The following is a 131273-nucleotide window of genomic DNA, read 5'->3' as shown; positions in this document are numbered from 1 at the left end:
GTGTCCTTAAGACAAATTTATCCCCTCAACCGGTATCCAAGGTTCTTGGACAATTACCTCACAGGATAGAATGAATTGTCTTTCCTATGAAGCGGTACTTCTCTAAAAGAAATCTTCGAACGCAATTTTGCAGATTAATCGCACAAATGATAATGATGAAATGGGAACGCACATTCAGAAAAAAAATTGAGAGAGAGAATTTTTCGAGCAAGCATTTGACCCAACCCTTTGAAGACTATATATATTAGTATAAAAATGAACGTCGACGAAGAGTCATGAATCTGTACGGTTTCGTTGATGAAGGATTACGAACCTTCACGAATCCGTATGGTTTCGTTGATGAAGGATCATGAACCTTAATGAAGGAACACGAACGGAACAGCTCTCTTTTTTCGAACAAACATGTTCGTTCAATCAAAGAAAAAATTTCCGAACAAACATACCTGTTCGAACATGTTCATTCGAATTGTGTCTGTTCGGTTTAAAAAGAATAGAATAAATAAAACTGATGGATATATATAAAAAAAAAAAAAAAGGATCGCGCGGGTGGCGGCAAGGCGCGCGTGTATAGGCCAACCTAGCTTTATGTAGATCCTCTCCCTTCCACAAAAGTGGGATGCCCCTTGGAGTCCAAACCCTTATATGATGTTCCAATATTTAAACCCATCTCCTATCTACTCTTTTTCCAATGTAGAACTCTCCATCCTTCACTTCTCATTCAACGTCTTATAGAACTTTGAAACCAAAGTCCCAACAATTGTGTCAATTCGGTCATTTTCTTTTTACGGATTTAGTCCAAAACCTTTTGCAATTGTGCCAATTCAGTCCATCCGATCAATTGACTGGCGGGTGTTAATGTGGACGCCCGCCGGCGGAGGCCGTCTACCCACTAGAGTGCATGAATTCTTGTCATTTCACAACGGTAGCACGTGGTTCTTGATTTTTTTTTTCTCTTTTTACTTTTTATTTTGCATGTATTTTGCACATTCTTGTTCGACTCGTTTATCACACAAAAGATCAACGTTTTTGTATCTTTTTTCCTGGACAGACCTCAAAGGACATGTCGTCTGCACCACGCGGGAAAGTTTAAGGACCATCATTGAAGAAGAGTAACTCGGGGTTCCAGAAATAAGAAAAGCCCGACATCATTCCTACGTATCCTTTTCAAGGAAACAGAAACCCTAGAAGAAAAGCTTTCTCTCTGTCATTCGCGATTTCGTTGATCTTAGATCCCAGCATCTGGTTTCTTCATCTTCAAAAAAGAATCTGTGATCTCTCTCTCTCTGTCTCGAAGCATTTCTAGGTCGTCGGTTTTTCTTTGAACTTGTTTGCTGCAGATGCAGTTGGGTTGTAGGCTCATGTGTTCAGAGTATTGCAGCTCTTTGAGAACTGGATATTTATCCAGTTTCTAGATATTTTATAGCTTGATAGAATTGAAAAACTTTCATTTTGCTGTAATGTCCGACTTTTATTTTCTAGTCTTTGGGAGATGAGAAATGAAAATGCACGTGATTAAGAAAACATGGACGTAGTTAGATGCTAGTGTCTAATTCGTAAATGTTATTAAGCAACTCAAATTAGAATTAGTAAATCAAAATCAGTTGGTAACTCGTTGAAAGAAAAGACGGTGAGTCACACAAATCAACGCTGGTAAATTCATGAAACAAAAAAAAGGTTTGATATATTTGAGGCGTTTCGAAGAAAGACAAAGAAAGTTGATGAACGATGCCAACTGTTGATAACTTAAAAGAAATCAAATAAACATTGATAAGTCACTAAAATGAGAGTTGGTAACAAAAGAAGAGTTGGTAGCTTAATCAGAACAAACAAAGTGGTAATCATTCAAAATCTTTTTTAAATGGGGGAAATTTATCGAGAAAGTCATAAACCTATTATAACTATGTCAATTCGGTTCTAAATCTTTTTTTTTCTTTTTTTGCTAATTGAGTTCTAAACATTTTGCATTTGTGCCAATTCAATCCACAAGTCAATTTAGCCTTAAATTGTTAATGTAGCGAGACCAATGCTGATGTGGACAAATTTTAATAATTTTCATATTTTTTCAAATTATTTATTTATTTTTAATTAATTATTTTTTTCATGTCTTTTTTTTTTTTTTAGAGCCGACAGGAGCTGGCCACTAGGCGAGGGCTACGAGTCCTTGCCCAGCTGTGAGCGAGGATCGTGGCCCTCACCCAGTAGCCGGCGGCCTCCTATCGGCCCTAATGAAGAAAAAAAGAAGAAACGAAAAAGACATAAAAAATTATTAATTTGAAAGAAGTATTAAAATATCATTAAAAAAATGTCCATTTGAGTGCCGATCGTGCAACGTCAACAATTTTCGGCCAAAATTATCCAAATGTACTAAATTGGCACAAATGCAAGATGCTTAGCGCTCAATTGGCTGAAAATGTTGTCTCTTAAATAAATATTTTCCAAGTGGATAACACAAATATAACAATATTATGTTGTAGGGCACTACTAAAAGCATGATAATTAATAGGCGACGGTTAAACCCAATCTACCCGATAAACTCTTGTCCAAGGGGGGCTAAACGCTCGTGGAATTTGAGAATTTTGTTAGTGTTGACATATAATTGTGGGTTTTCAGGAAAGGCCTAATTCAAAAATAACTCTGGGGGTGGGTACAGAAATGGGCTTTGGATATAGAAACCCACTAGCGACGGGACCGACCAGAGTAATTAGCACTGCAACCAGCAGCCCTGGAAAAGTCGCCGCAAGTTACGTTGACGTGCAAAAAAAGAAAGGAAAGGGAAAAAAAGAAAGAAAAAAGGATGATGGCCCATGCAGGTCTCGAACCTGCGACCTTCGCGTTATTAGCACGACGCATCTAACCAACTGAGCTAATAGGCCCCACGACATGTTGTACGAGAAATACTAATCAATTCTAAAAATTCATGTTAGTTATGCCAATTCAATTATAAATTTTACAATTTTGCTAATTTAGTCTTAAATATATTTAGGGTTTGTCAATCCGACCAATTTTATTAAAAAAAAAAAAAAGCTAACATAGATGTTGGCCCACGTGCACAACTGTTCACGTAGATTTTTTTTTTAGTGATATTTTAAATTTTAATAAAATATTATCTCCTTTTGTTTATTTATTTATACTTAAAGGTTGGTCAGTGTCATCCGCCAACTCTTGTCTGCTGTTGCAGGCGAGGGCATCGCGGCCCTTGCTTAGATATCCTCGCAAGATCTAGGCAAGGGACCGTGCACCCACGTTTTGGGCAGCAAGGGTGCGGTGGCCCTCACCCCATGTCCTCGCTCGCCACAATGAGGGCCCGCGAGCCCTCGGCCCCTCGCCTAATGGCTGACCCTTAGTTCAACAAAATCATAAAAATGCCCTTATGAGTACCGTGTCGCATAGAACGATATGCATTTAGAGTTTTTTTTGTCAAAATTGGCGGGATGGATCAAATTGGCAAAATGTGAAAAAATTTATGATTAAATTGAGACAAATGAAAGTTTAGACTTTAATTGCCTCAACTGCAATAGATTTAGGATTTTATTTTTAATTGTCCACCAATTTTCATAACAGGAAACTAAAAATTCTTGATATCTTAACCGAAAACAGCTTCAAATTCACCAACCAAAGTCGTCGAATCAAATTTTAACACACTGATGAACCAAGGGGAAAGGAAATTCACTCAAATCTAATCACATTTGCTGAGCAACGTACGAAGCGACGCTCGCAAACATCTCCAGCGCAATAAGCATGTCCCTCGTGATCTCGCCGAGGGCCGTCGTGAACTTCACTCCGTTGAGGCAGTCGTAGGCCGGCGAATAGCCCGGCCCTTCCTTGATCACCTCCTCGTACTCCCTCGACTCCGACAGCTCGTGCACGCGCCTCAGGTCGCCCACCATCTTCCCGTACAGCGACACGCATTTTGCATACCCCTTTCGGAGCAGGGGATCGCGGGTCGTGTTGTCACGGAGTCGAGAGAAGGACTTGTAGTTTTGCCCGGCTTGCTTCTGGGTAAGTTCGACGGAGACGAGCGAGAAGAGAGGGAGGTCGGCCGAGGCGATCCGGGGGTCGCTGTTCAGGAGGGACGCGCAGAGTTCGTCGCTCTGGGTTTGCGAGCAGACGGTAGAGATCGTCTGCTGAGAGACTCCATTGCAGTGAGAAACGAAGAAGAAGAAGAGGAAGAAAGAGAGAGATGCGAAGGAAAGAGCAGTCAAAGTTGGCGTCCGTGAAGAGGACATTGTCTCTGGTTGGTTTGATTTGAATCGTATTTTGTGTGTTTATGTATATGGACATACGCACATGTAAATGATGTGGATCTTGGTTTTGTATGATTTTTTATTGATTGTGTTGTGTGGCATCGGATCTCGTGCTGGTGCTATGTCTTTTTCTGGAAGTAAATTATATGGAATCATTGTATAATAAATATGATTATGGTGCTTATTGTCGAGAACCTTAAACTATTATATGACGGCCAATTTTATGTTGGGGATAGCAGCAGCGGAGTCACCGAGGGCCATGCCGATCACCCTTGTAGGAAAAAAAAATAGGGTTGAAAAGAGGCCTAAGTCTTAGATGGCTCTAAGAATCGGCAACCGATTGGAGTAAGAAAGAGAAGAAGAAACAAAAAGAAAAAAAAGGGAAAAAATAATTAAAAATACTGAAAAAGTATTGAGATATTATTAAAAATTGCCACGTCGGCACTGGTTGGCGTTCACATCAGCCCTGGCTAATCAAAGTTAGCTGGTTGAATTGAATTGACACGAATATAAAAGGTTTATGACTCAATAGGAAAATCGATTTAGGACTGAGTTGACATGATTGCAATAGGATTATGACTTTTTTAGTAATTTTCCTATTGCCCGATCGGACATTTTTTATCAGGTTTTTGTAGTAGATTATTATAATGATAACTATAACATTGCGAATGATATGAAAGTTAAGAAATAAATACTCTTTTATTGCAAGGCTTGATTTATTTCGCAATAAATGAATGATTTAAAAAATAGTCCTAAAAGTAATAGTTTATACAACTTACAAAAATGATCGAACGAAAAGTATTTTCATTGTCTACGAAATGTATAAAGATTAATTGTAGTTGATAATGAAAATTTATTTCATTGATTAATTATTTTAAGCGATATAAATGGTCATGCATTTTTAAGAAAGTGTTTTTCAAATCATTCATTTTTTTTATAAATTAACGGAGTTTAAAAGTAACATAATAATTTTTTGTTAACTTTGCATTACTTCAGAAAGATAACAAAGGAAGATCAATGCTACGATGGCCAACATGATGACGGTGGGCGATGGTCGACGACCTTCTCTACCCTCTCCTAGCACAATTAAAAAAATAAGAGAAAAAAAGAAAAAAGACAAAAAATAAAAGTTTAAAAAAATTATTTATGTCAAGATCGGATCTTCGGCCGGCCATATCACGTAGAATGACCGATGTCCACGTTAGTGATTTCTGGTCAAAATTGATCGAGTGGACTCAATTGACAAAATATGAAAAAGTTTATGATTCAATTAGCACAATTAGTGACAAAAATAAAAATTAGCACAATTAAAAGGTTTATGACTGAATTAACAAAAGTATAATATGTTTAGAACTTTTTGGACAATTTACCCATCCGCTTGCTCATGAGAAATTGAAGATCAATGCTAGAGTCAAATTGAATACTGTAAACATATTAACATTATTGACACATCAAAGAAAAATTTCGATTTTCGTAAATTGGACTAAACGGGATCAGAATTTTCCTTAAACAACTTATATCAGGTTGAACCATTACTTAGGGGTTTAATTAAGGACGTTAAAGAGTAATCATTACTATGTAGATCGGCTAATTATAAGCCCTATGAGTCTAAAACGCTACGCAATTACAAAATTTGAGAAAATGATTTTTTCGCCATCTAACGAAATGAAATCGAAGGTTTGTTTATTTTATTCACTCACGACTTATTATGAACAAAATGGGTGAAAAGATTGACATCGATAGGTTCATGAGACTTGGATATCGTTTGGATTTACCCTAAAATGCGTCACTTTTAGGCTTGGCTTTATTTCGCAGAAAATAAATAATTTGAGAAAGGTTTTTCTAAAAATGATCATTTATATCACTTGAAATAATTAGTTAATCAAAAATAATTTCACTATCAGTCATAGTTTATATCTAAATATTTTCATGAATGATAAGAATATTTTACGTTTCTTAAATTTTTGTAAGTGATTATTTTTAGGAAAAATATTTTTCAAATTATTCATTTTCTGCAAAATAAACAGAGTCTTAGGCTATGTTTGGTCGTCTGGATAAAACTTAAGATATGATATGTTCTATCATATTCTGTGTTTAATAGTTGTTTAGGATAGGATAGAGGGGATATAGAGGGATATAGAGAGGATAAAATAATCTTAGGGGGAGGGGTGGGATAGATTCGGATAGGATTTCCCTTATTTATCGCTTAAGCCACTCTCTCTCCGCCACGCCCACTTTGCCTTTCCGCCACTCCAGCTACATCTCCGGCGGCGGGCCACCTCTTTGGTTGTGACAGGTCGTGTCACACTCCGATTCTCCAAGAAAAAGGGCATGACACGGCCGTCCTCCTTTACTCAAAGGACGCAGCCTCAAAGTAAGAACAAAAACCTGATATCCAAATTATATACCTCCACATATATAATGATAAACAGGTCACAAGTTCACAAAAATTCAGAGCTCATCTCCCAAAACGGAAAGACAAACACATATAGCTTTCCATCTAGCTCGAACTCACCAACTATATACAACTTATCCCAAAAATATATCCCCACTATCCACAAAGTAGTCTTGTAGCTAACGTACGCTCGACCTATTTGCGACTCGCCGATAAACCCGAAAGACAAAAGAGATAACGGAGTGAGCAACCACAGCTCAGTGAGAAATACAATATCTTCTAAGCGGATCGAGAAATCACTATGCAATCGTTAAAATAAAACAAAAGCAACTCGTAGTAATAACCACTATCAATGGCTTAAACCATTGATTAATCTCATTAAACTAACTTTCGATGGTCCATCCATCGAATAATCTCATACTCATCATCAACTATGGCCACGTTTAACGCCGTGGCAAGACGACCAAGTTTACCCCTCTTGGTTAGGTCTACCACTCATTTTAGCCAGTGGTTTGGCTCAATGACGTCCCGACAGAATGCATACTACCCCCACCTCGGTGGGTTCTAATCATAGGGACATGAGCATTAATCACAATACCAACATCCAGAAAATCACAACAATCCAGCTTAACAAACCAAATACATAGCCTTGTTCAGAAATATGTTTCTCAAACAGCATTTTAGTAAAGTAATCGTCAACAACCATATCAAATAATATAAGGGGTAGTAATAGCTCGATCCGGTTTATGCAAAAATAATGCTCGAAACATCACATTACTTCACCTTGTCAAGAAAATCAAACCACAGTACACGTGCTCATCTTTAAAGCATGAGTTTTATAAATTCTTAGAAGATAAAGTACATCTCACCTTAAAAAGTCGCAATCCAACCTATCGAAGTCACTTGAACCGACTCATCCGAATCCTATTCAATATATAGAAAAACGGATCAAATCGAGTAACAAGTCATCCTAACGTATGACTTAGCTAAACTACACTTATTTAGTGACAAAACAACTACTACGGGCCAACAGAAACTTATCCCTAACAGAAAATTCAATGCTGTCAGCTAAGGCAGCTTGCGCGCCAAAACCGTTAAGGCCATAACTTCCTCCACCGAACTCCGTTTCAAGCCATCTAACTATCCACACGAAGCTTGTTCAACGTACTACAAAAGTCTCAACATGGCCAACTTCAGCCGATAACTGGAAACTAACAAAATCAGGCCTCGAAGTTTACTGTTCGCGCTGTACTGTAGCGCACCAGAATTGAATTGCTCGGTCCGGGCAAACCATAACACGAAATCGTGATCCGTCAAATCCTACGGCTTCATAACATCCTAAAGTTTCATTCCTAAGCAAAAACATGGCCAATCGCCCATGAGATAGGACACAGCAACTCAGTTTCCCTCAAGATCCGAATTTTGCCCTAAATCCAGAAAATCACTTCAATAGAAAGGGAAGAGAGGGCGAGCGCTTACCACGTGCTGCGACACGTAGGGAAATGACTTCAGCGAAGCGCTCGTGGAGGGTGGTGCGCGCACGTGACTGTTTTCTATTTCTCTTTTTCCCTTTTCTCCTTTCTCCTTCTTTCTTCTCTTCTTTCTCTCCTTTTCTTCCTTTCCCCTTTCTGTTTTCTTTTTCTTCTCTTTATGCGATGGAAGACTCCCGATTCTTTTAAGAGAAACCAACTGCTTCCCTTTTTTTTTTTTTTTTTAATACTAGTGGGTCCCACCACTTTTTGACCTAGTAAAAAATAACTCACATATTACAGGTCGTCTCTCCGACGGTGGTGGGCAACTTCTCGGACAAGCATTTCAAGCCATAGACATCCAATCTTGAAACCGGCGAAGAGGCGGAACAAAAATCGCAAGTATTTCAAGCATGTAAAATATCGTCGGTTGATAACTCGAGACCACGTAAAAACAGTTGCCTTCTATGTGTTAAAGGCGTTTTCTAAATTAGCAACATCAGCATTGCTAGCCTCCAATGGGGAACGATGGTGTTGAATTCACCCACAACAAGCCAAGGGCCTGCAATCGAGTGAGACGAGCTTCCTTTCTCCAGGCTCATTTGAAGCATACAAATTGGCAAAAAGAAAAGAGGTGTCATGGTATAGGATCTTACACTGTATAAACTGCCTATGTATATTGTTGAAGTTTCTTTTAAAAACATACAAAATGGTGCTTTTTTGGCATCTCACATAGGATGAAAGATAGAGAGCAAGCTACTTTATTAGTTAGAAATCTAATATAATCTATCAAAGAAAGAAATGGATAAGTGTGTTACACCCCACTATACTTGCATGTGACTACGCAATAATTAGGCGTACTTAGCACTTTGCACGTTTGCGCGATCGCGGTCCGAAATTGGCTTTATTCAACAATTATTTTTTTTATTTTTTATTACTAAATTATTATTATATAAATAAATTTCGTGACTCATTAGAACAAGGCGACTGTTCACGAATATAAGACACTCTTATATCTTTTAGAAGGTTTATGTCCGTTCGGACATAACAATCAAACTGACACTCTTGTAACCCATTAAAGTATTTGTGTATGTTCAAAAATAACTATCGATTCAGACATGAAACGATGTGATTGGATGTACAGCTTCAAACATGAAGATGTTTGTCTAAACTATCCGTTATTGGACATGAAGAGTTGCAAATTTTTAAATAAAAAACTATTTTCGAATAATGAAAGGGTGTATGAGAATTAACTAATTTTTGAATGCAAAAATGTGAGTTCCTTTCTCGTTATATATTCAAGTGTTCTGTTCATTTCAGAATTACTTCACTTTCAATTTTCGTTCTTTCCAAATAAGAGAGATATAGCCTTCCTTTACATTGTTTCCTAGAGAGTTTTTGGAAAATTATTAGAATTGCTATCTAATAATCTCCTTGAAACTCTGTTGTATTCAGGAGGATTTTTGCCGGTAGCCATTAGCAATGTTATGGGGCAAATAATTCCTTAAACAGAGTGTCATCATCCCATTAAACCATATTTTACCAACATATACTTTTGAGTCCAAGTCACAGTTGGGAAAGATTTATTTACTCTTTCCTCGCATTCTTTTCCTTTACTCTAGGTTCAAGCGAGCAAAACATATGGATAGACATCCTCACTAAATTTTAAATATTTTTCTGTGCTTGGGGGATTCGTTAAAGCTCTAATATTCCAAGAGAGCATATTATTAGCCGGACTAACCAGCCACCTTCTGCAGATCAGTTGACATATTCCTCTTCCTTCCACTCCTGGACTGAGCAATCTGTTCATTATCTCACCAGCTACAGCTACTTTGGCGACTAACTTCATTATAAATCTCTTTTCTTTCTTTTCATTTTTCAGAAAAATGGTTAGTTTTTCTTTGTTTAATAATATTTGATCGAAAATATTTTCTGGTCTTTAGATTTCATATGAAAAATGATTTCAGTCTCGTCACTTTACCTCATAAAAAAATCAAAATTTTAAATCTTTTTCCTTTCCTTTTTTTTTTTCCCCATTTTCCTCCACAATGACCGACAACAACCACTAGCGAGCTCAAGGCTCGTCGGCTGACCGGCTGTCGCCAAGGCCCGGTGACTGGTAAAGGGAGAAGAAAAAAGAAAATAAAAATAAAGTAAAATATGAAGTACAACATATAAAATAAATAAAATAATAATAATAATCATAAGCAATTTTAAAAATTAAAAAAATTGAGTGAAGTAATTCCGAAAAGTGTTTTCACCTCTTTAGATTTAGGAATTCACTTTTCTAATTTTTTACATAAATTTTCAGTTGATCGGAAAGTTTTTTTCGTTAACTAAGGGTGGGTGTGCATGACAACACTTTTAGAGTACAATTTTTGCTCTATAAGTGCTTTTAGAGTAAAAATGCATTTGGTTACGCAACTTTATTTTTCTACTTTTAGAGCATGTTTTTTTTTTTGCTCCAAAATTAGAAAAATCAACTTATGCTTAGAAGCAGAAATAGAAAAACTAATTTTTTGCCGTAAGTTAATTTCTAGAGCAGAAGTGTTGCCTTGCACGCCCTAAGTCATTTTCGATGAATCAAATGGATGAAAGTCCGGAAAATTGATTCTCGAAAAATATTTTCACTCAGACAAACGCACTTTTACTTTGTTATAATTTTCTCATGTCTGTAAACTCGTGGCTTTGTGGCTATTTTCTATCAAGATACATTTTTTTCACTTGTGGCTATCTATCAACATTACCTGGCTCTTTTTCTATTGGAAAAATAATTGCTATCAATGAGAGATAGTTTCGATACGTTCAACATCCAAAGATATATATTGCTTATTGTTGGCGTGAATTGCTTCAGAAACTTGCAAACTAAAAAGCAGAAAATGGAAAGAAAGTGCAAGAAAAAGGAATCACAGAAAAGAGATGCAAAATACATATACTACTATATAAAGTAAGGAATAAATTTACTTGGAGTGCCATAACTTTCATACAGCAATCATTTAAGTGTAACTTTTTTCTTTTCGCTTACTTGAGTACCACGTCGAAGTAAAATTGTTCCGTTCATTGTCATTTCCGGCAAATCATCTTACGTAAAATTTTTAATTATTTTTCTTTTTTTTCATGGATTTTTATTATTCTTTATTCTTTTTTCCTTTTCCTTTTTTTCTTTGTTTACAAGGGCGAGTGCCTTAGTGCCCCCGCCAGCCATTAGCAAGGCAATCGTCGCGCAGATTTGGCGAGGGATGTCGAGCCCTCGCCTACGATCGACAAGGCCATGAAGCCTTCATCGCTACCTCGCCAAGAATCGGCCGTCGATGACCCTCGCCGGCCAAGGGAATACAATGGGGAAAAAAATTAAAAACTACAAAATTAAAAAGAAATATTAGAAAAATTCCAAAAATTATTGCAAAATTCCAAAAATTTGCTCCGGCGGTGCCACCTTAGATTTTCCCATGTCCACATCGTATTTCCGGTGAGGTAAATCGCCGATGGCACTTAAGTTGTCGATTTTTGAAATTTGAGGCACTCGAGTGAGTGAAAAAAAAATAATGGCACTTAGGTGAACGTTGTACGAAAGTTATGACACTCTAGATGAATTTATCCCATAAAGTGAAGATGATCTCATACTGGATCATCAATTAGTTATCTCATAAAAATTCTATGAATGGGTGATTGCGTAGATTAACAATTACAATTTATCTGTTTTATATTGCATTAAATTTGGATCTTATTCATTTTTCAAACAAACTTACCAAAAGAAATTCAAATCTTTAAATCCCATATTGCGTCAATAATTTCTTTTCATTAAACGATAATTTACATATTTGTAGCATGACCATTTTGGAAAATCCTTTCAATGTCAATTTCTGTATACACGCAAAGTTTGTACATCTAATCTTGGAAAAAGAAAAGTATCTAATCTCCTAATCTACTCACTAGAAAAAAACCAAAATTTTCCTTGTTATCTATCTCTGACCGAATTGTTTCATCGTAACCTCTCCCCGCGAATATTGGAATGTATCTGCGGGGATGTAAATCAAGTACTCATATTGAGACCCGTCAGAGAAAAATAAATGAACACATAAACGGATGGAAAAAAAATAATTAAGACTAATTTGTTCCTCCCTAAGATGGAGCCGGGCCGGGGGGGAGGGGCGAGAGGATTGGCACCTACCTCATCCGCCGCTAGAATTGAAACTTTATTTTTTTGGTCAAAAATTGAGACTTGAGTATGTCGCATTCGAAAAAATTGTTTAATTATTTCTGAGCCTATCGTATGGATGCCCATTCAATTTTAAAATTTTCAATTTTGTTAATTTGATTCTAAGCTTTTGTGCGAAATTTCAATATAGTCATTTCGGTTAGTTTAGTCAGAAATCGTTCATTTCTATGGGCTAATTTTCCCTATCGCAATTAATACATGCTGCTTGTGCAATTTCTTTTTTTTTTTTATCCATAGAAAAGATTCCATTCATCATTTGAGAGGTATATAGAAGGCCTTCGAGTATAGCAAATACAAAATAACTGCAGAACAAAGCAAATGCTAGAAAGAAAATAACAAAGCATATTCTGCAGTTAGAAGCACACTCTCATCCCTCAAGAATAGATCTACCACCGTAAATCATCGATGGCCGATCACCGGATTCAGTGATGAATACACGCCGAGATCTCCCAATCCATTTGTAACGGTGCCTAGGGTCAACGTCATCACCTTCGCTGTCCAAAAAAAAAAACAATAAATCAAATACAAAAAAAAAACACAAATCAAATACAAGTAAGGAAGGCTCAAATCTATATTAGATTTAGTTTTTTTTTTTTTTTGTGTGGTCAGAATATCTAGATTTAGTTTGGGAGAGCAAAATCCTCAAATCTTGACATAAATTTAGATAGGGAGAGAAGAGCGGCCTTATCTTGGAGAGGTTGTGGAGTCACGTCACAAACATTTTCCTTAGTGGCTGTCGATTAGACGGATGATCGAATTGGTCCTCCACATTAACCAAGATCAACTACAGAAATTTATTCACACACAAACTCTCAAAACATATCGAGAGGAAAAAGAAAAGACAATCAAGAAAATAAAAAAAAAAGGATTAACTAGGCTCTCTACTTCTGAAACTGAAGCTGAGAGCATGGAGAAGAGCTTCAAAAGAGGTAACTTTGGGAGATGAGGGGTTTGCCAACAGAGAGAGAGAAGAAAAAACCCCTAGCCTGGACCTTTTCCAATCATTCAAACATTTAATTGAACTAAGGAGAAACATGAATAATCAATTGTTTTGTAAATCTGTTGTTCACCCAAGAGAAGACTGAATCACCTGGTTAAGATCAAGTAAAAGTGTGCTCTTTTCATTTTCACCACATATATGGATGAATGATTCTAGGTCTGAGCTAATTTAATTCTCACTATATCATGCAACACCACACACACACACACACATAATCAACACCTAGTGAAGCATTCACAATCCAAACATAGCTCACCACAAAGCACAGAACTAGAATATTGTCTATCCCAGACTCCTTCCCTTACAAAACAAGGGCCTTGCTAGTCAAATTAGAAAATTAATTAAGCATCATAAGCATAATTAAATTAATCATCTTTTAACTCGCGTCACGAACTTAATAAACACCCGCGACGAGCTTATAATCAAGCAGCGGACGGAGCGGAGAAACAATCGCGGACCCCAGCCTTTGGCAGCGCCGCCAGGAAGGGCTGCAAGTCTGCGGGCAGGGCGTGGTCTTGGCCCGCAAAGTTGTTGTAGTCCAGCGACTCGTTGTCGAAGATGTCCCACCATTTCTTGACCAGCGCTTTGATGTCGTCCCTGTCCATGTTGGCCTCCTCGCCCGTGAACCGCCATGGCTTGGACCCAGCTGCGCAGTAGTGAGCCACCTTGACCTCGTCGAGCACGAAGTTCTCGGGGTGGCGCCACAGCATGGCCATGACGAGGTTGTAGACCACCGGGATCGGCTTGTACACATTCCTAAAGTACATGTTCAAGAAGTCCTGCGACGAATTTCGTGACACCAGAATCAAACATCTAGCAATCCAAATCACAACGGTAGTCCGACTTCGGAACGTCATGGGATCACTCAGAATCGAATCAAGATCCATCCTACCTGCTCAGCAAAAGGGGTAGGCCGTGTGATCTTGACGGTGTGGAGCAGGTCACGGTAAGTGTTGAGGTCCGGCTCGAACACGAACATGCCGGCATTGAAGTAGAGAGGAGGCTTCGGGCCGAGTTCTTCGGGCCATCGGACCTTGTCCGGGTTCTGTTGGCAGTATCCGATCCGGTTCTGAGGCGTGTGGCTCCACGTCTTCTCGCAGAAACAGTCCATCACGGCGTAGAAGTTGCCGCTCGGGAGGTCGAAGAGATGGTCTATGTTGTCGAACACTTGGATGTCCCCGTCCAGGTATATCATCTTGCCATACTCCACAAACTGCCAATTTCGACCAACATTTGGAATAGAAAAAAAACACTTGCCTAAATTAGTAACTCAAATAATGACTCATTTTGTAGGGAAAACTGTCAGAAAAGCCCTTAGTGCCAATTTAATTTTAAAACTTTTGATTGTGCCAATTTAGTCATACAAAGTCAATTCCATCCTTCTAACTAGTTTTAGCAGACAATTTCTAATTATATTTTATTTTTAAATTTTTTTGGTACTCTTGTCCTTTTCTTCTTCTTTTTTTCTCTTTACCTTTCTTTTGTGCAAGGGCTGGCCTCACCTAAGCAAGGTTGGCACTCGCCAGGGTGAGGATGATCGCCAGCGGGGGCGAGGCCAACCCTTGCCAAGCAAGGCCGTCCTCGCTGGCTTCGCCAACATGGCCGTGGCATTCAAGGTAAGAGGAGTAAAAAAAGAGAGAAAGGAAAAAAATAAAACGGGGACAAAAGTTATTATTTTAATATAATTAAAAAATGTCAACATTTCGCACCGATCGTGCCATGTGTCGAATATTCGGCCAAAACTAGCCTGAAAGATTGAATTAGCTCCGAATAAAAAAATCTAGAACTAAATTAAGATAATTAAAATGTTTATGACGAAATTGACATCGCTTAAGGACTTTTCCGATTCCTTTAATTTGTAAGGTAAAAGACTAAGTGAATCGTAGTAGTTACACATTATATTGAAAGATTACATAAAAAGCGTTGTATATATGGAGCTGGACAACTAGCAAAATCTAATTAATTACCTTAAGTCCACGCCAATTTTAGTAACTAATGCCTAATAACAATAGGAACATGGTGGAGAATAGCTTGGAAATTGGTCTTATGCGGTAAGTGCGAAAAAATATATCAAAACGCTAATTAAAGGAGATTTATATTTATTTGTTTTTATCCTTTCCTTTTTGGTATTTAATACTACAAATCTACACGTAGTGGATGTATAGCGACGCCTAACATGCTTAAATTTACCAAATAACCCCCTTCGATAGCCAAGGAACCACTTCAAATAGCTTATAATCCCAGGCCCAAATATGTCAAAGTGACAATAGGAAAACGTGTTGCGCATGCAAAGCGCTTACCTCCCAAAGACGAAGCTTAGAATAGTTGATGACGTAGTAGGCCATGGCGAACTCAGTCCGGTGGCTCTCCGGCGGGTGCACCGGCTCGATCTCCCTCACCACGCACCCTTGCTCCACTAGCATGCGGCGGTGCTCGGCCGGCACGTCGGGCAGCGTTGCCACCACGAGTGGGTTCTTGCTCTTGGCCTTCCTCAGCCCCTTGGCCAGCCCTATCACCCCCTTCACGTAGTCGCCGTCCCCCGCAAGGAACGTCACGTACGCTCGGCTCTGCGAGGCGGCGGGCCTTGTCGCGTCCCCATCAGGCTTGGCAGCAGCGACAGCGGCTCGAGTGATGTCTGGCGCCATTAGACGTGGATTATAATATGACGGTGCAGAGTGAAAGATTGATTTTCGAGAACAAGGTTGAGAATATGGTTTGGCTTGTGGGAAGGTGGAGTGATGGGGTTTATATAGAAACTTAGGGTTATTTTATTTAAGGAAAGTACACTTAAAATTAAAATAATTTTAATTAAATGAAAAATTTATAATTTTATTTTCGGAAAATCTTATGAGGCGGAATTGAATTAGGATGTTCGGACCGCCCCAAAGATTCGGCGATTTTTAATACACACCCCCACGTGGACATAGTCAATTTGGTCCCATGCAGTGAAACGAACGCTGTCGTTTCCTTACCGTTTTCGGTTGACGCGACGGATAAAAGTCGTTTCGCTTTGGCTTTCTCTAGTCTATTTTATTCATATCAACCTTGTGTATTTGAACAAAAAAAAAAAAAAACTTATACCAAGCTTTATCCACAAAATTCATTAAATTCCTTGAGAAACGATAACGTACATGTGTCCTTGATGCCTCCAACTTCGCTCGGCTCACTCAATCCCTCTCGCCTGCATCAGGTACTTCTTGCTCGACGCCTCCCGATTGGGATCCTTGGAACCAATCGGGAACAGGACTGGACCGACAGTCCTATCCGGTTCCCTGTTCTTAGGGTGGCTAATCTGGTCCCCGATTCCGAAAAATGAGAACCGGACCATTGGTCTTAGTGTCCGGTTCTTGAGGGAAATCAAACCGGATCGAAAATCAATCACTCCTAATTATCGTCACCACCGCCTTGTCGGGCACCACCTTTCCATCCCTAAAAATTATCAAAAAAGATACATAAATCTTCTATACTATTTTTTTTGCCAATTGGGTCCTAAATTTTTTACATTTGTGCTAATTCAGTGTATTAGGTTAATTTTCCTGGAAATCACTAACATGGAAGCTAGTTGTCCTCCATAGTGACCGACGCCGACATGGACATTTTTTTAAATAATATTAAATACTTGTAATTCGTTTTTTTCTTTTTACCGGCCATGTCATGTAGGACAGTCCACATCTATGTTGACGATTCCCAGCTAAAATTGATCGAATGAACTGAATTGATATAAATACAAAATGTTTAATGCTCAATTGAAAAAAATTATAATTAAATTTGTACAAGTACTATATATTAGTATTTTTTTTAGAATTTTCCTTATGAAAGTCTGTTCCGATCCTTCCGGAGGCAGTCACCTCATTCATTGAGTTGGAGGAATCTATAAGAGGTCAGCCCGTTATCCATTGCATGAAAGAACATTTCTTATTCGCGATCCGATATCGTTGTGCCATGCCTACTCTTCGCATGATACGGGGATCATCTCCTTCCCAGTTCCGAATATAAAGAGGACGAGAGATTAGAGGATCGTTAAGGCAACACAGCAACCGAAATCATCCCAAAAATGAGTTTGTAATGTTTCTTTTGAAATATAGCAGGATCGCGCGAAAGTATAGAACAAGAAAAATATAAAAGCTGGTCTAAGCTGGACCTAGAACACCCGTCGAAATTGATTTTCTAATTTTTGGATACTGAAACTTATCTTGCATACCATAAAATCTGAAATCGAATAAGTCCGCTATCGTTGTGTGTACTTCGCATGATACGGGATCATCTCCTTCCCAGTTCCAAATATAAAGAGGACGAGAGGTTAGAAAATCGTTAAAGGTAAAACGGGTTCACAACTTTCCCTGCTCTCTTCTTTTTTTCTTCCCCTTTCTTCTGGCAATTTGACTGAACAAGAACCTTCTGCAACGCACGCAACAGAGTGGTCGACACTTGGCCGAATGACTTAGCGGTGCCGGCTCGTCCGATCCTCGCTCTGGTAAGGCTCCCGTCCACGTTCCAACCTTTTCCAGCTGCCCCATGAAAGTTGGATGGTTCAGTTAAAGTCTTTGGATAAGGATGTGTGGTGGGACCGAAGTCGCAGAACGAAGAAGATGACGAACTGTTAAAGAGGATAATATAAAACCTTGGACTTTAAGCGAGATCGTGTGACGTGATTTAGGTTTTGGCAGTTGGTCCTAAGAGAATGACTTCCCATCAACTGAAACAACCGTCAATCTTTTTCTGAGGATGAATCATATGTGCTTGCCGCCCTGATGAAAGGGATAATGTATGAAAAGTTTTTCCAAGATTTGGACAGGAAAAAGCTGAGCGATTAACGCGGTTTAGAATTTGACTAAGACTAATCAACTAATAACCCCCTTTTTATTTGGCCCACACTAATCACTCGGCCTTTGGGAAAACGTGTAATGGTTTTTCCTCATGAAAGTCGGCCTAATCATTTGTATTGCTTATAAGAATGAACTAATATAGAATATTTTCATCACCCACGAGAATAATTAGGCATAAATTATTATCAATAGTAAAAAACACTTTTGTTGACTAATTTTTGAAAGAGATATCAATGATTATTTTTTTCGAAAAATGTTTTTCAAATAATTACAGCATCGGCACCAATGGTGCAAAGAAATCGTTGTACAAGTGGCTCCGTACACAACTAATTCGAGAGAGTGGATATATCCTCAAATCAAGGACAAAAAATGAAAGAGAAGTTGCAGAAAAATGAAGAAGTCTGGAGGACTAAAATTTGTATTGTGTTATCGAGACATGTAAATGTAAGATTCAAGAAATCACAAAATAGGAAAATGATATTTCTTTTCCTGTTTGCAGACTGAGGATCCAATCTTGTGGATTGACAGAATCAATCAATCATCAATCCAAGATTTGTACAATCAATCTAAAAGATCAGATCCTATCTTCCACACTCACTCTCAAACTGGCAGCTTGTATATGTCGAAGACGCCTAGCTTGCCCATCAGATATTGTGTTGTAAAATTTTAATTATATTGACAATCGGCATGTGTTTATTTTTCCTTTTTCGATCGAGATCTTGTTTTTTTTTTTTTTCCTTACAAAGATTTTGACGGGTCAAAGAAATTTAGTTCCTTTATATCATCAGCTGACACCATGATTACTTTTCCAGCTTAATCTCAACCAGGATTTGAAAATCCTGCTGCATTCTCCAGTAATTTTGGGAGCACATCAAGGGGGGGCCTTCTCTCCCCCAATTTCTTTAAAGTGGACCAAAGAAGCAGTTGAAAAGCCTTGAAGCAAAGTGGCGAGAGCTGATAGGCCAATTCTGCACCTCGCGATGTTCTGCTAGCGCTAGGCACTCAACTTTTCTTTTCGGGCCTGATGGGATAAAATGAGTTCAGGCCTAAACTTTGTGCATCTTGTTGCTTCCCTTCTGATGCCATATTTGATATCCCTACATTTAGAGGGCCCGCAGATTTTCTTCATTTTTTGTCCGTCTTATCTTTAACTCTCATCTTTCTAAATTTTGTTATGCTTTTTTTGCAGAGAGCAAGGGAGTCGAACCCCATACCTATGATATTGGCGTCCCCACACCCTCAATTCATTTACCAATAAGGCCGCATGTCTATTAGAAAGGTCTGACGAATTTGGCAAACAAAATAAAAGAGGGCTCCCAGTATTGAACAGTGATTTGAGGTTTCGATGGAAATTAAAAGAAGCACGAAAAACCGGAGAGAAAAGTTAGGTCTTGGATGTTGCTGCTTTTCATCTTCAGCAGATGGTATGCCAAATTGTTAAACCGGGTCCAAGGTATGAACCTTCCGGCTGCAAAACTCAGCAACAGAGTCTCTCTCTAGCAAAGCATTTCTGAACATATTTTTTTTCTAGTTCGATTTAGAGCTACATAATGCAACAATTACATCTCTCCAATATGACTTTGCCTAAAGGAAAGCTTTTCAATTTGCAGTTAAGATCATGAAGTCATGGAGGGCCTAGCGAAAGGAAAAAAGAATAGCATAGGGCAGAAAGAAAGAGAAATCTGTATGACAGCATCGGAAAGGGTTTGAATCTGTCTAGGTCTGAAGGACGAGACTCTTTCCGAGGATCATGTCGTCGGTGGTGAAGTCAGCCTCTTTTCTGAACGTCCCTCGGCCAAAGTCTAGGTTGTAGGAGTCTGCAAGGCCTTCCACCAGGTCAAATTCTGGTTTCCATCCGAGCACACTCTTCGCTTTGTCGACTGACGCAAAGTAATGCTTCACCCATTGTTGAAATGTGAGTCACATATTAATGCACATAGCATTGTATCTTGAAGGGTTTCTAGAGAAAATGTACTATCTATTGCAACCTAAAGAGATTGAATTAGCAGGAATTTTTTGTGTTCTATTAATTCTATAACATCTGGAGGGAGGGAAAAACCGCCCTCCTTGGAAGTGAATTTCGAGTTTTTACCCTTCCTGCTGATGTGAAGCATGAATGACCAATGCATCTAGAACTGTCCAGGTGATTCTTTAAGAGTTTTAGCTTCAGAACATGCATGAAAAGGGTTTGTTCATAGGAGATTATGCGGGATGACAGATCTGTGGTAATGAATGTACTTCTGGTGAAGTGCTATTTCCTGTAAACGCGTTATTTTGTTCCGTTTTGAAGTTGGTCATAAGTCACTATCTATAGTTACTCGAGGAATGTATCAACTCCATTTCCTGCATCAAGAAAAATGAAAAGAAGCACATGATTTTCTGTCATGTATACCTGGTCCCGGAATGGGAATGCCTTCTTTTTCCCAAAGTCGAACTCCTTGGGATTGTAGTGGATGATTTCAGGCTCCGGAAAACCAGCAGCCTGAAGAAAACATTACAGAAGGTTAATATGTATGGGTAATTCGAGCCTGACACTAGCTAATTCCTAATCCTTTCGGCTTTGAGCGGAAGCCAGAAGTACCTTGGCGCATGCTTTTGCTAGACCATTGAACGTCACGTACTTCTCTCCCGAGATGTTAAACACTTGCTTGCTGGCTTTCTCCTTACCAAGGACCTGAAAAAATGCTGTTGCCAGATCCTGTTTTCACAACCCAATCACATTATATCTCTCCATTTGTAAACACACAAGTGAAGTCTATACAGTAGTTAAAATGGGAGAATCGACTTGTGCACATTCTCCTTTTCATTTCATAGAAGCAAGATGTTCTCATTATCTTTTCTAAATCTAATTCAGCTCTAACTAGCTCAAAGGATTAGAAGATAATGAGGATCATACAGAGGGAACTCGGAGATAGTTGGTCAGTCACAAGTTTATTGGAGACTGACAAAAGAGAAAAGTAGCAACTACCGACCTTAACGTGGCCAAGCTGAGTAATTTGCATTCCAGAGTTGGGAATTGGAATGGGGCGGCCTGCTTTCAGACGGTGGAAGAACCACTCTTCGACAGGGTTGTAGTTCAAGGGCCCGTATATATACACCGGCCTCAGTGAAGTCCAGTTGACACCACTTGAGGCCAACAAATTTTCGGTTTCAAGTTTACCCTTGTGCCTACTCTTCGGATCAACTGCATCTGTCTACCATTGTGCAAAAAGAAATTTGAAGAGGAGTGTAAAAATAATATCAAGAGATATGCCGAGAATGAAAGGAGAAGAAAAATGAAGTCATCAAATTTCTGTCAGACCTCAATTATTTACGCATGCCCTGAGAATATTTGAAGCTATGGTATCTTAAGGAACATACCTCACAGTGAGGCATATAATCAGACTTGAGATAGACACCAGCTGAAGAGCAGTAGATGTACCTGAAGATAAGTAAAAGCTTCTTCATATGTCATTACATCCCGCAATTGTCAGAAAGCATTATATGGAAATTTCCATAGCATGCAATCATTCATAAGCAGTCTGATTGCATGAGACAAAGTGCAGGTGGAAAGGAAGGTGAATAGCATTTCTGTCCTATGATTTGAGCCCAGCAAACCTATAGCTATACGCCGAATTTCATAAGCATCAAGATCGCAAAATTTACGAAGTTTTGTATGATGATGCCGTGGCTAAAATTAGATTTCCGGGAAACAATAACCTGAGTCTAAGAGCAAGACAATCGCTCAAAGGAATCTGATAAGTTCTAGGAAGTTTAGAGTAACATGATAGAAAGAAACGAATTCCGATCACACCAAAGAGAGGAAGAGAGATAGTACTGTTCTAGTTTTGGCAGGGCATCCAATATTGGCCCGACTTCATCCGCCTCTCGTCCTGTAAATGTGAGAAAAATCTTATTCATTATTTGGAGGAGATGGTTATTCATTTATGATACCTAAAAGCATAGGATCACAAGCATCCCGGCTGGATCAAATCATGTGAATATCAAAGGCATTGAGAGACAAGAGATCACTGCATACCGTTAATATCATAAACAACGTCAAAGTCTTCTGCAGCAAGACTAGATTTAACAAAATCAAAATCCTTTCTGTCTCCTTTCAAATGCAGGATCTGACAGAGAAAATTAGCATCAGATAAAAGAAGCTCAGTACAAATCATTCTAAAGCAGAACTTTGTCGAATAAATTATCCGCAACACTTGACTACGCCCAGTACAGTTACCTTAGATGAAAAATCAGCGTAGTCCTTTTCCGACTCACCGGGCAATTGTTGAGTGATGGGTGCTTTTCCTCTGGTAAACAAAGTAACCTATCAAAATAGCAAGAAAAGCAGTGAAGGCACTGAAAGGTGTTTGAAAAGAGCAAGGTTCATGGAAGATTGACACGAGAAACAACGAGGAAAGGATGGCACACAACTTTCCGATACCTGATGACCTTCCTTGACAAGTAGTCTCGACAAAAACACACCAATGAAACGGGTGCCTCCCATTATAAGGATCTTCTTATTGCTCGATGCAGTAACCTGGAGTGCTCCTTTAGGCTGCCGTACCTTCCTCTTATACTATAACAACATACAATCAGCTTTAGTTTGAGCTGAATGAATTTCCAATTTTTTTCCATGTCAGAATTCTTCACCAGATGATCAAATGCAAGAAGACCATCATTGAATTGTATAACAGGAGTTCCAAGCCCAAATTGGAGCCCTCAGAGTTAACTTCCATTAGGCATATAAAGCTATAAGACTGTTCTTGCGGTCATTTTGCATAGGGAATGATCATGAATACTGGGAAATGGCATGCTCGTCTTATTTAATTCATTACAGAACACCAAACACAGAACCAAGATGATCAATGTCAATTTGAGCAAACACCCAGTAAAGAAAAATGCCAAAGTTTCAAGATTTCTTGATTGAAGTACTGAGAGAGAGAGAGAGAGAGGGACCTGAATGCAAGCACGGAGCCGGGCGCCATTGAAGTCAGAGAAAGAAGAAGGGAGGAGAGAGAGGGAAGAAGGCGGGTGGTGTTGAGGCTGCACTGCCACCAACTTTGCCATGGCTCACTCTCCCGCTATGCCCCTCCCTCTGCTTCTTCTTGCACGTTTCTTATGAGACTTGGAAAAATCCTGGGTGAGGGAAAATTTTCCGTATCTGTGTTGTGTGTGTGTGTGTCCATGCTTTGGTCTCGCAATGGTTTTCTCTCATGTCTGTCCAGTTGGGATAAGACAATGACCCAACCCAGCTTCGGTTATATCCACACACAAACCCAGCCTCACATTCTTGTTCTTCTCCTCCTCCACTTTTTTCTCATTTTTATAGATGACCGTTTGTTTTGTGTTGTGCCCTTGAAAGCCTACTGTGGCCACAAATCAAAGTGATGCTCAGCATTCATTCGAGCCACTCTGAATTCTCACATCTTGACAAAACCGAGAAAACCACGACACTCGTTCCCTATCCTCACCCTCTTTTTCATTCTTAAAGCTTTGTACCGTACGAGAAAAAATGAACCCATCCCCATTAGTGAGGTGTGCAGAGGAGGTTTTGGCATACCAAAATAGTGTCTGGCCAATTGCCATATACGAATTTTAATAAATGGAGAGCTTACCTCTATCGCATATACTGTGTTCTTGAAATTTTGCAGAACCGATAGATTTATCGAGTATGTGTAAGTTATGTATCGATCGGATCATTAAACTTCCTCACTTGACTTTTAAGATTAGTCATAAGGACATACTTGTCCATCGACGTGGCATAAGCTAGAACATTTCCTAATTGAAGCTCACAGATCTAATTGTTCGGCAGAGTTTCATGTCGTTTAAGGATGTGCTTGTCAATATTGCTGTAAACTTTTGCTGTGAATTTTATAATCGATGTGGACTTAGCTTGAGCTTAGAGTCAGTCTGATTCGTTCTCTATCACTGGTAAAAGAAAGTACAATTCGTGTATAAATCAGAAAATAAAAAAAAATAGATATGCTAATAAAAAGAATCAAATGTTTGGAAATTCATCTATAAGGAAATGTACTTTAATTGTCGGAAAATATGAAAAATGTAACTTAGCAGTAAAAACAATATACTAAAGGTTTAAAATATGAATACTGTTGGAGATTATTTTTACTAATTATTTATTAACAAGGTGTTACAAAAGTTTATTTGACTTCTTATTCTTAATGAGGATGTTATCTCGCGTTTACTGCTAAGCTAGCTTTTCTTCGATTAGCCAAGGTCTGAGCTTTTTCCGATATCGCTGCTTGTTCATTCTGTCCGAGCGCCCGACAGAGGTAGAGCGAGATGTTGCAGTGCATATTTCTCCTGTCGGATTCCGGGTATGAAACATCAATCGATCCTGCGTCGATTTATTTCTTGCGATGAAAAGTTGTTGCTTTCTTCTTCTTCTTCTTCTGTTATTTATGCTGGATTCTTGAAACTGAAATGAAATCGGTTATCCTCAACGGAACGTAATTCTGGGTATTTGAACATGGATTCGTCACAGAGAAGTGATGCTGGAGAAACAGCTCACTGGGCATCGTGTGGATCGGTCCATATGCGCTTGGTATTGGGATCACGCCATTTCTCAAGGAGACCAGGTTCTTCTTCGCATATTATCACAAGCTCATTTCCGCTCGTGTATCTGTAACGGTACAGATGCACTAGGCTTTTCTTCTTTTTTTTGGGCAGAATTACTTGATTACATTTCTCGAAGTGTTCTTTTCTCTCATGGGTTTTACCCTTTCCTTTCCTGGGATTGGTTGATTGTTGCCCCCATACAGCTACAGCCCGTGATTGCTTCTCCAACGCATTACCTTTTCCAAATTGTTCGCGAGGGCATCACATTTTTAGCTTGTAGCCAAGTCGAGATGCCGCCTTTGATGGGCATTGAGGTACAATACATTTTAGGCTGGTATCAATGGGCTGTAGGATAGAGTGATGGGGCATCGAACAAGACGGGGACCTTTTTTAGTTTTAATTGCTTGGTTTTAGTTTCTATGCAGAGTAGCTGATGTCCTCGCGGATTACCTCGGAGGGCTAAATGAGGATCAGATAAAGGATAATTTTGTTATTGTTTACGAGGTAATGTTTTTTTGCTGATCGTGTGCTATTTCTTTCTTCTTTAAGTTTAAGGAGGCGAAAGCAAAAATGATGCTTAGCTCTTTGTTGCTTCTCCCCGCAAATTTTATGGCTCACTGTTTTGACGGTCCAAGTTACCGGCATGTCATGGTGAGAGGCTTATATTCAAAATATACATTGGTGTATGATATTGTCCTAGGAACATGGCAGATAAGATATGCAAGGGTTGGTTTATGTTTTTCCAAGTGCATTTAGTTCTCCTGTCACCTGAATCGAGTAATGTAGATATTGAGTAAAGATTGACATTGCTGATAAACTGACTTGCTGTAAATGGTGCCTTCATTTTATCTGTGACCAAATGACCTTAAGACTTAGTGTTAACTACAATGGAACATGGGGCCTGACATTCAGTTGCTTCAGTTCATTACAGCCACTTGTAGCCAGATTTTGTGCGTTATTGAAGCTATGGTTATCATAAATACTGAAGCTCATTGCCCGAACTTCCATCTGGTTGCACGTCTTTATCATTCCTATGAAACATTGGTGAGCACAGTGAATGACAGTAAAAATGGAAAGCACGAGTGACTGATTTGCCATGTTGCAAGAGAGAACTGTAGCTTTCTTTGTTCTTTGTTCTTTGTTTTTTTTTTTTTTTTTTTGATAAAGCTGTAGTCTGCTTTCAGCTCACTAATCTGCATAACCTGAAAACTTTAGTTTATTTATCGGTTAAGAGTATCCCACCAATGCCCTGTTTGTGGCTCCTGAGGTAGTCTTCTTCATAATGCATGCCCAGTATCTTGAAACTGTTCTCTAAATGCTGTCCAGATACCTAGTTTGATATGCAAAGTTGCCAATTTAACTTCTTGTAGGATGATGACAGCTTACTTCGTTAAATGCTTCTTTGAGTTCTGTTCTATCCCTTATGACCATTGAAATGTCAATTCAGATGTATCGGTTGTAATCTCTCTCTGTCTTTTGTCTTTGATGAAACTCATCAGGGGATTTTAGCCGATACTGTGCAGCATATGTTCGCTTGCATTTTGTAATTATGAAGTACCTCCCCCATTGTGATTTTGAGCTTGTGAGATCATTTATCTTTATTTTGTAACACTTCCCCTTTTAGCAAGTCATCCACTTGTTTTGCCTTGTCACGTTCATTGAGTGAGAAGTAAGAATTTATCTGGTGGAACGTGCAGCTATTGGACGAGATGATAGATAATGGTTTCCCACTCACTACAGAACCCAACATTCTCAGAGAAATGATAGCTGCACCTAATATTGTAAGCAAAATGTTGAGTGTTGTGACTGGCAATAGTTCGAATGTGAATGAGACACTTCCTGCTGCAACGGCATTGTGTGTTCCGTGGAGAACATCAGACCCAAAGTATGCTAACAATGAAGTTTATGTTGATCTCGTGGAAGAAATGGATGCGATCATTAATAGGTATTTTAGCTGAAAACCTCGATGATCTTTGTTAAAGGTTCATATCTTTTTCTTTTAAGCTAACTTTACCATTTTCTCTGTCTTTCCATTTTCTTTTTAATGACTAACATGTAGCTGTATATTTCATCTCTTCACCCAGTTGACACTAACGAATACTCTCTTATGCATTTCGTAGGGATGGTACGCTTGTTAAATGCGAGATTTATGGTGAAGTTCAAGTAAACTCTCATCTCTCTGGTCTTCCTGATTTGACTCTTTCATTTGCAAATCCCTCTATTCTGGATGATGTGAGATTTCATCCATGTGTTCGGTATCGACCATGGGAATCTCATCAGATTCTTTCATTCGTCCCTCCTGATGGACAATTTCGGCTCATGAGTTACAGGTGTGAAAATATGTTGTCCATTTCCAGAAGTATTGTGAATGGTTGAAACATCATGAGTTTTGTTTAATTTAAGTGGCATCCGAGCTTGAATGTGAATGGCCTTTGCTTGATTTAAGTGGTATCCTAGCTTGTAGGTAAGTTATTTCGAATTTACAACTGCCACATTGAATATGTATCCTTTTGGATAGATTGACTTCAGAAACAACCTCGTGCTTTAGGTGAAAACTTACAAAAATCTTGAGCTCTGTCCGTTGTTTATCAATTCGTCTGCTTTAAGTTTGCTTATTTTTGTTGTGCAGAGTTAAAAAATTGAAGAGCATCCCTTTGTACTTAAAGCCGCAGCTCACTTCAGATGCTGGGACCTGCCGATTAAGCCTGTTAGTTGGAATGCGGAACGATCCAGGAAAGACAATTGACTCAATCGATGTGCAATTTCAATTGCCTCCTTGCATTTCAAATGCTGATTTGAGCTCAAATTGTGGAACAGTTAACATTCTTTCAAATAAGGTACTTGCTAGTGTAATTCAATAGTACTCACCCGTTTGATTGTTTGTGGTGCTTGTCTTGCGCCCTTTTCATTGAAGACTTTATCCCTTTGATTCATCCATTTCCACAGACATGCTCTTGGATAATTGGACGGATTCCAAAAGATAAAGCCCCTTCGTTGTCGGGAACATTAGTCCTCGAGTCTGGACTGCAGCGTCTTCATGTCTTCCCTACATTCCAACTGCGTTTCAGGATAATGGGCATTGCTCTGTCTGGTTTGCAAATAGATAAGCTAGATCTAAAGAATTTGCCTCATCGTCCTTACAAAGGTTTCAGAGCTCTCACTCGAGCAGGACACTATGAAGTGAGGGCATGATGTGCTTTAATTCACGGTGAGGCTCTAACTTGGAGGCTTTCTTACTCAGAGAAACGAGGGATTGTCTGGAGGAACGTTAGTTTGTTTTCGTAAATGATCTGGGCACAACTTCACTTGAAGTATTCTCTGTGATGCTATTGCTGATTAATGTTGTACTTCTTGACTGCAGAGTGCTTCAGGTTTAGGAGAGTTTTTTCGGTTCTTCTGCTTTTTGCCCTTTCGGTATGTAATTTTACACAATCATGAGCCTCTAAATGTGGTTTCTTTGTTTGTGACCCTTCTGTGAAACCATGCACATCAATTAAAAAGAGCGAAACTGAGCATCCAAGACCAACTTCCAGACAGAACTTTGGCGATCCCGGGGCATAACGGCTGGTTCGTTATTGTCGGCATACGATTTCATGTTCACCTGAAACAAAAGGAGATCCTTTCCACTAGTTATTTTGGAACCAGAAACCAGTGCTCAGGGAGGCACCGGAAACTGCCATTTCGCGTGGTGGATAGTTTCCTATTCTCAAATGGAGGCAATTGGAAATGGCAACAAAATAAACTCGACTTGAGACTACATTTTCCGCTCATGTGCGATCCTTGACGAGGTGGAAATGATACTAGACTCGTGCCCAACGCCTAGTCTTGTTGACATGAATTCTGTCAAAGTACTGGTTGAGTACTTTCTTTCCAGCTTCTTCTGGTGAACCCAAGTCTTCAACACTCTTTGCACCTGGATTGTGAAGGAGCACAATCCCACCGAGACATTTTAATCCATAATGGACTCTGGAGACGATATCAGCACCAGCAGCTCGGACCTGATCCCAGTTCTGCGGATCCTTGAAAGAGTAGCCGTCCAAGGTCCATCGATGTACTCCCTCAAACCAAAAGACGGCTGTACATATGCAATGTCCAGCAAACCGACTTGTGAGAAGAGATAACTGGACAAGATCAAGGCGAACGCATTCCTCCCCGAAACAGCAAAAGCTGTGGTCTGGCTATACATCAGAAGATTTCAAATCGAAGTAGTTGCTTCAAGCTTAAAAATCATGCAGCCAAGCAAAGGTACACATGCGCCCTCGCGGCTTATATGCAAAGCTAGGATGTAAAATCAACCTCATCCGTCAGTTGCGAATGGAAACTTGAATGGGAGTTTAAACATCAGTAACGAAATCAACACTTGAATGAATTTCAGCTTCTAATGATGAGGTTTTCCACTGAATCCGTGTACTTTTAACGCATAAGAATCTCGGGAACATCACCTGATATTCATGCATGGTGATCGATGGCGCGAATGGATTTCGGAATCCAGAGGACATTACCAATAGGTCCAAAACATCCAGCGCGTAAACAATCTGTCATGGATTATATAACCATGAACAGTGATTTGATTGTGACCTAAGAGAACCAAACAGAGATTGACAAAACGGAATCGAGGTGAAACGCCGGAATGCGATGCCCGATGCAGAAACATGCGATGCTCCTCCAGTGTGCGAGAAACTGAAACTACATAAGATTCGTCAAGTTGTCGTGCATGCGTCGTTTTCAAAGATTCTCAGAAACAATTTGACGAACGAATGATTCCCCATTCCTTTTCAAGATCATAAACTTCCCCCAAAAAGTAACCAGGCTCGGACAATGTGAATGTCAGCAGAAGCTCATGGTATTCATCTTCCCCACTTGCCATGCCATGCCTGATTTATGTGCTTAACATCAATTACTTCACAAATGCAGCAAGATTAGGCATCTTCGCAGAAGACCCAGTTAAGAGAGAGTAGACCTGCATGAGAGTGGAATCTGCCACCAATGAAGTCGGAGGAAGAGGAGACAGAAGGGAGGGTGCTTCTGCACCGCACTCGCCATGTCGCTCAACTCGAGCTCGACAACTTCAGGACTTCACGAGCTTAAAAATCTCAACTTTTTTGGATTCTCTCGTGTTCTCCGATCGCCAGGGTACTTCGGAATCTTCGGATCTCCGTGGCTCTTGCGAAAAACGATTCACCTGGGATTCCGATGAACGTTCCACGTCGCGGTTGCGGACGTGGCACGCTCGCCGGTCGCATGTGGCCGCGTCACCAGCATCGGTTTTCGGTTTCGGAGCCCTCCGCCGCGAGGAATTTTTCCGGCGTGGCGTCCGTCCTTCTCTGGTCCATGAAAAGTCAAGAACAATGACTTGGGAAAGACAGGCCACTATTAATGTGCAACGTGGCGGTTCGTTGGTGGTAGTAAGTTTTCCACCACCAGCTCAGCTAGAAGCAGGACCACGGAAACGGTGGATGCCTCGTCATGGACACGTCATCAATACTCATCCCTCTTTTGGTAATCAGACCGTGCGACTCCCCAATTACAAAAGATTTTTCTTTTTCTTTTTTTTACAACAAGGCTTTGGTGTTTTTTTTTTTTTAATAACAAGGCCTTGATGTGTTTCATGACAAATGAATGGCTTAATTTTTTTTTTTATAAATCGTTTAATAAAATGAATAAACGAAAAATATTTTTATCCCCTATAAAAATATTTAAAAATAAATTATCTTAACTTAACAAAAACTTATTTTTATTGATTAATCATTTAAAACGACACAAGCGGTCATTTTAAGAAAAATAATTTTAAAATTATTTATTTCCGGAAAAACAAAAAGACCTTAACTTGGGTCTCTCGTAAAACTTTTAAAATATGTAATATATTAAAAAAATATTGCTAAAACTTTGATATTAGTGAAATGGCCATTTTTTATTGGGTCATGTAATGAATGGATCTTGCTTATGTTGATAGCTAATAAGAACGGGGCCGTGCCATTTAATAAGAAATCTTAATACGCCTAATACCATTGTATTTTATTTGTTTTCAGCCAAAGCTCCGTTTGTTTCGCGGAAAACAACTTTCAAAAAGATGTTTTATGATTTTTTTTTATATTTGGTTCGCGAAAAATAAGCTAGTCTAGGGAATTATTTACCATCCACAATAAAGACTCCTTCAAAAAGGAGAAAATATTTTTCTCTTTTTGAGAAGAGGAAAATATTTTCCCTCGTATTTCTTCTCTTAACTCATTCACATTCATTTTCTTTTTAATTATTTTTTTAATTTTCTTACTTTTATAGTTTTTATTTTTCTTTTAATTTTTCTCTTTTTTAACTTTCTCTGCCCATAGCCAGCCACAGGTGAGGCTCGGTCTCACCGACTATCGCCAACGCCATCGTGGCAGGCGATCGGCTGATAAAGAAATTAAAGAAGAAAGAAGAAGAAAAAGAAGAGAAATATAATAAAAAAAATAATTAAAATTTTGATTTTTTTAAATAGAAAAATTGTGCACATTAGCAACAATCATGCCATGTAGGATGACCGGGTTCACATCAACAATTTTTTTTTATCAAAACACGATGCATAAAATCAAATTAGATTTTCCTTACTAAACAACAGAAAATATTTTTTAATTTATTTTCAGGTCTAAATTGAACACCAAAAAATATAATAATTTTCTTAGAAATTGATTGCTTGAAAAATATTTTTTTAAAAAGCGCTCTTTTTTCGCGAAACAAATGGAGCTAGAGTATCCCAAAAATGCGTCAAAAGGGGAACCCACACAACAATTCACAAGCCATTGTCTATCGTCGTCCCAAAGTAAAGTGATTTATTCAAGCTTTGTTCATTTTCCCTCTTTAAACCGTATTGAAAGCTGTCCATTATATCATTTTCTGAAAATGTAAACACTCTTTTTATGGTTTTCGAGTGACAGTTGGAAAACATATCCTATTTTTACATAAACTGTAAATTAAGACATTTTTATTTTCTTTAGGAGGGGCAGTGAAGTAAATTCGATTTTTTCACCGTTAGCCATTCGTCGTCTCCAAGGCAACGGAAAGCCTTCGTTCTCTCTTCGCCGCCTATATGAAAACGGGGGAGCTTCCATTTTTGCGACCCCTTTGCTTTTCGTGTCTTCCACCACCAAAGTCAAATCCGAACTTCTCTTTCTTCTGCAGCCACAAAATCTGCTCTCTCTCTCTCTCTCTCCTACGATATCTCTCTTTGTAAGTGAAACCCACGTCTCAAAATTCGATCTTTTCCGACGTCTGATAGCGCCTAAACGAGTCATATCTGCGTATGCGTAGATTCAGTGGATTGTTGAATACGTCTTCATCTTTATGCGACTTCGATCGGCTCCTTGTCTCGACCCGAATCGATATTGCTTGTGATGAATATGGTTTTTTATCTGGGTAGCTCGGCCATGAAGCCTGCTTGTCGAATTCTGTTTGCTACCAGATGTCCTGCACCATTTAGATTCATTTCTGCTAAGTGGAACCATGCCGGATCAATGGGTGCTTTATCGAGCTTTCGCTTCGATTTCGGTCGATGCCTTTTTCACACCAATCCTTGCCGGGCTGTGAATATCGGCCGCGCAGTTGATGAGGTCCAGAACACTTTTTGCTTGCCCGGGTCGGGTTTTGGGCGGTCCTGGAACTTATTGGGATCACGTGGACTTCACGGCGATATTAGTCATAGAGGGGTTATCGCTGTTGCTGATGCTGTTAGGAGTTTATCGACTTCGGTGGAAACCCGTGTGAATGATAAGAATTTCGAGAGGATTTATGTTCAGGGTGGAATGAATGTGAAGCCGCTGGTGGTTGAAAGGATTGATAAGGATGAGAATATTGTAGGAGTGGAGGATTCTAGTATAGAAGTTGTTGATGATAACATAAATTTGGAGAAATCTAAGGCTGGTCTGAATGAATCCAATGATGTTAGTGCTAAGAGAGAGGAAAGTCAGGTCGAAAAGGAGGCGTGGAAGTTATTGCAGGATGCTGTTGTTATGTACTGTGGTAGCCCCGTGGGGACCGTGGCAGCAAATGATCTGGGGGATAAGCAGCCACTGAATTATGATCAGGTGTTTATTCGCGACTTTGTGCCATCTGCCCTAGCCTTCTTGCTCAAGGGAGAAGGAGAGATTGTGAGGAACTTTCTCCTTCACACATTGCAATTGCAGGTCCGTCTTTATATTGCGTTTGCTTCACCAATTAGTCCTTGTGCCCATGTGTATATGTCTCTGAATTTCATAGGCACGTATCTTGCTGCTAGTTTCTCTCAAGTTATTAATTGAATGCAATTCAAACCTCTCTTTACGTCGTCGCTTGGTATAACTAATATGCTTTTCTGATATTGAGTGCTCCTTGCCTTTGTGTCCCCTCTACTCTTGAGATTTTGCTGCTTTTGGTGTGAACTTACTTTGGGCTATTGAAAGCTCTGTTAGCTCATATCTGGTATCTTACTTATTATGGGTATGCAGTGCTCCATGAGTTTGTGGCTTTGCACTCTGCAAGTTTGTTTCAGTGATAGTTTGATTCTCCAGGATGCATGCGTTTCAACTTCATAGTCTCTGAGAGCTATTCTTTCTTCTATGGTATGAGGCATTGTTATGCTCGATTTGAAAATACATTGTTTTGACCTGCTGCCTTCGTCATAAAGGAAAATTCGTAATTAGCTCAAGGGCTGATTTTAAGAGATGCACCTTCTGTGTAGTTGAGTATTTCAAGTAGTGAAGATTGTCTATGATTTGGATTCCAGAATATGAATAATTTTGAATTGTGCCGAAGTCTGAACTCTTGTATGGCATTTTTTCTCAGAGTTGGGAGAAGACGGTGGATTGTTACAGTCCTGGGCAGGGTTTGATGCCTGCAAGCTTTAAAGTTAGGACCGTGCCTCTGGATGAAAATAAAGTTGAAGAGGTTTTGGATCCTGATTTTGGCGAGTCAGCTATTGGGCGTGTCGCCCCTGTTGATTCTGGTTAGTCCGCTATGAAATATATAGATGATTCTCTATAGTTTAGATCATGATTGTCATCTAACTATAGAGAAATGTCTAACTTTGACTTTTCTGCTTAGCATCCCATTGACAAACAACTGCTTTTTCAACATTTCAATTCTATTGTAGCTATTTAGGATCTGACTTTGTGGCTTGCTTCTCAATTTCTTCACAGGGTTGTGGTGGATTATCATGCTAAGGGCTTATGGGAAGATCACTGGTGATTATGCATTACAAGAGAGAGTGGACGTCCAGACTGGCATCAAATTGATTATGAACCTGTGTTTAACTGATGGTTTTGACATGTTCCCTTCTCTGCTTGTTACTGATGGGTCCTGTATGATAGATCGGAGGATGGGTATCCATGGTCACCCTCTGGAAATTCAAGTAAGTGAATTAGGATTTAAGCTGTTTGAAATTCCAATCATCTGTCAGTGCTTGTAAAAGTGAGAAACATTATCAGTACCACATTTAGATAATTTAGAAAATTTCTAATACCATTGATATTTGGATGGTAGGAGAGTACGCGAGGTCTTGTTTTCTGAACATTAAAGAAATTCTTCAAAAAGGATCATGTACCAAGCAAAAAGAATAGTATACTTCCCCCAAACCCCTCACCCCGGGGCCCTTTTTTTGTCTGTCTTTGCAAGTTACAATTGTACCTTGTATGGACTTATTTTTTGCCATGGTAATTTTAAATTGTTTGGAAGAAGTACTGTTTGTTTTCGTATTCTGCAGTTATTAATACGTACCTAGGCCGGGAAATTTTTTCCCTGTGAACATAATGGCACATTGGATATATCAACTCCTAAAAGCAGAAGTTAGAGTATCCTCTCTATTTGGCTGCTGATTTTCTGTTTCTTTTTTACCTGTTATCTTATCTGATTTCTTTTAAAAAGTTTGCTTTCACTCGTTTCACTGAAAAGTCGGTTTGTTTCAATCACTAAGCGCTTTGATTTGTCAGGCTTTATTCTATAATGCACTGCGATGCTCTCGGGAGATGCTTAGTGTAAATGATGGCTCCAAGAATTTGGTGAGGGCAATCAACAATAGGCTGAGTGCTCTCTCTTTCCACATTAGAGAGTATTATTGGGTAGATATGAAGAAGATAAACGAGATTTACCGCTATAAAACAGAGGAATACTCAACAGATGCCACCAATAAGTTTAATATCTATCCGGAGCAAATTCCCTTGTGGTTAATGGATTGGATTCCTGAGAATGGCGGTTATCTGATTGGCAACCTGCAGCCAGCTCACATGGATTTTAGATTCTTCACCCTCGGGAATCTTTGGTCCATTGTCTCCTCATTAAGTACCCCAAAGCAAAATGAAGCCATTCTGAATTTGATTGAATCCAAATGGGATGATCTTATGGGGCATATGCCTCTAAAGATATGCTATCCTGCTTTGAAGCGTGAAGATTGGCGTATTATTACTGGAAGTGATCCAAAGAATACGTGAGTCTATGCTTTGTTGCAATCCTGCTTTCGCACTTAATTTCATAATTTAATTGATTGTTGCACATTATGTGAACTATTGCCATCCACTGACAAGGAATTCCATCTTTAATGTCCAGTCCTTGGTCATATCATAATGGAGGCTCCTGGCCAACCCTTTTGTGGCAGGTGAGCTTGATCTACCTACCTTTTTGAGTATTTCTCAACTTAAATGGTTTTCTCAAACTTGACGTACATTATTTCTGCGTTATGCAAATTCTAAATTACTCATCCATATATTGTCCTGTTTATGTTTAGTTCACGTTGGCATGCATCAAGATGGGAAGACCGGAATTAGCCGAGAAGGCAGTAGCCTTGGCTGAGAAGAGACTTTCAGAGGACCGTTGGCCAGAATACTATGATACTAGAACTGGGAGGTTCATTGGAAAGCAATCGCGACTCTTTCAAACATGGACAATTGCTGGTTTCTTGGCTTCGAAAATGCTTCTGGAGAACCCGGAGACGGCATCTAATCTGTTCTGGGAGGAGGACTATGAGCTACTTGAGATCTGTGTCTGCGCACTGAGCAAGTCGGGAAGGAAGAAATGCTCTCGAGGTGCTGCGAGGTCTCAGATACTGGTATGAGAGACCGAGTTCATGACCAAACACGCGCGCTCTGCTTGATCTTCGAATGATTCCGAATTACGGATTCTTGTCTAACAAAACTACATTCTTTTGAAGGCGGAAGAACGCCTCATGTATTTGTACAGTTACTGAGTTTAGGATAGACTTGTAGAGCTTGGAGCAGCAAATCCTTACTTGACAGTGAGAGCATGAGTGTCGCGGGTCATTTGTACATAGGTGTTAACTTGTTAGCCAATCAATTACTACGTTGATTGGGAAAAATTGTGTCCAAGTGAAATGTGGTGATGGAGATAGGAAATTTAGCAAAGACTTCATGTGATTCTTGATCTGTAACTTGTACACACCCAATAGTGTTCGCTTGCACAGAGAGTGTTCAAACATTTTGTTCTTAGTTATCTGAGATAATGTCATTTCTGTCCCGCTAGTCTGTGGTGTGCTGCCCATTTTGATATCTATAGTGGTAATAAACTCTCATTAACAGCAACTTCTCTGTTGAGGGTCAGGCCTAACTCACTCTTGCCATATATGTACATGATGCCTCGGACCGACGTCATAGATCTGATCTCCATATTCATCGAAAACAGAGATAATACGTCGCCAACCTCCATTTAATATAGCAGGCAGCGCATTCCGGTAGATTTTGGAGTTTCATTTCCACATGTTGGCCAGGGTTGAAACGCTTTTGGGAAGAAATTACAGATTTCCTTATCTAGAAAAGAACAAGGCAAGCTCATCCTATAGTCGACTTGGTAAAAGTTTTTTTTTTTTTTTTAAATTTGTGCTTGATATAATCCTCTAGAATGAGTCTTTACACACTATAGAGATCTTAAATCGGCAGCACGGACCCTCTTAAGCGAGCTTATTGACCAGGTTATAAGTTATGAACAGTAGCGAGCCCGCTTGGTTCCGCCCTCACGTTGAGACTCGGGACGACAGTTGCTCACCAATCACATTTTCATCCACTTGTGCTTCTTCTGGACCGTGCTCTGCCATTTTCATTCGGCGCGAAATTTCGTCTCAACTGTATCTGTGATCTGAGACGGTTTTGATGGTCATACCAATGAAGCGGGGTCGTGCTTAGGGAGGCTATGAGCAGGCACGGCACCCATCCATGAGTGCCAAGAAACTGCTGTCGACAACCCATTACCAGCCAATACCAAAAGTAGTGCTCAACTCACTTAGGCGGGTACGAAACTGCATCGCCCAACCAAACCCACCATTCTTGCCGAAGGACCCGTCGGTTTTATCCACAGACTTGGTGAAAACGTACTTCGAGAGTGGACTAGTGAAGGAAGCGCGCGCCCTGTTCGACGAAATGCCTCATAGAGACGTTGTCGCTTGGACGACCATGATTGCTGGCTACTCTTCTAATAACTGCTACGAAGAATCATGGGCTGTGTTCTGTGAGATGGTTCGGAACGAGAAGGGGCCAAATGAGTTTACTTTATCCAGTGTCTTGAAGGCTTGCAAAGGAATGAGAAGTCTTTCACATGGAGCGTCAGTCCACGGCTGGGCAATCAAGCTTGGCTTGGATGCGTCCATGTATGTTGAAAATGCACTTTTGGACTTGTATGCTACGTGCTGCTCTAGCATGGACGATGCCTGCATGATTTTTCGCCATATTCATGCGAAGAATGAGGTCTCTTGGACAACATTGATCACTGGGTTTACCCACCGAGGCGATGGCTATAGTGGGCTTACCGTGTTTCGCCAAATGTTATTGGTATGTGTGTGTCAAGTCTTGAGCAACCACCTTTCATCAATTTGCTTTGGATGAAGTTAATTTGATCTTTTTAACCAGAATGTGGTCATTTAGATTGCCCGCAGTTCATTTTCCTCTCAAGTGGTCTCAACCTAAACTAGCTTTTCACATTATTTATTCGCTTTATGTCAAATCAGGAAGGAGCTGAACTGAACCCATTTAGCTTCTCCATTGCAGTTAGAGCTTGCGCCTCAATTGGGTCGCGAGTTTTTGGCCTGCAACTCCATGCATCAGTTGTCAAGCACGGGTTTCACTCCAATCTACCTGTCATGAATTCTATTATAGACATGTATTGCAGGTGTTTTTGCTTATCTGAGGCGAGTCAATGTTTCCATGAAATGCACGACAAAGATGTAATCACATGGAACACCTTGATAGCTGGATATGAAGGACCAGATTCTAGTGAGGCGCTTCTTATATACTCTAAAATGGAGTCCCGAGGGTTTCAACCGAACTGCTTCACATTTACAAGTGTTACGGCGGCCTGCGGTAATTTGGCACTTATGAAATGTGGACAACAGATTCATGGGGTAATTATTCGGAGAGGACTTGAGGGGAGTATGGGGCTTGCTAATGCACTTATTGACATGTATGCCAAGTGTGGAAGCATAAATGATTCACATAGAATATTCATTTCTATGTCACACAGGAACTTGCTCTCTTGGACATCTATGATGATTGGATTTGGTGCTCATGGACATGGAAGAGAGGCCATTGAGTTGTTCAATGACATGGTCAGGTCAGGCGTAAGACCTGATCATATTGTATTTATGGCCGTTCTGAGTGCTTGCAGCCATGCTGGTCTTGTGGATGAAGGGTTGAGGTACTTTGAACTAATGGGTGAATATAATGTTACCCCAAGCCATGAGGTTTATGGGTGTGTGGTGGATTTGCTTGGCCGTGCAAGGAGAGTGGAAGAGGCTTATCAACTGATAGAAAGTATGCCATTTAGACCTGATGAGTCAGTGTGGGGTGCTCTTCTTGGAGCTTGTAGAGCACACAGACTTAAGAAGCTGGGAAAATTGGTGGCACAGAGGGTACTGGACTCGAAACCAAGGTTGGCCGGAACCTACGTGACCCTATCAAACATTTATGCGGCTGAAGGTAAATGGGGGGAGTTTGCACGAGTTAGGAAGTTAATGAAGGGAATAGGTAGCAAGAAAGAGACTGGGAGGAGTTGGACAGAGGTTGGAAACCAGATTTTTAGCCTCATTGCTGGAGATAAAATGGTTCCTAGGGTGCATGAAATTCTTGGACTGCTAATTTGGGACATGGAAAAAGCGGGATATGTGCCTGACCTAGATAATAGTGACAGGCCTAGCAAAAGAAAGAAAAAAAGAAGATAGTACGGACTGGAAAAAAAGAAAAGAAAAGAAAGATATAGCAGCCTGAGAATCAGGGAGATTAGAGCTCTCCCTATGCGTCTGCATGATTTGCTAATTTGCCTGGAGCCGTCACAGGCAATTATTGATAATGCAGTTTTGAAATTCACAAGCAGCTCAAGATGGTAAGAAAACAAATTGGCATTGTACTATTGAGGTGATTTCAGTTGGGAAACATAGATGTCCTTCATCAGTTCAGAGTCAGAAGCAGAAAAGCACAGAGGAACATCGTACACAAATTGATGAATGGTTGATCAAAGCTTTAATTTGTGCGATTGCTCCTGTTACCCATTTTTTTGTCTCCTCGGGCTAAATTTTTTGTGAATTCAACCTGTAATCTGATGTTGAATTAATTCATAGAAGCTGTCCAGTTGAAGCCCCATTTTCCCCAGAATAGTGAGATGAATAAGAGCGGTCATTTGCTCTTGAATATCCCGGCATATAAGACTTCAGGTTACATCACATCAGAGGAGTCTCCATGGTATGTTTGTTCACACAAAGTTTGCCAGTTCATACCTGTTAAATATATGTTCGTCTGGATGAAGCTAACAGATAAGTGCATAAAAAATTTGACACTAGTACTCAACTGGTGTGATTCTTCTCAATAAAATCTTCGCTCGAGTTTATATGGTCCAGTGTCTGTGTTAGTAGAGTTCAAACAAAGGATTATGGCTGTGAAAGATCCTGATATGCCTAGACAGGATCAGATGCTACTGAGATAGCCAGCCTTCTGCAGGACGTCAACCAACGAACTCATCCTTGGTTAAAGCACGTGATTTATCTCTAAATCTTCCCAATCATGTTGTTCTTATTTGACCTTGAACCCTGAGAGCAAACTTGCCTGATACTGATTGCGGACGAAGTCAGAATGGAAAATGGTTCGATCCGTTGTTTACGTACTTGGTCTCTTTTTGAACCTAAGATTTCAATAACCTATCAACGAGCAAGAGTCATGCCTGATCACCCTTCGAGAACCACGCTTTAATAAGTCATGCAGCTCAGTCGCGGCAAGAACATTAGGTTCGGGACAACGTCGTGCAGGTATAGGGTGAAATCCGAGCAAATCAAAATTGCCGAAAAGAACCCAATCCAGCAAAACGTAGATAGGTTGTGTAAAGAACAAGAGGAAATGAGCACCTTCAAGAATCATGCGCCCTGTGAGAGGATGAAGAGCGAAAGAGAAGCGATGAGATCTATTGGCCTGGCCTGAAACTTGGAGGGGGGAGAGAGCTTTAGAAAATTTACTTCTTTGTACTCCCATTGATTTGGAATGCTTTCAAGAATCAAGAACTGATTTTTGAGTCTGCGATCAAGAGCATCAATGTCTAGCAGGGGATTGGGAATGAGGGTGGCCATTCCCACTGCATGTGACTGTCCGGAGAAAATGACAGTATGTAATGTTTCTGTATGTGATGGCAGATATTTGTCCAAGAGCAAAAGCATCTCTCTCTCGTCAATCTTCTGTTGTTGGTCTACACTAGTCAATTATTTCTGATTTTCACTTATGTTATCTTCTCCAAATTCAAACGTGAAGAGATTGTATGATTTTTGAAGAAATTGTTACAATTCCTAGTGAAGATTGTGGAGAATTAAATTATGGTGTTAAATAAAATAAATTGTCATCCCTCAGGGGTCTGTGCAATTGGTTGATGGATTCAGGGATTTTCACGTCACTGGTTTGCATTTTACCAATTGCGCGTAAACTGTTTCGAGTCAGGGCCATCTATACGAGATCAAAAACCTAAACTTAACTGATCAATAGGGCTTACAAGGTTATTCTATTGCCCTCTAGGTAGCCGAAAGAAAAGAAAAATAAAAAAAATGGAACATTATAAAAAATTCAGAATTCTAAAATGAAAAGAATAGAAAAATATAAAACATACTTAAAAAGAAAATGAATGTGAAGTTCTGCAGGGAGGAAAGAGAAGGAAATCATTTTCCCTACTTTTGAAGGTGTTTTTTCATTGATAGAAAATGTTTTTCTTGATTAGTTTATTTTCCATGAACCGAAAATCAAAAAATCCAAAAAAATATTTTCTTGAAAATTGTTTTCTGCAAAACCAATAAAGAGTGCGTTTGTTTTATGAAAAACTCAAGATTTGAAAAACATTTTCCAAAAAATAATTGGTAATATCACTTAGAAAAATTAATTAATGAAAAATATTTTCCTCATCGACAACAATTTATAACTAATTATTTTCATGCATTCACTATTGCCCACCTGTCAAGTATGGGGTTTCAATGGATTTACATACTTGTCAAATTGATAAAATCAAGTCATTCTATTAATTGCACTTTTTGAAAATTTTAGGACTTGATTGCACATTTTTAAAGTTTGAGGATTCAATTGCACTTTCATAATAAGTTTTAAGACTTCCAGTATACTTATCCCCAAAAAATTTTCAATGCGGCTTAGTGATTCTGCTGATGTTTAATCCTGATGCAAGTTATGTACCCATCTTGTGCATTTTATTGCTTTTCAAACGGACAGGACCAACTGTTTCATTGGGCAGTGGTCAGTCATCTAATTCAGTTCAGCATTAGGTACAAAGCCCGCATTGCCCTTGGTTCAACCGGGTGCAAATTGGGAACCAGTTTGACCGGTTCTTGGCCTGAGGGTTGGCGAGCGAGGAGGTTAACCCGTACCCTCTTGGATCTGACGCTTATGCTGAACCAGCCGAGCCAAGCTTCCCCTCTTGATTCACTTTGATAGTTCCTGTAGACTCCCAGCAGAGTTGCATAAGAGAACAATCTCTCGTTTGCATTTGGACGACAAATAGAGCAATTTCAGCTATATTAACAGCCAGAAGGACTATATCTTAACAGCCTCAGAGAAAAACTCGAGATCATAACAATTTCCAGTTGTGCATATCCTCAGGCAAATAGTCTCAGACTTCTTCTTCTCTGCAGAAATTGTAGCCCACTCACCGGTAGAAAGAGCTTCTTTATCTCTACAACAGATACTGGCCCTTCAGACATGCACTCCACAAGCAACCCAAGCAACTTTCACTTAAGACTTATAACAAGTCTCTGTCTTCTGCAACGTGAAGGCATAAAATCCAATCAGCTAAAATAAGACACAGGAATCTGCTCAGAGGATTGCTCCTGCCAACAAAATGAAGGGTCATCAATTTTCCACAACTTTCCGCCTTAAGTATAGTTAAGTCTATTTTTACTAGCAATTCTTAACATGATATAACAGAGATTTGTAACCGAGGGAAAAAGTCAAATACCATGTACAGAGGATGCTCCACCACTTGCTTAGGCTGCAATTCATGAAACTGCATCCAATTTCAAGGTAGCACGGACAACTGAGGCAGCAATTTGTCAATTAAATCTGATCAAGACTCGGATCTTGTACTTTTTTTTTTTTTTTGGGGGGGGTCTCTAAACAAGTACCATTTCATTCATTCATCGGATCTTATACTTAAAAAGCAACACCGTCACCCAAAGCTGATTTTGGAAACTTAATTTTCTTCAGAAGTCCTAAATCATTTGAAGCTCCAGGAAGGAATAAATGAGACATAAACGTCATGCCCAGATATTGGTTTGTCCTCCATTCCTAACAGTTTCACAAGATTGTTTTGTTAGATCTCTCATTCAGGATCTTTCTCCTAAATAAGCAAAATCATAAGGAATTCAAAGACCAGAAGATTGTACCTCGAATAATCATAGGCCTTTCCTTCATCCATACTGGATTTTTCGTTTCAGGGCTTGCTGAGGCATTCGGCGGAAGGAAGTGCTTCTCAAGAGCTTAAAGTGTGAAAAGTTCAAATGTGAGGATCTCTCCAGTGAGGCAACTATGGTGATTTTGATCTTTAGTTCAGATTGTTTTCTACCAAAAGTCCATGCAAGAACAATTTCCTTGCTTGAAGTGATGGAATCGATGTCTATCTCTCATGATAATGTCACGGTTGTAAGCTTTAGAGGTGAACTTAGCAACTGTGTGACAGTCGTTACATATTCGTAAGTTCTTTATTATTCTAATTGGCATTGCTGGAGGAATATTGAGAAGCCCAAACGCAATAGCAAGCTTCTCACTGTGTCTCAACAAAGTTGTTTCCTTTTCCTCCTCGTCAATTTCAAGAAAAACCTCATTCATATCTGGCACATAACCTTCCATCTTTAACTTCTTAGTTATTTCATCCAGCTTGTTCTCAATATCTTCTCGTTGAGGATGCGTCTTATCACCAGCCAGGAATTCATGGATCACTCCGTTTGCTTCGATCATGCTACAACCTGGTGTTTTCATCACTCCATGCTGCTCCATAATTCCTCTGATCTCAAGCACATTCTGCCAATTCCCTTTTGAAGCATACAGGTTTGACAATAACACGTGGAAACCATCATGGTCTGGCTGAAGCTCAACAAGCTTTCTTCCTACCCTCTCCCCCCTTTCAATGTCACCGTGCTTTCTACAAGCTCCGAGAAGGGCTCCCCAAGTGGAAATATCTGGTGCCATCGGCATGCTCCCAATAAGCTCCTCTGCTTCTTTAAGCTTACCAGCACGTCCTAATAGGTCCACCATGCACCCGTAGTGCTTGACATTTGGATCTATCTTGTATTCTTGTACCATGGAATCAAAGTGAAAGCATCCCTCGTCTACTAAGCCCATATGTCTACATGCTCCAAGAACTCCAATAAAGGTAATGTCATTAGGTGTTACTCCACAATTCTTCATCTCTAGAAAGATGTTTAGTGACCTCCCCACCAAGCCATTCATTGCCAACCCAAGAATCATAGCATTCCACGTGGAGACACTTTTGTCCTCCATTAAGTGAAAAACATCCAATGCATTTTCAACACAACCACACTTCATGTACATGTCTATCAGGGTCGTACCCAGAATAACATTAACCTTGAGGCAATTCTTCCTAATGTACGCATGAACCCATTTTCCTTGATCAAGGGCAGCCAAGTGAGTACAAGCTGAGATGATGCTCACCAAAATGGTTTCATCGGGCTGTATTCCTGTGAGCTGCATCTCTTGAAACAGCTCCAAAGTATCTGAGAAACGGTCATGTTGAGCATACCCGGATATCATCGCACCCCAAGATACCATGTCCTTCTCTGGCATTGAATCAAATAGTGCCTTGGCATATTCCACCAATCCATTTCTCAAATACCCTGATATCATGGAGTTCCAGGAAATCAAATCCAGATGAGGGTATCCAGCTCTGAACAGTCTTTCTGCAACCAGTATCTCATCACATATTGAATACATGTGAATCAATGCATTTTGAAGGTTAACATAAGATTCAAGCCCAAGTTTTCCCGCCAAACCATGTATCAACTTCCCCGTCTCACCAACAGACAAATGTGCACATGCCGAAAGAATGCTAATCACGACAACCTCGTCCACTCTGACACCGCCACCAGCCATTTCTTTAAACATAACCAAAGCCTTGCCATACATCCCATTCTGTTCATAACAAGAAATCAATGCACTCCATGACACCATATCCTTTTCCTCCATTTGAATGAATAGCTCATACGCATCCACCACACGTCCTGTCTTTCCAAATAAAACAATCATCGAATTTGAAGCAATCACATTTCTTTTAGGCATCTGATCAAAAATCAGTTTCGCCTCGTCTACATTACCCAACTGAACATAACCAGCCAAAATCGAGTTCCATGAGACAGTGTCCAGAACGATACTTTCATCAAACAGCTTCCGTGCATCTTCCATGTTCTCGTGCACCGAGTACAAGTTGATCAACGTGTTCCGGACATAAACATCCGAATCAAAACCCAGTTTCAGAACATGATCATGCACTTGTTTCCCCGCAAATTCTGATAACCGCAAACTACAAGCCTGAACTAAAATGGGATACGTGTAATTATCAGGACCCACATTGTGATTCAACATCAACTTGTACAGGAAAACAGCATTTTGAGGGCTATCATTCTGCACAAAAGCCCTCATCATCGTGTTCCACGAAAACCCATTTGGGTTCTCGACATAATTAAAGACACAAAAGGAGTAACTAACGTGGACAAAGTGAGAGTCAGTGGAGAACTTGAGGAGCTTACTAGCTGCGTAAGTGTCTCTGACGTACCCGGTGAGGATCATCTGAGATAGGATTTGGTTGAATTGCTTAAGGTTGTGGCATCGTCCCAAGTGGGTCTCTAGGATTGAGAGAGTGATGGTGGGAGTAAAAGACGGACGGCAAATCAAACTTGGCTTGACGAGCGAAGAAAAGTTGCGAACTTTGGCGAAATTCATAGAATGACGACGAAGTGCTGATCGACCGCTTAGTCTGTGTCATCGTAGCGTCGCTGAATCATCTAGTGAAGCTCGGACAGCCCCTGGTCGTTGGTCGGCAACGAAAAATGTCCCAAACTCAATTTGATTAGTGGAAGGTCTCATTTTGCTCGAACTCGGTCAATTTTGACATATGTGCTTTAATTTTTTGGTTGTTGGCCATCAAAACACGTGTTAATTCAATGCTAAATAGAAAATTCAAGGGCTAATACCGTCAAAAACCCAAACTGGTATACTCCAACGAAACTTAACTCACACTAATCTTTTGCGTTACAAAAACTCTCAAATTAGTACAACCATTCTACATTTACCCCCAATCAAACTAATTTTTGTGTTACTAATAATCTAAAACCAATGCACTCGTGTAACATCTACCCTAAATTGATATATCCGTATCACGTTTGCCCAAACTAGTACACTCCCGCAATACTTGGTACACTCCCGCAACACTTACCTCAAACTAATTTTTGCGCTACAGAAACTCTCAAATTGGTATAGCCATTCTACATTTACCCCAAATCAAACTAATTTTTGTGTTGCTAAAAATCCCGAACCGATGTACTTGTGTCACATTTATCCCAAACCGACATGTGTGTGTGTGTGTGTGTGTGTGTGTGTGTGTGTGTCACGTTTGCCCAAAATTGTTGTAAATTTAGAACTGTTTGGGGGTAAATGTGGCACTGGTGCATTAATTTGGAGTAAATCTGGCACGAATGTATTAGCTTGGTATTTTTTTATAACCAAAAAATTGATTTGGATAAATATGGTACGAGTGCACCAGTTGGAATAAATGTGGCCGAGTGTATCACTTTGGAGGTTTTTGTGATACAAAATTTAGTTTGAAGTAAATGTGACATAAACGTATCAATTTGAAAATTTTATGGTATTAACCCAAAATTCAAGTAATCTAATCTTCATTAATCGTCACCATGTCTAGCTCGATTGTCAAGTTTTAGTCTTGCCAACGAGGGATCAAAGACGCTTCCCAATCATGAACTACATGTTAAGAATGAGCAGAGTGCATCCTTACTTGTTAATACCAACAAAAAGGAGGACACACTTGACGCTCTGGAGCAACAGAGTCCAGTGACATTTGAACTGCATTAAATATTTTAATGGCAAGTTGTAGCATATCAGCAGATCCCCAATGACCTTCTGGTCTTCCCTCAAGCTTCCTCTTAACATTTAGCAGGAAAACAGAAACGAAGAGTGCCTCACACGGAAACGATGACGGATCTTGCTGCGACAAAACTGCCATGACCGATCATTGCACATGCCTCACGTGAGTTTTCCCTTCTTTCAAGCATGAACTGCCTGTTTTGCGTGTTGAGGGCACGCGATCAGGTAGAACAAAGGGCGAAAACATTGGATGTCTGAATTCGATGCTTGAAAACTCCACGGAATCTCATTACTGATGTCACACTTGCCCAAGGTCGTTTAACTCTCGTCCAGTTCGTGATATTTCAGTCTGGTCGGCAATCGCTGATGAGCGAATATGAGTGGCTCATTCAGAGGAAATCCAGCCACTCTGATTCACCACTGTAGTAATTTTGACTGAATGACTATCACAGCCGGAACTCTTCTAAGTCACTTCACAGGAGATTATGGAGCTTGTCTCTTATCAGAATGTTAGTGTGGAAGTCACACATCCTCAATCTCAGCATAGTCTGCAACATCTTTTACAGTTGCAACACCATTGTAACAGCAACTTGCGATGCAATTCTTTGTTGAGCGCTGTACAAATGTTCCAACTTGATCACCCAACATAAGTGGTAAACAGACTGATAGCTGTGCTATAGATTATTAGGCGTCTGAAACGAAACAAAATCAACTGAACTTTTGTCATAACATGTTTCTAATTACAGGTCGTGGCTTAATCTGGTGGTGAAAGAGAAATGCCCTTACAAATGGCCGATCACTTACTTGTGGACAAGCAACCATCTGCCTACTGCCATTCACATTGGAAAGCTTATCCAAGAGGAAATTGCCATTTTTCAATTGCTGTCCATTTCCTAGATACAGCTATTGAGATGCTGCCAAAGTGAACTGGACAAGGACTACCACCCAAGAGAAATGCTAGTGTTTGCTTAGTAATTTTGTGAGTGATGGAACTCATGTGCCATCCCACCATGAAACTAGGGTCAACTGAACTAGGTCATGAAATTTGCCTTTTCTTACATCTTTTAATGGAGAAATGCAGATCATTTGTCCAAAAAGAAAACCCACTTTTATTTTAGATATTGAATCTGGAAAAGCATACAAGCTTGCTGATTCATGACTCTAGCGCCCGTTCCTAACTCTCTCGTCTGAACTGAATGCTATGTTGGGTATTGCTCAGAAGTATCCTTGCCCAAACAAAAAAGCAAAATAAATAAATAAATAAATAAAAAGGAAGACACTGTAAAGAACATGAGAATTTGCAAAGATTATAGTGCACAGATCCACAGTGGTTTGAGAATCCTCTTCCCTAGCGCTGCTCCTGATTTTAATCAGCATTTGTTTCCAGCAAGGACCTTTTTAACAGTGAACTTCCTACAGTTTGGCCTGCGACATGAACAATCAGACACCATGGATTTACGTGAAGTGGGCTAATTACTTCGTCTTCAATTGTTTTCTAATAGACCGAAGCGCAAACAGATACTGAAGCAAAGACAATTTTGAAGATGAGATTCAGCAAGCATTAAAAGTTACTCAATATTTGAATTCCCCTTTCATCATCAATGTCCCACAGTAGACATGACTAGCAACAAAAGCATATAGTAAGACTAGCAAAAGCCCAAAGATGATAACTTTGTTTTTTTAATCAAACAAAGATGAACACTTTAATGGCTGCTTTTTGTTCTCCTCTCCAAGGAAATTTCTACACCTCCTTAATCGCCACAGCTGCACTGCCTTCCTTCACTTCCTTGTTCTTACTCACATCCTTGACGGGCTCCTCAACCTCAAAGGCAGAGACAGGGAAGGTCCTGAACAGCCCAGTAGGAGTCCGGAAGGTGATCTTCCCAGTGGGTGGGTCATCCACATAGATGTCACTCAGGGTCACCCACAGCAAGAGCTCCTTGGTCTTCACACCAGTCAGCTTCTTGATCTTGCCCTTCTCAACATAGGCCGTGATCTCAGGTGCGTAAGAGACCAGCTTCCCAATCTGCTCGAACTTGTGGTCAGTCTTCTTCTTCTGCTTCATCCACACAAACCCAGTCTCCTTCACATACCCACATTCCTCCATGTCCTTCAGCGGGAGCAACCCATTGGGCAACCCCGCCTCCTTGAGGAAGAACTTGGATTTCTCCTGGCACATCTCATCCCCACGGTAGAACTCAGCTTGGGCTTTGATCTCCTCAGCGACCAGAGACATTTTCCTGAATTCCTCCTCTTTCTCCCTTCCGAGTTCTTTCTTCGACAGCTGTCTCTCTCTCTCTCTCTCTCTCTCTCTCTCTCTCTTCACGGCAAGAATGTAGGGAAGGCGAGTGAAAAGGATACGAGCTGAAACTGGGTCACAAAGGTCGGGCCTTTTTATAGCCGAGGGCTCAGATCTTTGCCATCAATACTTGGTACAAATATCGCCAAGATGCCATTTTCAGCCCAGTAATCTGTTAATCATCATCATGGGTAGTCTCAAACAACGAAGATCGAGAGAAAAGCTTTTTAACAGTCCAGGAATCCTGCGCTGCTCATGAGCCAGAAGCTTCAATTAGGTGGCAAATGGGTAAATATTGCGCCAAAGGGAGGGGCTTGTGCTTAGTGGCTAATGTGTGCAGTTGAACATTAATGGACGAAATTAAGGCGGAAGGACTGGGGGTTGATGGGGGTTGCCAATGGGGGACGTCCACGTGGCGTGTAGTTGGGAACGCCAACCAATCTCAATTTATTGCGGGCTGACGTGTCGCGCGTACGGTATCGGCCCCCCTCGTCCCAGGCAGATTGCACCGTCTAAAATTGTTTAGTTGAGAATTCTTATTTCTTGTGAAATCTTGCCTTAGATCAGCTAACTCAAGGGGCGTGATTACTCCTACCTAAAAAAAAAAAAAAAAGAGGCGTGATTATGAGAAAATAAGTAATCTTAGGCTCCGTCATTTCGCAAAAAATAAATAATTTAGATACTATTTTTCGAAAAATTAACACTTATATAACTTACAAAAACGAACGAACAATAACTATTTACATCACCCACCAAAATATTTAAATTTAAATTATTGTAGATAATGAAAATAATTCTTATCGACAAATTATTTTAAGCATTATAAACGATTATTTTCTTTGTCGAATTATTCCGCGAAATAAACAAAGCCTAAAAATATATTTACTCTCCACACGAAGGCATATCTTCTCTAAGGAGGAGGGTTTCTGTTTGGAGAGAAAACCGGCCGTTAACGACAACATTTTACCCAATAGAGGGTTAAAAAAAAAAAAAAAAAAGGCAGTGAGGTTCATGACAGAGACATCTCTAAATCCATCCTCGGATTTATGAGTCTCCTGTGGGCGCAGTCCTGACATCATGTTAAAGGACATTCAATTGACTTGTATCAAAACCAACACCAAAGGACCATCTGAATTGTAGGGCTGGAGATAGATGGAAGTTCTTAAAAGTGGATAGTAATATAAGGGCGCTCATAAAAACACTTTCTTAATGAGAAATCAACTTCCGATCAAAAGTTGATTTTTTTACGTTTCCTTAAAAATATAAGTTAATTTTTTTACTTCTGTTTCAAATTGACTTCTGATCAGAAAAATTCGTTTGATAACGGTTGAAAATTTCTACTTTTGAAACATTATTAACAAAATCTTCGACGGCGATGATCGACGGTGGCGGTGGTCGGCGGTGGTCGGCGACCGCGGCGGCAATGGTCGCGATGGTTGGCGGCTGTGGTCGGCGGCCACGGTCATAGCAATGGTGGTTGGCGGCTGCTGTTAGCGACGACCGCGACGGCTCACAGCAATGGTGGTCGACGGAGGCGGATGTAGTCCAAGAAGTGATTTTAAAGCCGAGAAGTTAAAATTTTTACTTCTCAAAATTGACCAAAAATCCTATCAAAAGTGAAAAATCATATCATAAATCAATTTTTTTACCAAACGGATTTCTACTTCGATCAGATTTTTATCAAACGTATTTCTCTGCCGGATAGGCTTATGGCAGAGAAATGCAATTTCTGAAGTGTTTTCATGCGCACCTTAAATGGCAAGACAAGGTACTTTTTTCTATGATGGCAATTTTTCACGGCGCCAGTAATTTCCTTATGACAACGGTAAAATTTCAAAGAAGTTGATAATTTATCGCATCAAAGGCACTTTACTCGACATCTTTTCACAAGCTGTTTATCGTTCACAACTACGCACGCCTGATGGTGAGCTGACCCCTTCATGTTGAGATAGTTGGGTTGGCCTAGAAAACTTAGATGTACAGATACCAGAAAGAAAGACCGATAAGAACTCAATTGTGCTGCTTAATAAATCTAAAAGTTAAATGCAATCAAACCACGACACTATCGGCCATAATGGAGTCGGCAATGGTTGTAGCTAGACGTGGCCGGTTTGTCCGAACCGCCGGTTCCGGTTCCTAGAAAAGGTGGAATCGGAACCAGCCCTTGAAGGGGCCGGTTCCTGTTCAGGGCCGGTTCCGGTTCGGAACCGCCGGTTCCCAAGCCCAATAGCTCTTTCCCCCTGGGCCTCCCCCTTTTTCTTTTTCTTTTTTTTTAATTAAAAAAACGGGTTGGAACCGGCCTGAAACCGGGCAGGTTCCGACAATTTAGAAACCGGAACCAGCCCTTGAGGGCCAGTTCCGGTTCCGGGTCGGAACCGGTGGCCGGCCCCCTGTTCCATTTAGCAATGTCTAGTTGTAGCGCTAGATCTAATCAATGCACACTCTCTACCATGCATGTGCTGCCAAATGAAGACCTTCATAAGAGATGGACGAGATCACGTCGATCAGATCCATCAATTTCACACAGGTTCAATACAGGAAACTCGTGTGAAAGATGGGGACAACGATGTGATTCCATGCACAAGAAATTAGATGAACGGAACGGTGCTTTCGTATCGCTCGGAAGGAGTGCACGGGCAGAAACGAAGGGCCAAGCTTCCCTTACGAGTCTCTATGTCTTCATTGAACAGGTACCCTTCATGTTCCTCCCATTTAATTGGAGGTAGTTGGGCAGCCTGCAATGAAATGACAATGTCCAAACCCCCCCACCTAACCAAGATCAAGATAGCAGGACCCTATGCTCCCACGTTGTACGTGCCAACCATAAACCGAGAGCTGTCTGACATTCAGCTCGCATGACAAAACGTCTAAATTCGAGCATTCAATTTCCACATTATAATGATTCGAGTCCCAAGAGATCACTGATGGAGTGAAGCTTTCGGTGGTACAAAAGTGACGAAACACCATGGGAACAAAGTCACAACGGGCCCTTAGAGCAGACAAATAGTTTGTGGGAATTGTACTACTTTGGCGCTGCCAATAAAGTTGCACAGCCAGTGAGTTGGGGGGATTTGAGAAGTCAACAACATTCACATGATGGGTGTCTCACCTCAAACTTCCTTTAGAGAAATCGTTGCAAGAAGTTTTTGACCACATCAATATGTGGAGACCTTGTAGGAATTATATGACCACCTTCATGTTGGATAACAACACGACTTCCATTTTCAAAATACTCTGCAAGGTCCGCACTTGCCTCGTTAGGTATCTGTCTATCTCTCCCGTGATCACTTCCAAAAATATGAAGGGAAGGGCAGTTTATAGATCCACGCTCAAACTCCGCTAGATTGAGGGCAAACCCAGAGCACAAAATTGCGAATCTAAAGTCCATTTCGCCTTTTAAGTTGTCCTTGCGCGCACACACTAAAGCAGCCATTGCTGCTCCCTGGGAAAACCCCAAGATCCCATCAAAAGGACCATCCCGCAGATACATGGACTTCAAGTATGCTAATGATGAATCAAACCCACCAGTCTGCTGCTGGTACTGAAGAGGATCAAAAGGACCATCTGCTACTTTCCAATCTGCTTCACTCCCCGCAGAGAAATCAGGCGGCACTAACCATGCAAACTTCTTGTTGCACTTTTCTTTTGGAGGAGGACCTCTGTGTTCTGTCACTGATTCTGAATGCACATCAATGACAGAAGGTCGGAAAATAAAGCGCAACTCGTGCGGCGCATCCACGAAGACAAGTTCCACAATGTTCCTAAGCTTTTTTGCTAAGGAAGCAGTTCGTCCTTTAAAGCTGGAGGCATTCTGACGGAACCCGTGCAGGCACAATATCCTAAGCTTTCTAGAAGTGCCGAAACCTGTTGTCTTGTCTTGTTAATAACAAACAGAAATTTTCATTGCGGAATCAGAAGAACTTCAGAAATCAAATCCTCAATAGGAGCAAACAGCACAAAGTTGAACGCAACCTCAAAACTCTAGAAAATGTGCATATTCTATGATAAAGAGCAGGTGAACAGTTGTGCCATGGTGCAAATATAAAAGCAGAAACGGTCCTCAATAGTATTCGATACTACTTATCATTAGGACCTTTGGTAGGTAAGGGCTATCTTAGATTCTTACCTTGTCTATCAGACGAAAGGGTTTTCAAATCAATCTCACGTGGCAGCACTTCCGACTGGCAATTTTCAGTTACTGGAGTTGAAAGACCACATTTACCATGTTTTTGGCAGAGCTCACATGTGTAAATGGAACCTTCCACCTGCAGTCAAACAACTTAGCTGGTTCATACAGAAGCAAAATTGCCGCATGTAATCTCAAGTTCACCAGAGAAATGTGGTTAACACATAGTTCAGAATGAAAAATAATAGAAACATTACTAGGAGTTCTGTAGGGCCTCATAAGTGTTAATTACTGTTGCAGAAATTCGGGGGATAATTGAGCATACCTGGCAACCATCACAGACCAAAACAAGCATTCTACAAGAAGCACAACGACAACGGGCGGAGTAATCATCAAACAGACAGCTGCAAAGGAGGCATGTACTGATGACATTTGCATTGGAGCTCCCAACAGAGATCCTACAGTGACAATGAAAGAGGAATGAATTACTACCAGAACTTTGAACAGTCATTATCAACCTTTCCTGAGATTTCACTTGGAGCTAAGAAATATGAACCAGATTCAGAACCTAGAACTCAATATGCAAGGGTCCCACTAATTTCTGCATGGAAGGGATTTGCCAAAGAGGCAAAGAGATCAGCACGTGAAGTATACACATAAAAGACTATCAAAATACATAAACCATAAGCCTAAAGCAAGTATCTGAAATACTAAACATTCCAGCAGAACATCCCAATAGCAAAGCATACACTTTTCTAACCCATCAATTAGCATGACCACTCGACCAAAAAAAAAAAAAAAACCTAGCAGGACCACTTCGAAAGTTATGATCCTCTTCCAGTTCAAAGCAAACTAGTTATATTTTCTATTTGACAACTTCACAAAGCATTCAGATTACCTATTCTTGATAACGAGAATAACTTTATAAGCATGATAAGCTTAAAAAAAAAGGAAAGAAAGAAAAAGTAAGTAAAAGTGAGACTTTATACATCTCTCAAAACAGCTAACAGACTTCAAAAGACATACCGATGATCAAAGACGAAATTCTTCCCTTTAAAGAATCCACCATCAGGGAATTGTTCCAGATACCGCTGTATCCCACCATATAACTGCAGAAGAGCACATGGTGAAAAATTACTTCAGTCATCGAGCAGCATTTGGCTCACATTTGCAGAACAATTTGACATTTTTTTCTGAACTTTTATTTTATTGCAATAAGAATCCTTGGGCCAACTTATTTGCATATGAAATTCATCTGAAGCAGCAATAATTCCGTATAAAAATTTGACTTTACTCTGTATAGTCTCATCTTTTGGCAAATCTACCTAATTAGACCCATCACTACCCTTAACCAAGAGACCCAACCATGACATGGTAGTCATATATACTTTATCTAAAGTCATGTGGTCGCCGTGCCCAATGTGCACTAAGAAGCAGGTAAACTAAGTTTGCATATATGAACCATTTCCTCGAGAGACCCACCTGATACACGTTCCCAAACCCAGGGCCTTTTCCCTTGATGTACGCTGACGCCATCTCACATCTGATACCCCCTGTGCAGTACCTATAGAACAACCATGGATAAATTATGGACGAATGTGATGCAGCAACAGCACTGCTGGAAAAACATAGATATTTCCCTTCGAGGTGCACTCTGATCTAGTTTTAACTTTCAGCACATGAAAGACAAGATAGAATGAACTTGTATAAAAAAGGAAGACAGACATCCTAAGACACCGCCAATCCCTAGTAAAGAGCCAGTTGTATTAAGGAAGACATGACTACCCTGGTGTTTTAATACATTCATCGGTGATAAAAGTTACTCCGATTATGGCTTAGACCAGGTAAATGAAGAGATGTAAGACAGTCCTGCAAAATGTTACTTTAATCTCAACAAAGCAACTCAAGGCATATGAAAGCCACGATAGTTTGTACGTGTATACACACAGAGACATAAACCGGACCATCATGGTTACAGACTATCACCTTGAAGCATCAGTACAGCAACCATTCACAGACATGACGCCATTTATCAGTGAGGTAAATTTAAAAAAGTTATGAAAAATAGGAAGAAGTAGATATCGGGAAAAACCTATAATCACCAAGTTCTAGGAGGGCACTGACATGAGAATGCATTTTCCTTGCAAACGTTCAGAATTATCATCTATCCAGTCATGCAGGTCACTGTATTGTCTGATTTGTGGATCCAAAGTTTCCACACCTGGTTTGTGGAACTTCCCGATCCTAGTCTCATATAAATTCCTCGCATCCAACAAGACAAGCCTTTCACTGCTTGTAGGACTACCTTCATCAAGAAGCTTACCTGGAAAAGAGATGCATAGCTATCAGATCTGAATGCCACATCAATGTAGATAAAGGTTAACTGGGCTCGTAACTCACTTGGGACACAACTTCATAGTTAAGCTCAATTCATCAGATATCAAATTTGACAAATGTTTTACCTATGCTGGGTCCCCAAGGTACAACATGTAAACCTGATAGACCACACAACAAGAGCCAGCCCATCCCCCAAACCCACAATACCAAGTGACAACTTCTTATCAAAATATGGCCTAACAACTTCAACCACTTCACTTTTCTCTCTCTTTCATCATCTTCCTTACAAGCACTGACTTAAGCATCAAAGGATCCTCATGAGTATAACCCAGGATGACTTCCTCTATCTTTGGCGTGCAAATTTGAGGAACGCGCCATAGACCAGCCAGTGATTTTGTGCATCATGACACAAATCTTCCAAAGCAGTAATGTACAACAGGCTCAGGGTTATTGTACCACAAGGATAAAAAGAACTGAAAAAGGGACACTTGAACAATAGAACCACGGAAAGAGGAAGATATGCCATACACAAAAGGTTATCAACTAATTCCGCAGGTACATAGAATAACCATAAAATACAGAGAAAGGCAAAGAGAGATGCAAAAATATCCAAGAAGTTACCAGCACTTTGCAGGACGGAATGGAATTCCAGCGCAGATAGATGCCTTCCAGCAAAGGAAATGTCGGGTGATCTCACAAGGGGTTGAGAACTGAACGTTACCAGTTCCTAACATTACAGCAATAACATACCAATAATTAGCGCTTATTAGGCCGCATCAAGAGTTAGCCGGCACTATCTGTCAGTTACATAACTCCAATCCTAGCAGAGAAAGTGGCTTTCATCCACCAGAAAGGTGAAAGCAGGTTATACCATCAAGTGCTCACACTTTGGAGTCCACACATTTTCACAGCTACAGAATGACAGGAGTTTTGGGGGAATAACTAAACAGAAAGAATTCTCTAATACAGAAGACTGACTTATAATCCCCGAAACAAAGTACATAGCCTTCCAGCTGCCTTTGTCACACAATATAACGAACTAACACTTGTTCTTCGTCATGCTGTCAATATACCAAGCTATCATAAGTAAATTGATCATACGAGATAATCATGCAATTGCACAAAGCACTTATTCGCTTCTTGGGCAGTTACCCAGCTTAAAAACAGCAGACAAGTCTGTTAATTCTAAACCATGGAAAGAAATAAAAAGATATCCAGAGATTGCTACATCATTTACCTCAACAACGCGTACAGAGAGGGAGGTGAAACCGCACTCCTTTGCAACCTTGTCATTCAAAGGCTGATCGCAAGAAGCAAGCTTAAAGTCCGTTCCTTCAAACAAAGCATTCGACTTAACTGCATCAATGTGCTCCTCCAGCGCCGATAACTTGCCTCCAACCTGACCAGAACCATTGTCAAATTGAACACTAAATCGGGACTCTTCTATCACCTTAAGCTTTCACAGTTACTGGCACCATGTTTCAGAATTTCCATACCCCAGGTTCAGCGCAAATGTCAATATACACTACACCTCAGGAGCCAGCAAAACAAAATTTAAATTTCGAATCCCAACTTCATCAATTAGCTCAAAATATCACAAAACATGAAAGTTACTTTATGTAACTCTACAGCCACCGATAACACCAGCAACATATAAAACCCCACGAGAGAGTAATGACAAACATCGTCAATATCCACAACATAAGAGGACCTTCCCTACCTGTTCGAAGCAAAGAGAGGGAAAAAGGAAAAACAACAACGAGGAAGCGAGGAGGGGAAGTGAGGTTACAGTGACATTGACGCCGTGAGGAGCGAGCCGGACTCGGCCGAGCAGGCCGAGCGAGTTGCAGTTCAGCTCGTAGAACGAGACGAGCTCGTCGAGGTTGGGAACCGAGGCGTACTTGTAGTACAAGAGGACGCCGTATGGGTCGGCTTGTTCGAGGTCGGACATGGCGGAGAGATCCTCCGCTGCGACAAGCGGCGGCGGCGGAGATGGAAATACGGGCTGCGACGTGGTGGCGCTGTAGTGAGCGAAAGCGAAGTGTCCGTGACTCGTTGAGTAGCGGTTGGATATGGGCCTAACCTGACTCGCATTTAGGCCCAGGCCTCTACTTGACTCGCGTGTAAGCCCATAAGGTGAGAAATATTCCATGTTTATTTTTTTTTTCTAGACAAAAACATTGTATGAAGTTTCTTTTGATATTTTTCTCTTTTTCTACTTTTAATCCACTCTTTTCTCGAGGGTGAATTTGTTTTGGCACGTGCCAGGGATGATCGATTTCAGGGTGACTCGATTTTCACCCTAAAACTGAGAATGGAATGAGACGGATTAGTTCCCGGTTTGTGGAACCGGGAGTCGATTCATCTAGTCTTAGAATCAATTCGGTCCGGTTCTCGAATAGGTCCATGAATCGGCGATGATTTTTTTCCTCAACTGCAAATATTAATGCATAGTCTAAACTCTTCATTCTTTAGTGTTTTTTTTTTTTTTTCTCTTTAATCAATGAAAATCTTGGTGGAAAGATGCGAAAGGCAAGATATCGGACCAGTAAGAACAGTTGATGGAACCAAGAATTGAATCGACAATCACCAGTTCCGGTGCTCACCTCTAGCATGGCTTCAAAAACGATCGCTTAGACGAGATGCAATGACAATTTAAAATCACAATTTTAGAGATAGACCACAACTTTTAATTGACATTAAAAACTAGTAACAATCAATGAATCGAATGTGAATCCTAGAAAAATTAGTACGCCGTCATTTTTGTCGACGGCGGATTGGGCATAATTATTGTCAGAACATCTTATTGTAGTTATGAGTGATACTCCGTTGGGTCGGATGTTTTGCCGATCAAATTGAAATTCTCGAGCGATAATGAGTACGATTCGATGTGCTATGTACGGAGGTATGGAGGCATAAATAATATCTAAAACGAATTCGGTAAATGGTTAAAAATGAAAGAATTTAGACTGGATCATGTATTGATGGTGAATCGATTCCACTCTCCACGGTGTCCCAAAACTATCTATGCATCATCATCCATCAGCAGATTAAAAATCGCCACCCCTTTTTCTCCTTCCCCGTTCGATCTTCCCCAAGGGCTGCCAGGCGCTCCACTCTGTCGCGCATTCCGCCGAACACTTCGACGGCAGTGAGGCGGTCCCAGTCAAAGCCGGCGACGAAAACCGCAATGTCTCTGCGACCCAGCACGCGGAATGAGGCGAGGAAGAAGGCCTACAAGACCGGCGTCGATGCGGATGAGGCGAGGAGGAGGAGGGAGGACAATCTGGTGGAGATCAGGAAGAGCAAGCGCGAAGACAATCTCTTGAAGAAGCGAAGGGAAGGCCTGTTGCTCCAGCCTCATCAGCAGCCGCCCCAGCAATTCGTCGATGGATCGCAGAACATTGAGAAGAGGGTGCTTTTCTCTTACTCATATGGATCTTCTCGTGGTTGCGTGTGAAGTGCGTGTTTTGATTCGTTGGCCGGGTCATTTGGATGTTGTGGTGCTTGATCTATGGAGGAAACTCACGGAATTGTGGATCTTAACTTCTCGAAGTTACTGTTTGAGTGCTCCACATTGAGGCTCGAATTTACCTCGCCATTTGGGTTGTCGATCCTTTTTATTACCATGAGCTAGCATGTATGATCAGATCATGAAGGCTAACATCATGGTGTGTATTGATTCTTGCATGGGATTTGAATTCACGATTTCGTGAAGTTAAATGGGACACAGTTTAACATGAGGAATTTAGCCAGTGTAAATCTTTCTTTGATTATGGTAAAGTGTAAAACTGACTAGTCACCGGAGCACAACAATGTCTACTCTGTTCTGCTTTTCCCTTTTTCGGGCTTCCTGAGCCACATGGGCGTAATAGCCAGTAGTTTTGTGGTCTTAAGTAAATAAAATGCGTAGGATTTGTTATTTGTTTGTATAAGTTGTGGTTTCCGATGCCCCATTTGCTTTGGAAAGGCCATTCCCGTCATTGAGATGTGTTCTTCTGAAGATATCTTTTTGCCGAGGCTTTTTCGGGCTTCCTGAGCCACATGTGCGTAATAACCGGTAGTTTTGTAGGTCTTAAGTAAATAACGTGCATAGGATTTGTTATTTGTTTGTATGAGTTGTGGTTTCTGTATGCCCCATTTGCTTTGGAAAGGCCATTCCCGTTATTGGGATGTGTTCTTTTGGAAATATCTTTTTGCCGAGGCTCTTATTCAACTTAAGCTGATGAAAGTGTAAGATTCTCATTTTTATCGAGTAATATAAAGCCAATTACAAGTCTAGAAATCAAGTAATCTTTTTAGCCAAATATTCTCGGTCGCCTAAATAGACCTTCTTGTACATGGCATTGTTATGCTGTATGATCGAGCTTCCAGTCATCCTTTACTTCATTGTTTTACTCCATTCTCTTTAATTCTGTTGATAGCTTCTTATCTGGATTTATGATGGGGAAGCTATTTGTCAATCTGGGAAATGATCAGAGTTGTTTTAGTCTTTTGCTTGTTGTGAGAAGTAAGAATAGAATTTGCCTAGAAAGGAACACCCGAGCATTTGACATTGAAGAATGCTGATAAGATGAGTTGAGGGAAATATTCTAATGTTCAAAGCTCTGTCAAAGTAGAACTGAACCTGAACTTTTGGTCTTCATTCTCTTCGTCATCTTGTCATTTTTCAAATCCAAGCATAGTTGTTAGGAGTGTGAGTGAGTTAAGCTACTTGCAAGTTCTTGAGCTTGACTGGACTTAGTTTCTATCGAGTTTGAGTTCCAAACTTAGTCGAGTCTGGCCTTTATAATGCTTGACTCAAGCAGCTTGTGATTTTTGTCAAGTGGTTGAATTATATATTAGATAATTGAACATAAGGATATACAAATCATTCCCTTATTCAAATTCCTATTGCACTTTGAAAAATTGAGTTCAAGATCAACTCAAGTTTATGTCGTAAGATTTTTTTGAGTAATCAAGAGTGTGGAGTCGGGTTGAAGCACATGGAGTGCGACATTTAGTCGAGCTCCGGCTAAGAAAAATTCAAGCTTAATCGAGCTCAAGTTGAGTATTTAGTCTAGACCTTTTAGTCAAGTCAAGTTTAGGATATCGAATTGCGTTGACTAGTCTTGTTATTTAGCTGCATTGACTCAACTCAGATCAATTACCCCCACTAATGGATGTGTTATCTGAATCCACATGTGCTGTCTTGTTCTTTAATAAAAAATTCTTTATTTTGGGTCCAGTCAGCATGTTTGTGTACATTTACCTAGCCCCCGGTAGGTCCTGTACTTCCGATTATGGTTGTGTGGGCTAACTATGATGTATACAGCTACTATGTTTGACAAATGGCAGGCTATCTACTTATTCTTCCCATCTCCTTTTTTATTGTTTGTGTCCTGCAGTTGGAAAGTCTTCCAACATTGGTTCAAGGAGCATGGTCAGATGATCCTGCCTCTCAGTTGGAAGCTACCACTCAGTTCAGAAAGTTGCTGTCAATTGGTGTGATAGTTGCTCCTGGGGTGCTTTCTGTTACTATAGTTAGTCCTGGCATATGTTGATCAAGTCGTGGCCTTTGTCTGCAGAGCGCAGCCCACCTATAGATGAGGTGATCAAAGCTGGGGTTGTCCCGAGGTTCGTAGAGTTTCTACAAAGGAATGATCTACCGCAGCTGCAAGTAGGGTCCTCTTGGCTGCTCTAGTTTCTCTAGTTTATTGTACTGTTGAAGTATAGTGAAGTGCATGCCAAAGTATCTACATGACTTACTTTCTTGAATCTGCAGTTCGAGGCTGCATGGGCATTGACAAATGTTGCTTCTGGCACATCTGAGCATACCAGAGTTGTCATTGAAAATGGTGCCGTCCCAATGTTCGTGCAACTTCTCAGCTCTGCCAGCGACGATGTTAGAGAGCAGGTTGTTCTTGCTAACTATTTTTCTTTCTCATCTTTACTTAATGTTGTAGCAGTTTTCATTAGAAGTTCGTTCCTTCGAATTTCATTATAGCACTTTAGAAATACGGAAGTGACGATAGGTAGCTATACACCATAAAAGTAGCCATATCAGAAAAGTCCAAGGAAATCATAACAAAAAATTGATCTGTTGACATATAACGAAAGGAAATCAGGGAACCATAAAAATTGACAAAGAAGGGAAGGAGTAATACAGCGTATTGGACATGCTGTAGTGGATTGAATTATGCTTTGGAGGGCATTGCTACCGTAGGGTATGAAAGAACTGCCTTAGAAGTATCTTCCAGATGGTGTATACCCATGCCATTGAAATTAGAGGTGCTTTTTGCCTTTCCTACCCCTTCCTCTCGTACACTTTGGTTATTATACATTGTCTATGAATTGCATAGTCTTATTACTTTCTTATATTGTCATTGTTTTATTGGGTTTTTGGATTGGGGAAGCTTCCCAGTTTGTCTATAAGCTATAGTAAACGTTTTGTGCTTTTTACCCCTTCGAACTCTTTTTCTAGCCCTACTTGAACTGTCATGTTTTCAGGATTCTGTCAATAGCAACGATGATATATTCTTGTCATTTGTTTCTCAATTACAACTATATATCATTATGCCTTTCTCATGAAGTGCAAACCTTCTAGGTATTTTTGCTGACACATACGATGCCTGTTTTGTTTTGATGAACCAGGCAGTGTGGGCTTTGGGTAATGTCGCTGGTGATTCCCCAAGTTGTAGAGATCTCGTTCTGGGTCATGGTGCACTTGTTCCTTTGTTATCGCAGTTAAATGAACACTCAAAATTGTCCATGCTGAGGAATGCCACATGGACTTTATCTAACTTTTGCCGTGGCAAGCCACCTACGCCTTTTGAACAGGTAAGCATACTTATGTAGGGGCAGACGCTTTGTAAGAAGCCTTCATGTAGCACTTGAATTTTGCATGATGATTTTTGATAAGTTACTTCACTGTTGATCGGTTTTGTTTGACTCAGGTGAAGCCTGCTTTACCAGTTCTCCAGCAACTTATCCATGTGAATGATGAAGAAGTTTTAACAGATGCTTGCTGGGCTCTCTCATACCTTTCTGATGGCCCAAATGACAAAATTCAAGCCGTGATTGAAGCAGGTGTCTGCACACGATTGGTGCAGCTTTTGCTGTAAGATCCATTCTCCAGAATGTGTTAATAGGGCATTTGTTTGCTTTCTAACTTTTTTCCTTCCGATAGTTCTCTAGAATCCCACACTATTTTGTCAAATAATGGGATCATTTTGTCTCCTACTCTATATGCATGCATTTGTTGAGTTATTTCTTCTATAGCTTCTAACACGTACTAGAGCTTATGTTCTGATTAAAGCTCTCTTTTGACAGTCATCCTTCGGCTACTGTTCTTATACCTGCCCTACGGACCGTAGGGAACATAGTCACGGGTGATGACACCCAAACACAGGTACTGCTTTGGTGCCTGGATTGTCATATTATTTTTTTCTCCTCATTCTGAAGCTCCACATGTATGTTTCAGTTTGTGATCGAGAACGGTGCCCTCCCTTGTCTATATCAACTACTGACTCAAAATCACAAAAAAAGCATAAAGAAGGAAGCTTGCTGGACGATCTCAAATATTACAGCAGGAAATAGAGCTCAGATACAGGTATTGCAAATCGTACACACGTTTATCAGAAGATTTTTTCTGCATGTTTGAGTAGATTGAACGTTTATCGTAAACCAACACCAAATTGATGATGGTGGGTTAATTTGCCTGATTCAATTATGACCATGACCTGCTTATCAAAATTAAAGTTAGACATGACTGCTTTGAGTGGAGGGTTTGCAAGCTACTAGATTGTGCATGTGGTTTGTTAGATTTCTCTGCAGCTCATCAGGTGTTAGTTCTTTTGACAACCTCATTTTTTTAACACTTCTTAGGTGATGCAGGAACTACTTGTCATGTAGACTCTGGATCATCTCATGATCTGTAATTTGAGTGAGGTGGAATGTCCACAGAGAAATTAACACAATATGTTATGTGTAGGCTGTTATAGAGGCCAATGTCATCCATCCTCTGGTGCACCTTCTCCAGCATGCTGAGTTTGAGATCAAGAAGGAGGCTGCATGGGCAATTTCGAATGCCACATCTGGAGGATCTCATGAGCAAATTCAGTGAGTTTCTTTTCGGAACTTGCTTTCTTGTTCTTCATCTTATGGGCCTGTTGAATGGATTTTCTATGCGTAGAAATGAACTTGTATTCTGTTATTTGTCATGTTGTTTGGAAGACAGATAATGTAATACATAGTGGACTCAAACCTGTATTTTCTATTCATTGCATGTGCTGATGATTAGTAGGAGAAATTCTCAAATCTCTATTTCCGCTATGGCTTTCTGAGGAGTTACATGTTCCTGTATCAAGATAACTAAAGCTAACACAAGCCGATTTTCATTCCTGCAGATTCTTGGTGGGCCAAGGTTGCATCAAGCCCCTTTGTGATCTTTTGATTTGTCCTGACCCTCGGATAGTGACTGTTTGCCTTGAGGGGCTCGAGAACATACTGAAAGTGGGAGAGGCGGATAAAGAGATGGGACTGAATGGTGGAGTCAATCTTTATGGACAGATGATAGATGAATGTGAAGGTCTGGATAAGATTGAGAGTCTGCAGACCCATGACAACAACGAGATATATGAGAAGGCTGTGAAGATATTGGAGAGATATTGGGCTGAAGAAGATGGGGAAGAAGATGATGCACAGGATGCTGTCAATGGAGATGCTCAAGGCTTTACTTTTGGAGCTAATGTACCCAACATTCCCAGCAACGGGTATAAATTTGGTTGATCTAATAGCGCCGGAATTCTTTTTTTCTTCCATAGCGCTATGGGAAGTTCGTGTCCCTCGTCATTTTGGCAATACCTTAAGGATACTATATTGTTTGGCCAAGGGTCAGGGGTTTTTTGGTCTGGCATGGAGGCTCTGCTATGCTCTTCTTTGTTTTTTCTTTAAACAAGCTAAGGCATTCTAGCTTGCATATACTGTTTGATTTGTCTCCTATAGTATAATGTGAAAAAAGAAGCCGCCTTTTATATTATATCAGCCTATTGTCGTGGCTTCTTCTAATCCCTTTATCTCTTGGACAGAGCAAGTGTTTTTGCCTGCAAGAAAGTTCTCCAAAAGAATAATGGACTTGAACAGCTTCATATTGTGCTTGTATGCAAAATATTTCATCAATGTTGACGTCCAATTTAAGATCTGCAGTTAGACTGATCAACCGAAAATCATGATATTTACTCTTATTGCTGAACAGACCACCAACATGCTATCAGCCTTTCGTTCTACCAAACCTCCGATGGTACAGAGAGCCCCGGAAAGGTACACTCTACGGTAAAGGCAGTTTTTCAAGTGATCTTCATACTAGCATTTTGCTTGTTCCTCTTTCCAAGAAATTAGATCTATCGAGAACATTACTGATGTAAAGCCATTCTGTTCATATTTTTTCTTAAAGCACATTAATCACAGTTTAAGAAGTGTCTTAAGGGCACTCATGGAAATTTCCTTAGTTGGGAGACTCAAAGTGCCTGGGCTTGCTCACTTGTTCGGAAACTGTCTTAGCCCATCAGCAAGCCCAACTGCAGAGGAATTGAAGTTATTGCAAAAGAGGGAGAGAGGAAAAATTTAGTGGTCCGCAGAATGGATAATGCAAAGCCTTGTCAAGCGCCTCACCATCAATCCAAACCGAACCGAAACACTTCTCCACCACTTAAAAGTAGATAAGAGTCTTTTCATCCTGGAACCCTCCATTTAGTTTTGTACTTCCCTAATATTGCCACAGGTTTTTGCAGGATATCAGCTTTACATGAATGAAGAAAAATGAGAGAAAATTCCTGATAATCGTGAGTTGGATTATCGTTTTTAAAATACGATTTATTCTATCACACCAAATAAATTGTAAATTACAATTGGATAATATTTGAGTCACTTATCGCCTGTCAAATTGAGTCCTGCTGTTCTAATTGTAGAGTATGAGACTTGCCGTATCAAAATGAACACATGAAGCAAACATAATTTTTTTTTCAAGAAAAGAAGAAAATAACTCAAGTTCATATGATTTAACGAGGGTAATGCTTCCCTTATAAATAAATAAAAAAAAAATCATATGTTTAGAATTTAGATGTTTGGACCAGAGGAAAAATTTGATACCAATCATTAAAAAAACAAAAAAAGGGGCACAAAATGGAGGTTAGAGACAGTTTAATCAGCTCCATCACCCGCCATTCTCTCTCTCTCCATCCGCTCGCCAGTCCAGGCAAACGCGGCCATGAAACTCCTCTCCCCTCCGCCTTCTCTCACTCGCTCCGACGCTCTCTTCCTCTTCTCCATCTCGTCCACTTCGGGGCCGCACGGACGCGTCGCCAGCCCTGCCGGCGCCGTTCGATGTCGGCCGGCCCTCGCCGCCTCCGGGCGGAGGATGTCCGTGCGCGCGTGCGCGAAGGTCGAAGAGAAGGTCGCGCCGGAGGCGCCGGCGAGTGAGTGGGGCAAGGTGTCGGCTGTGCTGTTCGACATGGACGGAGTCCTCTGCGACAGCGAGGAGCCGTCGCGGATGGCGGCCGTCGATGTGTTCGCCGAGATGGGCGTGGAGGTCACCGTGGAGGATTTCGTGCCTTTCATGGGGACAGGTATCGAAATCGAAATGTTTGTTTTTATGTCTATATGCGCAAAGAGAAAAGTCACTACTCGACTGCGGGAAGATGAAGTCTTGCTTTGGTATTGCTTAATGGTATAGACGATTTAGCTCAATTTTACTTCTAGATGAATGTGGAAATTTCTGATTTTTTTGTTATTGTCTGGAGCAAAAATACACATACTTGTAGCTGAGGCATAAGAAGTGTTCTTTTGGGTTCAAATTGTATATGAAAATGAGGTAGGTCGTTTGTGAAGTTCTAAAAAGGCCAGGAACGCATTGTGAAGATTGAAACTTTATCTGAATGTGAAGACTCTGTTATCTGGTAAATAAAGCTTTAGCTAGAGCAATTGGTTGTGCACTCTCTCTGCAGCGGAATCAGAGTAGGCTGTCTCTTTTGGTGCTTCCATGGATTTTTCATGTTCTCTAGTAAATTTTTGTATAATCGCTAGCGGCACGCAGTTTTAATATTTCGTGTCTTTTTCTTATTGTCTGATCCTGTGCTAAAAGTTTTGTTTTGTTTGTTTCGGATTGCTGGGGAAGAAGCTTTTGATATTGGAAATGGACATTTCCATTCGTATTATTTGTTCTTTGCCATGAGTCTAGTGTCGTAACACTGGCATTTCTTTCTCATTTGATCAACTGTTTCCTCATTGATCAGGTGAGGCAAACTTTCTAGGAGGCGTTGCTTCTGCTAAAGGGGTTAAGGGATTCGACCCACAGGCAGCAAAGAAGAGGTTCTTTGAGATATATTTGGATAAGGTAGTGCTTCAAAGTCTAAGTTGAAGTTATGAACAAGTGAGTACAGTTCATGTGGACTTGCATTTGTGCCTGAAGAATGATTAAGACTTTCATAAGTTTCTGCTGTTGTCAGTATGCAAAACCGAATTCCGGCATAGGCTTTCCGGGTGCCCTGGAACTCATTTCTCAGGTTTGTGGATGATCAAGCTCAATGCAATCGTGAAACAAAATTCATTGCCGCATATGATAACAAGTTCATTCATTGAAATGTCTATGCAGTGTAAAAGCAAGGGCCTCAAAGTTGCCGTTGCATCTAGTGCTGATCGCATCAAGGTTGATGCAAATTTGGCTGCTGCCGGTTTACCCTTGTCAATGTATGCTACAGCAGTTACAAATGCTCAATCATAACTTGTATCTTGATTCTTGTGTGAGAGAAATATTATGACTACTGTTCAGTTGTGGCTGGGATGGAAACTTCAATCAGTAGTAGATGGACCTTGTCAAATATAGTATAAACCAGTTGAATAGCTTATTCATAAACTCTTTCAGTCATACATGCTCCCTTTTTTCCTTCTCTAATGGTACTTGCATTCTCTTCCATCTTTTGAATATGCCCAAAGACCACCTCTCCTCATTAAACAGGCATGTTGCTAACTCATGTGGTACAAACTTGAATGAGTTTTTTGCATCGTCTTTTGACGCATTTGTCTTGACAACTATTCGAGTATCTAGAGGGCGTGCGACTTTTCTTCCAGTGTGAGTTTTAACCTTGTATCTTTTTTCCTATATTTCTTTTTCTCAGGTTTGATGCTATCGTGTCAGCTGATGCTTTTGAAAACCTGAAACCTGCTCCTGACATATTCTTAGCTGCCTCAAAGATCTTAAATGTGCCACCGAACGAGGTATGCATCGTTAAGTTCTTTTGATGCTTAATATGCTCGGAGCATCTCAATCAACAGAAGATTAATCATGTGTAACCTGTTATGATTTCTCCTGGTAGAAAATTTTTGAGACTTTAGAGAGAAAGCTCCTCCGAAAAGCCTGTCATATTATCAATTGCAATAATCAAGTGTTCTAGATAGATGAAAAAAAAAAAAACTTATTTGTATTGATTTTTTTACCAGCTCAATAGTGTGATGTTTTTCTAGACATTGCACTAAAAGGGATTGTTTCGTCTTCATATTTCACTGTTTATTCACAGAAAAAGATCTACTCTGTCTTGTTGGTCGTTATTAATTGGATTGCACGGACAAGCAAAATTTGAGATTTTCAGTTTTAGGGCACTTTCCAGGATTATAAGAAGTCTTACAGAAATATTCTGTGGTGATCGAGACAAATTCGTGATAGTGAAAATTGTTGCATTTTTGCATGGAAGGAATTGTGTAAAATAGTCATGGTTATAGTCTAACATGATAGTGATGCTACACAGCAATCAGTATTGCGTATATTTTCTCCAATCGAGCAGTTAAATGAACAAATATTGTAAGTTGAAGTTTGGAGTTATCAGTTCATTGTTTCACAGAAAGATCTGCTATTAAAAGAAGATTTAGTAAAACATGCCCACCACAACAATTTACGAGAAGAATTTTCAGGTGCTTTCTGTTTTCAAAATCAGAACAAACTGAAATGTATGCAAAACAGGCGTGCTGTTCAAATATTTCATGCGGCACCAGAAAAATTAATCTTGCCTGTCCTGTTCCAGTGTATTGTAATTGAAGATGCTCTAGCTGGAGTTCAGTCTGCCAAAGCTGCACAAATGAGGTGGAAGTACTAGTTGCTTTATTTGTTGTAACTCGAGTTTGTTCTTTCTCAACTGACTATATCTGTCTTTTGATGATATAGGTGTCTACATAGTCTACTGCTTCAGTTTCACTTGCAAATAGCAATCATAAGCCATCTTGTCTTGCATACAGTAAATAAGTGTCTGTTGCTTGCAGATGTATTGCTTTGACGACTACATTATCTGAAGAGAGACTAAAGGGTGCTGGCCCATCCCTCGTTAGGAAGGAAATACAAAGTGTCTCACTGGATGATATTGTCAGTGGTGGTTCTGGTGACCTTAGTATGTAGTCCTGAGATGCTGCTGTTGTCTATTTGTATCATCATTATGATGAACTTTGTATTGGGAACATATGTTGAACGTACTTGCGTGTAGTGGGCATTTCTTAATCAAAGACTGTTGAGATGCAAGTTGATCTGGCTCATCTTTATTCTCTTTTCTTCTTCAACGATGGTTTTATTGCTTGATTGAATAATTACTCTGGCTGTCAATTTCAAAGCCATTGTTAATTAGATAGCCAGCATGTTTAAAGATGTTCTCACACCAAAAATGTTTCGGGCAATGTTTAAAACCCTTGACCTTACTCTAATGAGAATAAATTATTGCAGATGAGAAGATGCAGGAACCTCAGTATTATGAGGCATCCACTCAAATCTCGTCAGAAATACTGATAGATCGAAGTGATGGTATTCCAATACAGGATAAATACACTAATGGAAATTTTGCGTCCGTGATAGGGTAAGTCCTTTTGTATATGTTGAAGGTTGACAATGTTGAGTAGAATTCCTGTTTTCTACAACTCGCTAACTAATTCAAATATGACCTATTGCTTTTATATCGTGGATCGAACTTTATTCCTTTCTATGCTACAACTGGAATATTCCCTATTACTTAGATAGGCATCCTTATATTCGAATTTTCAACTAATCTGAATCACCATCTGAAATGCAAAGACCAGAGAGTGGACTGAAGTATTAGGAAGACCATTAAGATGATCCACGCCTTGTGGAAAAATGTCTCAATAGTCTCCTTTTAGTTTTTTTCCTTTCAAGTTACTTGCAGTAGTTGATATGATAGCATTGGGGATCTATTTGATGTCAGGAACCTAGTTAATTCTAGAAATCAAATAGGAATGCCTCCATGCAGTTTCTTCCTCATTTTAGATGCTAAGTGAAAGATCTCTTTCGGTAACTTCCATAGTTTAATTCCCACGTGGAAAGTAAATTGATCTTCTTAAATTGTTTCTCCTCTTCACCGGTTTTCATATGACTAAATTAGGTATCATTTTTGTCATGAGGTTTTCCTGCTAACCTGGATTACAAATCTGCATGCTGCCTCTTCATCTATGACTTCCACTCTGGCTGTGGAGGTTAACCTATTATGTGCACTATGACCTCTACCGCCTATGCTAATTACGAATGAGAGATATGTTTGATTATCAGCCCAAAGATCCTGTAGTTGTTCTTTCTCTTGCGTGTTTATAGGTGATGTCTACTGGAACGCTGTTATAACTTCCCTTTGGAAGCATGCCTTGGTAACATTTTCAGCTTGAGGTACGGAGATAATCTTTGGACAGGTTGCAGGCTTCTCGCCGGGACTTAGTAAGATACGGAAGTTTGGGTGTAGCCTTGTCTTGTCTCTTCTTTGCAATTACAAATTGGAAGGTACAGCTTCTGATCAAGAACGTCCTCTCATGCTGAATAATTCTATCACGGTCAATTTGGATTCACTTTGAGTGACTTACTACGTAGCAATGTTTGCTTTATTGATATGAAGGTATGGTTGTAGGCAATGCAGTATGCATCCCCTAAAGCACTTTGGAATTTGCTATTTGGAGTTAATCAGTCATCTTTCCGGCAGGGTGAAGGTAATAACACTCCTGTTGTGTATTTGCATTACTCAAATTACACTTACCAACACTTTCGAAAGATGGCGTTCTACATTATTTGCTGGCAAAGTTATTTGACTCTGTTCATCCTTATCTTTTCCTTGTGGTATATGATTGGTAGAAAGAGAGTGAATTGCAGATTTAATATCAATTTTTCAGGTGACTCACACTATTCAAGAGTTCAACAATTTATAAATTACATCTCAGATCTGGAATCAAAGTGAGAATTCTGTAATTTTCCCTTGTTCCTGATTTCTTTTCGGTGATTTGTCATTCACGTAACATACTCGTCATGTGATATTTTCCTATCATGATTTTCCTTCATCACTAGTTGAACTGACAAGAAATCATAATGAAGGGGATCTGCTCCTCTTGTGCCAGAGTTCCCACCTAAGCTGGACTGGTTAAATACATCTCCCCTTCAGTTTGGCAGGGTAACTACTACAAAGTATACCTTCACTACATTGTTTTGTCTTTGCTATATAATTGTTCTATCACTTAGTACAGTGTAGTTGAAATTACAACAGTTTCTTTAGCCAACCTAGCCAACCTGTTGTAAAAATGAAAAAAATATCGGACCTTGCAGTTAAATCAACGGGAAATCGCCAGAGAAATAAAGGAGGAACTAGAAAGAACACTAGAAATTTACGTGGTTCGGTCCGAGTGTCGGTACCTACTCTATGGGAGAGCTAGCGGCAAATAATCTACTAATAATAATAGGAGAATCAGAGTTGCAATTGTTCATATGCTTGAGTGTTTCCCACACATAGATTACACCCAAGCCCACAATGTTTACACAATAAACAATTCAATGTGGTTGTAATGGTCACAGCACAAATCACCATATGTTCAAGCTCCTGTTCACGAGCAAAACAAAAGCTCTTCGTACGGCTGTCCAAGAAACGTCCCTGTACTGTGCGGCGCTTTCTTTTGCTGCAGAATCCACGGCTTCTTTTTCCCTTTTATTTGGCTGCAGCAGGCTTTGAAAAGTAAAAGCAAAACCTAAGCTTTTATTTTCTTTCCTCTGGTTACTCTCTGGGCCCACAAGTAAATAAATACTTGCAGAATATATTGAGCCCCTCCTTTTTTTTTAAGGCCAAAAGAAGTTCTTGTGCATCAACTTGGAGTCCAAGAATTCAAACCAGTCATACTTAGATAATATTCTCCCACAGGAAACAAATCAACTTTTACTGCCCAGGAACATATACAGCTCAAACTCGAGGCATAATTTAACGCAATGAATTAACTCTGCTGCACGTTCATTCATTTTTGGCTGTATGCGGTATAAATAGTTTTAGACCTTCATTGACTGCTGCAGTGGTCCATGACTCATGTCCAGGACACCGTTTATGTCTTTGCACCTGGTAATCTAATATGAAGTTGCAAATCCAAGATACAAGCACTGGAATATGATTTTTTCTTGTAATGGACCGGAAAGAGAGCCATGTATATGGCCCAAATAAAAGGGAGCTGCACATTAGGAACATTAATGAACTTTCGCAGATTTGTTTAGTGATTGTGCAGTCGCTTTCAGCAGACAATAATTGCCAACAGATTCTTACTTTCTGATCCTATGATGTTTGATGGACTGATTCTGCTTGTGCTTTTAGCCAGTCATCTCTATGCGTGTGTCAACCCCAACCTCCTCTTTCCCCCCTCCCTCCCCCCCCTCCCTCTTCCTTTTTCTTCCCCACTGCGAGCGGCAGGCATAGGCATATGGTTTGTTTAAATATCTCTCTGTCACTCTCTCACTGCAGGACTTGAGAGGAAAGGTGGCGGTGTTGGACTTTTGGACCTATTGCTGCATAAATTGCATGCATGTCTTACCGGATCTAGACTATTTGGAGAAAAAATATAAAGAGATGCCAGTAAGTTTCTGTTCTTTCTCGTGTAAAATCCAATGAGAGTTTAAGTCAAAATCCAGCAGATGTCTATGTGTGGTTTCTTATGATGAACCTTGCTGGCATAAATGAGCAGCTTCTTTGTTTAGAAATAGTCCATGTTGGATCTACTGCTTCCTAGACACCCTCAATATTTAGCAGTCAGAAAATATAGGGACCTAATTCTGGTGTACATGATACTTGGATGTTACACAACATGTGTGAAGAAGTGAAAGGCTATGACCTGCTTGTCACCTTTGGATACTGAAGAACAATCCAGTTTCTGTGTATATTGAATAGGCACATCGACATGCAGGCTTTGCTCTTACTATTATTTTTCTACATATCTTTTCCCCTTCTTTGATTAGATCAGTAGCCTTTTCTTGATAAAAAGAGTGAGGCAGGGAGGATGCGACCCTGTTTCTAGTTCTCAGTGCAGTTAAGGATTTCATCTTTTACTTGGATGTACTTTTCCACTATCCTTAAGCCTCATTTCATTAGCAGGATACAGACTACTGGAATAAAATGGAAGGAATTGGAATTGGCAATAATGAATCAAAATGTATTCTTAAATGATGATCTTTGATTATTATCAAGCTAGTTCACTTGCTCGAAGTTCTCTATCTAATTACGAAAAGGAAAAAGATACGGCACATTGTCCTCCAAAAGGCTCTATGAATTATTGTCCAAAGCCGATTCGGCCTATAAACCATGGTTCGTATTAGTAAAGGGGTAGGAAAGAGGAGTGATGGACAAAAAAGTGTTGATAAAACCTAGCAAAAGCTTTGTGTCCACCTGTCTAGTTGTCTGTGTACCTTGGAGATATGTACTTTATACTTTACAATTTATCAATTTAATATGTTGTTGTTTGTACTTTGTCATTTATTAATGTTAAATATACTTTCTGCTGTGACGCATTGCCTGCAGTTTGGTGGGCATGTGTTATGCTACTTTTTGTGTACTTACTACAGTGTTCTAACAAGTCATCAAAATACACTATATCATTAAAGGGCAACGTCTAGGGTAGTATTAATACATAATCTGCAAAGAATATTCTTAAATAATTGCAGAGAGAAAATAAATCATGTGAATTGCAGATAGTATTAGCATTGCGACGTACTTCCTAGTGTAACTGTTGTTCCCACTTTATTTATTTGTTGAATCTAATGAGAGTATACTGCTCATTGACAAATAATCATGTTTGACTTGGCAGTTTGTTGTCGTCGGAGTGCATTCTGCTAAATTCGATAATGAGAAAGATTTAGAAGCCATCCGCAATGCAGTATTACGTTATGACATCACTCATCCAGTAAGTCGGACACTTAGAATTAAAACACATGACACATTATGGTCTCCCAAAGTAATTATGTTGTAAGGAGTATGATGTCTGTTTATGCGTTCTTACACTTTTCTGTTGTTAAAAATCATGTGCATTATTAAAGTTGTTATCTGCCTATGTGCCACCATGTTTCAGTCATCTTACCACTTAGCTTTAAGAAAAATGTTTAGATCTGATTATGACTTAAACCAATGTCATCAGAAAAACCGTCTTCATCGTGCAACTGTATCTATTCCTTTTCTCACCTACTTAGACTAGGTATCTTGTCTGACTAGGTCGTCAATGATGGAGAGATGTATATGTGGCGAGAGCTTGGTGTTAATTCGTGGCCTACATTTGTTGTTGTCGGGCCGAATGGTAAGATCCTTGCTCAACTAGCTGGAGAGGGTCGCCGGAAGGTATTAACACCTAGTCCTCTGCAAAATTCATCTGTACCCCTGAATGTTGTTTTTCTCTACCTAAAAGCTATGATAAGTTCAAGACAGTTGTTCGGTTTTGCTATCAATTTTCAGGAGTCGAAAGAATCAGCAAAATATTAAAGCTTTTCATTTATTCCTTTTAGGATCTGGATGATTTAGTTGAGGCAGCTCTTCTCTACTATGGAGGAAAGAAACTCCTACAGAACGCCCCTTTACCTCTCCGATTGGAGAAAAATAATGATCCACGCTTATCCACATCTCCTCTGAAGTTTCCTGGAAAGTTGGCAGTAGATGTCCTCAACAATCGCCTTTTCATTTCAGACAGTAACCATAACCGCATAGTACTCTCTCTCTCTCTCTCTCTCTCTCTCTCAAAAGCAAAGAAGATCAAATGCACTAAGAACACCATGCAAACAGCTATAAGGTGTTGACTAAGAACACCATGCAAACAGCTATAAGGTGTTGAAATAGGAAGATGAAAATATCATGACACTCATATCATATTATCTATTTCCACAGCCCAAGTGATTAAGTACATGGTATTCAGAAAGCTTTTATCAGCCTAGATTAAGTGCATGGTATTCGGAAAGCTTTTATCAACCTAAATATTCTATTCTTAGAAAACCATACCTGGATGGTTATGCTAGGTTTCCTGTAAGATAAAACCTGATAAAGCACAAATTTTTAGTGCTATTACTGGTCAAGTTTCAGTTTTTCCTCCCTTTTCTAATCATAAGTTTCAAAGTCTTGATAACGTTAGAAATGGAGACGAAGAGACAAAGCAAAAGCCAATAGACCATGTGTATACCTCGCGTTGTAACGTTAATTTGAAAAAAGTTTGTGATAACTTGCTTTAGGGAATGTCTTTAGCTGACCTTAATGCATTTAAATTGCTTAATACTCTTATTTCACCCCAAATTACCTAAGCTACTTCCTGGAACCCATATCAGTGATGAGTCCAGTTTCTGCCATTTAGACTTGCTAAAGTATGCAAAAACATACTAGCCTATTGGGCAATACTTCCTTGGCGCCTGTGATTTTATATTTATGTCTCTTCTACTGTAATGATGGCTTTGAAGTTCTTGACATAGGCAGAATAGCATCAAATGATATGCCGTGCTTGATGTTCAGGTGGTGACTGATCTTGATGGGAACTTTATTGTCCAAATCGGTAGCACGGGAGAGGGCTTACGTGATGGTAACTTTGATGAAGTCACCTTCAATCGCCCTCAAGTAAGGTTCTCCTTAGAATTTATCATCGCCATGACGCTTTCAAAGAACAAATTCATAAACATTCTATTGGTTTAATAGCTCACTGTTTCCTGATCTTGGTGAATCTAGTGAGTGGATACTGACAATTTCATGCTGATGTTCTGTACTTGCGTTTTATGTTTGATATTGACTGCCAATGCGGCAATTTTGGAATATTGTGCATCTACAGGGCCTGGCCTACAATCCAAAGAAAAATATCCTCTATGTGGCAGATACTGAAAATCACGCCCTAAGGTACGTGGAAACACCATAGTATCATGAATCTTTCCAGCAGGAGTTAGATGATTTTTCTGATGTTACTGGTAATCAAGATTTCAAAAAACCTTATTCTTTAAGTAGCTCTTTGCTAAACTTGTCTGGTTCTCTTATTATAATGAAGGAACATGAAAGTTACTTGTCTTGATATAACGAGGAGATTACCATTGTGTCATACCATTCAGTTAGATTTCATTCTGTGGCTGCAGGGAAATTAATTTTGTTAGTGAGATGGTACGTACCCTTGCTGGAAATGGGACCAAGGGTTTGGACTATGAAGGTGGAGGAAAAGGAATGGATCAGGCAAGTATTGAATACAAATTACTGTTCTTTGAGCCACATATTACTATGTTGATGCTCAAACTTCAGCTTTCTGGTGCACATTCTCTTTGGTAGACTATAGCCGAAGATGACACCTGCTTTTAGATGCGAAACACCTTTTGTGCTAAAGTCTACCCTCATTTTCAGCTTCTCAATTCTCCTTGGGATGTTTGTTTTGAGCCATTGAATGAGAAAGTTTATATTGCAATGGCTGGTCAACATCAAATCTGGGAACATGATACATCAGAAGGCGTGACCAGGGCTTTTAGTGGCAATGGTTACGAAAGAAATTTAAATGGATCAAGGTACTATATAGATAAAGCATAGTTAATACTTTTCTTTTGAAATTGGGTTAGCTTCAGCTGATTTGCTTTCTTGAAATTGCACTGGAGGATAAAGTTCTGAATTCTGATGCATTAGACATTTTTACATGGTTGGACAGTCAGCTTCTTTCTTACTGTAGTTGGTACAATTTCTGTGGTCACTGTGCTATATAAAGCTCGATTATCATCATTTGAAGCTCGTTGACTGAACATGCTCTTTACATGATGTCACAAGTTTTGCATTACTTAACTTTGAATTGGACTCTCATTTCCAGAGTCCACTTTGTTTCGCTTGTTAGAAAGAATATTGATTGTGTAGCTTCAAGTTTTAAAATAGGATTTAGATGAACCTCAAATTAGCCTAGTGTTTACTGCTGGTTCTTATGCTCTGCTTTGTTTAGTTCTTTCTCTAGTTTCTTTGATTGTAACACTAGAATGACAGTTTCTTCCTTTTGTTGTCAATTAATTTAGCCCTTCAAGCACTTCCTTTGCACAGCCTTCTGGAATATCATTATCACCTGGTAATATCTCACAAAAATTTCTCTTCACATAAAGCTTTTAGCACATAGATGTGAACCATGATGATGACGGTCCAAAGTCCATGCTTTCCTGTAGATTTCAAAGAGGCCTATATAGCTGATAGTGAGAGTAGCTCCATCCGAGCACTTGATTTGAAAACAGGAGGATCAAGGTTGCTAGCTGGCGGTGACCCACTTTTTTCGGAAAATCTTTTCAGAGTAAGTCCTATGCTATGTGTCGACAAGTATTCAGTTAGAACATCAGAGCAGAGATTTTCATCTGGCATCTGCTTTTACTCCAGATTCTAGTCTGATGATGTGTGATTTTTGCAGTTTGGCGATCATGATGGGACAGGTTCTGATGTACTTCTGCAACATCCTTTGGGAGTATTATATGCAAAGGATGGTCAAATATATATAGCAGATAGTTACAACCACAAGGTAGCTGAATTCCTTTCAGAAATTTGAAGTCTTTGACTTCAGTAAAGTGATAAGAAGAGGGTAAAACGTGTAAATAAGCCATTATTTTTCTCATTCTTCGGTTGGGCTAGAAAACATAATTCGTAAACATTGTTGTGGATCACCATTATTACTTGATATGCATTACATGATGCTCTACGGATCATTAGTAGTGGCCTAAATGCTGGACTATGTAATCGACATACATGGCCAGGCCTACTGGCCAAGTTTGAGAGTCTCTGATATAGCAGATGCTATTATAACTTTTGTCAACAAATCACTCTTGTGGCTTGCCTCAATCAGTCTCTGACTGGGAAAAGTTTCAACTGCCACAGAGTGTCTAAACATTGTCCATGAGTGGACAAACCGCAAGATTGCATTTGTCATGTTTTCAGGGTCAGATATGGACCATAAATATAATAACAAGCAGACAATGTTGTCGTTGGTGTAAAAGCTGCTCGATCTGAGATGCATCTGATCTGTCATTTCATTTAAAAGAGGTGTTTTTGACCGAGGATTACTTCCAGTAATATCGGCTAATGACTTTTCATAACCCTCTAGGTGCTCTGCACGCTAATTTCTATGCTTTTCTATGCGAAGAGTAGTTCGACGGTCTGATGGGAAGTTGAGACTTGAGAGCAATGCACTCTTCACCCAATTTTTATGACTAAGGAAAGACCCTGAAAGGCACTTTTGAGTTATTTTCTAAGTAGCTGTTTACATGAGAAGATTTTTTAATATTCTTATGGAACCAATGTTTATTCCTGAAAGTTAAATGACAATCTCAGGTTAAGAAGCTGGATCCAGTAAGTAAACAAGTTACCACTGTAGCAGGGACAGGAAAAGCCGGTTTCAGGGATGGCACACCACTGACTGCTCAGGTCCATACCCCTTTTCTTGCTCTAGACTTCAGATGATTGGCGCAATCTATTGTTTTATGAACTTCTGGGAGAAACTCTTATTCATGGAACCAAAAGATTAGTTCCTGAAGTTCTTATTTTATGTAATTTACTGGACCATTTTTTTAATTCTGATATGGCAGTAACATGGGTAAAGTATGGAGTCCTTCGTGCTTGGATTTACTTCTCTAGATTACTCTATAGCCTCTTGCAAAAGCTATATGGAAACACCATGTCCATGGAGTCTAAATATGCATTTTGTCACTCATGTCTTTGTCCTGTCAGTAGAATCTTGCTGATTTGAAGTGTTTATGGACTTCATGTGCCAATCTTTTTTGAATTAGCTCTTTCTTATTAGTCTTTCTTTTGCTGTTCTTGTGTATTCCTTATGTACTTGAACAGTTTTCTTTAGATTCAAAGATAGAAAAGTGCTACCATTGGTTAATAGATTTATTTGAAACTACTTTGCCTCGGTTTCCTAAGTTGTGCTTCAAGAAGACATGTCTAGAAACTACAAATCACAAGAAACATTCGTAAATTTCCTCAATTTACCATGTTCATATTCTGTTGACCATGATATATCTGAACAACACCAATTAGAATTATCAATACAGTGCTTTTCTGGCGAATAGTCAAGAAGAAGCAGTCTTTCCTTTTCAACTCTTCCACATGCTGTGTATAAATAAGAGAGGAAGATATATTTTCGACTTCTGCTGGTTGACTAGTTTGTGGCATAAACTGTAGTGACTGTGCACTTGTTTCTGCAGCTTTCAGAGCCAGCTGGAATTACTGAAGGCGAAAATGGTGATGCTCTTCTGGGATGATCTTTGCTCAATTCTGATTAAGTGTTTTATAGCTTGTACTAGGAATTTTTGTCATGTAGATATGGTGCCTTTAACATAATAATTTGGGAATTTATTTAGGGAAGCAATCTGATCAGATATGATCCCTTTGTGTATTTTTCCAGGAAGGTTATTCATAGCCGATACAAACAACAATGTAATAAGATATCTAGACTTGAATAAGGTAGGTGCTGAACTTCTTACTTTGGAGCTGAAAGGAGTCAGGCCTCCTGTACAAAAATCTAGAACTTTGAAGCGCCTCAGGAGTCGAACATCCTCTGATACGCTGACAGTTAAGGTTGATGGAATCTCGTCTAGTGAGGGCAATCTTGGCCTTAAGATATCATTGCCTGAAGGATATCACTTCTCGAAGGTGCTGGCCCTCTCTCTGAGATACTCGTGGCCTTGAACTGCTTTGCTTAATGGAATTCATTGCGACTGTTTTTTTTTTTGGATTGCTAACTCAACGTTTTGCTACCACTAAATATGGAAAAGCAAAGCTGTATGGGAATAGTACTCTCTTCTAGGACACTTTACATCAACTTTCAGTTTGCACTTGCAGGAAGCACGCAGTAAATTTTATGTTGAAACTGAGCCTGAAGGTGCAGTTTCTATTGAACCCTTGGATGGCAGTCTTGATTTGGAAGGATCATGCAATATTCATTTTAAGAGGTCGTCCCCCTCAGCTTCGATGGGAAGGATATACTGCAAGGTACAGTTTGCTATAAAAGTTCGCATTCCAGTTGATGACTGAAATTTAATGGACTTTCTAATGGGTATTTATACAAAGGCCTTGCGTGTAAGTGAACAAACTTGTGCTTGGAGGTGCAACCTCCAGAGGCTTCACCTGCGCCAAAGTCCATGATATACATGGACTACACTGTAACTCTAGTTTTAGGTACGTGTGTTTCGTAGAAAACAAATGATTTGGAAAATATTTTTCTAAGAATAATTGCTTGTATCACTTACAAAAATGGATGGACGAAAGATATTTGCATGGTCCACGAAAATGTTCAAACATAAATTATTGTCGATTTTGAAAATTTTTTCGTCGACTGATTATTTCAGACAATCATTGTTAGGAAAAAAAAATTCCAAATCATACGTTTTCTGCGAGACAAACGGAGCCTTAGATTCTGTATGAAGTGCCTCAAAACCAACTTGAGGATCCATCATCTTTCAACTTTTCAGGAGGAAATAATTAGTTCTTTGCGGGTAGATTATGTTGCTGCAAACTTGTGTAGTTTACTAAAGCATTTGGAACAATGTTAATCAGAACACTTATTGGTATAGGTCAGAGTTGATGTTTGAAATATTTTATTCTGAAATGCATTCTCGTCGCACGATGTGTAAGAATTTGTCTACAATTTGATATTCGATTGAGAAAGTAAGAAGAGCCCAACCTGCGCTTTCACTCTACCCTTCATCCGATATTGTACTTATTAGATTACTGTGATTGCAAGAATAACTTCTACCTTGTTTCCTTCTTTTGAGTTCTTCATTCTTTGAGTGAGACTGTTCTACTAGTCATTCCAATTTGCTAGCATTTCTATTTACGTTGGGTCTGGAGAATTTGGCATTTTCTTTTTCAATGGAAACCTATAGAAATGGAACAGTCTGAATCCAAACCACATTCAGGGAAGAGGCATTGTTGTTTGTTGGTGAAAATGGGATCTTTAATCACTGTCTTCAATACTCTCTGTCTGAAGAAAATGTGACTAATCCAGCTTTTTGCCGCAGGTCTACTATTGCAAGGAGGATGAGGTCTGCTTATACCAGTCTCTGGTTTTTGAGGTACCTTTCCTGGAGGAAGCGGACTCTGACGTGGTGGAAAAAACGCTGGCCTACCTTGTTATGCCTAGATCTCCCTCAAACAGCTTACAGCTTCCTGCCACCTACTAAGAGTCGTTATCAGGCAGAATAATACTGGAAGAGAAGCGGAGGATTTCTTAAAACTGATTGGACGGGTAGAACAAGCATGCAGCTGTTCATTTGCCGATTGGGTGGATGAAAGCGATCAAGTGAGTCTAGGGTGTCCTATTGCTTGCTCAATTGATTTCAACGTGCTGCAAAATTTTCTTCACGGACTCGAGATCAGAGTTAATTCGTAAATACTATTATTTCCTGTAAGATCACGCTGTTATACATCAACAAATCCCATTGGTTAATAGGATGATCTTAATCCTCTATTGTGATCTAACTTCCCAATATGTGACTTGAAAATCTGCTCTGCACGAATCTAGCTCCAACCAACACTGGGGCTGTTGTTGCCCAAGAGCTTGCTTACACTGTGTTAGTGTTTTGATGCATAAATTAGGCCGCAAACCTGGTCATTAGTATCGCTGAGTATGGTGGCTTCTTGTTTAGAATGATGTTATCATTATCGTTATCCTTGTTTTCAAGACAAGCAAAGGATCGATTCCTTCTGAAGGCATACACTCGTGCGGCATTGTATTTCAATTGCGTATATGATGACCAGTGGATCCAATTATTAGGAACCGTATAAACTTATGTTTAATCCGTTCTTTTTCTAGAGATGCAGATAAGTCCCCCCCGCGCCAACCACGGGAGATGTTATCTTCTCAATGATTCCGATGCTCGGGTGAAGCCTTTATTTCAAACAAGGCGGCACTGATGCGTAGTTTAATCAACCGATGAGGCTTTAAGGTGGCTCTGTTGGCCTTGGGCTGAGTATTATATTCGCGTTTGACAGCGTAATACGTGTTCGCTCCACCAAATCCCATGTTCATCCGATTCCCAGCATCTCTTTTCTTTCATTGTGGGTGTGTTTTTGGTTCACTGATCCTGATCATATCATTTTAAAAACAAGTATCTGTTGCATTCATCTGGTTGGAGAGCGAGACTTGGTCACCACATTTCACACCGAGACCAAATCGAACTCAGGCGTCACTTCATCTGTATCTGCCAAGTTTGGTATTCAATTGCCAATCCAGACCCAGATGAGCAGTCCCAACGCTAAGCAAGAAAACAAAGCAAAAACAATCACTTGTGCTGAAAAAAATTGGAGTTATTTCAAGTTCAAGTTGAACTGAAAAACAAAAGTCAATCGCATAGTCCGGTGACGGCAGCTTCTTATTGGTGCAGAGGAGCAGTTTTCTTCATTGCAGATAAAAACAAGTGCACTGCTTCCAAGTCAAACCCCACCCACATAATATAGGCATCAATAATCAAAGAGACCTGATTAAACAAGACTTAGTGCGATAATGACAGACAGACCATAGTATTAAACAAATTAGGGAACCCATGTGAGAGGGACCAAGACGCCCAACTTGTCCAATTTGCCTCGAGCAAAAGACATGCCGAATGAAAACCTGACAGTCTTTTTTCCATGAATGCGAAGCAAGCTAAGAGGAATGGATAAGGATGAACGAGAGAGAGAGAGAGAGAGAGAGAGAGAGAGAGAGAGAGAGAGAGAGAGAGAGGGAGGACTCAGAAGTCAACTGGAGTGCAAAAGTTAATCATTTGCAGATTGGATTAGTGTCTTGTTAATTCCATGCACGACATGTTATTCTGCTATCATGGAATGAACCCAACACATGCCATGAGCTGTTCATGCATGGGCCAATTGTCCAAAAAGTCCTAAAGTTATTATACAACGGCCAATTTGACCCTATACCTTTTAATTGTCCCAATTTAATCCTAAAAATTTTAACAATTTGTCAATTTAGTTCTAAACGTATTATTTGAATAATTGGCCGGAAAGACTATATTGGCAAAATGTCAAAAGATTTAAGACTAAACTGATAAATTGTTAAAAGGTCTAGAACTAAATTAGCACAATTGAAAGGTTTAGGATTGAATTGATCACCGTACAAAAAATTTATGACCGTTTGGATAATTTTTCCATTCATGTATCCACATCTCAAGAACCCTATTTGAACATGCCCAATTTTGATTACCGCACAAATATCATGTGACTATCGTCTCAAAACCTCACTAACTCCGCCATTCAGGATAGTACCACAGTCAATAGAAACAAAGGTACTAAATCTGGAAAAGAAAACACAAATAATTGTAAGTGCATGTCTGCGAACATATCTTCTTCTTTTCCATTTTAAAGCTTAAAAAAAAACAAAAAGGAGACATAAGGTTCCAAAAAAATAACCCCTACAGTGCTGGTGTTTCCAGAAGATTAGGGCATTGTTCACAGAGAGTATACGTGATTTTTTGCACGTCTATACTCGACTAACATTGCATTAATTGATCATCAACCTTTTAAAAAAATTGGAACTGACTAAAACAAAAAAGACATTTCAACCTGTCCCGAGCAAAGGGGACACGCCTTCTGGCATGTCCTTGTCTGATGCATGTGCGCATCTTATTCTTTTCAACCTTACATACGTGTCCCTAGTAATCTTAATTTACTTTATTTATATAATACACACCCTCCAAGAATATGCAAAATGGTTAATTATTGCACCTCTTTTGTGGCTCCAATTTGGTGCACCCTAAACCTAGAGGCTCATAAGTCACTAAAGGCTCTATTATTGGAGATACAAACATATGGAAGTTACTCTTAGAATAATGACCTCATTTCAACTCCCCCTTAGGAGAAAAAAAAAATCTTTCTTTTTTTAACTATGACGTCCGTATTCGACCAAAAAAAAATATTTATGACGTTGGTAAACTGTGGCCTATACATGATTAATCTACCTATGAAAGAATCATTTTTCATCGAAAGAATCATCCTAGGCTCAAATAACATCAGAGAAAGGATGCATTGATTGAACTGTCCATGTTAATTGATGCAAGTGACTTTCCAAGGAGAAGGCCAAAAGGGTTGTTGATTTTTCAGGTTCTTCTTTTGGTTTTTAATCACTTATATTGATAATACATTCTCATTCTTGGAAGGAAACCAATTTGAGAGAGAGAGAGATTGGAGTAATAATGGAGAGGAAAAGGCAAAAGGTGGAAGCCTGTACTCTTTTCTTTTTTTTTTGGTCCAGGAAGCCTGTACTCTATGCAGGAGCAATGTGGATGAAACCTGTCCACACCCAGTAACAAATGAAATATAAATCAAGAATTTAGACCTATATATATATATATATATATATATATATATATATATATATATTAAGAATCAAGAATTAAAAGGGAAAAAGGGCCAGAACAGTCCAAAATACATGCTTTATAAAAAGCCAAAATAGAGGCAAAGATGTTTGATAGAAAGTGTCCTGAAAGCAACCCACATGCATTCATCTTCTTCCTCCTCTCTTTATGTTCTCTGTTTCTCCATTTGTTTCTTTGCCCTAATCATTGCCCACATAAGTACAAAGCACCAAAGCAGCCCCACACACCACCCAGCCCCAATTAGTGCAAGCCACCACAGCATTTTTTTATCCAATCACCCTCTTCCACATCATCAAAATCCAAATTCTCCCAATAAAAAAAGAAAGGACAAATATTTTCAGGGGGTAGAGAGAGATGAGATATAGAAATTCCACCCCCATCTTGCACGACACGATAAGAGCAAGTGAACCCATGTTGCCCCATGATTGTGAACACATGGGTGCTTTCATGGGTGTCAAAAGGATCTGGTTTCTTGTTAAGTTCTAAATCCTTTTGGTTTAGCCATGATTAAGGGACCAAGTCAAGTAACTTGCCTAGCTACCATTCTCAACCTTCCAATAAGTACAACTTACCACAAATTCACACATTTCACACGTTTCACAAAGGTGGGTCCAAGGTTTTTTCTTTCTTCTTCTTCTTTTTTTCTTTCTTTTTTTTTTGGTCGAAGGGTCCAAGTTTGTGTTGAGTACAAAGACATATGTTTCACCTGCCAAGTGCCAGGATGAGAGTTACATTTATGATGAGTCAACAAAGAGAACACAATTTTTTATTTTATTTTTTTAAAAAGTCTCATGAGTAACATACCATAAGTAAATTAGCACGGCAAAGTAACAGTTTCATTGTTAAATTTGGAACGATGTACTAGAGGTGTCGCTACTACTGATCGCCATGTTTTTCTCGCCTTATTTGGCCGGCAAAATAGATTAAAAGAAAATCTTCGGTTCAACCCTAGCCACTTAGATAAGCCTCTCGGCAACGGATCTCAGTGAAATCATTCTCCTAAAGTTCATCGGCTCTAGCTTCCTATGGATCGATCACGTGATTATCGGTCCAGCGCAACACGTTGCGGATGATCGTAACATCATGGGAACATAATGAATGTTGCGATTTACAAGTGTGGTTTTGGCCAGCAACCTCCTTTTACCTAGATCTTACTTGTCTTTGTGATGTTCCGGTTGAACGCAACCCCATATAATTGCACAACAAGGACATTGATGAAGTGGGGTGAACAACCTTATCCTTTCTGAAGATCGGTTATGTTATTTCATGTCCTTTCGAATCTCCATTTTGAAGATTGACATGTACAACATATTCAATAGGAGGCAAAAGGGGGTTAGACCAATAAGTGTGATTCATAATCTTATAACTCAATGAGAGACTTCCACATGTTTTACAAAGGGGTTGACCACATAATTATCACAACTTTTTTTCTGGCACGTGGCAGAAAAATGAAAAAGATCCTTATGTCTCTTCATAGCCAAAGTTAAATACGCAGCATCCATAATGAGTATACATATATAGTTAAGAAAGGCCGTACAATGATCTATACAACTATGAATGAAGATATCAGTTATGTACTTATATTGTTTTATGGGCATATCTTTGTCTGCATCTGCATTGACAATTCACTGCATGTTTTGTTGGGATTTAATCACATGGGTTGTTCGAGACTTTCACAACAAAAACCTCCAAGTGCATTAGCGAATCACGCGAAAAAAGGAAGAAAAAAAAACACTCTTCCTGCCATCATAATAATTTACGATTACTTTCCGCGTCTTTCAAAACGATATTTTAAGATGGCATTCTCTAAATTCATCTTGATGCCGTCGTTTCAAAGGAAAAGAGATTGGAATCCGCCGTATACGATCGAAGAAGAAAGTTGCCTAAAAAAACAAAAAAAACAAAAAGAAGAAGAAGGAGAAGGAATACCTGTAAAAAAAGAGTAGGTTAAATGTTTATCTAATGACATTATTGCCCAACATCATTTGTCATTGTCGCAAGGAAATGCTAAGGACAATATTCGAAGTTGCGAGGAAAAAGAAAAGAAAAGAAATCAAAATTGAGTTCCCAAAAACAAAATCCAAATTGATGGATACATCCTCCTCCCCCTCCGCAGTGCAATTTCACAGCATGTACACGCAAGCAACCACGAGAAGATATCCCCCAAAAAAAAAAGAATTAATAATTTAAAATTTAAAAAAAAAAAAATTGAAAAAAAAAATTCAAAATTGAAAAAATCCGAATAAATAAGAAGAGAACCTCCCCCCACCCCCGGTTAAAATGTGATCCGTCTCCAGCCGAGCGGTTTCTCGTGATTGTTTCTCTCTCTACACGAACAAAACCACCACCACCACCTTCTTCTTCTTCTTCTTCTTCTTCTTCTTCTTCAGGTACTCACTCTCCTCTTGCTTATTCATACTCTGTTTCTCTCCTTTCATGCGCTTCTCCCTTCTGGGTCTCTGCTCGTTCCTTCGTAATCCCCGGCTTTCGCTTCTCCACGCCCCGCCGCGATCGCCGGAATCCCCGTTCTCGGTTGATCGGTAGGACGGTGGACCCGCTAGTTCTCTCGATCACCCACTGTTTCTTTTCCGCAGGCGCTTCGAATCCCTCGATTCGTTTCGGCCGGAGATATCCCTTGCGGGGAGGAAGCTTTCTTTTTTTTGGCCTTTTTTATATGATCCGGAGGACGTCCATGGCGTCTTCGAGCCCCGCCTTCAGCTCCGAAACAGCGGCTGATTCCCACCGCAAGAAGCGAAGGAAAATCGAAGCCGACGACGCCGGGGACCTGAATCGGAACCGGAAGGAGGCCGCGAGGAGCGAGATCAAATGGAGGGCCCCCACGCAGCAGCGGCAATACTCCACCAAGCTCGTCCAGGCTCTGTCGAGGTCTCGCCGGAGCTCCTCCTCCGCGGCGGCGGCTCCTTCGTCCGGGGCCGGGGAAGTCCGCGGGATCGCGGACCGAGTCCTGGCGACGGCGGCCAAGGGGAGGACCCGGTGGAGCCGGGCGATCCTGGCGAGCCGGCTGAGGATGAGCCGGCTCGGCAAGCACCACAGGAGGGCGAGGGCCCCGACCGGGCGCGGCCGGCTGAAGAAGCCGCCACCGGCGGGGGCGCTGGAGGGTGGGAAGAGGAGGTTGCCGGCGGTGGAGAGGAGGGTGAAGGTGCTGGGCCGGCTGGTCCCCGGTTGCCGGGGGATCTCGGTGTCGAACCTCCTGGAGGAGACGAGCGACTACATTGCGGCCCTCGAGATGCAGGTGCGGGCCATGACCGTCCTCACCCATCTCCTCTCCGGGTCGCAGACGCCGAGCGACCACCTCGGCTCCCGCTCCGGCTCGGGCTGAGCCGGGAGCCGCGGCCCTCGCCGTCGCAAGAGGTGGTCATTAGTTTGTAATGTTTCTCTTTCTCTTTTTTTTTTCGATTTTTTTTTTTTGTTTCTTCGAGAGAATTAAAATTTTCATGTTGTTATTCTATTCTATTATTATGTACATGACCTTTTCTTCTCTCTCTCTCCACCGCCTCTAATTGCTCTCTTATCCTTTCCTTAATCATCTTTAATTAGTGGGCACCTAATTTTGATTCCCCTTTTTCGAATTAGACAAGACTGGCCAGTCATGGTTTTGCTTAATTAAAAGCTTCATGATTTGGAGCCCAAGTTTGTTTATTTATTTATTTCTTTAGGCTTGGTATAAAAATTGTCATAACAGGGCGTAAAATTGATTCCCGATATTTCTCGACGATCGATCGCAATGAGAGTAAAAAAAAAATAGTGAGATTAAACCCGTCAAGGCGACACCTTTTAGGCCCACAATTTAAGGAAAAATTAGAACTAAAAAAGCAAAGCGGGGCACTCAATTTAGATGATTCACTTGCTTGGACAGCATTTGCCTAGAGGGTGTATCCCACATGATTAGTGTTTTTTCCTCAAAAGTGATTTGTGGATTCAAATGTTGGAATTTCGGTGCATTAGTATTCAGTGCCCGGATTAACACTTTTTGACTCTGTTGAAGAGGGGTTTGCATGTGATGATTAGCGTTAATGACCGACAAAGAGAAGTGGGCGTTCGCAGACCAAGGTGTGTGTCTTGTCTGGTCTCTCATTGTAGGCAATGTCCTTCGGCTGCGTGCAGATGCGTGATTCATCTTGTTTGGTCAGGAAAATGTGTGATTAGCATGACCAGATTATGCGTGTGTCGTAAGGTCAAGAATGTCAGCTTCGTTGTCGAAGAGCATCGTCAAAGGCCTTGACTGGGATAGATCGGAAAGCACGACGAGTTGAGTTCCAATCTCAATCGAGTCGTGAGACTTCACGACCTTTCATGAAATATTGGATTTCGAAAATTCATGAATTTTCCTTGTTTAGTATATTTAACAAGTACCATAGGAATACTCGTTAACAAAGCCACGTGGGTTGTGCTTAATCCGGAGTTCTTGATACACATCGAAAAGGGTTTTTTTTTTTTTTTCCCGGGGAAGTTAGTCATAAAATGCTGGGAAAAATCCAAAAAAGGGCCTGAAGTCCTCTTGGTTTTTCAAATAAGGGCCCAAAATGAATTATGTTTCAAATAAGGGCCCGAAATAATATAGTACGTTTCAATTGAGGGCCCGAAGTGGTTATAATGTTTCAAAAAAAGGTCTGGTCTGAAGGGTATTTTCGTTATTTCATATTTTAATTTTTTTATTATTTTTTTCTTTTTCTGGATTAAAAAAAAAAAAGGTATGCATAGGCTGGAGGGCTGCCCCTCCCGCCTGTGAACGTCCACTTCCATTTTTTTTTTTTGTGGACAGATAACAAAAACTATAATAAAAAAGAAATAATTAAATAAGTAAAAAGACTAAAATATCCTTAAATCAGGCTCTTTTTTGAGATTTTATGGTCATTTCAGACTCTTATTTGAAACAGTATTCACTTGGGGCCCTTATTTGAGAAAATATGAAGACTTTGGGCCCCTTTTTGAAACAATGTTCACTTGGAGCCCTTATTTGAGAAAATATGAGGACTTCGGGCCCTTTTTTGAATTTTTCCCTAAAATGCTTGTCGCCCTCTCGGACCAGAGAGCTCTTCTCAAGACACCCTCTCAGACATTGAGTTTTGAGAGTTTGAGACAAGTGCAGTCGCTGCTCCAGGTTGAAGCACTACAATGCAAATTGAGTAGACAAAATCTGACCTTGGGTGGGGGAGAGAGATGGGTGACAAAGTGGAGAGGCGGCATGTCATGTGGCAAGCAATTTGGGCCCCACTTCCTTTATCTTTTTTCCTTTTTTTTTCTTTTTCCTTATTATTATTATTATTATTATTATTATTATTATATGTTTTTTTTGGGGTAATTTTGTCTTTTGTTGTTTTGTAAGAGTGATACCTACAAACAAGCACAGTGGTCATAACATGTGCCTCCATGTCCCTACACTACCATGTGCTCCTCTACCCCACAAAGTGACTTGCATGTGATGTGAGGAAGAGAGAAGGTGTTTCCCAACTTTTTAAAGTTATCAATGCATGATTTTCATTTTTTTTTTCTAATGCCTAAACAACCCTATCTATATATTAAAAAAAAATTGGTAAATAAAGCACGTATCTTTTCTTTTTAACCTTCTTTTTTTTCTTTAACCAACGGGCGTGCATCTTAATTTACAATTTACTAGTCAAACGGCATGATTAATGCTGCAATCGATTTGGAAAACGATAAAGCAATCAAAGATTTGTCGCCCCGTCTGAATAGGGTTTGTTCATTTAGATTAACTATTTAGAAATCTATCACACATCTCTCCCAAGAACAAATCTTTTTTAGTGTTCCTAGTGTGGCTCGATCGGCAGATATAGCCATCAACAGTAACGTTTTGCACGGCCATAGGCCGCCCCCGTCGCCCATACACACATGGGTTGCGGTTAGAAGATGATTTAATTAGGTAGATGCATCAATTTTCTGTTCACATGGCACGTTAAGCACATCACAACACAAGAAAATGTAAGGTTCGTGCATTTTTTAGTGAGGCTTAGGATGGTTGACTGCATAACATTTACCCGAAAGCAGCAAATTCTCAAGGAAAAGAAAACAATTCGTTTTTATCTTTTTCTTAAAATGTGACGACATTATATTTACTCGAAACTAAGTGATACAAATGTAAATGACTTTATTCAGGAAAAATTTCAAATAAGGACTTGAAGTGCTCTTATTTTCTCAAATAAGAGCCTAAGGTGGACCTTATTTCAAATAAGAACCTAAAGTGTTCTCCTTATTCGTCATTTCCTTTTTGATTTCTTTTTCCTTTTTTTCCTTTTTTATTTTTTTCCCATTTCTTTTTTTTCCCTTTGTTTCGGCCTGCAAGGGTTGTTGCCCCCGTCAGCCGCTTGCAACCCTCGCAGGCCTCAACAAGGCATCCCTCTCTGCCGTTGAGGACAGCCTTGCCTTGACCCTTGTCGATCGAAGCAAAGGAAAAAAGAAAAAAAAATAGAAAATGACTAAAATGTCGTTAGTCAGACCCTTCTTTGAAATAAAAATGGCACTTTAGATCCCTACTTGAAACAAGATTCATTTCATACCCCTTTTTAAAAAAATTGAAAGCAGTTCAGGTTTTTTCTTTGGAATTTCCCCCCTTATTTATCACGGCAAGCTACTACACTTGCAATGGGAAAAAGTTGTCTCATTTTAAATCTAGGATTGCAATATTGTCGGAAGATTTTGTCCCATCTTTTCCTCTACTCAGGTGAGTTGTCCCGATCACTTATGACTTGAGAATAATGGGGTCGGAAAATAGATATTTTCTTTTCTTTTTTTGACTTTATCTTACCTAGGATTTCCAACGATGCATACCGAAATTTTATTTTCCCACGCACTGCCCCTCTGGCATTCCTACATCTGTACGTGGGACGTGTCTTTACACGTGAAAAAATTAAATGATTTGGTCATTATGTAGTCCGGACAATATGGTGGACGGTGACCTAAGTCGAATTCCACCATTGAATGCCCGCGGACCTAACTGATGATGAATCTTTTTCAGCCTTGAATTCTTAGATATGTCTCCGTGATAATGATTCTTGATGATGGAGACACAAAATGACGTCCTATCTTTGGCTCTTTCTCGAAAATGAAGTCCTACCGACGTTTTGGTTTACTATATATGTTAGGTTCGATAGTCGAGCAACGTAAGAGTGTGCACGGTCCGAGTGCATTAGCAAGCGGGGTACGATCGTTGGGGGGCGCTGAAACCTTGGAAAGTACCTTGGAGGGGGCCGTTTTTGGAAGTTCAAATCAGAGGTCGATGTGTCGAGCTCCTAAGCAACATTGAGAACTCATGGAGCCAATTTTGCTATGTTGGTTCCTTGAGTTGAATCGAGATCTGTGCATAACACCTAGGTTGCGTTTTCTTCTCTTGGACAATAAAAAGAAAAATTATAAGAGTCTACCACATGCCCATACCAATAGACTGGAGGGATAATTGTCCAAAAAATCCTAAACTTATTGTACAACGGTCAATTCAATTAAACAACGTACACTGGAAGTTCTAAAACTTATCATTTAAGTCCTTAAACTTGCAAAAAGTGCAATCAAGTCCTAAAACTTGTTAAATGGATGGAGTCCTTCCGTTAACTCCGTCAAATTAGTTGGGAAATTATATTTGATTTTGAAGGAAATAAAGCTACCATACTTTGTTGAAAAGATTTTGATTTATGCTTTGAGAATTTACCACAAATATATCTCGATGCCTTTTATACTTAATATACTTAATGATTTTATTCTGATAGAAGCAGGATTCGTGGCAAAGGCAGACTCATACGATATTCTATGGGAGATATATTTCGATCTTCATATTAATCCTCATCGTTTATTCAATCTTATTCTTGATTGTTTAGTAGATTAAATTTCCCTCACTAACGGTCAATTTTCTGGTTAGGATTGCGTTTCTAAGTTAAATTGATTGACCATCAATCACAAAGATATTCTTATGACTTTCCATACGAGGAATCTTGATTGATTGGCAATCACCCCGTAGATAATTTGCTTTGTCAGAAGATTGATTTATGGCGTTAAGAATTTGCTCGCTCTCAATTCTCTAATTACTCTCACCTCAACGGCTCGTGACCTTTATTCAACAATCAACTAACGGCTAATTTTGGAGATTGATTATCAGAGTGGTTCTGTCCAGCAAGAAGTTTGGAAGACGAGGAGTATATAAAAAGCACCAGGTTCGAAGAAAAATGGGAGAAATCAAGAGATCAATATCCATATCTCAATAGAGCTTCATCTATTTCAATTATCTGCTCGTGATTAAAGTGAGATAATGTGAGAGGTGTAATACAAAGTAAATTGTGTAGAGTGATAGCGCTGGTAGAGACAAAGCTCGCTTTTGTTGGAAGTGCTTGTGGTCAAGCAATCACATCTTTCTGTAATATCTTATTTGATTACTCGATAGAATCCGGTCATGAGACTATTAGTGTAAGAGAGTGAACGTAAGCTTGCCAAAATCCGAACCACTATAACCTCTTGCACATTATTTTCTACTTTTTATCTGCCTCTATCGTTTGTTAGTAGAAGCGTTTCATAATCCTACTAATTACCTTTTGCTCCTATTAAACTTGAATATTTTATTTTCGCATTATTTATCAGAGTTTATTTATAAACGCATATTCACCCCCTCTAGGTGTTAGGTCTAGCCAAAACAACAAAACTTGGCTAACGAAAAAACTTGACCTGACTTTTTCTAAATATTGTCTCTCTCCTACGCAACAATAACGTGACCAAAACGTTGTCGTTTTGGCCTAAATCTGATTTTTAACATATTCTCACTTAAATTTAATTAAAAAAATAAGCTTAAAAAAAGCAACAAGAGCTAGAATCAAGCGCCCCTCACCGCCGCCGATCGTTGCCGCGATGCTACTTTTTTTTTATTTAAAAATAGCTTATTTTTTATTAAATTTAAATAAAAATATATATTAGAATTAGATTTTGATCAAACCGCGCCGTTTTAAGCACGTTAGCATTTTCCATTAACAAAGTTTGATGGAGTTAACATAAATATACGATTACATTAATTTGACAAGTTTTAAGACGATTACATCTTTTGCAAGTTTTAGAACACAATTGTACTTTCATGGTAAGTTTTAGGACTTCCAACGAACATATCCGTTATTTAATTGTGTTAATTTAGCCTTACACCTTTTGACGATTTGCCAACTTACTCCTAAACTTTTTCACGATTTTTCAATTTTTATGCTAAACCTTTTGACGACTTGTCAATATAGTCATTTCTACCAATTACCAAAATAATAGATTTATGACTAAATTGATACAATCAAAATGTTTAGGACCGAGTTGGCAAAATTTCAAAACGATCAGAACCGAATTGATACAATCGAAAGGTTCATGACTATACCGATAAAATTTAAAATATTTAGGACTGAATCGACTTCCGTATAATAAATTTAGGACTTTTTAGACAATTTTCTCGCAGATTTGAGGATCAAGTCAGACATTCGTCCATAAAAAATCCTTAATAATTACAGCCAATCTAAAGAAGAAAAGAGCAAATATATCTCCAAGTTTCCAACTGTGAAAGAGAAGCGATGACCCCACATTTTAGGTCGTCGGTGTTTGGGGGGAGAGGGTTAGGACAAAAGAACTGTAAACGCCGACGACGTTCGTGGCCTCCTACATTCGCACACGTTTCTGTTCCTCATCCGTCCCCATCTCCCGCTGTCAGTCCGACCGATTTGAAAAAAAAGTTTTGTTTGGCCTCCTCACTTATAATTCTCCACGTGGTGGGGTTTCATTCTTCCCTAGCCGAGATGCATTAGCAATCGAAAAAATTGTCAAAAATAAAAATATTAAATTTATTGTGCTTGTATTAATTAAGTTCTAAACCTTTTTAATTTTGCCAATTTAATTCTAAATCTTTTATATTTATGACAATTCAATAGTAAACTTTTTTTTTGGCCATATCGGTCGTAACCTTTTATATTTGTGTCGATTCAGTCCACCCGACTAACTTTAACATGTCAACACTGCTGAGACGATTTTTAATAATATTATAATAATTTTTAATTTATTTGTTTTTTTTTTCTCTTTTCTTTCTTGTTTCTTCCCCCCTTTTTTTTGGGGGGAGGGGGGGGTTCTCTTCTTCCTCCAACAAATAGGTCGCTGGTGGCTGGAGGAGAGGGTTGGCGGGCCACCGGCATCGATGCCGCTGGGCGTGGCCGAGCCTTGGCTCGATCCTTTCTAGCCATGGCATCGCCATTGGTGATTCCTTCTCAGACTCAAACCTAGACGTTACAGAAAGCGATCAATCGATCGAGGGAGAGAGAGAGCGCGCGTGGTGGCTAGCTTGGGAACAAGATAAGAGATTCGAAGGGGTAAGGGATGAAATCGCCAATGGCAACGCCATGGCCAGCGATCACCGGACCTCGGTGATCGCCTAGAACAATAAGGAAAGAAAAACAAAAGAAAGAGAAAGAAAAGAAAATAATAAATAATAAATAAAATAGATAAATAATATCAACACCGATCGGACCATGTCGGTAATTTTAGGCCAAAATTAACTGAATGGAAATTAACACTAACGCATAAGGTATAGGATTCAATTGACCAAAAAAAAAGAAATTAGGATTGATAAAAAAGAGAAATAAAATAAAATAAAATAGATAAATAATGTCAACACCAGCCGCACCATATCGGTGATTTTCGGCCAAAATTGATCGAATGGAAATTAACACTAACGCATAAAGTATAGGATTCGATTGACTAAAAAAAAAAAAGAATTAGGATTGAATTAACACAACTACAGTAGCTTCAGAATTTTTTATTTGTTTTGTAATTCTCCCCGATCTACTGTTGCAACGGGCGAGGAAGAAGAAGCCCCTCTATTTGGGCATATTAAGCTTCAAGGAACCATTAACTCTTTATCCTTGTATGCTCATGACGTTGATCCTGATATCGACCTTTTTCCGTTGAAGGTAATGGTGGGAGAATAAGTAGGGCTGATGATGAAAACACTAGAAATTGCAATTTCCTAGGATTAAAGTCCTAGGATTAAAGATAAGCTCAGGTATCAAACATAGTCAATCACATGATAACATGAAGAGAGACCCAGTTGCAAAATCGAAGAGACAGATTTCACAACCACCGATCCCGCTTCTCCCCCAAGATTCAATGCGAATGAATCGAAAATCCAAAAGCCCTTCTTGGGTTTCTTCCACAATGGCGTACCAAGAGTCCCAAGATTTCACCACAAGTAGCATTCCAAGTCGAACACACTGTATCTGCAAGACGGCGGACTTGAGAAGAAGAGAAGGATGCGTACAGCTCGTGCGAGACCCCACACTGCCTTCGATCCCGCGACCTCCAAGTACTATGTCACCAATGATGGTAGAACCATGGAAACGACAGTGACCGACAAAGGTGCTGTGGTCGACCAATGGGTACAAGAAATTCTCTCACGCCGCACCGAGCGCCCGACCGTCGTGGGTTGGACATAGAGTGGAGGCCTCATGTGGACCGGTGGATGAGCAACAAGACCGCCACCCTGCAGCTCTGCATCGACAAGAGATGTCTGATCGTTCAACTATTCTACATGGACTTCGTTCCTGAATCGCTTTAAGGACTTTCTCAGAAACCCAAGCTTCACTTTCGTCGGAGTGGAGGTCGATGGCGACGCGGACAAGCTCATAGTTGAGTACGGCCCGGAGTGCGCAGTGCACATGGATGTCCGCGAGCAGGCGAAAATGCATTGGCCAGGGGAGGTTTCGTAAGCCGGGCTTGAAGGATCTAGCGCTTGAGGTGGTGGGTCTTGCCATGGACAAGCCCAAGCATGTTATCTTGAGCGACTGGCAGGCGAGGGTGCTCACTATGAACCAAGTGGAGTATGCTTGTATTGATGGACATGCTTCATACAAGCTTATGCATCAATACAAGCTCGGCACTGCACTTCTCTAGGAAGCTAAGTTATAAGATCGTGGGCAAGATTGCCTTATGGTAAGAACAGAGTCTATGGAGTTTGTATGGAGTTTGAGCTATAATTTAGAAGTGATGTTTTGTTCATGCAGTGATAATAAACTGAAATCTTATAATGCATCATTTATATCTTGGCTACTGTTTCATGCGACATAACAGAACACGACATGCAGAAAGAAGACAATTTCCTGCGGGAAAGAATTTCCTTAAAAAGATTCAAGTCCGTTCCGGGGCAAAAAAAAACGTCCGAAATGTGGATGCTTGCACTAGCCAATTCTGTCCATTAACACAGCGTGCGCAAGAGAGTTCAAAATGGTCTTTTCCCAGCAAAAGGCAATACAAGGGCATGAAATTGATCTCAACACAAGTAAAACCTGTCTATGGCAATTTAATTTGCTTCTGCGATAAGTGCAGGCACGGAAGGAATTCTGCAGATGCATACTAAAGCGAAGATATGATTTGCTTGCTTTCACCAGGAACGCTGTCCTCAAGCTTTGACAAGCTTGGCTTGAGGACTCCACAACCCAACCCTATATTTGTGGGCGTACTTCAATATCAACTTCCTCTGCATAAACGAACGGCAACTTAGTGTACTCTCCTGTAAATCATATCGTTATTTGCTTGAAGACTGGTTAAATGTCTAGATCCCACACAAGGAGCTGGCGCTTCTCGACATTGATTCAACTACAGTAAGAGTAAGAACATGAAGTGCCAAGTGAAGAAGCATCACAGAGGAGCGCAACAAAAGACGATTGCTCTGCCAACGTTATCCTTATCCAGATCCAGAACCACAAGGAAATACATCAGAATGAACGAGCAAACCGACGAGTCCTCACTCAACACTTTCGCTACTCGATGACTTTCTCCAAAATATCTAATGCAAATATACATGCCAGCAAGATCATCATCCACTAGCACAATGACCCAAACCTATGGCTTGGGGAAAAATTTAGAATTTCCATGTCTGCACTTTACGTATCCAAGGGTTTGGCTTACATGTTTGCAAGGAATGCCGAACTTCTTGAGCTTGAGCGTGCGGGAAACGAGTAACTTGTGGAAGTCACCAATCTCCGACTCAAGCTTGGCGGCATGGGCTTCGACCCCCCCCCGGATCCCTTGCAAAAACTCCGGTATCCCCACCTTGACTACACAAAGAATGCGGATAAAAACATGTCCTTAGATGTTAAATTGGCGCTTTCCGAACTTTTGCTTCGACAACATCATAACGAGATTCTTTAAAGCTATAGCTTGTTACTGAATCAAGCATAAAGCGAAGACCTTCCTCAAACCCATAGCTAAAAGCTACAGACATAACCACACCACATCAACGCTATATAGCCTCTCTTGTCTCGAAGACTAAAAACTAAGTGCATCAGAATCAAATCACTACCAAACCGGCACGAAAACAATTAAATGGCCTAGCGCAGCTGCCCATCCACACCAGCAAAAAGAAATTGCTCTCTTCACTGGTTAAGCTCTCGCGGAAAACCCATCATAAGTTACTGATCTCTTAACAAATATAACGGAAAACCCGTCCAAAAACACACATCTTTAGCTCACTCAGATATTTCGCCCGGACATCCCCAGCTCCCAAAAGGAAAAAGCTTTTTTGCGAAGAACTTCATGGGAAAGAACACGGGAAGAAGAGTCGAACCCGCGAAGAAACAGGGACCTACCGGCGTATGGAGGCGATCTGGAGAAGAATCTGGAAAGCACAGGAACTAATGAATTGGACTGCGCAATCGGCGAACCACTGCGCAATGCATAAACCCTCCTCAAGGCCATCGCCATGTTCGAATGCAAGGGAAAAATCCGGCAATCTGCGACGAGCGCCTGTTTTCCTAGCTTTCGGGTTTCTGGGTCGATGATCGATCGTTGTCCGAAGCCCAAATGTCGGATCTTTTTGGGGGCCAATTGAAGTGAAACGGGTTCATCCCGGGCGGAAACTCTTCAGAATAGTTTAGGGAAAACAGCACGAATAATCTCTAAATTTTGATCCAACATGTGATGTCGTCCGTGAACTTTTAATTTATTAAATATATTCTTTGAATTTGATCCGCTATGCAATATTATCTCTAAATATTTTATTCAATATTCAACGTAAATCCTAAATTTTTGAACGTTTACGGATTATATTGAATATGTATCAACAATTGAGGGACCACATTAAATAAAATTAAAATTTTAGGGATAATATTACAAATTGAGTCAAAATTCAGTGATCACATTGCACATATAAAAAGTTCATAGACAATTATGCATATTAACTCAAATTCCATGGACCAATGGTAGATGTTTTTTTTTTTTTGGTAAAGGACCAATTGTAGATGAGCAGGATACAAACTACTATTTTGTCAATTTCTCCAAATATTAATGTACAAGCATCATAATCTCGCGGCCTTCAAGTTATTCATATATGATTGAGCAAGAATGACTTAATATGCACGATTAAATTTGATTTGGGTTTTTTGACTTTTCTCTTAAGACGACTTACTCAACCCCGAAGATATGTCGGTCAATTTTCAAAGAGATTTCAATAGTCGTTTTATAAATATAAAATTTGTTCACGTTACCAAAAAGTTTGATTACTAAGGATTTATCGAAAAAGTACCAAAAAACTCCTAAACATTCTCATTGAACCAATTTAATCCTAAGTCTTTTTGCATTGATACTAATTCAATTCATCCAGCAAATTTTAACTGGAAATCGCCGACGTGAACACTGGTTTTCTTAGGTGGCGCCATTTGCGCTGATGTGGACATTATTTATGCACGAAATTCGTAAGGAAAACTAGGTTTTAGAGGTGATTACACAAATACGCACTTTACTAATGCAAACACGGTCGCCCTTCTATTCCCTTTTGAGATGAGCTGATATTTCTCTACATTAATTCAATATTCTATGTCATCGGCTCTTCCAAGTTGAAAATGACAAGATAAAACACACGAAACACGAAAAACAGCCCCAACTAATGACATTTCCTTTTCATGTCTCGGAACGTGGTGGCCTAAGTTGGGTTACAGTTCAAGCTCACACTCTACATCTGAAAAGGTGAGCTAGAAACAACCTAAAATGTGATTAAATCGCAATTGCTATGAAAAACCCATTTCACGACACGAAAAAATCGTTTTTAATATGAGAAAAATCACGAGAGAATTTCCCCCAAAAAAAAAAAAAAAGTCGTCCGTTCGATTTTTAAATGCGTCATCGATTGATGGATGAATGGATGGTCGATGTCGGACGGTACCCTAAAGAAAAATACAAGTTCCTATTACTGCCCAAATTAGACAAATTCCATGTCTTGCAATCGTCGCAACCTTAAAGCCCTCTCTTCTCGGGGAATGTCGGATTTGGAATTGTGACACACTTGTCATGTCATCACACGTTATTTCAGCTATCGCGTCGTTCAAAGGTATGATAAGAAGCTAATCGTGATTTTCATGTGTTTGTTATGCTAATTAATGATCTGATGCCGTTGAGGAAGACCAGTCAACGGCCAAATTTGTTGCTCTGTTACTCCAAATTTAATTTCATTTCGTAATACTAATCTGTTTATGTCGTGTTCTCCCTCATGTTTTTTTTTTTTTTTTCATCTAAAGATCCCAAGTTTGAACTTTTTTCCCTCACGAATTAACAATAATAATAATAAAAAAAAAGAGTTTATACTCAAAGCCAAGATTTAGATTTTCTCACGAGAACCCGAGAATATTACAAGAAGAAGAAGAAGGGATGAAAATTGAAAAGCAGATACCTCAACCAAAACTTTTAACAGAGAAGGTAAAAGTAAAATTCATTCCAAAAAGAAGGTAATGGAAAAAGACCGCACGTGCCCCCACGTGCTCCAGCTCATCCACCGATCCCCTACCGAACCTCACATGTCCCGGGACCCGACCGCCTCGCCATCTCCTCCGCACCCCGCGGGCGAGTTAGATGGTGCATCCGCAGAAGAGGAAGAAGAAGCAGAGCATGGAGACGAGGGCCACGGACTCGAACGCCGTCACGAGGCTCCACACGACGTCGTCCAGGATCGAGAAGCCCAGCCCCAGCTCCGGCCACCGGAGGAAGCCCCAACGGTCTCCGCCGCTGCCGACCCGCCGGGTGGCTGTGAAGCAGGAGGACACGAGCTGGGGCCACCGGAAGATGGAGGATCGGAGCGGGAACGAGAAGTCCAGCCACCGCAACGACGTCACCGACCACCTCCCCGACATCTCCGATCCCAATCTCTCTCTTGTCTCTCTCTAGAGAAGTGCGAGAAGCTTGATTCCTTCTCTTTTTTAAAATGCAAAGCGCATCTTTGTATACCCTCCTTTTGGGGGGTCACCCTCTTTATTACGGAGTCTCTCTCTCTCTCTCTCTAAAGGGTTGTTCTAGCATGTCCTCAAAGGCTAAAAGTTAGGATTTTTATAGTGGGAGATATTTGATTAGGGGAGGATTGATTGATGGGGTATGGTTAGCCGCGCAAATGGAGGGATCTACTTTTTTGGCTTTTCAAAACGACAGCCATGCCAAAACAGTAGTATATGTCTTGCATAAGACAGAAAAAAACAAACTTAGGAAATGTCTTGTATGTAATTCAAAATTTGTCCTTTGGACAGCATCCAAAGAAATTCAAAATTTTGGCCACAAAATTCAAAAAGTCTTTGACATTTTGGAGGCTTGCAATTTTTTGCCTCTTTTTTTTCCCACAACAGTTTTTCCCTTTTGAATTGGGTTTTTTTTTTTTTGGGGGGGGGGGGCGGCGACAAGAAGAGATCAAAAGACAAACAAGTTTTACATTTTCTCAATCACTTTGAAAGCAGATATCATGTTAATTAGGGTCCAATACTAAAAAAAAAAAAAGCCCAACTAGCATACGTGCTAATTATATCCAATTTTTTTTTGTCTCGTAAAAAACACCAAACTTTAGCATCTGTCTTAATTGTATCCAAAACTTCTTTTGGTCTTATTAAAAAAATCAATTTTTACTTTTTTCTCAATTCTGTCATTATTAGTCTTCTGTCCATAATCACTGTTAATTAATTCTACATGGCATTTTTAAGTTGTTAATGAATTACAACTCAACAAAGCTGATATAAAAATATCCCTAGACTTCTATTATGTTGTCTACTTCCCTTATACAGTGCCGGGAGATACAAAACCACTCAAGACTGCGCGTTTCGAATTCTGCCCAACACTAAACAACCTAAGAACAGCTAGTCATGAAGATTCTATTCAAGTTTTACATTTTCTCAATCACTTTGGAAGCAGATATCATGTTAATCAGGGACTAACCTATTGATGCAAGCAAAATGACATTGTCCCATGCTCATCTGATAACTGAAACTGATGGCTCAATATGTCCAAAGCTGTATAGAGCTATCTGACATGGTCCTTTGCATCATATGAACAAGACAGAAACAGAGCAACTCAAGAAGTGGACAGGAGAGTTGCATCTCCATCATCAACTAAACAGACACTCCTAGACCTCGGCAAAAAGAGAGTGTCAACTTTGCAGCCGAACTAACAAGGTTATCCTCGGTCCCAGTCCAAAATCAAACTCCACCAAAAGATCGCTGCTTCTTTGATCAACTACTCCGCTACATCAAGTGAACCACAAAACTCGTCCCAGTTGAAGTGGAGCAGCTGGTCTGTCGGTGCATTCTCTGTCGTCTCCATGGCTATATCAACGATGGATTGATCTGCACGCGGAACTAGGGGATCTTCTAACGGAGTCAGATTGACGACTTTGTAGACATTGTCGAGGTGCTTCTTCTGAATGCCATTCTCATCTTGGGTTTTCTGGAAACTGGCTTTCTTTTTCTTCGTAAACTTATATTGCATTTTCCCATTCTTGGCGAAAGCAGCCATTTCTTGCTCGTATCTTTCCCTATCCTTTCTACTTTCCTCGATATATGGCTGCAAATGCATTATCCAAACAAACATTGCCTAGTGTTTTAGAATAAACGCAACCTCCATAAGAAAACCTGCTGAATCATATCCTCTTGGATTCTTAAACAAGGAAAAACCTTAACATTGGACAGCAATATCGAAATTGGTGTCGTGCTGCGGACGTGCAGCTAATAATATAGCAAGATCACAAGTTTGTACCTCCTTCTCTTTTTCAGTAAGTTGTCTCCACACATCAATGGCCACCCTCAGAGTATCTTGGCCCTCCTGACTCTCTCCTCGAAGGGTTCTTAGCCGAGCACATTCCTTGCTGAGGAAGAGCTGATATGCACTCCGTGTCGCAAGCGGAGCTTTTGGGATTTTCATGCTCTCCTTAAGCTTCGCTGCCATCTCCTGAGCTGGTTTTTCTTCTTTTGTGATGAGACAAGCACAATCATGCAGATCAGAACATCCGGACAATTTTACATAAAAAATGTGCTGAAATTCATCAGAGAGTAGAGATAATAACGTGCATATTCTCAACGTGCTTCATGTTTTACCATTATCATAGGTGATGTAAATTCAAAATTCTACAAATTCACCTAGGAGTTCAGTCGGATATTGAAATTACTATTGAAAGATAAAGTCAACTAACAAGAAAGTTAATCAAATAGTTACATGTCAAAGCATACAGAATATCAGTCATGTCCAATAAAGCCATAGCTCCACAAACTTAAACCCAACATAATAACAAAGGAAGACAATCAAATCTTGAGCGAAAGAAGAACAACCTGAGAGTGATTAGTTCAAACACTATAACAGACCTCATAAATCATCTACATGACTGCTAAACAGTTGCTTCTTCCAAAAGAGGAAGTTGAAGAAGTCACGAACGTGGACCACCCTCATAGATCAAGCATACACCTCTCCTCTAATGACTAGACCAAGGAAATGATCGCTTTCCTATTGTTAAACTTAGATGGCCTGACACACAGATAGGGGCTGACGCCTGCCCAGTGCCGGAAGGTCAAGGAAGTTGGTGACCTTCAATGTGCTCATCAGCGCCTAAACCTGAGATGTGGATTGCAACTTTCTCCAGACCTCCGGGAAAAGCATGAAGATGAATTGATCTTCCGTTATATAACGCATCAAAAAAGAATAGGTTGTAATAGGATAACTACTTTCAATTTAAATGATTAACAACCAACAACATGTAAGAGAGAATCTTGTGCACTAAAAAGATTGACCCACCTGTTGGCAATTTGATAGCCTCTTTGCGCAACTTCTTCTCCTCAGGATAATCCTCTATATCAATCAGCACAGGAGAACTGTTCTTATTGTTCCGCTTGAGGGCAGGGCTCTTGCTGTTCGAAGAATTAAGGCCTGCAAAGTCATCAGACAACACTACACACCACATGAACTCAAATTAATATTCCATATAGACAAAGGGAAGCTTTTCAGTCATAGCTTCTTACATTTCAAATGCCACGCGAGTCAACTACATCCATGTTATATGTAATGCCCCACGAGCCAGTTACATCCATGAAATATAACTGATACCTGAGAATGAGTATGAGACTGCAGGCGGTTTGGGAGCACTCCTAGTCCTAGAAATGGACTGCTCGAAGTTATAAAGAAGATGTGCATAAAGCCTTTGAACTTGAGTAGCTATCGTGGGAGCCGTGCTTTCCAACTTAAGGGCTAAGACAATCTCCTCCCATTTCCCCCTTTTGTTAATCTGTGAAGAACAACGAAGAGTAAGCCTTGCAATAATTTAAATGTTGAAAAGCAATTTCTAGTTTGCATCCAGGGACGGTCTTCATAGCACTAGAAACAGGGGGTATCAAGACTTCACTGGTACATGCAGCAGCAAAACAACTGTGACTATGTGAGTGCGCCTTTGCAGATAATACTCGTAAATAAGCACAATGTACTATGTTCTTCAGTGTGTTTCATCGGATTGTTTGGACGAGATCGCGCGGCTAGCACGGGACACATAAAAGATAAAGCGCATTACTTTTGTTTACGACCTTCTAGTCCAAATTTTAAGCATATTGCACAGACATAGCAACTTTACTTCTTCCACGAGACGAAGTGATTTTAAACACGGCAGATACGTCAAATCAATGATGGAAATGGGAGAGAACACTCAAAAAGCCCCTTGAGAGTTAATGATCCCAAGATGTCGAAAATCATGGGGCTGAACAAATAAAGATTGACACTAAAGAAAACGCCTGTAAATCAGACAAAATTGGAAGAAAAAAGTTCACCTGGCGAAATCCTCCTCTTCTTGCAACTTCCTTGTGCAGCTGAAACAAGTCCAAGGTTGTCTCCCTGGCATTTAAGCTACCGTTTCAAAGTGTTAGAACTAAATTGTCACTGCCATGCTTTATGTTATGCTAAAACTTCTTCAGAAACTCGAAAGGGAAAAAGGAAAAGGAGGAACTTTACGCCCGCCATTTTCAAGAAACAGAAAATGGGGGAAAAAGGTTAGACCTTTTCATCTTTAGATGATTCGGTTCACTGCGATCGTTCGACACAGAGATTTTCTACGCCAATTTTCTCGCATTTTCTTGGCAAAGAAACAAACAAACAGTACCCAGAGCACAAACTCCTTTCTCTTCTCTTCTTTCAATGTGCACCCAAAACCAAAACTTTCATGGAACGCATATAAAGAGAAGAACTTTTTCCTTCGCCGCACGTTACCGAGCAAATGGGCGTCAGAAGAACAAGAAGAGAGAACGAGACTCGAACTCACATGAGGCTCAGCCCAGTCGACTCGAAGAACTGGGCGAGTTTCGCGTAGAACTTGTCCGAGTCGCTCAACAGACCATCCCCGAAAGAATTAGCGGCAGCGGCGACGACATGCGGATATGTCTGGCCGTTGGATTTGGAGCTGGTTTCGTCAACTCCCGGAGACGCATTTCGGTTGCTTTCTGCTTGCATGCTTGGATCATCAGCGAAGCGAAGCGATGGAAGGCATGGGAGCTTCAATAGCTTTTATACTTGAATAAAGTAGGATGAGCTTGTCCAAAAAAATAAAAAACAATTCTGAAAGCGTGCCACCTCTGATGAAAGTGGCAATTGAATTTTAAAATTTATAAAAGTTACAATTAAGTTTTAAAATTTATCAAAATAATGCATTTGAATTCTTAAATTAAATCTATCTAACCTAGCTAACGAAAAATGCTTAGGTTAGCTTTTCTTAATATTTCCTTTCTTTTACATGGCGATGACGTGCTTAAAATAACGTTATTTTGATCCAAATCTAATTTGTAATATATTTCATTTACATTTAATTTTAAAAAAACTAAAATAAAATAAAAAGCAACAACAATAGGTTGAATCTGCTCCCTTGCCACCGCTGCTTCCCTTTTTCATGATTTAATTTTACCTTATTTTTTATTAAATTTAAATGAAAAGTATATTAAAAATTAAATTTGGACTAAAAAGATGTTGTTTGAACCACATTAGTAATTTTCACTTGTCAAGTTGGACGGACTTAACTAAAGGACTCGATTATATAAATTTGACAAGTTTTATGATTTGATTACACTTTTTGCAAAATTACTATTGCACTTTCATGATAAGTTTTAAAACTTTTAGTGAACATATTCAAAAAAAAAAAGCTATGAATATAAATTAAGTACAATGAGCCCTACTTTGCAATTTTCGCCCTCAAAGAATGGCCAAACACCCTAAAAAAAATTTCAACTTTAACTCTTGTCTCAATTCTACCTTTTATCTCATAAAAAAGTCTCAAACTTTAGATCCGGTTCCAATTCTATCCTAAACCTTTTTTTTTTTGTCCCGTACAAAACCTCAACTTCAAGTCATGTCCTAATTCTACCATCAACTTTTTTCCTGTGAAGAACTCTCAACTTTAAGTCTTGTCCCAATTTTACCGTATATCCCGATTTACCCTAAATTTTTTATAGTCTCATAAATGGAAAACTATCAAGTACGAGCTATTCGAGCTTTTTGAGTGCAAGTTCTCCAACTGCGAGAGATGAAACACCTCCAAGTACGAGAGATCGAAGACCGAGCACAAAATCACTAAGGACAATTTTGACAGAGAGCTAATAAAGACATATCTAAGACTCAAGTAAGAGTTAGTGATCTTTTTATGAGATAAAAAAAAAGATTTTTTTTTTGGTAAAAAAATGTAGTAGAATTGAAATTGGACCTAAAGATGAGATTTTTTTATGAGATAAAAAAAAAAAGGGATAGAATCGATACTAGACATAAACTTAAAGATTTTTTATAAGACAAAAGAAGCTCGGGGTAGAATTAAGATTGGACCTAAAGTTATGAGATTTTTATGAAAAAAGTTTAGGGTAGGACTGAGATATCTAAAGTTGGAGAATTTTCATGAAACAAAAGATAGAATTGGGACGATAGTTACAATTGGAAAGTTTTTAGGGTATTAAGCCCTCAAAGGATAAAATAATGACAAAAATCATTTGATTTTTCATGCGGATTTAAGTGAAGAGTAAGAAGGTGAATTTATCCTTTAAAGGATTTTATTGGTAGTAGACATAGACTGAAAAAAAAAAAAATTACTATCGTGCAGTTTACAACTTTGTCATTAATATATAACAAACAAAACTTTTTTCTTACACAAATACTCTAGCTAGGAAAATTCTCAGAAACTAGCATATTACTTCAACACTATAAGTGGATGACATGTGTATTAGAAGAGAATTATGGATTCAACCCTCCATGCCATTAAAATTTAAGGAATATTCCCTTTCGAGGTTATTAAGTTTCCTCTTCATAAATTACTTGTTTAAGTTGGTGCATCATGATATTAATATACATAAATCCGGTGCATGTGATAATATTTAGTGCATGAAGTAAATTGTTAAGAGTGGTTGGATGAACATGGGCCGTTGGATGGGTGTGGGAGGGTCAAGAGGATTTGAACTTGGGACATTTTTTGCTCCACGTGCAACTTGTACCAGCAACTATCGGACAACGTTGTCTTTACCACCATGCTGCAACTATCTTAATCGTGTCTGATCCGAACTCCTCCATCTGAAGGGAATGGATTCAACTTTTACCAGCAACAATCAGTTTTCTTAAAAGATCTAATATTACTATAAGAGAGAACTAAAGGATGGAAATTTTGGATCCAGCTTGGTCCTAAAACTTGCCGTGACTCTCCGTCTTTCTTCTATTTGGTCTCTCTGATAACACTTTGCAATGCACCAATAAAAGATGTGATTCCTAGGACCCTTTGGAGTGAAAACAGGTTCTGCACTCTCTCTGCGGCATTTCCAACTCCTCTGCGGTTTTTGGGGTTCTATGTCATTCGCTATAATCGCCAAACAATGTGTCATGTCCTATCTTTACTATGCTTGTCGATGGCCCTATTGGTATGTTTCGAGGCGTTGGAGGCGCGAAATCACCCTTTTGAGTTTAGTCAGAAGTCGTTCGTGGCACACAGCACGATCATGGTCGACAAGTCTGGCGGCGAAAACTTCACTTCGGTTCAAGCGGCAATTGATTCTGTTCCACTGAACAACAACGCCTGGATCCACGTCTCTTTGCAGTGTATGCAAATTTGCTTTAAGCTTAGTTTAGTTTTCTCTTGCTGTGCAGTGAAAAGGTCCAGATAGCAAAAGAGAGACAATTTATATACCTTGAAGGAGAAGGCAGCAGGGATACTGTGATCCAGTGGGGAGATGCTGGAGATGTCAGTAAGAGCTCCACCTTCTCATTGTTCGTAGATAATTTTCTCGCAGCACACATAACTTTTAAGGTAAAAGGAGTGTTGTTCGAGTAATTCGATGATCACTGGTTATGTCTCAGCCCGGATCGATCTCCTAAACTTCTGATTGCTCTAACTTTGGAGAATTTTCTTAATTGACAGAATACATACAATGCTGGAAGCATTACGTGGGCACCGGCGGCCATGGTAATGAGAGATAAGGCGATGTTCTGCAAAAGCGCCTTTGTGGGCATTCAGGACACGCTGAGCGACTATCAAGGCCGCCACTTCTTTGATACCTACTACATCGAAGGCGCAGCCGACTTCATTTGGGGTAGCGGGCAATCCTTATACCAGGTTCCAAGCCGTGATCATTCCCTTTACTTCATTATCGTTATCATCATAGTTGTTTTTAGTTGCATTTGGAATTAGTTGGGATACCCGAAATTCCTTGCATCCGCTATGCTTGTTGATTCTTCAGTTGAGTGAATTGGATGAAGAAAGTTAAAAAGAGGTATATTTGACGCAGCGTTGCATTATTAATGCTACAGATGCTCACCTCGGAGGTGTTCTGGGTTACATCACCATTCAAGGCCGGGCGGATGCTGCGCAAACAAATGGTTTCGTGGTCAAGAACTGTGCCATAATAGGAAATGGTAAATCGTACCTTGGAAGGGCTTACGGGCCATACTCGACAGTTATATTTTACCAGACAAACATGTCCGATGTTATCGTTCCCGAAGGTTGGTCTTCGTGGATACACGCAGGCCACGAGTAAGACTATTGTCCTCCCCCTTACTGTACTCAATTCATATTGATCATCCATCCATCTAATTCGAGTTAGTAATTCCAGAAACTGTTATCTTTTTCTCAGGAGTACCATAACCTATGCAGAAGTAGAATGCGATGGACCTGGAGCGAGTATGTCCAGGAGAGTGAATTGGATGAAGAAACTGGATAATAACGAGCTATCTCACTATATCGACTCGAGTTTCGTCGATGGAGATGGATGGAGAGAGCAGCAGCCTAGTCCTGTACTGTAACATCGTCAAGGAAAGCTTCAGTCTTTGGATTCGTTTCCTTTACCTAGTCTTCTTAATAGTGCAGTCAAAGCTACGCTGGCTTTGACCCTTGTACTTCAATATACCGCTCAAAAGCAACAATCAATATATGCAGCTTGGATTTGTTTCAGTGTTCTGTGGACTTCAAATCTTTCTGCAACTCAAAATGCAGTTGCATAACACGACTTCATTCATAAGTACTCTCTTAACGGTCAACTCAAGTTTGTCAAATGCTAGCTTAAGCAATGTCCTCAGGTGATCACAATCAAGATCTCGTGAAAATTGTTGTCCATAACTCAGGCCGGGATCGATTCCTACAATTCGTTAAAATGCCACAAGCTGTCTTTTCATTTCAATCCCGCTTGTTTTGATGGCTAACGTAAAATATATTATAGCTAGCGCTATCACCTAGAGAGGGTGAATAGGTGTTATTGAAACTTAGAAACAGTGTGGAATTCAAAGAAATAAGTTCAGATCTTAGCTCAAAGTCTGATTGAGAGCAGGATCTGAGATGGCCTCAAAATCTGTTTGTGCACAAATCAACTATCAAGAGTAATATAAAGAGAGTTTAATGGATAGAGAATATGTACATAAAGTTTATAGTAGTTTGGTTTTGATCAAACCTACGTCAACTTCTTCACGCCGACAGCTAATCGGCTGGATTCCACTAGTGAATAGCTCGGAGGTTACAACTTGATGATGATCCTTCAGTTAATAGACCAATCTATCTAATGCTCAATCACTTCAAATGAAAACCTCTAAGCGCTATAGTGTTTGGATCAAGAATAATGAAACTTTCTAGAACTTTGGAACTTTGATTCCGGACTCTCGTACTCTCTTCAACTTTGATGTATCATTTTATACTCATCCACCATCAAACTAAACAGTGCAAGGACTTTAGAGGTTCACTCTATAATCAACCCATTGGACGATACTATATACAAAGGATTTCGTATCCATTGAGAAATAAGAATAGAATTCACAGTTGATCCGATCCCCTATACAATCAAGATATGAGCTACCAAAGATAGAATTCTTCTTTAGGTAATAAATCATCTTATTCCTGAATCCACTTCTTTGATAGATATAGAATAATCTTCATAATTGTTAATCTTCGAAAACGAATTCAACTCGATTTGCTATCCGTTGTGATAATATAATATCTCTTAATCAACTCTTTGATTTCATCTCATACGAATCTAGATGTTCCGTCCGAACTACTCCCTTATAATCCGAGCTGACGGAGAGCTCGAGTTACAATGTTACCCCGTATAAACTCATATTCTAGAGAACTTGTATTGTTCTATTAACTTCAAAATCAATTAGGAATTTTTCTCAATAAAATAGAAATTTCTCCTTCTTCCTGAGGAGTGAGAAGGTCCACATCTCGAAAGATAAACAATCCATTCCATGCTCGAGCCATCTACAGGAGATTCCACTTTCCTTTTACTTTTCCATTTTCCTTCTGATGATGCCGCTTTTGAGCGGTAGTAGCTTCGAGTTTTGGTCGGCTGATAGTCAATTACGCGGCGGGGAACGGCTTTTTAACACACTATAAAGTCTAGTTTGTTAAATTTGGTTAGAGAAGATTGTTCTCATGCCACTGCTGAAAAATACAACCAATCCTTTAATACAACGGGCTCCTTTGTAAACAAATCCGGAGAACTTTTGTCTTAAGAGTCTGCTCTTGAACTTATGCAAGATCATCAATGAGTGCTTTAAGATACATAGAACAGAATAGATTTTTTGTGATCTTTCCCATATTTGCTTGCCTAAGTTGCAATATAAAGCTACAAATGTACAGCTTCAATTTGCCTCAATTCTCTCTGGTCCTTGAATAATTTCTTTAGCTCAATATGCAGTCTCCATTCTTCACTGCTGTCGTGCTGGCTCTGTGGAGCCTGTCGAAGGTTAGCTTCAGCCAAGTCTGCAGCAGTCAAAATCAAGACTCGGCGACCATCATTGTCGATCAGTCGGGCCATGGACAATACACCACGGTGCAACGAGCCATCGACTCCGTGCCGGCGAAGAACAGCGTCTGGACTCGCATCCTGGTTAAGCCCGGGAATTATAAGTAGGTTAAAAAGGATGTGATATTTCATGTGACTTAAGCTAGCCCTTGAAAAGGGAAAAAAAATGTTAGTGTTGAATTTTTTTTGCAGAGAAAAGGTTGCAATTCCTGAAGACAAGCCATGCATCGTCCTCGAAGGGAACTCGGCAAGTAACACCATCATCGAGTGGGGCGACGGGGGTGAGGTTAATGAAAGCGCTACCTTCACGCTTTTTGCAGAAAATTTCAAAGCTAGGAATATAGGCTTCAAGGTAAGAGATAGCCTTCATTAATTTTTTCTATTTTTTGTCCTTAAAACGAGCTAATCGCATGCATTTCCCTATTCTTTGGTCCTCATGTTTCATTCTGTATGGACTTCAGTACATCTGTCGTCGACCTCAGGCACCTCGTGTTATGATCGATTGAGTACAGATTCGATTCGAGTATGCATAACATTTACTCCGTTTATTTCAAGTTCCAAGAAATATTTGACCCGGACGGAGTTCTTGGCAGAACACCTACAACGAAATGACACGACGCGGGGATTGGAGTTCGATCAAGCCGGCTCCGGCGCTTCAAGTAACATCGGACAAAGTCTCGTTCTACCGATGCGCCTTTATAAGCGTGCAAGACACGCTGGCAGACTTCCGAGGGCGTCACTACTTCGAGTCTTGTTACATTGAGGGTGCCGTGGATTTCATCTGGGGCGGAGGCCAATCCATCTATCAGGTCAAGCAAGAACAAAATTTAAGTGAAACCCGTCATTTCTCCATAAACTGTGTTGCAGCCACAAAGTATTTTAGAACTTAGCAAAGCAAAGATTATATGCAGGGCTGCAAGATAAACGCGAGCACGGACATCCGAGGTGGTGGATTGGCAGGCTACATCACGGCTCAGGGCCGCGAGAGCACGGCGGACACTAGCGGGTACGTCTTCAGCCAGGGTTCCGTGGTGGGTACGGGGCCCGTTTACCTCGGAAGGGCGTATGAGCGGTACTCAAGAGTAGTGTTTTACAAGACAGATCTCTCAAACGTCGTGGTGCCAAAGGGATGGGACTCCTGGAGATACGCTGGTCAAGAGTAAGGAAGTTTCAGTTCCTCAACAGATGCTGATGCTTGAACTAATGCATGAAAAATGGAAATTAAATTGCTTTATTCTCTTGGAAATTTGATGAACAGGGAGACAATAACCTACGCAGAGTATCAATGCACCGGGCCTGGGGCAGACATGTCCAAGCGAGTCAAGTGGGAGAAGACACTATCAGGTGAGGAGTTACAGAGGTTGACCGATGTCAACACATTCATAAATCAAGATGGTTGGCTGCAGAAGCAACCCTTTTAGTCTCAGCAGAAGCCATGCATCTCTCGTTCTATTTCTGCATGATCTGATCAGCTTATTTGGGGCTTCCAAGTGACAAAAATCGACCAGCCCTGTGAAAATGTTCCGAAGGTGTATACGTGGAATTCATCGACTTTGGCATATCATGTAATGGGAAAATTATCCATCAAATGAAGACAATTGTCACTATTCAACGATTAGTATTTTTTTTAATTAAAGTAAAACACAATTTCTTATAATCATTGGGAATTATGATGAATGAACGAACGGGAAAGAATGGAATTAGACTTTGAGATATCATAACACTCTTTTTGTTGACCCTTTCATGGTTTATGCACTTGGCTATCCTCCTTCAATGTTAGGCTATGGGTCCTCTATAGACATCAAATTGGGGAAAATTACCAAAGAAAAAAATCTTAAACCTATTGCAATTGTGTCAATTCAATCCTAAATCTTGACATGAACGTCGGCCATCCGGTGACATAATATTTTAATATTTTTAAATTTTTAAATTTTCATTTTTTTCATTTTTTTCTTTCCTTTTTTTTTCACTCTGTTCTTCTTCTTTCTCTAGTCGGCTTGACTTCGCCAGAATCAAACACCAATTGGTTTCTATAGTGGAGGATCGAGTGGGGACAACAACTGAGCAACACTCATACCCAACTCGCCGTGATTAAACTGTGGGAATGAGCTATAAAATACGTGTATGAGTTGTAATTAGTTAAATTAAATGTAATGCATTTTTAGGAGTCTTTTATTCCTCTCATTCTTTATATATAGATCACGGTAAGAGATATAGAAGAAAATATACAAAAAATTGAGGAATAACGTTTTTTTCCTCTAAAACTCTCTGTGTTAACGTGAATGCGTCCTTTGATCTCCCTCTCTCTCTCTCTCTAGCAACGACGTCAGCGAACAATGAAGAAGTCAATGACCTCACGATATGCGAGACCCATTTCTCCAAAAACATTATTGACCCTCTTCACACTATCAATCTCTCTCCTTTCTTCTTCTTCTTCTTTGCGATTGTCTTGTCCAATCCGCTGACTCAACCCCGAAACCTCCACCACTGCAGCTTCAATGGCAGTCCTCCTCCATAGCCCTTTTCCTGCACTTCGGACCCGACACCTTCACCGACTTCGAGTGGCTGGCTCCGACCACGTGGATCCCTCCGCTTTCCACCCCACGCGCCTCGATACTGTCCAGTGGGTCGGCGAGTGAAGCAAGCCAGATTTCTTGCGTATGATCCTCATTGCCAAGCACCACGACGGCTTTTCACCAGTGGCCGGCGGGGGCGAGCATGGCCTAAGCCGACTGTCGCCTCTGCCATGCCTGGCCAGAGGAAGAAGAAGAACAAGGTAGAAAACACAAAGAAAAGAACAAAATGGAAAAGAAAACCAAAAAGTCCAAAAAATATGTTAAAATATGATGTCATCGGACGACAGGTGCCAACCGACATTCACGTCGGCGCCAGTAGGCCAAATTTGGTAAGATGGACTAAAATGACACGAGTACAAAAAATTTATAACTGAATCGGTAAAACAAAAAGGTTTAACACTAAATTGGCACAAATGCAATAGGTTTATAACTTTTTTGGTAATTTTTCCCATCAAATTGGGATTTAGAATACAGGAAATCTTCAAGGCAATAAGAAGAAACATCATCTTGTCTCTCAAACAAGCGAAATTATTACAAGCAAATCGGTCCAATTTCACCATGTCTTGATTCATGACCTTAATTGATTCTCCCTCCAATGTTGCACATATAATTCATTAAAATTAAATCAATTATTTGCCCCACAGCATTGTTAATAGTTCTCCATGAGACGATAGAGTCTCACAATGAAAATATCACATATTAATTTTGATATTTCTTCAAAAACTCTCAATGGGAAAACATTTGGAAATAAAGATGTATCTCCTTTTTAAGAAACGAAACTATGAGAGCTATAAATTAAATAGAAATATTTAGTAATTTGTAGCAAAAATATTTGAACGTATACAACCTTTTAAAGTTTAAAAAGTTATGTCCGAACGGATACAATCTTCCAAAAGTTAAGAAATTATGTTCGAATATACACAATGTTTCAAAGGTTGTAAGAGCGCCTAATAATCGTTAGGCAATATATAAAATTCGAAATTAAATAATACCAAAAAAATAATTGTTACTCCTTTGTGAACAATCACACGATTTCATTGTGGCACAAAGTTATTGTATAATTATTGAATTTAAAATGTAAGTAATAAAAAATACATGAAGAGGACGAATTACTCTGTTGAGTGCATATTCTCAACATATTGTCCGATTGATTGTATGATTTATTCAATGAGTTGAAATTTGCTAGAGTCATTTGGAATGAACTTGAATTCAAATACAAAGCAGAGGAGCAAGGTACTAACAAGTATTTGATTGCAAAGCATTTTGACTTTGTATCTGTTGATACTAAACCCTCTTACATCGTGATATGACTAAAGTACAAATTTGATTTCAACTTTAAATTTGGTGATACGGATATTTTCGACCTCACGTACTTCGTGTTATGATTAATTGAGTGCAAATTTGATTGAGTATACATAACATTTGCTCCGTTTATTCCAAGTTCCGAGAGATATTTGATCCAGACGGAATTCTCGGAAAAACACCTACAATGTTATTTCAATGTCATAAATAGAGGCTTCTTCTTCTTCTTCTTCTTCTTCTTCTTCTTCTTCTTCTCCTTCTTCTTCCGGAGTGAGAAGGTCCATTTCATGGTCGAACCATCCACAGGAGTGTCCACGTTTTCCTTTCGTTGAATGCCGCCTTTGAGCAGTATTAGCTTTGAGTTTTGGTTAGCTAATAATCGATTATGCGGTCGGGAACGGCTTTTTAACAAACTATAAAGTCTAGTTTGCTAAACTTGGTTAGAGAAGGATGTCCTATTGCCACTGCCAAGAAATACAACCTCTCCTTTAATGCAACTGGCTCCTCTGTAAACAAATCCGGGAAAACTTCCTCTTTTAAGAGCCTGCGCTTTAACTTCACTACGGTTCAAGCGGCAATTGATTCTGTTCCGCTGAACAACAACGCTTGGATACGCAACCATATTAAGACCGGTACTTACACGTATGTTTCGCACCCCGATCCACGCCTCTTTGCATCAGTCCACAGTGTGTGTAAATTTCCTTTAAGCTTAGTTTAGTTTCCTCTTGCTGTGCAGTGAAAAGGTCCAAATAGCAAAAAGAGAGACAATTCATATACCTTGAAGGAGAAGGCAGCAGGGATACTGTGATCCAGTGGGGAGATGCTGGAGATGTCAGTAAGAACTCCACCTTCTCATTGTTCGCAGATAATTTTCTCGCAACACATATAACTTTTAAGGTAAAAGGAGTGTTGTTTGAGTAATTCGATGATCGCTGCTTATGTCTCAGCCCGGATCAATCTCCTAAACTTCTGATTGCTCTAACTTTGGAGAATTTCCTTAATTGATAGAATACATACAATGCTAGAAACATTACGTGGGCACTGACGACCATGGTAATGGGAGATAAGGTAATGTTCCGCAAATGAGCCTTTGTGGGCATTCAGGACACGCTGAGCAACTATCAAGGCCGCCACTTCTTTGATACCTGCTACATCGAAGGCGCAGCGGACTTCATTTGGGGTAGCGGGCAATCCTTATACCGGGTTCCAAGCCGTGATCATTTCCTTTACTTTATTATCTATATCATCATAGTTGTTTTTAGTTGCATTTGGGATTAGCTGGGATACCCGAAATTCCTTGCATCAGCTATGCTTGTCGGTTCTTCAGTTGAGTGAATTGGATGAAGAAAGTTAAAAGGAGGTATATTTGATGCAGCGTTTCATTATTAATGGTATCGATGCCCACCTCGGAGGTGTTCCGGGTTACATCACCGCTCAAGGCCTGCCGGACGAGGAGCAACAAATGGTTTCATGTTCAAGAACTGCGCCATAATAGGAAATGGTAAATCTTACCTTGGAAGGGCTTACGAGCCATCTCGACAGTGATATTTTACCAGACAACCATGTCCGATGTCATCATTCCCGAAGGTTGGTCTTCGTGGAAGCACGCGGGCCACGAGTAAGACTATTGTCCTCTCCCTTACTGTACTCAATTCATATTGATCATCCATCGATCTGATTCGAGTTAGTAATTCCAGAAACTGTTATCTTTTTTTCAGGTGTACCATAACCTATGCAGAAGTAGAATGCGATGGACTTGGAGCGAGTATGTCCAGGAGAGTGAATAGGATGAAGAAGCTGGATAATAAAGAGCTGTCTCACTATATCGACTCGAGTTTCGTCGATGGAGATGGATAGAGAGAGCAGCAGCCTAGTTCTGTACTATAACATCGTCAGGGAAAGCTTCAGTTTTTGGATTCTTTTCCTTTCTCTAGTCTTCTTAATAGTACAGTCAAGCTACGCTGGCTTTGACCCTTGTACTTCAATATACCGCTCAAAAGCAACAATCAATAGATGCAGCTTGGATATGTTTCAATGTTCTGTGAACTTCAAATCTTTCTGCAACTCAAAAAATGCAGTTGCATAACGTGACTTCATTCATAAGTACTCTCTTAATGGTCAACTCAAAGTTTATCAATGCTAGCTTAAGCAATGTCCTCATGTGATCGCAATCAAGTTCTCGTGAAAATTGTTGTCGATAACTTAGGCCGGGATCGATTCCTACAATTCATTAAGGTGCCACAAGCTGTCCTTTCATTTCAATGCCGCTTGTTTTGATGGCAAGCGTAAAATATGTTACAGCTAGCGTAATCAGCTAGCGGGAATGAATAGGTGTTTTTGAAACTTAGAAATAATGTGGAAATCAATGAAACAAATTCAGATCTTAGCTCAGAGTCTAATTGAGAGCAGGATCCGAGATGGCCTCAGAATCTATTTGCATACAAATCAACTATCAAGAGTAATATAAAGAGAGTTTAACGGATAGAGAATATGTGCATAAATTTTATAGTAGTTCGGTTTTGATCAAGCCCACGTCCACTTCTTCATGCTGACATCTAATCAACTGGATTTCACTAGTGAATAGCTCAGAAATTACAAATTAATGATGATCCTTGAGTTAATAGACCAATCCATCTAACGCTCAATCACTTTGAATGAAAACCTCTTAGCACTACAGTGTTTGGATCAAGAATAATGAAACTTTCTTGAACTTTGGAATTTTTATTCTTGACTCTCGTGCTCTCTTTAGCTTTGATGTATCGTTTTATTCTCCTCCACCATCAAACTAAACATTGCAAGGTCTTTAGAGGTTCACTCTATAATTAACCCATTGGACAATATTGCATAAGAAGGATTTCGTAGCCGTTGAGAAATAATAATAGAATTCCCAGTTGATTCGATCGCCCATACAATCAAGATATGAGTTACCAAAGATATAATTCTTCTTTAGCAAATAAATCCTCTTCTTCCCGAATCCATGTCTTTAATAGATATAGAATAGTCTTCATAATTGCTAATCTTCGAAAACAAATCCAACTCGATTTGCTATCCGTTGTGATAATATAATATCTCTTAATCAACTCCTTGATTTCATCTCATACGAATCTAGATGTTCCGTCTGAAGTACTCCCTCATAATCTGAGCTGACGGAGAGCTCGAGTTACAAGATTACACTGTATTAACTCATATTCTAGAGAACTTGTATTGTTCTATTAACTTCAAAATCAATTAGGAATTTTTTTCAATAAAATAGAAATTTCTCCTCCTTCCTGAGGAGTGAGAAGGTCTATACCTCGAAAGATAAACAATCCATTCCATGCTCGAGCCATCTCCAGGAGATTCCACTTTCCTTTTTCTTTCCATTTTCCTTTTGATGATGCCGCTTTTGAGCGGTAGTAGCTTCGAGTTTTGGTCGGCTGATAGTCAATTACGCGGCGGGGAACGGCTTTTTAACACACTATAAAGTCTAGTTTGTTAAATTTGGTTAGAGAAGATCGTTCTCATGCCATTGCTTAAAAATACAACCAATCCTTTAATACAACGGGCTCCTTTGTAAACAAATCCAGAGAACTTTTGCCCTAAGAGTCTGCTCTTGAACTTATGCAAGATCATCAATGAGTGCCTTAAGATACATAGGACAGAATAGATTTTTTGTGATCTTTCCCATATTTGCTTGCCTAAGTTGCACTATAAAGCTACAGATGTACAGCTTCGATTTGCCTCAATTCTCTCTGGTCCTTGAATCATTTCTTTAGCTCAATATGCAGTCTCCATTCTTCACTGCTCTCGTGCTGGCTCTGTGGAGCCTGTCAAAGGTTAGCTTCAGCCAAGTCTGCAGCAGTCAAAATCAAGACTCGGCGACCATCGTCGTCGATCAGTCGGGCCATGGACAATACACCACGGTGCAACGAGCCATCGACTCCGTGCCGGCAAAGAACAGCGTCTGGACTCGCATCCTGGTTAAGCCCGGGAATTATAAGTAGGTTAAAAAGGATGTGATATTTCATGTGACTTAAGCTAGCCCTTGAAAAGGGAAAAAAAATATGTTAGTGTTGAATTTTTTTGGCAGAGAAAAGGTTGCAATTCCTGAAGACAAGCCATGCATCGTCCTCGAAGGGAACTCGGCAAGTAACACCATGATCGAGTGGGCCGACGGGGGTGAGGTTAATGAAAGCGCTACCTTCACGCTTTATGCAGAAAATTTCAAAGCTAGGAATATAGGCTTCAAGGTAAGAGCTAGCCTTCATTAATTTTTTCTATGTTTTGTCCTTAAAACGAGCTAATCTCATGCATTTCCCTATTCTTTGGTCCTCATATTTCATTCTGTATGGACTTCAGTACATCTGTCGTCGACCTCAGGCACTTCGTGTTATGATCGATTGAGTGCAGATTCGATTGGAGTATGCATAACATTTACTCCATTTATTTCAAGTTCCAAGAAATATTTGACCCGGGCGGAATTCTTGGCAGAACACCTACAACGCAATGACACGACGCGGGGATTGGAGTTCGTTCAAGCCAGCTCCGGCGCTTCAAGTAACGTCGGACAAAGTCTCATTCTACCAATGCGCGTTTATAAGCGTGCAAGACACGTTGACAGACTTCCAAGGGCGTCACTACTTCGAGTCCTGTTACATTGAGGGTGCCGCGGATTTCATCTGGGGCGGAGGCCAATCCATCTATCAGGTCAAGCAAGAACAAAATATAAGTGAAACCCGTCATTTCTCCATAAACTGTGGTTGCAGCCATAAAGTAATTTAGAACTTAGCAAAGCAAAGATTATATGCAGGGCTGCAAGATAAACGCAAGCACGGACATCCTAGGTGGTGGATTGGCAGGCTACATCACGGCTCAGGGCCGCGAGAGCGCGGCGGACACTAGCGGGTACGTCTTCAACCAGGGTTCCGTGGTGGGTACGGGGCCTGTCTACCTTGGAAGGGCGTATAGGCAGTACTCAAGAGTAGTGTTTTACAAGACAGATCTCTCAAACGTTGTGGTGCCAAAGGGATGGGACTCGTGGAGATACGCCGGTCAAGAGTAAGGAAGTTTCAGTTCCTCAACAGATGCTGATGCTTGAACTAATGCATGAAAAATGGCAATTAAATTGCTTTATTCTCTTGGAAATTTGATGAACAGGGGGACAATAACCTACGCAGAGTATCAATGCACCGGGCCTGGGGCAGACATGTCCAAGCGAGTCAAGTGGGAGAAGACACTATCAGGTGAGGAGTTACAGAGGTTGACCGATGTCAACACATTCATAAATCAAGATGGTTGGTTGCAGAAGCAACCCTTTTAGTCTCAGCAGAAGCCATGCATCTCTCGTTCTATTTCTGCATGATCTGATCAGCGTATTTGGGGCATCCAAGTGACAAAAATCGACCAGCCCTACGAAAATCCGAAGGTGTATACGTGGAATTCATCGACTTTGGCATATCATGTAATGGGAAAATTATCCATCAAATGAAGACAATTGTCGCTAGTCAACGATTAGTGTATTTTTTTATTAAAGTAAAACACAATTTCTTATAATCATTGGGAATTATGATGAATGAATGAACGGGAAAAAATGGAATTAGACTTTGAGACATGACAACGCTCTTTTTGTTGACCCTTTCATGGCTTATGCACTTGGCTATCCTCCTTCAATGTTAGGCTATGGGTCCTCTATAGACATCAAATTGGGGAAAATTACCAAAAAAAAAAATCATAAACCTATTGCAATCGTACTAATTCAATTCTAAACCTTAACGTGGACGTCGCCCATCCTGTGACATAATATTTTAATATTTTTAAATTTTTTATTTTTATTTTTTTCTTTTTCTTTCCTTTTTTGTTTTTCGCTCTGTTCTTCTTCTTCCTCTAGTTGGCTTGACTTCGCCGGAATCAAACACCAATTGGTTTCTACAGTGGAGGATCGAGTGGGGACAACGATTGAGCAACACTCATACCCAACTCGCCATGACTAAACTGTGGGAATGAGCTGTAAAATACGTGTATAAGTTGTAATTAGTTAAATTAAATGTTATGCATTTTTAGGAGTCTTTTATTCCTCTCTCTTTATATATAGATCATTGTAACAGATATAGAAGAAAATACACAGAAAATTGAGGAATAACGTTTTTTTCCTCTGAAACTCCCTGTGTTAACGTGAATGCCTCCTCTGATCTCCCTCTCTCTCTAGCGACGACGTCAGCGAACGATGAAGAAGTCAATGACCTCACGATATGCGAGACCCATTTCTCCAAAAACGTTATTGACCCTCTTCACACTATCAATCTCTCTCCTTTCTTCTTCCTCTTCTTTGTGATTGTCTCGTCCAATCCGCTGACTCAACCCCGAAACCTCCACCACTGCAGCTTCAATGGCAGTCCTCCTCCATGGCCCTTTTCCTGCACTTCGAACCCGACACCTTCACCGACTTCGAGTGGCCGGCTCCGACCACGTGGATCCCTCCGCTTTCCACCCCACGCGCCTCGATACTGTCCGGTGGGTCAGCTAGTGAAGCAAGCCGTATTCTCGCATGTGATCCTCATTGCCAAGCACCACGACGGCTTCTGCCTTTGGCCGAGCGAGCACACGGATTGCTCCATGCGGTCAAGCCTGCGGCGACGTGGTCGCGGAACTCTCTAGCACTGCGAGGGACGCCGGTGTCGGGTTGGGGATATATCTCTCACCGCAACTCTATCTCACGTTGTTTGCTGGGTTTCTTGTCCCTCCGATAGCCTCGCGCGTTGCCTCGCTCAGTGTCGGTAAGGCTCGCCCTCGCCAGTGGCAGGCGGGGGCGAGCATCGCCTGAGCCTACCGTTGCCTTTGCCAAGCCTGGCCAGAGGAAGAAGAAGAACAAGGCAGAAAAGACAAACAAAAGGAACAAAAGGAAAAAGAAAATCAAAAAAGTTTAAAAAGTATGTTAAACTATTATGTGGTCTCACGGCCGATGTCATCCAACATCCATGTCAGCGCTGGCAAGTTAAATTTGGCCGAATGGGTTGAAGTGACTCAATTGCAAAAAGTTTATGACTGAAACAGTAAAAAAAAAAAAAAAAGATTCGGGACTGAATTGGCACAATTGCAATAGGTTTAAGACTTTTTTTTGTAATTTTTTCCATTAAATTGGGATTCAGAATACCGGAAATCTTCAAGGCAGTAAGAAGAAACATCATCTTATTTCTTAAATGAGCAAAATTATTGTCGATAAACCGCTCCAGTTTCACCATGTCTTGATTCATGACCTTAATTGCTTCTCACTCCATTGTTGCACATATAATTCATTAAAATTAAATCAATTATTTGCCCCATAACGTTGCTAAAGGTTATTGGCAAAAATCCTCAATGAGACGATAAAGTTTCAAGATGAAAATGTCACATATTAATTTTGATATTTCTCCAAAAACTCTCGATGGGAAAACATTTGGAAATAAAGATGTATCTCCTTTTTAAGAAACGAAAGTATGAAAGCTATAAATTAAATAGAAACGTTAGCAATTTGTAGCCAAAATATTTGAAAGTATACAACCTTTTAAAAGTTAAGAAGTTATGTCCGAACAAATACAATCCTCCAAAAGTTAAGAAGTTATATTTGAATATACACAACATTTCAAAGGTTGTAAGAGCGCCCGATAACCGTTAGGCAGTATATAAAATTTGAAATTAAATAATGCCAAAAAAAATAAATGTTATTCCTTTGTGAATAGTCGCACTATTTCGCTAGGACACAAAGTTATTGCATTATTGAATTTAAAATGTAATTAATAAAAAAAATACATGAAGAGGATGAATTACTCTCTTGAGCGCATATTCTCAACATATTGTCCAATCGGTTGTATGATTTATTCAATGAGTTGAAATTTGCTATAGTCATTTGGAATGAACTTGAATTCAAACACAAAGCAAGTTAATAACAAGTACTTGATTGCAAAGCATTTTGACTTTGTATTTGTTGATACTAAACTCTTGTACTTCGTGTTATGATTGAAGTACAAATTTGATTTCGACTTTAAATATGTCGATACAAATATTTTCAACCTAGCGTACTTCGTGTTACGATTGATTGAGTGCAAATTTTGATTGTGTATACATAACATTTACTCCGTTTATTCCAAGTTCCGAGAGATATTTGACCCAGATGGACTTCTCAGCAAAACACCTACAATGTTATTTCAATGTTATAAATAGAGACTTCTTCTTCTTCTTCTTCCGGAGTGATAAGTTCCATTTCATGGTAGAACCATCTACAGGAGTGTCCACGCTTTTCTTTCGTTGAATGCCTTTGAGCAGTATCAGCTTTGAGTTTTGGTTAGAGAAGATTGTCCTCTTGCCACTGCCAAGAAATACAACCTCTCCTTTAATGCAACTGGCTCCTTTGTAAACAAATCCGGGAAAACTTTCTCTTTTAAGAGTCTGCACTTTAACTGATGCAAGATCATCAATGAGTGCCTTCCGATACATAGAACAGAATAGATTTTTGTAATCTTTCCCATATTTGCTTGCTTAAGTTGCAATATAAAGCTACAGATGTACAGCTTCTATTTGCCTCAATTCTCTCTGGTCCTTGCATCATTTCCTTAGCTCGATATGCAGTCTCCATTCTTAACTGCTCCCGCGCTGGCTCTGTGGAGCCTGTCAAAGGTTAGCTTCAGCCAAGTCTGTAGCGATCAAAATCGAGATTCGGCGACCATCGTCGTGGACCAGTCGGGCCATGGACAATACACCACGGTGCAACGAGGCATCGACTTCCTGCGGGGGAAGAACAGCGTCTGGACTCAGCATCCTAGTCAAGCCCGGGAATTGTAAGTAGGTTAAAAAGGATGTGATATTTCATGTGACTTAAGCTAGCCCTTGAAAAAAAATAGAAAAAAAAAATATTTTCAAGTGTTGAATGTTTTTCGCGGAGAAAAGGTTGGGATACCAGCAAACAAGCCATGTATCGTCCTCGAAGGGAACTCGGCAGCCGACACCGTGATTGAGTGGGGCAACGGCGGTGCGGTTACTAAGGGTCTGCATGGTAACAATTTTGTTTTTGTGATTCTGTTCCCAAAAGCAAAAAAAATGAGAATCATGTTTGATATCACATATAATTTTGATTATGATTCTAGAAGCAGAATCAGTTTTGAAGAAAAAATGACCATTTTTGCAAAACCACAAAAAAGTTGGTTTTGACAAAAATAATCACTTTTGCAAAACACAAAAACCTTTTCTTTCCTCCTTTCTTTCGTTACTTTGCTTGACCTCTCAAAAGTTACTTTGCTTTTGACCTCTCAGAAGGATACTCTGCCACGACACTCTCGAGACTCTCGTTCGCGACTCAATTCACTGCTTCATCCGCCGCTCTTGTGACCCGCCAGCTCTACTGCCGTCATCCGTTGTTCCCGTTGAACGACTCCGGTAAGTTTCGCTTGACTGAGATATGTCCTCATCTTCTCGCTTGAGCCGGATTCGCCGTCTCGTCGCCTGAGCCCGAATAGGGCGGCTCTCGCCAGATCGGCGACGGCAACCACCCTCTTGGCCTAAGGTGAGACTCGCACTCGCTAATCTCGACTAGGGCTGCCCTGATCGAGCGACGCAAACTTTCCCCTCGCTGAACTCGACTGGGGTCACCCTAATCGGACGACGCGAGCATCCCCTAATCGCACTCGCTGTTCTGGTTTCTTGCGAGCCTCCCCTAGCTTGGTGTCCAACCTTCAATTTCTCTCAGGTTGGGCTATTGTTTGCTGTTACTGGTTGTCTGTTGCTGGTACTGGGGCTGTGTTACCATTACTGTTCTGCTTTTGCTGGTTCTGCTACTGACTCCTCCATCTGACATGTTGGTTACTGGGGGGTGTTGCTGTCTTTCTCTGCTACTGCGGTAGTTTGGCTACTGGGGTTTTGAAACTTCCCTCTCCTTGGATGCTGCTGGTTGTTTTGTTCGTGTGTTGGTTGTTTTTGGTTCTTGTTTTTCTATTTTGTATTCACTTGCTGGTTTTTCTTTGGTCTTTCCTTCATGTTGGCTACTTGTTTGGCCTTGGGGTTGCCTTTTCTTTTTTTTTTCACTTGCTGGTTTTTGATGTTGGCCTCCATTCACGCTAACCCCTGTTGGCTGCTCCTGCTGCTCCTTCAGTTTTGTTTCCCTGGAGTGTTGCTGCCTCAGGCCTCTGCGGTCCTCCCTACTGGCCTTCCCTTGCTCTTTCTTTCTTGTTTGGCTGCCTCCTAGCCCTGTTGGTCCTTTTATTTGGCGTTGAGTTGCTGCTGCTGTTTCATTGCCATCTTCTCTTGTTACTCTCTTCTTGGCTCGATGTGCCTCTCATGGTTGCTGCTCACCTGGTTGCCGTGGACTCACTGCTGCTGCTTCTGGTTTTGGATCTCCTTGGCTGCCGCCCCTTCGTTGTTGCTGCTCTTCTTGGCTGCTGCTCCACTGATGCTGCTGCTGCTGCTAATGGCCTCCTCAGTACTCTTTTGTTCTCCCAAGCTTTACTGGTTTTTGGTTTCCCTGGATGTCTCTCCAGTTTTGGCCCCTTGTTTGACCTTCGCTCTTTATCCTGGTCCTTTATGCCTTGGGCTTGTGCTTTATCTGTTGTTTCTTTGCTCTTTTGCGACCGATTCACCTTTGAACTCCCTATGTCACGCACTGTGCCATATTGAGTTCATGGTTTTTGTGTCCGGTCTCTTATGTACCTAGTGCTTTGGAAAGATCAATACATACTTACCTTTAAAAAAAAAAAAAGAACTATTTAAAGCGATGTGTTCAACTTGATTTTGCCCTTTCTAGGGAACTGTTGATTAACATTTGTTTCATATCCCTTAATTGTTGCCACAATGGTGGGGTTAGGATGTATCAGGTAATATATTGGTCATGAAGAAATTTTCGAATTTGCTCCCCTTTGATAGTTGACTATAGTTGCTTCCAGTGCTAAAACATGAACATTCCCATGATCCTAAATAACGTGTTCTAAGAAGAAGATGAACCTGAAGAAAAGGGAAAAAAGAATGGATGTTCCTTTGGTGGTTTCTGTATTGATGAATACTGATGGTGCTTGGCTTTCAAACGCATTTGGAAGGCACTCGTGATACAGTGAGATTTCCATATTCAGTGCAGGAGATAGAAGTCGAAAATGCTCAGAAAAAAAAAATAAGTGTATTTCAAATTATTATTTTTTGTGTATTGAAAATTGATCTTCAATTTACGAAGAAAATTTTAAAGTAATTACAAAATTAATTGATTTAAATAAAAAAATTGGGAAGAGAAAGTATTTTTGGGAACATAAATTTTGTACAGTTATCAAACGTGTTTCTATTCATAAACAGAATCACAATACAATTATCAAACACATTCCGATTCTCTAAAAACTCATTATAACCATAATCAGAAAAAATCATTATAACCATAATCTATTTTTGGGAACATAATTGTTGCCATGCAGACCCTAAAAGCGCCGCCGTCACACTCTCTGCGGACAATTTCAAAGCCGAAAATATAGGATTCCAGGTAAGATTTGCCCCTCACTAGTGTTCTAAACCTATTGTACTTTTTTTAATTCAATCATAAAACCTTTTAATTTTGCCAACCGAGTGCTAAATATTTTCTAACATTGCCAATTGAGCCTATTTAGGTCATTTTGATCGGAAATCACTAACGTAAATGATGGTCATCCTATGTGGCACAGCCAGCACTAGCGTGCATAATTTTTTAATTAATTTTTTATTAATTTTTTTTTTCTGAATTGGTAAAAATCCAATAGATTTATCACTTTTTGGACAATTTTTCTTATATATATGGCTAATATGGCCAACTCTAATGCTATACTCAACGGCTCTTTCTCCCGTACCTCCCCCCTCTTTTAAAAAAAAAAAAAAAAGGGGTTGGAACCGGCCCTTGAGGGCCTGTTCCGGTTCCGAGCCCCCGGGCCCATTTGGTCATGTCTAGGTACGGGGCCCGTCTACCTGGGAAGGGCGTATCGGCGGTACTCGAGGGTTGTGTTTTACAAGACATATCTCTCAAAAGTTGTGGTGCCAAAGGGATGGGACTCCTGGAGATACGCTGGTCACGAGCAAGAAAGTTCATCAAGAAAAATGCTTTACGTGAATCTCTTAAGAGCAATGATGATTAAGTTAATATGTTAAAACGTCAGTTAATCGCTTTAATTTTCTTCAAAATGGACGAGCAGAGGGACAATAACCTACGCAGAAGATGAATGCACCGGGCCAGGAGTCGACATGTCCGGGCGAGTCAACACATTCATAAATCAAGATGGCTGGTTGGAGAAGCAACCCTTTTAGTCTGTTGCAGAAACTATGCAACTCTCATTTTATCCTTCTTATAACATGATTTACTCTTGGGGGGGCCATTTCCAAGAGAGAAAATTGATCCACATGAAAAGTTCAAAAGTGGTACGTGTTGGAAACTAAATTTCATTTCATGTAATTAGTAGGGGTTAATTATAAGGACCATACCTACTCATCTATAAAATGCAATTAGTTTGGATTTTTTTTTTTTCATGACATTAGTGGAGTAGGTTCAAGGGAGCAAAGTGGTCATTTCAATTTTGTAAACAATAGAGAATTAGCATAAATGACCCCAACCAAACAAAGTCCATGATATGCGAATGGTCAAATGCATGATGTATTAGAAATCTACTTCTCCAGTAATTGTGAGTATAAATATCTTCTTCTTCTTCTTCTTCTTTTCAGAAAGAAGAAGCTAACCAATGAATTTGGTTGGTGGATGTGTAATTTTAAGGGTTAACACCACGAAAATATCAAATTAGTACACTTATGATAAATTTACCCTAAACCATTTTTTGAACCATCAGAAATCTCAAACCGGTACACCTGTAATAAATTTACTCCAAACTAAATTTTTTTACCACAAAAAATCTCAAACTAGTATACATGTGACAAATTTACCATTCATCAATATCTATTAAATCATGATAATATCACGAAAAATCCCAAACTAATACATCTGTGACAAGCAGATGGTAAAAACCCCAAACTAGTACGCCTTTCAACTGCCACGCATCATTTAACGAATCACTTTATTCGAGTAAGGAGATCGGTCTTTATTTTAAAAGCAGAGTGAGGAACAACGAATTTCTTTACGATGAATAGATCCATTTTGCAAGTTCGTTATTACGAGTAGTTCCTACAAAGGATCGAAAGATCAAAAAATTCGAAATTTTATCAAGAATTATATGCAAAAAAAAAAATGAGAATATCATCTATTGTGGTGGGAATTGCACGCATAGAAATTCGAAAAAGAATTGACCTGATTCAACTCCCACATATCAAAGCAACGATTCTCTTCTCAAAGGTTTAGAGAGAGTCTTTTTCTTTTTCTGGTATGTAGCTCCGCAAGCAAAGAGCGCATTATCAGGGCACCGCGAAAACTAAGATAAGATCATCATCGTGGCCCTTTTCTTCTTTCTTTTTTTCTATCGGGTCCCTTGTGTGTGTCTTTTTTTAAGGCAACTCAGGGGCCGTTGCTAGATCAGCCTCATGAAAATCTTATATCTCAGTAAAAAAAAAAAAACTATGTCGACCATGAAACACACGGAGTGGAATTAAGTGCGAGGATCATGCGTTCTTGAAAATCTATCAATCACGGGATCGGAAACCGCGATCATTGACAGACAGCATACTCTTTAGTTGTCTAAATTTGGTTAGAAAAGATTGTCCCCTCGTCACTGCCGAAAACAACTCTCTCTTTTGATACAACCGGGATTAAGTGCGGGGATCACGTGTTCTTACTGAGTTTGGAATTCATTCTTGACCTTATTTGGGAGGTGGTCATTAAGCATTCGCAGTATAACTCATACAAAATCAGAAATGAGCGAGGATAATGTCTTGTGATTTATTCATATATCGTAGTTTTTTTTTTTTCTGTAAGTAATTGCATATTGCTTGCCAAAGTTTGAATATAGTGCTACACATGCACAGCTTCGATTTGGTTCGAGTGTCTTTCAAAATGCAGTATTCGTTCCCAAGTACTGCTCGCTTGCTGGCTTAGCTGAGCCTGTCAAGGGTTAGCTTTAGCCAAGTCTGTAGCAATCAAGGTCAACATTCAGCGGACATTGTCGTTGATCAGCCGGACCGGGGACAGTTCACCACAGTGCAACGAGCCACCGACTTCGTGCCGGCGAAGATCAGCATCTGGACTCGCATCCTGGTCATGCCCAATAGGTTAAAAAAAAAGATGTGATATTTCATGTGACCTAAAAAAAAAAACGAATGCAGCATTGAACAATTTCTGCAGAGAAGAAGTTGCGATAGCTGCAGACAAACCATGTATAGTCCTCCATGGGCACTCGGCAAGTGCCACCGTGATCGAATGGGGCGACCGCGGTGCAGTTGATCAAAGCGCTACCTTCACGCTTTATGCAGAAAGTTTCAAAGCCAAAAATATCGGATTCAAGGTATAAAGAGTTGCCGATTCTTCAGTATTTTTGGTTTTGTATGGACTTCAGCACATCTGTCGACCGCATGTACTTCGTGTTATGATCGATTGAGTAATGTGTAACATTTGCTCCGGTCATTTCGAGCTCCAAGACCTTTTTGACCTGGGTTGAGTTCTTGGCAGAACACCTGCAACCAAGCGACACGACGCGGAGATTGGAGTTCAATCAAGTCGGCCCCCGGCATTCCAGATATGAGCGATCGATCTTAGAAAAATATTTTCAAATGGCTTATTTTTTCACGGAACAAAACGAGACTAGACCGTAGAATTTCCCCATATTCAAGTTAGGCCCATGACTGAATTTAGTGGGCTTGAACTGTCCACCTGATCTTTTCATGAGAAGACTAAGCTCATGGGTCATAGCTTAGCCCATTAAATTAATTCACGGCACTTGTCTTTCCTATCGAAACATGGTCTTTAGAATAAAAAATGATTTATTGGATTTTTTTTTTTTTTTTTAGGCATCATTCGCTTTTAATTAGTGAAAAATGGGGGGCTAAAGTGCAATTACTAATTAGTGGGAGGTGGTGTTGTGAAAATACCCACCCACCGCATTGAATTCCGCACGTGCCAAACGGCCCGTACCCGCCACGCTTTCGTCCTCCTCCTCCAAGGCCGAGGGACCTCAAGTTCGATGCTCTGACGTCGCCAATTGGTTTCTCTTGCGAGATGTTCATGACCGTACGAGCCAATTTGGGCATGAATCAATTTTTATTTTTATTTTTTTGGTCATGAATCAAGTTTGAATGCGTCTACTTTTTTTAATACCATCAAAAGCCCCAAACTGATACACATATAATAAATTTACTCTAAATTATTTTTATGGTATCAAAAAATTTCAAATTAATACACCAGTGAAAAATTTATCCCAAATTAGACAGTTGTGACAAATTTACTCTCTATTAATTTACTTTAAATTTTCCATGTGGCAATTATCGGATGTACATGTTACTTTCTATTTACTACAAGTGTATCAATTTGAGATTTTTCGTGGTATTAACTCAATTTAACAGAAACTAACATAGGGTAAATTTGTCACATGTGTACTAGTTTATGATTTTTTATGGTAAAAAAATTAATTTTAGGTAAATTTGTCACGATTGTACAAGTTTAGAATTTTTAGTGATCAAAAAAATAGTTTGAAATAAAGTTATCATAAGTGTACCAATTTGAGATTTTTTATGGTAAAAAAAATAGTTTGGGATAAATTTATCACTAGTGTACCAATTTGAGATTTTTGATAATCGGGTAAATTGGTCATAAGTGTACCGGTTTAAGATTTTTTGTGGTAAGATAAAATTTGAGATAAATTTATCACAGATATATCGGTTTGAGTTTTTTTATGATATTAATACTTTTTTTTTTAGCAATTCTCAATATATATATATGCACACATGTCTATATTTTCAAGGAAGATATTTTGTGTCGCTTACTTTTTATGTCAAGAAACTATTTAAAAAAAATATTTTTCTACTTGCGATTTTAAGATTATGACACGTTCACATTCGGATGCTTACAGTTGTGAAAACGCTTATCTTAATAGCCGCTTGGTTTTTCGATGAGCATTAGATGATAAGGAAACTTAATTTAACTTACTAATTTTTTGTTCCTCCACGCACTTTTTACTTTGCAATAACTTTTTTAGGATTCATTTTCAGATAAGAATCACAGCAGGAAAACATTTTTTCTTATTAAAAGCATAACTAAAATATCAGATTACTTTAAACATTAATATTGACATACTGCAAGGACTTGCAGTGTTCAATCTAAACATAAAAAAAAAAATCTAAACATTAAAAAAAAAACCCTAATTAGAAATGGAAAAATCAAAAGCCAAAACAAAGACAAACTAAGAATCCAAGCAGCTGCTTGTATTTTCTAGGGTTCATTGTATAAGTTGGGAAGAAACATAGACAAAGAAAAAAGAAGAGAGATCACACAAATGAGGTGTGCGAAGCGACACGGGAGTTAAAACTCTGATGATTCACTCCAGGTGCGGAATGCTATTATACAATCCTATCCGGTGGTAGCCATCCGAAAATGACTTGAAGTCTATTTTCCCCACTATCACTTCCTAAGTCGAAAGAAAATATTTTTCTTCTCTTTATCTTAGGAAATGTTTTTCAATTTTACATTTCGGAGTTTAAACGAAGCGCTTTAAGAATTTTATTCGGATCTAAAATTGGGAAGAAATATAGAAAAAGAAAAAAAGAAGAGAGAAAAATAATATTAAATTGAGAGTTATAATGAATAATTGGTACTTTTTATTTAATTAATGGAGCACATCAAAGGAGTGCTTGAAAAGATGGATGTCTTTCCCATCATTCCACGAGTCCTTCATTTTTCTTTTTTCCTTTTTTTTTTTTGCATTTTGTTTTTTCCAAAGAGTTTCAAGTTACAATGACTCTTTTCTTTTCTTTTTTTAAATTATATTTTTATTTCCTTATTTTTTTAAACCGTGTCTCGGGAATCAATGAAAGAACAGCACAGTCTACCGCCATTGCCTGAACTTGAATCTCCTCGAACTCTCCCGTGTTTGTCGCGTGCACTCCACTCCTCTCTCTCTCTCTCACATCACAGGAAAATTACAATGTTGCCATGTACCATTTTCACTCGTTCCGTACGTAGTCGGTTGTTGGCCTTAATGGTAAAAGAGGCGTGCCAAAAAACACTTGGGAACGTCGGGCGGGTTTACGGAATCAGTGGGCGATTTCCCATTTCC

General features: G+C 39.9%; 17 protein-coding genes, 1 non-coding gene and 1 pseudogene across 28 annotated transcripts; 10 read left to right on the top strand and 9 right to left on the bottom strand.

Moving 5' to 3' along the window:
* Positions 1 to 2798: 2798 nt before the first annotated feature.
* Positions 2799 to 2873, bottom strand: TRNAI-AAU. The gene has a single exon. It is a non-coding gene; the product is annotated as a tRNA-Ile (tRNA).
* A 599-nt stretch (positions 2874 to 3472) lies between these two features.
* LOC115752824 lies at positions 3473 to 4285 on the bottom strand. Its single transcript, XM_030691210.2, has one exon. It carries the CDS (start codon positions 4224 to 4226, stop codon positions 3681 to 3683), a length of 546 nt encoding a protein of 181 aa, XP_030547070.2. The 5' UTR covers positions 4227 to 4285; the 3' UTR covers positions 3473 to 3680.
* Positions 4286 to 13598: 9313 nt separating this feature from the next.
* On the bottom strand, positions 13599 to 16035 carry LOC115752822 (galactinol synthase 2). The gene is made up of 3 exons (XM_030691207.2): positions 15628 to 16035; positions 14220 to 14540; positions 13599 to 14106 (listed from the first exon to the last, which is right to left on the bottom strand). Exons 1-3 carry the CDS (start codon positions 15970 to 15972, stop codon positions 13750 to 13752), a joined length of 1023 nt encoding a protein of 340 aa, XP_030547067.1. The 5' UTR covers positions 15973 to 16035; the 3' UTR covers positions 13599 to 13749.
* A 3613-nt stretch (positions 16036 to 19648) lies between these two features.
* Positions 19649 to 23356, bottom strand: LOC115752821 (chloroplast stem-loop binding protein of 41 kDa b, chloroplastic). Its single transcript, XM_030691206.2, has 10 exons — positions 23092 to 23356; positions 22577 to 22711; positions 22373 to 22459; positions 22172 to 22262; positions 21971 to 22025; positions 21514 to 21574; positions 21126 to 21347; positions 20735 to 20851; positions 20546 to 20635; positions 19649 to 20049 (listed from the first exon to the last, which is right to left on the bottom strand). Exons 1-10 carry the CDS (start codon positions 23200 to 23202, stop codon positions 19870 to 19872), a joined length of 1149 nt encoding a protein of 382 aa, XP_030547066.1. The 5' UTR covers positions 23203 to 23356; the 3' UTR covers positions 19649 to 19869.
* Positions 23357 to 24329: 973 nt separating this feature from the next.
* LOC115752820 (AP-3 complex subunit mu) lies at positions 24330 to 28067 on the top strand. 2 transcript variants are annotated; one of them, XM_030691204.2, is made up of 8 exons: positions 24330 to 24470; positions 24638 to 24731; positions 24915 to 25025; positions 25126 to 25215; positions 26409 to 26656; positions 26832 to 27041; positions 27341 to 27548; positions 27658 to 28067. In XM_030691204.2, exons 1-8 carry the CDS (start codon positions 24436 to 24438, stop codon positions 27901 to 27903), a joined length of 1242 nt encoding a protein of 413 aa, XP_030547064.1. In that variant the 5' UTR covers positions 24330 to 24435; the 3' UTR covers positions 27904 to 28067. The 2 variants fall into 2 exon arrangements, with proteins under 2 accessions (XP_030547064.1, XP_030547065.1); XM_030691205.2 differs by lacking the exon at positions 24330 to 24470 and having other exon boundaries at positions 24674 to 24783.
* A 3666-nt stretch (positions 28068 to 31733) lies between these two features.
* On the top strand, positions 31734 to 36191 carry LOC115752816 (alkaline/neutral invertase A, mitochondrial). The gene is made up of 6 exons (XM_030691198.2): positions 31734 to 32870; positions 33508 to 33667; positions 33861 to 34072; positions 34650 to 35143; positions 35263 to 35311; positions 35441 to 36191. Exons 1-6 carry the CDS (start codon positions 32082 to 32084, stop codon positions 35765 to 35767), a joined length of 2031 nt encoding a protein of 676 aa, XP_030547058.1. The 5' UTR covers positions 31734 to 32081; the 3' UTR covers positions 35768 to 36191.
* Positions 36192 to 36581: 390 nt separating this feature from the next.
* On the top strand, positions 36582 to 39301 carry LOC115752817 (putative pentatricopeptide repeat-containing protein At1g56570). Its single transcript, XM_030691199.2, has 2 exons — positions 36582 to 37490; positions 37667 to 39301. The coding sequence occupies exons 1-2, from the start codon at positions 36879 to 36881 to the stop codon at positions 38873 to 38875; spliced, it is 1821 nt and encodes a 606-aa protein (XP_030547059.1). The 5' UTR covers positions 36582 to 36878; the 3' UTR covers positions 38876 to 39301.
* Positions 39302 to 41688: 2387 nt separating this feature from the next.
* On the bottom strand, positions 41689 to 45289 carry LOC115752784 (pentatricopeptide repeat-containing protein At3g62890-like). 2 transcript variants are annotated; one of them, XM_048285789.1, is made up of 3 exons: positions 42572 to 45289; positions 42145 to 42296; positions 41689 to 42016 (listed from the first exon to the last, which is right to left on the bottom strand). In XM_048285789.1, the coding sequence occupies exon 1, from the start codon at positions 45138 to 45140 to the stop codon at positions 42747 to 42749; it is 2394 nt and encodes a 797-aa protein (XP_048141746.1). In that variant the 5' UTR covers positions 45141 to 45289; the 3' UTR covers positions 41689 to 42016; positions 42145 to 42296; positions 42572 to 42746. The 2 variants fall into 2 exon arrangements, with proteins under 2 accessions (XP_048141746.1, XP_030547000.1); XM_030691140.2 differs by lacking the exon at positions 42145 to 42296.
* Positions 45290 to 47839: 2550 nt separating this feature from the next.
* LOC115752786 lies at positions 47840 to 48670 on the bottom strand. The gene is made up of 2 exons (XM_048271519.1): positions 47985 to 48670; positions 47840 to 47953 (listed from the first exon to the last, which is right to left on the bottom strand). The coding sequence occupies exon 1, from the start codon at positions 48532 to 48534 to the stop codon at positions 48040 to 48042; it is 495 nt and encodes a 164-aa protein (XP_048127476.1). The 5' UTR covers positions 48535 to 48670; the 3' UTR covers positions 47840 to 47953; positions 47985 to 48039.
* Positions 48671 to 51404: 2734 nt separating this feature from the next.
* Positions 51405 to 57146, bottom strand: LOC115752785 (rhodanese-like domain-containing protein 6). Of its 2 annotated transcripts, none has more exons than XM_030691141.2 (9): positions 56850 to 57146; positions 56298 to 56459; positions 55682 to 55787; positions 54848 to 55046; positions 54206 to 54287; positions 53750 to 53832; positions 53049 to 53181; positions 52724 to 52862; positions 51405 to 52473 (listed from the first exon to the last, which is right to left on the bottom strand). In XM_030691141.2, exons 1-9 carry the CDS (start codon positions 57009 to 57011, stop codon positions 51719 to 51721), a joined length of 1821 nt encoding a protein of 606 aa, XP_030547001.1. In that variant the 5' UTR covers positions 57012 to 57146; the 3' UTR covers positions 51405 to 51718. The 2 variants fall into 2 exon arrangements, with proteins under 2 accessions (XP_030547001.1, XP_030547002.1); XM_030691142.2 differs by having other exon boundaries at positions 51405 to 52461; positions 56850 to 57133.
* Positions 57147 to 58057: 911 nt separating this feature from the next.
* Positions 58058 to 64079, top strand: LOC115752771 (importin subunit alpha-4). Its single transcript, XM_030691124.2, has 10 exons — positions 58058 to 58475; positions 60448 to 60544; positions 60628 to 60719; positions 60825 to 60956; positions 61694 to 61879; positions 61996 to 62159; positions 62372 to 62450; positions 62523 to 62651; positions 63033 to 63160; positions 63448 to 64079. Exons 1-10 carry the CDS (start codon positions 58251 to 58253, stop codon positions 63827 to 63829), a joined length of 1614 nt encoding a protein of 537 aa, XP_030546984.1. The 5' UTR covers positions 58058 to 58250; the 3' UTR covers positions 63830 to 64079.
* A 1166-nt stretch (positions 64080 to 65245) lies between these two features.
* On the top strand, positions 65246 to 80800 carry LOC115752770 (protein SUPPRESSOR OF QUENCHING 1, chloroplastic). Of its 6 annotated transcripts, none has more exons than XM_030691122.2 (28): positions 65246 to 65664; positions 66331 to 66431; positions 66544 to 66600; positions 66690 to 66784; positions 67213 to 67312; positions 68113 to 68171; positions 68348 to 68472; positions 68799 to 68928; positions 69767 to 69854; positions 69979 to 70057; positions 70238 to 70298; positions 70437 to 70512; positions 71836 to 71946; positions 73172 to 73267; positions 73573 to 73695; positions 73860 to 74057; positions 74848 to 74949; positions 75158 to 75222; positions 75453 to 75546; positions 75712 to 75869; positions 76359 to 76408; positions 76503 to 76624; positions 76739 to 76846; positions 77653 to 77745; positions 78531 to 78567; positions 78731 to 78978; positions 79168 to 79317; positions 80346 to 80800. In XM_030691122.2, exons 1-28 carry the CDS (start codon positions 65307 to 65309, stop codon positions 80505 to 80507), a joined length of 3246 nt encoding a protein of 1081 aa, XP_030546982.1. In that variant the 5' UTR covers positions 65246 to 65306; the 3' UTR covers positions 80508 to 80800. The 6 variants fall into 6 exon arrangements, 4 of the variants coding, with proteins under 4 accessions (XP_030546982.1, XP_048135803.1, XP_048135811.1 ...); XM_048279846.1 differs by having other exon boundaries at positions 70208 to 70298; XM_048279854.1 differs by lacking the exons at positions 78731 to 78978; positions 79168 to 79317; positions 80346 to 80800 and adding an exon at positions 78654 to 78677 and having other exon boundaries at positions 70208 to 70298; positions 78531 to 78618.
* Positions 80801 to 85993: 5193 nt separating this feature from the next.
* Positions 85994 to 87170, top strand: LOC115752856 (transcription factor bHLH149). 2 transcript variants are annotated; one of them, XM_048272723.1, is made up of 2 exons: positions 85994 to 86987; positions 87027 to 87170. In XM_048272723.1, the coding sequence occupies exons 1-2, from the start codon at positions 86371 to 86373 to the stop codon at positions 87034 to 87036; spliced, it is 627 nt and encodes a 208-aa protein (XP_048128680.1). In that variant the 5' UTR covers positions 85994 to 86370; the 3' UTR covers positions 87037 to 87170. The 2 variants fall into 2 exon arrangements, with proteins under 2 accessions (XP_048128680.1, XP_030547105.1); XM_030691245.2 differs by having other exon boundaries at positions 85994 to 87170.
* A 7502-nt stretch (positions 87171 to 94672) lies between these two features.
* LOC115752769 lies at positions 94673 to 97487 on the bottom strand. The gene is made up of 3 exons (XM_030691118.2): positions 97313 to 97487; positions 96633 to 96781; positions 94673 to 96201 (listed from the first exon to the last, which is right to left on the bottom strand). Exons 1-3 carry the CDS (start codon positions 97425 to 97427, stop codon positions 96124 to 96126), a joined length of 342 nt encoding a protein of 113 aa, XP_030546978.1. The 5' UTR covers positions 97428 to 97487; the 3' UTR covers positions 94673 to 96123.
* Positions 97488 to 100915: 3428 nt separating this feature from the next.
* LOC115752848 (high mobility group B protein 10-like) lies at positions 100916 to 104498 on the bottom strand. 2 transcript variants are annotated; one of them, XM_030691232.2, is made up of 6 exons: positions 104260 to 104498; positions 103772 to 103847; positions 103062 to 103239; positions 102753 to 102905; positions 101724 to 101932; positions 100916 to 101531 (listed from the first exon to the last, which is right to left on the bottom strand). In XM_030691232.2, the coding sequence occupies exons 1-6, from the start codon at positions 104445 to 104447 to the stop codon at positions 101205 to 101207; spliced, it is 1131 nt and encodes a 376-aa protein (XP_030547092.1). In that variant the 5' UTR covers positions 104448 to 104498; the 3' UTR covers positions 100916 to 101204. The 2 variants fall into 2 exon arrangements, with proteins under 2 accessions (XP_030547092.1, XP_048127753.1); XM_048271796.1 differs by having other exon boundaries at positions 102753 to 102884; positions 104260 to 104497.
* A 2369-nt stretch (positions 104499 to 106867) lies between these two features.
* LOC115752840 (probable pectinesterase 55) lies at positions 106868 to 111666 on the top strand. The gene is made up of 10 exons (XM_030691226.2): positions 106868 to 107055; positions 107106 to 107265; positions 107377 to 107548; positions 107766 to 107957; positions 108109 to 108248; positions 110138 to 110349; positions 110438 to 110597; positions 110839 to 111054; positions 111157 to 111404; positions 111504 to 111666. The coding sequence occupies exons 1-10, from the start codon at positions 106868 to 106870 to the stop codon at positions 111664 to 111666; spliced, it is 1851 nt and encodes a 616-aa protein (XP_030547086.2).
* A 1239-nt stretch (positions 111667 to 112905) lies between these two features.
* On the top strand, positions 112906 to 115980 carry LOC125314913 (annotated as a pseudogene).
* A 1904-nt stretch (positions 115981 to 117884) lies between these two features.
* On the top strand, positions 117885 to 118506 carry LOC125314912 (probable pectinesterase 55). Its single transcript, XM_048278282.1, has 3 exons — positions 117885 to 118102; positions 118193 to 118352; positions 118462 to 118506. The coding sequence occupies exons 1-3, from the start codon at positions 117885 to 117887 to the stop codon at positions 118504 to 118506; spliced, it is 423 nt and encodes a 140-aa protein (XP_048134239.1).
* LOC115752839 (putative pectinesterase 52) lies at positions 118491 to 119422 on the top strand. Its single transcript, XM_030691225.2, has 3 exons — positions 118491 to 118809; positions 118913 to 119160; positions 119260 to 119422. The coding sequence occupies exons 1-3, from the start codon at positions 118609 to 118611 to the stop codon at positions 119420 to 119422; spliced, it is 612 nt and encodes a 203-aa protein (XP_030547085.2). The 5' UTR covers positions 118491 to 118608.
* The last annotated feature ends 11851 nt before the right edge of the window (positions 119423 to 131273 follow it).

This window comes from Rhodamnia argentea, chromosome 1 (assembly GCF_020921035.1).
Source record: "Rhodamnia argentea isolate NSW1041297 chromosome 1, ASM2092103v1, whole genome shotgun sequence".
In the NCBI taxonomy this organism is placed as follows: Eukaryota; Viridiplantae; Streptophyta; class Magnoliopsida; order Myrtales; family Myrtaceae; genus Rhodamnia; species Rhodamnia argentea.
The sequence above is the reverse complement of the archived record's forward strand: the minus strand, read 5'-3'. Positions and strand labels throughout refer to the sequence as shown.

Bases quoted from the DNA above. Each gene is read 5' to 3' on its own strand.
- LOC115752784 (XM_048285789.1), bottom strand. From the start codon at position 45,140: ATGAATTTCGCCAAAGTTCGCAACTTTTCTTCGCTCGTCAAGCCAAGT.
- LOC115752822 (XM_030691207.2), bottom strand. From the start codon at position 15,972: ATGGCGCCAGACATCACTCGAGCCGCTGTCGCTGCTGCCAAGCCTGAT. The intron at 14,541-15,627 runs GTAAGCGCTTTG...CGAAATTGGCAG, and splicing joins CTAAGCTTCGTCTTTGGGAG to TTTGTGGAGTATGGCAAGAT. The intron at 14,107-14,219 runs GTAGGATGGATC...AATTCGTCGCAG, and splicing joins CTACCCCTTTTGCTGAGCAG to GACTTCTTGAACATGTACTT.
- LOC115752816 (XM_030691198.2), top strand. From the start codon at position 32,082: ATGAATATGGTTTTTTATCTGGGTAGCTCGGCCATGAAGCCTGCTTGT. The intron at 34,073-34,649 runs GTAAGTGAATTA...TTGATTTGTCAG, and splicing joins GTCACCCTCTGGAAATTCAA to GCTTTATTCTATAATGCACT. The intron at 35,312-35,440 runs GTGAGCTTGATC...GTTTATGTTTAG, and splicing joins GGCCAACCCTTTTGTGGCAG to TTCACGTTGGCATGCATCAA.
- LOC115752824 (XM_030691210.2), bottom strand. From the start codon at position 4,226: ATGTCCTCTTCACGGACGCCAACTTTGACTGCTCTTTCCTTCGCATCT.
- LOC115752821 (XM_030691206.2), bottom strand. From the start codon at position 23,202: ATGGCAAAGTTGGTGGCAGTGCAGCCTCAACACCACCCGCCTTCTTCC. The intron at 21,348-21,513 runs GTATGTTCCTTA...GCACAATGGTAG, and splicing joins ATTATATGCCTCACTGTGAG to ACAGATGCAGTTGATCCGAA. The intron at 20,636-20,734 runs GTACTTCTGGCT...TGTTTTCTTCAG, and splicing joins TAGCAAAAGCATGCGCCAAG to GCTGCTGGTTTTCCGGAGCC.
- LOC115752770 (XM_048279846.1), top strand. From the start codon at position 65,307: ATGAAACTCCTCTCCCCTCCGCCTTCTCTCACTCGCTCCGACGCTCTC. The intron at 68,929-69,766 runs GTAAGTCCTTTT...ATCTTTGGACAG, and splicing joins AATTTTGCGTCCGTGATAGG to GTTGCAGGCTTCTCGCCGGG. The intron at 70,058-70,207 runs GTAATAACACTC...GTAGAAAGAGAG, and splicing joins ATCTTTCCGGCAGGGTGAAG to TGAATTGCAGATTTAATATC.
- LOC115752769 (XM_030691118.2), bottom strand. From the start codon at position 97,427: ATGGCGATGGCCTTGAGGAGGGTTTATGCATTGCGCAGTGGTTCGCCG. The intron at 96,782-97,312 runs GTAGGTCCCTGT...TTCTTTGTGTAG, and splicing joins CAGATCGCCTCCATACGCCG to TCAAGGTGGGGATACCGGAG. The intron at 96,202-96,632 runs GTAAGCCAAACC...TCGTTTATGCAG, and splicing joins TCGGCATTCCTTGCAAACAT to AGGAAGTTGATATTGAAGTA.
- LOC115752820 (XM_030691204.2), top strand. From the start codon at position 24,436: ATGTTGCAGTGCATATTTCTCCTGTCGGATTCCGG. The intron at 25,216-26,408 runs GTAATGTTTTTT...TGGAACGTGCAG, and splicing joins ATTTTGTTATTGTTTACGAG to CTATTGGACGAGATGATAGA. The intron at 27,549-27,657 runs GTACTTGCTAGT...CCATTTCCACAG, and splicing joins TTAACATTCTTTCAAATAAG to ACATGCTCTTGGATAATTGG.
- LOC115752856 (XM_030691245.2), top strand. From the start codon at position 86,371: ATGATCCGGAGGACGTCCATGGCGTCTTCGAGCCCCGCCTTCAGCTCC.
- LOC115752848 (XM_030691232.2), bottom strand. From the start codon at position 104,447: ATGCAAGCAGAAAGCAACCGAAATGCGTCTCCGGGAGTTGACGAAACC. The intron at 103,848-104,259 runs GTGAGTTCGAGT...TTGAAACGGTAG, and splicing joins TCGACTGGGCTGAGCCTCAT to CTTAAATGCCAGGGAGACAA. The intron at 103,240-103,771 runs GTGAACTTTTTT...TGTTCTTCACAG, and splicing joins GAAGAGGAGGATTTCGCCAG to ATTAACAAAAGGGGGAAATG.
- LOC115752839 (XM_030691225.2), top strand. From the start codon at position 118,609: ATGACACGACGCGGGGATTGGAGTTCGTTCAAGCCAGCTCCGGCGCTT. The intron at 118,810-118,912 runs GTCAAGCAAGAA...GATTATATGCAG, and splicing joins GAGGCCAATCCATCTATCAG to GGCTGCAAGATAAACGCAAG. The intron at 119,161-119,259 runs GTAAGGAAGTTT...TTTGATGAACAG, and splicing joins TGGAGATACGCCGGTCAAGA to GGGGACAATAACCTACGCAG.
- LOC115752786 (XM_048271519.1), bottom strand. From the start codon at position 48,534: ATGTCTCTGGTCGCTGAGGAGATCAAAGCCCAAGCTGAGTTCTACCGT.
- LOC115752840 (XM_030691226.2), top strand. From the start codon at position 106,868: ATGGCCCTATTGGTATGTTTCGAGGCGTTGGAGGCGCGAAATCACCCT. The intron at 107,958-108,108 runs GTTGGTCTTCGT...TAACCTATGCAG, and splicing joins CGATGTTATCGTTCCCGAAG to AAGTAGAATGCGATGGACCT. The intron at 111,405-111,503 runs GTAAGGAAGTTT...TTTGATGAACAG, and splicing joins TGGAGATACGCTGGTCAAGA to GGAGACAATAACCTACGCAG.
- LOC115752771 (XM_030691124.2), top strand. From the start codon at position 58,251: ATGTCTCTGCGACCCAGCACGCGGAATGAGGCGAGGAAGAAGGCCTAC. The intron at 58,476-60,447 runs GTGCTTTTCTCT...TGTGTCCTGCAG, and splicing joins CGCAGAACATTGAGAAGAGG to TTGGAAAGTCTTCCAACATT. The intron at 61,880-61,995 runs GTAAGCATACTT...TGTTTGACTCAG, and splicing joins CACCTACGCCTTTTGAACAG to GTGAAGCCTGCTTTACCAGT.
- LOC125314912 (XM_048278282.1), top strand. From the start codon at position 117,885: ATGCAGTCTCCATTCTTCACTGCTCTCGTGCTGGCTCTGTGGAGCCTG. The intron at 118,103-118,192 runs GTAGGTTAAAAA...TTTTTTTGGCAG, and splicing joins GTTAAGCCCGGGAATTATAA to AGAAAAGGTTGCAATTCCTG. The intron at 118,353-118,461 runs GTAAGAGCTAGC...TATGGACTTCAG, and splicing joins CTAGGAATATAGGCTTCAAG to TACATCTGTCGTCGACCTCA.
- LOC115752785 (XM_030691141.2), bottom strand. From the start codon at position 57,011: ATGTCCGACCTCGAACAAGCCGACCCATACGGCGTCCTCTTGTACTAC. The intron at 53,833-54,205 runs GTGGGTCTCTCG...GCTCTTCTGCAG, and splicing joins GGTTTGGGAACGTGTATCAG to TTATATGGTGGGATACAGCG. The intron at 52,474-52,723 runs GTAAGAATCTAA...GTTATTAACAAG, and splicing joins CCTTTCGTCTGATAGACAAG to ACAAGACAACAGGTTTCGGC.
- LOC115752817 (XM_030691199.2), top strand. From the start codon at position 36,879: ATGAGTGCCAAGAAACTGCTGTCGACAACCCATTACCAGCCAATACCA. The intron at 37,491-37,666 runs GTATGTGTGTGT...ATGTCAAATCAG, and splicing joins TGTTTCGCCAAATGTTATTG to GAAGGAGCTGAACTGAACCC.